Raw genomic sequence first — 144,179 nt, 5'->3', positions numbered from 1 at the left:
TTTTGCAAAATTTGCCCAAAGTATGACAAAACCAGGACTCACCTCTGGGAAAAAGGGCCATAACAGAAAGGAAAAATCACTGTTGAACTTTCTCAAGCAAATCTCCACTCAGACAAAAGGTGCTGTGACTTTGGTTTTTAAGACCTATTGTGAAAGACTGACATGCTATGTCAACTTCCAACTCTTCAGCCCATTCACCTTGAAAAGCCGTGGGGCTGAGCCAGCCCTGTTGGGCTGTGACCTGCATGTGGGTTTTAACACCTACATTAGTGCTCTGCATCTGTCACTATGTGTACTTCCCTACTGCTCTTTGCACAGCAATGCATGCAGACCACCATGCAGAGCTATAGCTCTTTCCTTATTAAAGTACTTGGATTTAATCAAGGTTACAGCAGCTTGAGGATGACACAGGCTGCCCACAGAACAGACAGCATCCCAAACTAGATTAACTAACTGAATAAATAGATAAAGAGGAGAGAAAGGAAGCAGTGCTTTTGTTCCTTTCACTTTGTGCTTCTGCATTCCAGCTGCCAGGGCTGAGGGCCAGCACTTGCTTTTGCAGGCAGCCAAAACTGCAGGCTGTGTGTGTGCTTTCTTTCATATCGGAGCTGCTGAGCTCTGCTGCTGGACAGACCACACTGGATAACAGCATGGGGGTGGACATCCCTTGGGTCACCCCCCCAGCTGACCCTGCCTCTGAGGGAGGCTGGAAGGCAGAAGAGAGGAGAGGCTGGAGGAGGGAGATGTGAGCCAGGAGTCCTGCAACCCTCTGGCTGCCAGAGTACCATGTGCCATAGCCCTCTAATGCCTAAAAGCCTGGGTACATTTTTCCCATCTGTAAATACTATGTTTGCCACTGCTAATTTTCCAGTGACACTTGAAGTTTTCATACTAGGTCATGGATTCTGCAACAGCTGTGCCTGTCAAAGACTATCATTACTAACCGGGGGTTACCATGCCCCTACCAGAAAGCATTGTCACCTCAGTTCTGCCAAGAAAAGGGCATGCAAGCCCTTCCTCATCTGCTTCAAGCCAGACAGTTAGCAAAAGTGCCATCCTCAGCTGTGTAACCTCACCCAGCTGCCTTGCCCAGGAGCTCTCACTGGATCATGTCTTCTGGCAGGAGTAACTTCCAGCAAGTAGGACAGGAGCACCGTGGACCTGTGCTGTTCAATGCAGAAAGATCATGTGCCTATAGATTCACTCTGCAGCACCAGCAGCAGGTACAAGACCATCCTTGCATGTGTATTCTGTTTCCTAACCACACTTACCACCCGTGCTTCTGAAATATACCTCTATCCCTGCATCCTGTGGACATCTCAGAACTACAACAAGAATGGAGATGTTTAGATTTGGCATCCACTTCAGCTGTTTCTACTTTTATGGCTGTGGAAAAGGGATGCCAAGCCCTTAAAGTGGACCATCATAGAAGCTATGCAGTCATTTTTTCTCATAGCCATAATGTTTTGGATTTGGATTTTGTCATTCTTCCCAGCTAGGCAAAATTTAGCCTGATCACGTGGGGTAGAATCCCCCACTGAAACAACAAAGAGTCATCAGTGGGCACAGACAGTTTTCCTGAAAGCTGTGTTTGTGTCATTGCAGCTTCACGCCTGAGCTTGCAGTACCAGCATATCATGTACCACACTTTTCTGTTGGTGCGGAACCAATTTCTTAACATGTGCTTATGGGATGCTTTCTCATCTAGAGGTACAAAAGATATCTCAAATTTCTTCTGACAGTGTGATGCTATTTGTTATTAGCTAAATTTTGAGTGCCCAATCACTGCTTTGTGTCAAAACATGTTACACAGTGCTTGACAAAAGCTAGGCACCTCGTAACAGAAGCCAAAACAGTCAATACACTTTGCAGTGTAATTGCAGCCTCCTCAGGCTTAGCGCAACATGGCATGAAACTCTGGGCAAACAGGTGTATCTTCAGTTTTGCCTCTTACAGGGGCTGAGGTATTTAATCTGTTGTAAAATACAGTTAACATACACTTTAGGATTCACTGCCTGGAATACTGTCCCAAGTGGATCATGGCACTCTTTTTTTAACAGCTGGACAGGAAAGGAGCAGGTCATTTCCCCAGCTGGAGCTGCCCTTGGGATGGAGGACTCGGCAAGAGGGAGAGACCATTCAGTGACCCTCATCCTTCAGGCTCCCTTCAGCTGGGAATGAGAAAGGAGGTTGAATCTCCTTGGACAGAGGAGGGCAGACAACTGGAGACTTCATGGCACATGTCCCATGGCACTGCCACTTGGTCTTCTCTGTCCTAGGCAGGGCAGGGTTTAGGTTTGTGTGCCAGCTTGAGCAAAAAACAGGCCTTGCTTTAGGGGTGACTGTGTGTAATTGCATAACGCTGAAGCAACCACTGCAGACACTTATAAGCAAAGCTCCCTGAATGTTCCCTGCATAATTGTAAGCTATATAAACACTTTTTTTTTTTTTTTTTTAACGTGAAAGTCCAAGGTATTTGTGCCTATCCTCACTTACCCAGAGCTTACTGGGACACAAAGCCTCAGGAATTTTAAGCACTACTGAGAAGTACTGTTCCTCATTAAATTCTGTCCTTCCACACCCACGTCCCCTCGCCTCACAGCATTAGGTGCCGCTGCTACCTTGCAGCACAAAGCCATCAGCCCCGAGAAGTGATGATAGCCTATTTCAGGACTGCAGCCCTGCTGTGAACAAGGTGCTCAAGTATGATACATTATCCCTCCAAGGCTGAAAATATCACCTCTGCGATGCTCCTAAACTCTGAGCTAGGTGAGGTTAACACTACAGCCCAGGTTTCTCATGTGATAGAACATTATGCTCCTAACCAAAAAATCAAGTGTTTATACATACAGGACACTGGAGCTTATTACCCTTTGCACAGCTCTGTGCGCGATTTATGTGATATCTGATGTGGCTGGAATAGTTTGTTGCTCAGAATACTATTCCCATAAGCTTACACACATACGGCAGGATTTGGTTAATTAGCACTAGCTAGTGGAAGCCCCAGTGTGAATTACTGAATTTTGCAAATTCATAACTATGAGACTAAATACTATCAAATAAACCAGCAAAGGATACTTCACCAGACATTAGAATTATTTCCTTGACAGGTGTAGCACAGTTTTAATGTATTTACTGCAGTCATTCTTGGTGTAAACTTTAAAAAGTTTAATATATTTATAATGGTGAAGCAAATTCTGTGATAAAAACCCAAACTGGTCCCCCGAAATGGAACTCCATTACCAGGGTCTCCTATAGAGCCAAATTACAAAATAAAGGGATGCCTGCCACTGCCTAGGAAATAAAGGACAGATTTATTTTAAACCAGGTTTTTCTGCCCTGTCACATTAATGACCTGTACCATAGCTCATGCCATTCAAATGTTTAAATAAAGGGGTAAGTAGGTACTTCTATGACAGCAACCACTTCTCTCTGACTCTGTGTTTATAAAATTGTAGGCACCTGAAATATGATTCTTCTAAGGCTTCATTTGAACTCAGAATTCCCCCACACACAGCCAAGATGAATCTTCCTCCAAGCAGAATGCACTTGCTAGTCCTATCATAGAGCAACACTGCACAAAACTGCTGGGAACAAACTGAAGAGTGCTTTATCCAATTGCAACTGCCTGGGGTCAATGAAGAAGATATTAGTTTTATTTTTAGCTTGCTTTTATAGCCTGATTGCATTTTCCATAAAATAATCCAGTGGAGGTTCTCCTCTCTGTTGCTTTGGGTTTCTTTTTAATCATCAGGTTGGTCACTTTATTAATTAACAAGTTCTTAATAAATCAATGACTATTTAATGTGAATCAGAAGAAGCAAACACTGGCATCTCTTGACTAAATTTTTTCATAGTTTGCTAATAGAAACTCTAGGATGTTCAACACTGAAGTATCCCAGTACCTCTCAAACAGTAAAGAATTTGGTCTGATGATACCGATGAGAAGTGGAAGAGTGATGTATAAAGAGGCTAACAAGTAGGGAAAGAGCAAAGACCAGTTAAAAAATTTGCTTGCAATCTCAAAAGAAACTGGTACCATCAATATCAAGGCATAGTAGACTGTTTATCAGTTGGTCTTACCTGATGACAATTTTGCAGGCCCTCAATAGTCCTGGATTTAGTTTTTAGTTTAGATTGGACGACTATAGAAGAACAGGCTGTAGATGAAAATCAAGAGACAAACTTGCTTGTAGTTTGGCTTTTGATATCAGATACTGAACATGTATTTGCTTTTGTGTAAAGCTGGAGTCCCTGCTTGGAAAAATCTATGCCATGATATTTTTAGTAATGTTAGCAGTAAGGGTTCAGAAATCATGAATCAGATTTTGAGAAATCAAGAGGTTAGTCTAAAAGTTATAGGAATGTTTTAAAAGAAATACTCTTTTTTGTTTTAATTTTTTCTTTATTCACCCTTGCTCTAAAAAAAGTTGTGAAATTTGTATGCAACAATGCCTTCAGGAACTGAGTTTTTAAGACAAATGCTCAATGTTGTTAAACTCATGGAAAAAATTGCTAGAGTTGGTACTGTATTTATTCAATAGCATTGATTACGCAGGGGGATTAATTCTAGTAACTTAAAGGGTTATGCCTTATAGAGCCTGGTGGCAGGCGAACATGAAGATTTTAGACAGAATTTCAATAATATTGAATTGTCGGCTTTTGAGCCAAGACAGAGGGTTGGATTCTAAAGATGTGTTATTGGCCTTGTCAGGTCTTCTCTAGCTATAAATCTAATGCCCAGAATAAGAGGAGAAGATCGGGATTTACTGATGCTGTGGGCAAGCACACAGATGCTAACATCTCTGTGTTTTGCTCACCGTAGCTGAGCAAAAGCTCACCAAAGTCAGATGAGAGAGAAGTTGCTGAGGCAATGACATGATGCAGTTGCCTGCACAGAGTGGGCTGACGCCCCCGAGATGCCGATGGGTTAGACGAGGCTGGGGCAACCAGTGGGTATGGCCAGCAGGAGCCTGGAGTGGCAGCTGGGGGCCCACATGATGCCCTCCACACTTCCCATGACACAAGCCCTGGTGTTCAGACAAATATGTTAAGCCCCACATTTATCTGCCTGTACCATGACACACAACCCTTGTTTGGTCCAACATACTTGGGAGAGCTGAATGAATACAGAACAGGACAATATCTAATCGAGCAGAAACACATTCAGAGATATTTCTTTTCTAACCAAAATGTTTAAAATCCTTTGTTACAACAGATGATCTTTCCATCTTTCTTTACCAACATCCACCTGCGACTGCCTCCATCTCTAGTGAGACTCATTTGGCAAGTCACTCACCTAACAGGCATTTTGTTTCCCTAACTAACAGCATTGAGTTATTGGCTTTGCATGACCCACAGTCAAAGCATTGTGCAAACTGCAAGGAAGGAGTAAACTCCCACTGGAAAATTCTGTATCTTTCTGTAAAAATATTTCATCCATGCACTTACCTGTCTTTTCAGCGTGTAAAACACATCTAGTCTCAGTCTTAAAATGGTAGTCTTGTCTCTGTTAGTTTCCTCTTACGTAGGACTTTGTGGTTGGGAACTTTTAATTCCTCTCTTCAGCCACTTTTTTGCTCTTACAATAAGTGTTCTGATTAGAAGCTAGAACACTGGAGCCAGCCGAGAGTGTATGCAAATTCAGCCAAAGTCTTTTGCCCAGTTTATTCAATCTTCCCTTTAATCCCTACAATGATCCACAGTAATGGATAAAAATTCTGAGTAGGAGAAAGAAGGAAAAAAACCCCAACCCTCAGGAAGCAATTTTGATTGCTGTGAGGAAGCACTGGAGGCTCTTGGCCCTGGGGAACTCTCCCCAGTTCATTGGAGGCTTTCAGATACCATGGTGATAGGGGACTTCCTTATGAATAACTAGATAGATAAACAGTAAGTGCTTTTGATCTCCGCTAGCCTGTATTTCATTTTGTCAGCTGGAGAAGAGGCTATTCAAATCTGTCGGCTGTAGGAGGTCAGCCAGGAGAGAGAAAATGTCTTCATTACAGCCTTCTGTTCAGCCAGGCCTCCCAGCTGACCTTGGTGCCCAGGCTTGTCAGTCAGACGAGGCAAATTTTCCAACTGAGGGAAGACATCACTGTGCCAGATTTATCCCTGGTGTAAGAGCTCAGAGGCAGCAGTGTGAAGCCAAGGAAGACTTAGCTTGCACTGGGACATCTCCCCCAAAGTGGCCATGGGATTTGCGTGCACCTTCCCCAGTGGGGTGCATGCACCCATTTTCCTCAGTGCTGTTTTCAGTACCCCTGGGGTGGGAGGGTCTGAAGGCAGGCATGAACTGAGTGGTTATAGAAGACAGCCTTACTCTGTAGTTAGAAATGCCTAAATATTAATTACATTTTCTGCACTGAGTCTTTTCAATCAGGTAGTCCCCTCTCACGGATCTGATATAAATTTCAGGCGATGGAGACGGAGTTCACTTCAGTTTACATTTCAGGCTGGAAGTGATTTTCTCATATTTAAAGATCGTGCTCTGGCTCTGTGGGCACAGCCCCGCTGAGTTTTGTGGCAACACTCAGGAAGGAAACCAGGACAAGTTATCACGACGCAGAGCCCTGTGTAATGGAGAAGGAAGATTTCAGCTATTCAGGAGGGAGAAGGAGGGCATGTTTTTGCAAGAGGATGCATAAAAATTGAAATAGGAATTCCAATCCCATTATTTGGTAATGGGATTTGTAAACCTCATGTTCACAGGCTGAGATAAACAATATATGCTTCCCAAATTCCTCTTGGAGGAAGAGCTCCTTGCAGCATAGCTAAATTACACAGTAAGTTATCATTTACAAAGGACGAAAATAGGAAAAGGAGTCAGTGAAATTAATTTATGTCTAAAGGATTTCTCAGTTTTTGGATTGAAGGGCGGGGAAGCAGAGTCTCCTCCAAAACCACACTCTTAATGGAGATGGTTTTACTGTGTTAGATCATTTCCAGAAAGCATTATAAAAATGTTCCCTTTACTCAAGCCAGCCAGGTTTTAATAGTATCAAAGCAAAATATAGTCTGCTATTAGCATGAAATAACATTAGCATAAATGGAAAAGAGTAAGGACACTTGAAAAAAATTCCCCATAAGTGGTCTGCTCATTTCACTAGACATGACTGTAGCTGAGAAACTGTGAAATTTCCATAATAATCGAGTGCAGAGAAAAACAAACAATTTTATTGATAGGGAAATTACATCCTGTTGCTGAATATAAAACTACAGCTCTGTTCAATGGCCCTTTAACAGCATTGAAAGTATATATTAATTTGTAAGTGTAAATGAAATGTAAATAAAATATTCAGTTCATTCTGGCCATAGAAACCTCTTGACAGTATTTCAGTGCAGGAACCCAGGAGACATATATTTGGATTCCATATCCTAGACTCTGAGCTAGCGGCATCTGATACCTTTGTGGAAAAGATTTACTCAGCTGCTATGTGGGGATATACTTATGACAAAAAGCACAGTACCAACTGGTCTATGAGATGGTACTGGCTTTGGGGGAGAAGGGTTCCTTTGGGGTTTTTGCTCGTTTTCTTTTGAAAAGAGGATCCTTCAATACTTTGCAGCAATAATCCCAGATATTGCAGTTTGAAGTTATACTGCTGCAGTGCTTAGGACTGTTACAGCGGTGCTTTTCTTTGCAATAGGATTGTATTTCCAAGGGGAAGCAAACTTCTTTTTTTACCGTCTGGGGAGCAGTAAGGAAAGCCGCTATGGAAAATAAGTCCAGTTGTGAGGGACCGTACCAGTTGCTACTACACAGACCCTGAGCTGGCAGCCGGGGGACAGGGCTCTGGCCACAGTGCTGTTGGCTGCCCTGTCAGCTGCCCCATCAGCCCATGGCTCCTTCAGGGCTGGGACATGCGTGGTGACAGTGACGAAACTGCTTAGGTTTCTTAATGAGCATCTTCTCAGCTGAAATTCAGCAGCAGTCACCATGAAGCTTGGAAAACCCACATGGATTCTGGGGCTCATGCACACTTGAGCTCGCTGGAGCCCCTAAGTTGCTGTGGTCCCAGCTCCTGGGTTGCTGTGGTCCCAGTGAGCCAGGCCTTAGCAGAAGGGACCCCTCCATCCATCACAACAGTCCTGGTAGCAGCAGATTTCTTCCTCCTGCCTGTAAACATGCCTAGGCACTGAAGGCGGCTCTCCCCATCACCTCCTGCAGCCATAAACACTCCTGCAAAGTAGGTCTGAAGCGCTACCCAGTCAGCACGAGGGTGCTTTACATCCCCTGCATGCACTGCACAGCAGTAAATGATTTCCTCCAGGGCAGTGCAATGGAGAAAAAAAGCCCTGAAATTGTGCCTTTAGGTGCGCTCCTGCTGGGCAGTCTCCACAGAGCCCTCCCTGGATGGCATGTCCTCAAAATGGTGTTTGGGGGGAGAAGGGTTGGAGGGGGGATGGGAGGGATTGTGTGGCTGCACAAAGCCCGTTGAACAGTTAATGCTTTAACCTTGCGTATAATTTATACAATAAACAAAGTCACATGTTTCTCTAATAATTTAGATGTAAGCAAATGTTGATTTATTCAGGAAGGCTACTGCCAGAAGCAAAGCCTGCAGCACTGAAATTTGAATTAAACTAGGACAGAAGCAGGCTAGTCTATAATAACATTTGTATAATTTTATTTTTGCCCTTGGCTCAGTTCATTTCCTTCTACAGTAGATGCATGAAATTGGTTCTTCAGCCACCTTTAGCTGATGTTCATTGATATCGGGGGTAGGCAGAGAAGCAAGAGAATGTAACCTTTTTAGACTTTGTGTTTGCAATCATAAGCCCATGAATTCTTGGGTCATTTATGGCAATAATTCTCTTCTCTGCCATTTCTTCCTTCAATACTCTCTGAATGGTTCCATTTAACCTGGAGTGATGGGGCTTTTCCCCCCATTTTTTTTTCCCCGCATGGAGACTTCTAGAACAGAGCCTGTTAAACAGATGCAAATGTTGTGTTGTTTTTTATTCTTTTATTCAGGCCTGAGGGCATGAAATTGGAGTTCTCTTACTCTGCTTTCAACATGAAGGAAGGGGACTGTATGATACTTTAAAAATTATTGTGAAAAAAATATGCACTACTACAGATATCTGGAATGGATCCCTTGGCTTGTTTTCCAACTTTGCCTTCAAGGACGAGAAAATATGCTCGATAATGGGGAAGATGCAGAGCAGCGCAGGGCAGTGGTATTGTCAGGGGTTTCTGGTGGCAGCGAAAGCCCTTCTCCCAAGCCTCAGGGGATTCACAGTGCCAGAACACAAAGCTAAACCTCTTCGCTTTTGTCCAGGCAACCCACAATAGGTTTCCAAGCGAAGTCAGAGGATCCCACTCTGCAAGTGAGATCTTCTGTTCCCAGGCTGGCAGGCGCCGGGCACTGAGTGGGACCACGTGCCATCCCACTGTGGAGGGGAAGCCTGGTGTTCCCTGGCTGTGAGCCCACAGGCCCTCTCCACCACTGGGCTGATATGCCCTGGAGAGCCTGCTTGAAATGCTTCCAAGGGCACGGTGTTCACTTTTGCTTAGCCAAGAGGGACACTCATAGGCTGAGGGGACTTTATAGGCAAAGAAGTGAAAGTAAAGTGGAGGCTGAAAAGCAGGGGAGGTGGGGGGAGGGAGAGGGGAGTTAAGAGCAGAACTGGCAGAAGAGTGATAATGTCTCTGGCAATGTGACAAGGACCATCTTTTAACTGCAGCCAGGACGAGCAAGATTGTTGCACGGGAATGACTCAGGTTGTTTTTTTCCAGAGGTAAGCCTGGCCAGGTGCAAGAACTTGAATGTCTATCCCAAACTGAGGTAGTGGTGCTCATACACATAATACCCATGTATGTGGTGACTTCATGGCTGTAGTATTCGTTAAAGAGTAACTTCACTTTTGCAGTCCTTTAGATTGCAAAGAAAGGACTCTTAACATGAGTCAAAATTAAAGCAAGTCCAGCAGGCCCATGGCAGTTTCTGGGACTCACAACCTGTCCCTAGCCATGCTATGTCCATGTCCCCAGCATGCACAGACCCTGAAACCTGTCAGTGACACCTTCAAAGATCACCCCGATAAAAGTTTGAGCAGAAACAGCCAGCTGGTGTGTTTCAGTACAGGGCTGTGGCTCACTCAAGCTCCTCCCTTGAAAAAGTGTCACTTCTTGTGACATTCACTCCCTCTCCTCACCACACAGTGACCATGAAAATGGTACCAGCCCATGCCCCTCCAAAGGCCCTATTTCCTCAGAAGTGTAAAAACTGAAATGTTTCAAGGACAATTTTGTAGTTCTAAATCCTAACATCATGTGACCTATGGATGCCTTGAACCTTATGGCCCCACATGACCCATCTCACACTATCTCACCTGGAAACGAAGGGCCATGACATATTCACCCTCAAACAGCTTTCCCTGGCTGTGGACCACAGCGAAGGGAGGAGAGCCACTGTTGCGTGACTGCTGTGTCCATTCAGCTCTGCCCACGACAATACTCGCAAACCTTTGTTTCAGCCCCCACTGGGGGGGAAGCAAGGAAAGGGCAAGTTGGGGGTATTTCCTTTGCCAAAGCATGTGGGAAGCAGGAGCAGACTGCAACACCACCAGCCACAGCCTCCCAGGCTGCTCCTTGGACAGCACAGACATGTGCTGCCCCTAACCTGGGGCAAAGTCATGTCTGAGCCCTTAGTTCCTTTATTATTAATTAAAACAGCAGAGAAGATCCTCAGCTGGAGTAAATATTCATTGCTCCTGGCCCTCGCCCACTGGTTTCTGAAAGCACACAGAAGTAGCCACATTTATGCTGTTAACACTGAACTTGGATCACACTTCTGTGGTCAAATAAATAAATATCACTGCATCCCATTTAGCTCTGTTAATGCCACATTAAGAATGGCGTGTGTTTTGACATAACCACCCTTTCCCTTTTTTTTCCAGTGCCATAAATGAAGCATTAAAAGTCCCAATCCATCACAGTGACATCAGATCAGTGGACTGTGACTTTTATGACATCAGAGCAATTGATTATATGACTCTTTTATGTGTAGCTTGCTATGCAATGATTGCTCTTCTCTCCATATATTACATCCTAACATCCTGGAATAATCTCAAGAGATAAAAAGGAATCACTGTGAAGCAGTGAAGTACAGTAGTTACAGAATTGCCATAAAACTGTCATAAAAATTGTAGAAACAAAAATGCCTTTAAAGATGGCAATGTTCCATTATGGGTCCCTAGCTAATGGTCTGTAGTTGCCCTATGCATACCTTACTATATTTACTGCTTCTGGATATTTCTGTACCTTTCTCCCAGAAGCTTATATGGTTACCAAGACATGCAAGGCTGTTACCCTGCATACTGTAAGTCCCTTTATCCCATTATATCACCTCTAACAAGTCAAGTGCTGTTTGTACCAGGCTAAATTCAGGACTTCTTTTCAAATAGCCCTCCAAAAAAAGGAAGGAAAAAAAAAATAGCTGACAAAGAAAGAGAGGTACAAGCTGTTTGCTGCCATAAAATTGCTGAAAGAAAACAGATACTCTGTAGTGCTTATAAAGAAAGGTGCTGTTAAAATTAGATTCAATGCACAGAATAAGTAGCTCTTTCCTGCTGAGAAGTGACATGGAAAGCTCTGCCCAGAAGACAGAGCTCCAACTGGATTTTTCACTGTAAAACCACATGTGCCTAAGCCCAGTTAACATGCAAGGTGCTGTGCCACATAGCTATGTGTTTTCTTGCGCTCTCCAGGTTATCTGCACAAAGTTACTACCGCGAGCAATGAGCAAGCCAGTGTTTCTCTTTCTTAGATACAAATGCAGCCTTTGTTGCCCTGTGGGAGGATAAGCCCCAACAGGCAAAGTTAAATGCTCTTTTTCCCCCCCCCCTTTTTTAGTCTCAAGGCAATTTAATGTAAGCAAAGAGGTGCTACAGTCATAAGGAAGGTGTAAGTCATCTGAGAAGTTTATGCCTTGGGGTCCTGAAAGATGAGCTCTGGCAAATCTTGCCCCTGCCGCTGCAGATGTCTGTGCCCCCAGCTCTCTGCCCATGTTCCCTGTCCCTGCCTCTGAGCAGGGGCACAGAAAGCATCATGTGCCAGCGCCCTCCCTGCTCCAGCTCCCTGTGCTTCCCTGGGCGACAAGGATAGATGCAGCAGCCCCACAGGAGCCACAGAGGCACGGACAGGGGTCTGTCCCACTACCTCTGCTCCTGCAAGAGGTGACCTCTGGGAAAGGAAAGGGGCCAGTGACCAGAGCAAGGTCAGTCCTTATGCAACTGCAGCTGTTGCTGCTATACACATAGTTCCTTCACCAGGTTGTCTTCCTCACTAGAGAAATACAGCAGCTCCATTAAATACCTCAACATCTTCAAAATTCTTTGGGATCCTTACACAGAAGGCACTAGAGAAAATATGTATTTCTAATAAAATTCCATGAGTAGCTGGGTGTACCAACATCCTCTAGTCACCCACCGTGGGAGAAAAGCAGCACCTCTCTGGCCAGCTTTCTCTAGCCCCTCTAGCATGCACGCACACACACATACACATGCCTGGGAGATGCAAGCCACAGCTGGACAGGCCATTTGCTGGGGGGAGAAAACACAGTCTGTTGGCCCTTCAGCCAAAATTGCCAAGCAGGGGAAGCTACAGTGAGTTCAGCAGCCTAAAACCCAACACCTGTGCATGGTGGCACCTCTGGGAAAACCCTGGTGCTGGGGTGGGAGGTGAGATTCTCCAGCTGCTCCCAGCCTGGCTTGGTACTCACGTGGAGCTGGGACCTGGAGGTGAAATACTGCATGCCCTCTTTCTTATTCCTCTGTCCCTCCCCAAACCAGCATATTTTGGCAGGCTGAGAGACGATCTAAGCTACCTAAGATGATGAATGATTAGTACTCATCCCTCTTTCAAGGATCTGTGCTGTGTTTTATTGGGGCGAGGGGGGAAGAGATGTATGGCTGGGACCTTTACAAGTGCCCTTTGCAGACTCCAGGGTGATTTCAAGGGCAGCTTATGGCATAGGATATTGACAACAACAGAGCCCAGCTTGAACACCCACCCTTAACTCACTCTAATTTATATGCAGACCAAGCAGCAACATTATTGTTCAGCTGGGGGCATATTTAATTGCTGAATGTTCTGCAGATGTCTTGCAGGCTGTATAGATAAAGGCATTTAAGTTGCTGACTTATAACAGCACATCTTTCTTCTTTTAACATAAAAATTCCTACCTTCTTTGATGGATGCAGAATTTTTAGGACTGAAATTCTGTGCTAGTCCTTTAGAATATTTTAGCGAATGTTAAACTCCCCAGCACTGCGAGGGAGCGGCTAAACCCTGACGCCTTTTCATCGGGGAAAAAAATGAGCTTCATTACTGTAAAAGCAGTGCTTTCCCATGGTATGAAATTGAGGAAGGTCCATTATTGTTTGTTTAAACCCAGCAGTATGACTTGTCAGGCTCTAGCCAGACACTGAAGCGATTGCAGTTTATTTAAGTGCAAGCAGTCTGCACAGTGCTGAATAAGATGTACAAGGAAGTCAGGAGCCTTGCCCCAAGGAGACTGCAACCCAAGGGCAGTCGTGCAAAGCATTGCTGGTGCCAAGGGTCCAGCACAGCTCCCCTTCACTGTAACACTGGGAGATGGCAAGCAATGCAGGATCAGACCCATGAACTTAAAGCTTTCTGGGGAGAGAACTGTCTTTTCTCTCTCTAGTTCATATCTTACACTTAAGGACTAAGTACTGAATATTGTCTTTTTTCATGGTTTTGTGGAGTTTTTTTAAATCCCTCCCAAATTTCAAGAATAATCAGATTTAAAAACAGATGTCCCATCTATTTTTTTAGCGTCCTTTCTGGCTTGTGCCACACTAGGATACCTCTGTCCTAGTGACATAGGTGTCTGACAATTTGTCAGGGAGATAGCCATAAGTTAGGCAGAAAACTGGACTCCATTAAAAAAACATAAAAGCTGGGAGGAGGCAACTTGATGTGGCATGGCTCCTGGCGATGAGGAAGCATGAGTGCATACTGAAGCTTAGAAATAGAAAGTGATGTCCTCATAAAAATATGGCTTTAGGCTGGTGTGCCACTAGAAATTCTTCTGTCAGTTTAGAATATTTAGCTCTAAGGGATCTCTACTTTCAAATGGATCTTTTGATGCAAAATAGGCTGCACAGACGGAGATAGTGTTGAAGAAGGGAGAGTCACATTCGCTCTCAGTTATGCTTGGTAAACTGAAGATTTTTAGATAGGCTTTTTGATCCCGAAGTACTGAGTGGGCAGGTGGGTTACCTTACTGGTGCATTAGGTCTCAAGGCCCTTCTAACTGAAAACCATTACTGATGCCTGGGCAGCTAAATAATACTGAAAGCTTCAACACTGCTGGTTATCAGGGGAACCTCTTTAGCCTAATTTGAAAGCTCAAAGCTCCAGGCAACTGAATTTTTTCGTTACAGGCTCTTTTGTGTGATGTTCCAATGCAGTATATCCAATCAATGATGTGATATCACGCATGGTACCATCATGTGGATGTTTATTCCCCCCGTGTTTTGTATTTGACTTGTTAAACTGCAAGAAGAGTTTGGGGAACAAACAAAAAAAAAAAGAAAATAAAAGCAAACTCCTCAGCTCCCCTGCTGCAGAAATTCAAAACTAGCAAATACTCAAGCCTCAGTGCTCCAAGAGAAATGAAAAAGAGCGGAAAGTGAAAATATATACATATGTATACACATGAACAAAACATGAGCCACAGTCATGGCAATCTGGGCTCCAATGTGCCAAACAAAAAGGGTTATTCCTCCAAGCAATCTTTGTGCCATAAAATTTAGGACACAACAAGGCTGGTTTATGATCACACTGTAGATTCCACTATAAAACTATACAGTTGCAGTACAGTGAATTCCACTGGATGATTAGGGCAGGCTGGGTTGGGGGATTTTTAATATCGTATCTTCTAAAAGAAGTAATTTTAAGGATAGGCTGGATGGGGGGAGGGGGACAAGACTAATTATCAAGATGCTCATTCTTCCCTTCTTCTGTAATTCCTCTCACACACCCCCATCATAATTTAAGTTCATTTGGGAAAATTACAAGAATTGTGAGGATTCTTTCCACACTGATTTTTTTAACACAAATAATAATGGGCCAGATCTTCAGATGAAATAAATCAGCCCAGACCATTTCATTTACAGTGTGCCTGTGTAAATAATGTTAAATTGATTTTATTTATTAGGATGCCAAAAATAAAAGTAAGAGCAAGCTCCATGATGAATGATTCCTTTACAGAGGGTGCCTGATGCCTCCTGAGGTTTTGGCCCAGAAAAACAGGAGGAGCTTATGGAAACTCCATTGTTTTATAACACTTGTGATTTAATTTGTTGTGAGCTACTTCATCCAGTCCAGTGCTAAAACCATAAAAGATGGTTCAGGACTAAGAATTCAAGCAGGACTAGACTAAAAGATTTTAAATCTTTGGAACAAATATTTCAGCTCAACTCAAGCCAATGCTTACATTGACTGCATTTTTCTGTGTTTACAAGATTTAACTTCCAGTCTGGTTTCTCTTGCCGCTCCGTTCTGAGGCAAGCCATAAACCTGCATTTCTGATGCTGTACTCCCTGGTCAGTGAGATAATTGTGACACTGGGAGTTTCTCCTTGTTGCTTCACATGGTCACTCTCAAATGAGAACTCATATTTGAACCTTAATGTCTGTGACGATGAGGCAAATGCACAATCAAAAGTGGTAGGGATCTCACGGGGGCAAGCTTCCATGATGCACACTGAGCTGTTTTCTTACACCAGGAGAAGAATCTCTTCTTTTTTGGCTTGATTGTGCCAGTGCTTAGTGACAGCTGATGGTGCTGATAACCTTGTGCTGTCATTGACATGAGCCAGGCATTGACACCCTGCAGGACTGTATCCTGCACTCGCCATTACCCTGGAGCATTTACCAGGTAGCTGGATCTTACTTTTATTTTTGGCATCCTAAAAATAAAATCATCTTAACACTATTCACACATTTCCAAGGAAGCAAAGTGTCTGTGGACATACACTGGCCTTGAGTTCAACTAACACCGCTGTCCCTTTCACTGTGTTAGATCTCTGCCATGTGAATCCTCACAGTGAGTTCATGATTATTTTGTTGATTCCTGGAAGATGTCATCAGTGCAGCTGTGACAGTGAGGGAGTTAAGAATGAAACAACACTTACGCATTCACACTGGGTATATTAATCTCATTTACAAGTGAAGCATTAACCAAAATTAAACATATTGTCAACTTAGTAAACAAATGACCGCTGTTAGCTGGGTGTAATCAGATGAGACTCTTTGCTCTCTTAAAGTCTTTGGCGTCAGACTAACAAATCAAAAGGCACCCCAAGGGGTTGTGTTGATCAAATTCATCCAAGACCAGCAAAATTCTCCTTCTTACACCTACCTGTCTTACTCTCTGTATACACGTTTCATATCTGTTGTCCACCTTTTAGCTGTTTTCAGTTCATGTAATGTGTAAGCAGGGGGAAGATAAACATAAGGAGGCAACAACTGCCACTCAGGATACTCAGTTAAGTAATGAAGAAACAGCACTCTCCATATAGGAAGCACAATGGAAAAGCAAAGAATTACATGATTAGAAAATGAGGTGAGCCGACTAACCTCCTATCCATGAGGTGGAAAGGATCAAAAGGCCTGCCCAGGTCTGCAGGGGATCTGCACGCCCCAGGAATTCTTTCCAGGAATCCTGGAAATTGTGCCAACACTTGCTAAAATGTGCCTGGTGTGGTACAGTGTCACCTACCTTTTGGGTTCCTCTCAAATCTGAAACAAAGCTCAGCAGAACCAAGACTAAATAAAACTGGAGGGTTTAGGCTTTTGCCCTGGGAATGCACAGGTTATAACCAGGCACTAAGAAACTGAAAAAACCCCAACAGGTAGGGACTGTGTTTATTTAAACACTGTAGCTAAGAGATTTATGAATCTAGGTGTGTTACAAACCCCATGCTTAAATGATGTAGCAAGTGACATTAGGAGGAATGCTCTCAATACAGTCAAAGGTAATCTGGTACAGAATTACCTACACAATTCAATACAGCAGTGACAGCAACTATTTTACCTACTCTGAGCTTATTTTGCCCATTCATACATGACTGGTTGGGAGAGACATTTTTCCAAAACCTTGTGATCCAGACATTCTGGAACACCAGCATGCCCACAAGCAAAAGTTTTCCCTTTTGCTGCTGTTTGTTTTCACTTTGTGCTGGGGGAACGTAACATGCGTTTCTGTCAAGTCATACGGTAGCAAGTATGCTCAAATGAATGCTCATCCTAACAGTGGTGTCAGAAATAACCCATTTTACAATGGCAAATTTTAATTGTTGGCTTAATCCGGTGTAGTAACAATACAGAGACTTTAGGCCTCCGTTTGTCAAAGTATTTAAACATGCACTTAAGTATCATTGATGAGACTTAAGTCTCTGCCTAAGTGTTTAGCTGGTTCAATGACTTGATACAGGAACTGAGGAGTAAATGTTCACTGATTAAGTTAGACCACTGATAATATGATTTCAGAAAACAGTATCTGAATAAAACTTCTGAGTGTAAAGTTTAAGAGTGGAAGGGAATCAGCAGGCTGAAGAGCAAAATAAAACTCTTAAAACCAGTGAATAAACTCGTTGCTATTATGAGCAATCTCTCAAAGGAGGAGCTGATTGGCATACTCCCATACAAAACAGAAACAGTAAAAAGTAATCAAATACCATTACACAGCAGAACCCAGAAAGTCAAATTAAGAAAACACCTTTTGAGAAGATGAGATCGTCTCCAAATGGTAGTCAGGAAACAGGTCACCTCCCGTCACTGGAGATCCCATCGCATACAGGGATGGCTGCCATGTGCAGTCACCCAGGCACACCCGATGGCTGAGCAGGGGGACGGGCACCTGGACCTTGAGAGAGCCTTCGGGTACTCTATGATCCAACACAGCAATTCCAGAGTGTGGTATTTACATATCTTCCTGCAATTCTCTCCACAGTCTGCCCAGCAGTCTTTCCGCTTTCCCCATTTTTCTCTAAAAGACAAATTATTTTAGGAAACTCAGTAGGAGAAAGCCATTCTCAATAGAGCGCTGATTGTATAGCTCATAATTTGAAAATTAGGAAATACAGAAGTAAGGGGTTTGTGCATAGCTTTGAGTCTGTTGCTCACAGATAGAGATATGCACGTATATATACACACATACTGATATATGCAGAAGAATATTCAGTACTACTACTCTTGTAAAGGAGTTCCCATAAAACCAGGTAATGTTTAAAACATGAAAAAAATGTAACACCACATATTTGTTACCAGCACTAAAAGTAATATGAAATTGCAGCATGTTTGTTTCCACAAGCTTACACTGTGGATCTGTGATACAATCTCCACAGTAAAGAGAATTTAGAGATCAAAATGGAAATGGGAAGTACCAACCTGGGGTATTTAAATCTATAGGAACTTTGTTATTGATTTCAGTTTGACAAGGAATACAGTTGGCATTAAAATGATTTTTTCTTGGGACATACAAATCACTGAAGTGCACCAAGTAACTCTCTGAAAAATCCAGAAGGGTGGTGTGTGGTACACATCTATTTGCAAGTTTCTCATTCCCTGAAGTCCTATGATTAAAAAAGCCAAGCATTCATTACCAGGAAGTTTGCAATGTAAATCTTCCCATTAGTAAAGTTTTGCAACTAAGTTAGTTAATAATAGAAGATTTAAAACGCATATGTAAAAAAAACGCGCAGTCATACATCTAAGGCCATAGAGGGAAGTCATTGTATTAACTTCACTTGAGAAAGAGATTGTGCCTTTGTGATCTTATGACATAATTTCTCACTGAAAGCTGGCAAGCGTGCAAGTTCCTTTCACAAACGTAAGTCATCTGCACCAATATAGGATAGTTAAGATGATTTATCTGGATTTCCTTCGAGCTTTTGACAAGATTCCTTACTAAAAATATCCTGTAAAAGCTGTAAGTAGAAAAGTAGTGTTGTTCTCTGTTGTAAAATGTGGACTGGGAGACAGGAACTCCTGAGTTCTCATTGTATTTGCTTTGATCTATATGCCCTGTTCATAATAAGCCTGACACTTATTCCTTCTGTAGCTCTGGGCAAGTCATATAATCTCTCTGCCTCGTTCTCCTGTCTTGGGGGGTATTGCATGGATTAGTTAGTCGATGTTTGTAAAGCAGCTGAAAGAGTATTGACCCGATTCTCCCAGGGAAGCAGGGACACTCAGTTTCTTGGAAAGTCATGACCAATAAATTCTGAGGCGTACTACAGAAAATAAATACCAGAAGAAAAATGAACCCAGCCTTGACACAGACTACCCCTGGTTTAGTTCAGCTTGTTGCTGAAAAAGGCTGCACACGCCAACTCCCCTCCCACAGCTGTCAGAGGAACCCAGGACTTCCTCAGGGGTGTTTGGCATCCTGCAGGTTTTGGGCTGTAGCTGCTGGTGAGAAAAGAGGGAGAATGGAGCACTCGCAAAGGGGACACCGAAACTTCTCTCAACAAGTGTTTGCACTAGTGAGCTGGCAGAGGAAAATAAACAGTGAGTGAGTGACACTTGCTGATGGTGCTCATTGTCCCATGCAGCTGAAGAGGCTTGTGAGAAACCTGAGATGAATTAAAAAGCACTGGTGTATCCTGAATTTGGGGATGACTGATGATCAAATGAAATTTATCTTGGATGAGTATAAGGTAATTAAACATTGGCAAGGTTCTCTCTGTGACCTGATTGATTTTACTTTGATTTGAGTTTGGCCTGAATTTGCGGCACAGTCACAACCAGTATGTTTCCATGTCTACCTGTATGACAGTACTGAGAAATAACTGAGAGAGGATCGCTCCTGTGCTACGCAGCAGTGTGGGTGGTTTAGCTGATCATTGAGTTAAAAAGGCAAATTGAGAACATCATTCTTTAAAGCTAACAGAGAAATCAAGAGAGAAAATATCATGGCCATGCCATTGATAAGTGGCAGCAAATCTCCAGGCAAAGGCGAAGGAGTATTTTCTCAGTATTTGTTACCTTTCCCAATAATTTTGGAAACTGCTTTTCTCTGTTGGCTGATGCCAGGAGAGTGAAGGTGACTACTGCCGCATTAGCAAGACTCTGCATTTTCTCCTGGGGAAGAGAAGTGCAGGACACAGAGGGATAAGCCAGTTTTGCCAGTGTGAGTGCATCCGCAGTAGTCGTTTTTCACTTTGGAGTAGCTATTTGTGTGCACAGGTAGTGTAGTTGCGGAGAGAGGAGAAGGCAGTCAATTGTCTTGACACAGAGCCCTGTTCCTTTCTTTGCAGCAGCAACTACGCCAGCTACATCAAGTTACTGACTCTTTGCCAGCACTATTTGCTATTATATCTGTCAGGGGAGTGTTCCTAGCATAGACGTGGCCTTGGCAGCAATGCTTGCTTGCCTATGTGTACTTGCAAGATGCCTCTTTCATGCCACCTTCCTTGAACTGTCTTTGGATTTATATTTGGTGATCACCATGTTCTTTCTTTTCTAGGGGCTCCCCTTTACCATGTACACTCCATGGTTCAGTTGCTCACAAAAAGGCTGAAGACTGGAAGAAATACAACAAAACCCAAAGCAGGCTAGCAGGAGGTTGGCTGACAAGGTAGGACTTCTCTCATCATCTGTCTTATTCTGGTCAGGATGGAGAAAGGTTGCCTGGAGGTATATATGGGAGTATTGCCTTTGCATGAACTAGCACAGCAATTTTCAGTGACTGTGGCATGAGAGGGAGAGTTTTGCCAGATGGGTGTTTTTTCCCTGGCAGACGTTTTCAGCCTCTGCCTTACAAGATGATTGTGTCTATTTTCACAGGCAGTCAACTAAAATCCTCTTTAAACTTGTAGATCTCTTCATGACCCCCTAGCAGCTGTGACAGGACCACCAGGGCATGGATTAAAATATGGATGAGCTTCTGGAAAGCCACTATTTTTGACCAGGAAATGAACAAATAAGGATTGTGATGAGGCCACAAGGTTCATACCCCTGACTGCTATCACTACCCAAAAACCTACTGTTGTCTATCACTGCTTGGTGTCTACAAGTTTATTGTATGAAACAAGGTACAGGGACACTATCAAAACATGAAAATTACCCTTATAACAGCATCTGTGATATATATGCTACATATGGAACCAAGAACAAAGGACACAGTAGCTTAACATTTATGTACCTTTCCTCTTTTGCATAAACTCATCTATCAAGTATGGTCAGAGTAGCCCAGGTCCTATAATTCCATACAAACCTGGGAAATGACAGTGAAGTAAAATCAGTATGTGAAAAACTGCTGATTTTCAGAAAGTGGCTGGGAGAAAAACATCATTGATTTTAAAGTGGATTTCTCCAAATTATTCCAAAGAGAAAAGTACAGCTGCTTTCCATGGATTCCTGTGTCTACAAAGAGAGAGCAAAGAGATGCTAGCAACATGACTTTTTCAAAGCTCCTGCATAGCATTGAAAGCATGGCGTAATTTCTGTCACACAGAAATATAACACAAACTATAGTACGCTTTTGTTTTGGAAAGCGAATGTTCCAGACAGTTGCTGCTTGTTTAGCAGAACAGTAGTGAGTACCTCTTTCAAATACCCTTTTTAAAAGATACACTTTCTCTACAAGCCTAGAAAATTAGTCTGGTTCCAAAATCTGCGTATCACTCATTACGGTCAGTATTTGTAGGTCTAAAACCTTGGAACAGACTGTTTCTGAAGGGTGGATGTAGTAACAGTCCTCTTCAAATTCTACGATCTGCCCCTTTCTTTATCCAGATCAGCTGCTTGACAATTCCAGACCAATATATGCACTCCCAGACTTTGGGCTATTCAAAACACAGATGCAAATCCAGATTTCATAGCCTGAGTTTCTCTTGCAGCTGTATTATGTATTCCTCTGAAATATTTTCTCAGTTGAATAGGATGGTTTATTGGGCAGAAACTCATACTTCAAATAACTATCTCGATGTATTACCATATTATGCTGGTATCTCACACTTTCTGGAAGAGTGTGCTTAGAAATACAGCTATATTGAAAGAGTAATATCAATGTCAATTTTCTTTCTGAAAACTCATGGTACAGTTGAGTAACACTTCTAAGAATGGTGAGTTTAATGTTAAAAATCCAGGAGGGAAGGTTGTTGATATGCTTCGTTATTTAACACCACCAAATACCTCTGCTCATTGTCTCTGTGTATATAGGTGTGCTCAGGGAATAATTTTTATAGGTAGGAAAGCAGAGGATTCTGACACCCAAAGGATGCACAAAGAGATACTGTGCTGGTTTTGGCTAGGATAGAGTTAATTTTCTTCATAGTAGCTAGTATGGGCTACATTTTGGATTTGCACTGGAAACGGTGTTGATAATTATTGATGAGCAGTGCTTACACAGAGTGGAGGCCTTTTCTGCTTTCTTATCCCACCCCACCAGTGAGTAGGCTGGGGGTATGCAAGGAGTTGGGAGGGGACACAGCTGGGACAGCTGACCCCAGCTGACCAAAGGGATATTCCATACCATATGATGTCATGCTCAGCATATAAAGCTGGGGAAAGAAGAAGGAAATGGGGGATGTTCAGAATTACAGAGTTTTGTCTTCCCAAGTAACCACTGATGCATGATGGAGCCCTGCTTTCCTGGAGATGGCTGAACACCTGCCTGCCAATGGGAAGTGGTGAATGAATTCCTTGTTTTGCTTTGCCTGCATACACAGCTTTTGCTTTACTTATTAAACTGTCTTTATCTCAATCCATGAGTTATTTTCTCACTTTTACCCTTCCAATTCCCTCCCCCATCCCATCGGGAGGGAGTGAGCAAGTGGCTATGTGGGGCTTAGTTGCCAGCAGAGGTTAAACCACCACAGATACACTAACATAAATTTCTGTGGTGCCCTGAAGGTACTTCCATTGTGTTATAGGGCTTCTCGTGAGCAGTTTTGGCTCAGGCGATAGGACCATGAAATAAAACTGAGTGGTTCTGGACTAGATGAACTGAGAATGAGGCAGATTTTACTACCTCTAGAAACCATGGCTTTTGTTATAGGGTACTGGAATATAAAATAGCAAAAACAAGTTAATCAAATGCTTATTTTTCTCCTTACCGATTTCCCTTCTCCCCCAACATACACACACATACACGCACATGCACACTTCACCCTCTTTCCCTCAGTGTAGTCTTTAATTAGAAGGAGTTGAGCAGTTAAATTGGAATGATCTTAGAGCAATTTGTACAATCTCATGAGATACATTATCAGTTATGCCCTGAATTCTGCATGCTTTATCTGAACAGTTAGATCAACTGAAGTTTCTTCCATGTTCAACCCTGCTTGTATTTCACATGATCCAGCTCAGAAAAGCTTACAGTGACCGTAAGGGTGCATTAGTCCTTTTGCAAAGCATACTGACTAATCCGAATAAAACATCTGGCTTGCAATGGGAGGTTTTCAAATGTGCATAGGGGAAATCCAGTCAAAGTAAAAGATAGCAGGAGCAGAGGTGAACCCAGATTTGCTCTCTGCCTTCACAGGTTGTACAGAATTGGTCCTCTGCCACCTATTTTGCAACAAAGATAGACAGACATTTCTGTGCAACAAATGTCTGAAGGCAGGAAACAAAATCGGTGTGGTACTATCCCATTGTGCCCCTCAGAAAGCCTCTGCAATCACTGAGCAAGCCAAAGGGCTGCTTCTCAGGGGAAGGAATAACTGGGGAGGGAAGAGGGAAGCAGAGAACATCAGAGAAATGCAAAGAATTTCCCGAAGTTCATTATAAATGCATATACATATAGGAGGCAAGGACACCAGGGTTCACATTTTCAATCCTCCATGCTCAAAGGTAGTCTTCTAAGCCCTTCTTTTTTCACCTTTCCACAAGTGTCATGATTTGCTGGTGGTCTTAGCATCTCCAGATCCCATTGCTGACAGAGGGATTTAGGGGCACTGAAGGCTTCTAAAAGACACCCACGGAAGAACCAAAAACCTGAAGAGAGGCTTTCTGTGAAACTACTCTGTGCTCTACTACCCATACATTCTGTAAGTTTATCCGTATCTTCACAAGGGACCCAGGAACTCCCAAGAGATTTTGGTACACTAAAAATTTATGTTTCTGGAGAAGAACCTAGTTCAATCTGGCAGTTTTCATACCAATGCTAAAATTGCATAAATGAACTTCATGTCGCACTCCAGTGATGCTGTTTCTCCTTGAAACAGCTACCCACAGACTCTGGTCTTATTGTCTGAAGCAGACAACTGAGTGAGCTTGGAGTTCAAGAGATTTTGGTGCTGTGATGCAGAGAGAGACATCACTTCCTCTTACAGTGACTGACAAGCAGAACTGTCATATCTGGAGAGCTGAGGGCGGAGTAAGGGATCCACATGGAAATCCATCACTACTTCTGTTTCTGTATGCATTGGCATTGCCTAACATAGAGACAACCTCACAACCATGAATTGTAGTGGGATATGGAAATTCAGCTTCTTGATTTTAATTAAGAGCAAAAGGGCATAAGTGGCATAAGTGCAAGTGGTACTTAAGGACTACACAGAAACAGGGTAGAAGTACTTGTTGCTGCATTAGTTCAGCTACCTTCCTGTAGCAGACCCGTGGCTTGATTCCCTGTTATTCTCACAAATGCAGAAGGGATGCTATTGCTTAGGCTACTTCACTGTTTGGTATGGTTTGCACTTTTCAATCCATTTCACAGTTAAATGACAAAATCTGTTTCTTCAAATACTGCATCAAAATGTTACTGGTCATAAAGAAAAATACATTATTTTTAACATTCCTTGGGGAAAACAAATCTGGAGAACCTGTGTTCATAAATCTCCCCCTACAAATGCAATGTAAAATCCTTTCTATTTTTCTAAAAAGAAAAAAACAGCCACTGACAAAATTTCTAATGCAGGCAACTGTTGCTAGCTTTTATTTCCATACTGAGCTGCTCTTCCTAATATTTTTGAAACAAGACTGCAACACACAAGAAGCCTATGGACTTCAGGAGAGAACTTTCAAAAGAAGGTCATGACATGAGGGCCTTCCTGAGAAGAGCCCCTGTACTTGTTTCCAGGCAGGATTACAGCTAAATCAGAAATAATGCCCTTTAGCAAGCGGACACATATGATCTGCAGCCGTTGGAAAACCTGCCTCTCCAAAAGCTGCAATTTTCCAAACTGTTAACATCGACAGTGATATGGAAAAACTACTATAGTTTTCCAGAGGCTAATTATGAACAGGTGACGATTCGAGGAAAAATTTAGAAATCAAATATTGAGCTCAGTTTGAGCTCATTAAGGTTGCTATTCAGCATCAGTAAAATATTCATAATCCACAAACACAATGTAGTTTTATGTAAACCTGTTTAAAAAAAGATAACTCCAAGTAAAACAGAACAGAATTTGGTTTAATGTCTTTTCCTTTGTATGCAAATTATCTCTGAGCAGTTAATAAAGGTAAACCTTGCTAACTTATTTAGACATATGTGACAGCCCTTGAGGGTTATATTGATCTCTTGTGAACTCTCCCAGTGACAAAAATTCATCCATAGATCAGAGTATGGCCACACCAGTACTAAATTCAAGCCAGAGTTAAGGTAAGAAAGCTGCACATACTGAAAGCTGTGAGAGGGAAGAATAAGCACAGCCAGGGTCTTTCCTCTCTTCTCCTGGGAAAGTACTATGGAAATGTTTAATTTGCCTGTGAAAAGAGATGCAGATAGTACTTCAGTGTAGCAGTTAACATCAACTTCTTTGAGAATACCTCCATTTTATTCATGTGCATTTATATTTTTGACCACCGTGTAGGGGGAAGGACCAGGCTGCAGTCCCATTCTGATATGACAGTGGACAAATGGAGGCAACACTATCTAGCCCACATGGCTTGCAGCTACCCCAGTGGGTATTTGCCCTATCCCACAAATGTGATGTGAGACTTAAGCCCATGATTTTCTGACTTGGAAATGAAAGTTTTACCAAATGAGCCTTCTTGAAGTAATAAATACATTTTCTTACTTCTTAAGAAAATACACCTTTTCTTATCTAGTGTTGACATCATTTCATAAACTCTTTGCTGCAGGTAAAATAACAGCACAAGGATATTTTTCACATTTTTAAAGGATGCTTCATTGCTATTTTTCTTCACCTTTCTCCATAATAGCCACTTGCAAGCTTGAAATTAAAATTTGTTCTTTACTGATTTTTTTTTTTTCTGTATATGCAGGTCGCTAATAAGTGCCAGGCTGCTGGCATTGCTTTATTTATTTATTAGAAAGGGAAAAGCAGTGAAGCATTTAAAAGTCACATACAAAGAGTCATAAAAATTTTTGTGGTGACACACTGTAAGAAAGTTAGGTCAAGACACAGGTCTACTGAACTTGTAACTGTTCATTTCATCTGGCTAGAAAACTGAAAATTTTCTTTACTGCATTTTTATTGACAAACCATGAGAATCTTAAAGTTATTAAACGAGCTTTAATTACTTAAAAATTACTCTGATGCTAAAGCTGCATAACACTAGTAAGGGTTGCAATGACCCTGTTCTGCACAAACCCAGCTGGAGAAGGCGTAAGTGGTTAAAGGGAGTTTTTCCTTGTGTGCTACTAGTTTTTGGAAGAATATTAGAAATTAAATTTGAAGATAAAGCCATGTTGAGTGTTTCTTGGGGCATGTAAGTGTGCGGTTATTTAAAGTTTTCCTTTTTATTTCTGTCAGCCATTCCTGGTTAATTAACCTAAGGTACTTGTGCTAGTTATATCGCAATGACAAACCATTCGCAAAGGGTGTGATTTCTATGTGAGAAGTCCTACCACATTACTATGCTTATCATTTAAAGAGAAGAAAAAGGAGAAAAAGAGTGTATTGGGTTGGACGTATTTTTCAGCAAGAGAATTAGTCATTCCTTAGGCTGTAGTATCTGCCTTAGGAGAAAAAGGCGATTGTTATATTTTGCATTACTTTAAGATACCAAAAACATAATAAAAAGCTAATTGTAGGTATTAGCTGGACATGTCTGGTTCCATTCAGGGGCTTTATTGGGCAGTTTTGGCCTCACAGCCTGGTCCTTTTCATAAGAAATGTCAGCAAAGTCTCTGAATTAATGGACTGTGAAGTGCTTAGAAATATACCGTTTCACAAAAGTATACTGCGAGGATGTGACACTAATGGGAGGTGACCCATGGGTTTACGACAAAATAGCCCACTCTAACAACAACAACACAAAATTAATACAGCTTCTATATGCAGTGGCTTTGCACAAAGCAATATAGAGTGGAGTGGGAGATGAAGAATGGTAGAATAAGGGAACAGTGATCAAGAATAAGATTTAGAAATTATTTGGTTGTCCCCGGTTTTGTTTTCTTCAGGAGAAGGGAGCTGCAAACTCCCGGCTGAAGAAAAGGGAAAAAAGCAAGGCTCCATTTCAATTGGATAATTGGAGAGGCAAGTTAGTAGAATCTGCGAGCAATGTCACATGAACCTAAGTGGTGAATTCCTGGATTTGCTTACATGAATTTGTTTTCTTTTAATTTTGCTGTTTTTTAAAAAAATATAAAATTAAAAAATGCAGTGCAACTCCTTCAATCTTTTTGCAATTCTGCATGGTTGAACATTTGAAATGAGTTTGTGTATCACCCCCAGGCATTGATTCAGACTTGACTGGGGCAAAGCAGACTCCATGTGCTTATTTTTATACACGTCATTTGGGAAGTTATATAGCCAAGGGAACAGAAAATGTGTTGCTCCACTGCCAAATTATCACATATCCCTCGATCAAAACGGGAGGTGATCCTAATCAACAAGTTGTGCGACCTTAGTGCAATGGCAATGTCAGGTCAACTCGGGAAAGTGAAGAGACAGATCTAAATACAAATAAAAAGAAAGAGAGAGACAGAAAGAAAGAAAGAAACAACCAACAATCCTTATAATTATCATCATCTGCTGCTTTTCCCTCTTCTGGCAAAGAAACACTCCATCCATTTGCAGAAATCGCCCGCGGAAACGTTACATCAAAACTAATCACAACGATTAAAATCAGCTTTTCTGTGCAAGAGGAGAGTAAAAAGCAAGTTGGAGGCTGGAATGAGACTGTTTTTTCCACCAAAAAAAATCCGAAAAAAAAATACACGCGATATATATATATATCTATATGCACGTTTCGAAGGAGATCAATTTTATGCCCGTGTGATCAGTTAATTTAATTTAACTTTTATTTCGGAGATTGATTCAGACTGGAGGTAGAGACATGAGCTAATTGTATCCTGATCCTTGCCTTGAGGGGTTTCAAAGCCCTGGAGCAACTATTCTCTGTATTTTGCTCTGTCTACCTTAGCCAAGCTATTGCATTTCTCTCTGGTGTAGCGAGGAGAGCAGACCGCTGCCGGGAGAGAGAAATATCGGAAGTGTGAGTTGGGGGGGGGGGGGGGGGAAAGGGGAGAAAGGAAAAAAAAAAAAAAAAAAAAGGAAGGGGGGGAAAAAAAAAAAAAAAAAAGAGGGACACTTTTGCGGCTCCGATGTTCCAGGTAAGGGCTGCTCGGGATTGTTGTTGTTTGCAGCGGAGGGTGCGGAGGGACTCGGGCGCCGCTCGCTTCCACGCATGTGCCGGGCGCTCGCACCCCGCGCGGGGACGCGGCGCGGCCGCCTCGCCCGCCGCGCTCCCCCGCGCAACCCGCGCCCCCGCGCAGCGCAGCGCCGCGGGGAGGCGGGGAAGGAGGGAGGGAGGGAGGGAAAGAGGGAGGGGGGCTGCGCGCTGGGCGGGCGGGCGGCGGGGGGGGCTCCTCCTTTCCCCACCACCTCTCCAAGGGGGGGACTTTGGGGGTGGTGTGTGCGGGGGGGAATTTATTGAATTTAAATTTGTAGATTTTCGCGCGGGGGGTGCGCGGATGGCATTGTTCTCCGCCGGGCTGCAGGAGGGGGCCGCCATTGTGTCTCTGTGTGTGTGTGTGTGTGTGTGTGTGAGGGAGCGAGCGAAGCGGGAGGCACCTTCCCCCCCCCCGCCGTCCCCGCGCGGCGCACCCCCTCCGGAGCCCCCCGCGGCGCCCTTTGTTGCTGGGGCGGCGAAGGGAAGGGCGGCCCCGCAGCCCTTCCCCCCTGTCTCCGCGGCCCGCGGGGCGAGGCGCCGGGGCCGCGGGGCAGCGGCCGCCCTGCCTCCCGCCCTCCTTTCCTCCCTCCCCTTCCCGCCGCCCGTCTGCCCGCTGGGCCCCCCCCGCCCGCGGGGGCTGAGGCGCGGCGGCCGTTGGCGGCGGGACGGCGGTTGCCCTCCCCGCCCCCCCCCGGCCGGGACGGGCCGCGCTGCCCCGTCCCCGGGTGTCCGACGCTGTCCCGGAAGAGCGGGAGCCGTGTCCGCCGTTTCAAAAACCAAAAAGAAAAAAAAAAAAAGCCGTTCGCCGCCTGTTTCCAATCAGCGAGATACAAGTTTATTTGAGCGTGCCCTGCGGGCACCGAGCGTGCTCGGATTGTTCGGGCGAATTAAAAATGGGGGAAACGCTTCCCCCTGCTCAGCGGTGGGGGCTGCCGAGAGACCCCCGGCTCCTCCCGGCGGGGGGGCCGAGCCGCCCGCTGCCCCTCAAGCATCGCTCGGTGTGCGGGGGGGCACGGACACGGCTCCGGGCGCTTCGGGGCTGGCGGCCGGAGTGATTATTTTTGTTCTCTGTCACAAGTGCGGTGGAAAGGCAGCGCCTGAAACGCAACTTTCCATCTTCATCTTCCCCCGAGCGCCGGGGCGGCCGGGACCGCGGGCTGCGGCCGGGCGGAGCGGGGAAACTCCGCGGGGATCCGAGGAAGTTGGTGCCCTGCGCACGCCGAGTCCGGAGGAGGGGGAAAAAAAAAAAAATAAAGTGGGAGTTTAATTGGTGCCGGTTGGGTTCAGCAGCGGCCGTGCAAGGATGCTCGGCCCGCAGGTCGGAGGCGCTTGGGGAAACTTCCCCTCGCCTATTCAAAATGACTGCGGTGATTTTGGTGTATTAATTACGCCCGAAGCACAACACGAAATGTTGTAGCACACGCTAGAGGTCCCTCTCAGAGCTGTCAGACGTTAGTTAGGGTGTTTTCAGGTTGGGTTGTTCTGTTGGTGGTTTGTTTTCACTGTTTGAACAACATTGACTATTGCTGCAAATAGCAGTGCAGCGTACTTTATTTAAGTAAGGGTGAAGAAGGATTTGCGACGTTTCTGTTTGTGCCCTTGTTGTCTGGGCATCGGTGGGTCAGTGACACATTCCTCTGGGCTCTAAAAAACGAATGTAAACGGGATTAATTTCATGCAGTGATGTATGAGTTTTGTTTGCAATATCCTCACAGTTTGTTGTTGTTGGGGCCAAGTTCCAAATTTCGTACTCGCTTTTCTTGTGTGAATCCTGACATGGAAGTAAACAGCATAAAACTTGGATAAGGATTCCAGGCTCATGGTTTTTGCAAGAGAAATATTGAAGCAAGCAAAAAGCCAAGTACTAAGATTATAAAGAGTCAATAAAGGTGATGGAGGCCACTGAAAATAATTGATCCCCAGAAATTTTCATATCCAGACCGTGTTAGGGAACTAACTAGTCCCCCCAGTCTTCATGTATGAGAAGCAGTATTATCACCATTTTACAGATGGAGAAACTGAGAAATAAAAAGAAGGTCACTGACTTGCCTAAAGCCATATAGCAAATAAAAGATAGATCTGGAATCAGCTAGGATAGATTTAGATCTCTTGCTGATTTGTACTGCTGTAACCATTGATTTCAGTGGAATTCTTCTGGATTTAAGTCAGATTCAGACCTTAGGTGTTGCTCTGTCCCTTAGAAACACTGCCTTCATCTAAATTCCAATTTGAACATGACTGAATTAAATGCAAGATTTTTTGGGGAACATTTGGGGTACATCTAATTTTTAAAAGCAAATTATCGTGAAACTTTAGGACTATGTTGGCTTTTGATTCTTCTCCCCCTCTCCCCCCCCCCCCCCCCATTACAATTTAATCTGTCACATCAATGTAGTTCCCTAGTTGGTTTTTGGTATTGTTTTTTTTAATGAACCATTTCCTCATGCCTAGTGCAGCTTTTGTTACTGGTTTCTGAGAAGGCTTCTTACTAGATGTCTCTGAATGAAGCCTTCAGTTTTATGTCAGAACCAGAACAACCTGAGAACAAATGATTTTGCATGAGGAAGACTTCCATTCATTGTGGATCGCACTCAAGCAGAAATGAAAAATTGCATGACCATTGTATACAAAAAAGACAGCTTTTCCCCTGCATAGAGGAAAGGCTGCATGTAGAAGACTTGCTCCCATAGGGTCTTTATTGTATTATGATAAGTTTATGTATGGAGAAAATGTGATGTGAAAGGAAATATTCACTGATCATAACAAATGTGAGTACATTATTCAAAGTGGGGTCTCTCACAATTAACAAAATACCAAATCTGCCAGTCACAGTCAGACAGCATTTCACATGAGCCCAGCTGGGAAGGAATTATAATTTCTGCTTTCTGTATTCCAACTACTTTAGAAACATTTTCAGGATAACATAAAACAGACACAGATGCACAGATTGTGGTTATGGTGCTTTACTGTTCATTTATTAATGTGTGCTGATATATACAAACTGCCACCACTGAAGCATAATGTAAAGTTCCTGCTTTCATGTAAGTAGTCATCAGCTGGATTTAGTAAGATGCTGATACTTCAGGGAGCTGATAGTCTCTCAGTGTTGCTAACACCCCTGCAGTGAGGGTCTGACCCCATATCTTAATGGGTGGGGAAGCAGACAGAGAACATGGGTCTAATTAAGACTATTCCCCCCCCCCTCCCCCCCCGTTTGAGCTTCTGTGTCTGAAATAGAAAGCATTTAGGTGGGATTTAGCCCCACAGAGTGTGTGTGGTTTGTTAAAGACCACGTGCTGCCTCCCTGACTGAGCCGAGTTTTAAACGCCAGAGATTTAGCCCCCTTTCTCATGTTCTGTGCAGTAAACTACTGTGCCTCACTTGCAATATGTGTTCAACTCTTCTCTGGTACCAGAGGAAAAATAATGCCGATCAGAAGCAAATTTTAGCGGAGATGCCTGCTGTTACTTATTTTGGATCCTTTTACACTGCTGCAGCGGAGCCAAGTTGGATCTCCTTCCAGGAAACAAATTTAGTTAGTTGTTTTTTTCTGACAGAAACATAATTCTTACTTTAAATGGAATCTCTTCTCTTGGTCTGTGTTGCACTTATGTTTTCTTTTTACAGCCTGGGTAAAATTCATCTCTGGTATATTGCCATTGACTTCTGTGTTGTTTCACAAAGAATTAATTTGCCTTTCTGTGTTAAAATACAGATTTCTGTTGTCCTACTTTCCACAGAAATCACTTTAATTTTTTTCAGTGTGAACGAGAAAAATATAAAATTCACATTCTCATTTTTATTTTGTCCACCTTTACTACTTGTGTAGGCAGAGGTATTTCTTCTTTCACTAATTCTCTGGTAAATTAAGTTGAATATACATTTAGAGAATGTCTATAGGTGGGAGGAGGGAGTAACTACTATCTTCCTAGCTGATAACACCTTCAAAAAACCATCTTAATGTACGTGAAAGCCATTAGCACATTCCATATTGATGATGTATGTTGTAGTTTTAATAATCCTGGGTTCTCTAATGTGTATTTTAATCATGCTTTTGATCCAGAAATCAAATAAACAACATCCCATATCCCACTGAACCAAAGGTGATGCTGTTGCATGTTCAGTTGTTGTAAGCCCATGTTTATAAAATGAATGGCTCACCCGATAACCTTTTCCTGATAGCTCTTCACATCTGGCTGGCTACCCCACTGGCAATGGAAGTTACTGGTTTGATGTGGTTGGCAGGTTAGCGCAAATGTGGCTTTGCAGGTGGTTTATATGTAGCCAAAGTCTTCGGATAATGGATACAAACCTTACAAGTGCTTGCTAGGGCAAAGGACAACTCATCCTGACAAATTATTTAGTGGCTTTTACTCAACTGGTTTTCCTTGCCCAATGCACTCATGAATAAGGAACAGCCTTTAAAAAAACCAAAAAGTAACACTGCATGGTGGGGTTGCCCCAAGATGATAGCGAAAGGAGTTCTGTCTCACCCAGGTTAATGGCTCTTTCTGCTTCTGATTCTCAAACAAGACCTTTACAATTGAGGTCGTTCCCCCTCAGCCAGCATTTATGGCTCAGTTCAGCCTCAAACCTCAGGTTCAGTATAGGCATCTATGGGGTTTCCTTTATTTTCACTGGCATAATTCAGGATTATTTTCAGTATAGCTAACATGTGGGACTGTAACTGGTCGTATGCAGGCTCAGGCACGTGCACCCCACTCCTGACTCTGTGATTGTGGTTGCCTCTATCAAACAGGCAGCTGGTGTGGAGGCAAAACTGTTGTCTACTGCTGTAGCGGGTTTTGCCAGACCTTGCCTGTTATAACTTCTAGTTCTCAGGGAAGAGCTGTGAAGCCACATTGTGATTTGGTCAGGCAGAAATGATGGGAGGTTGTCTCAGGTAAGGCATTTCCAACAGACATGAGGAAATGTAAATACTTCTGTGTAAGGCACAGGTGAAATTTAATCTAGAGCACAGCATGCAGCTCTGAGCATCCATCTTTGAGAAAGGTGAATTTAAGATGAAACGGCGGCTAGAAGGATGATCGGGGAATGAAGTGTCTGCCTTGTAAAAGGATATTAGAAGAGGCTTGAATATCCCGTGTTAGCAAAGTGTAGTCTGGAAAGTTACACAACTATTCCCTATAAATACGTACAGGTAGTGAATCCCAGAAAGAAGAGAAGTAACTGTTCAAGCTAAATGGCCATAAACATGGATATAAACTGGCCCTGTTTAGGCAGTAGTTTCCACGAACACTTTCCGATATATTATCTAGAAGATTCAGCATTGAGATTGAGACCTTGAACTCAATAATACTCTGCTTTGGGCATGTCTTTAAAACCTGGGCTACTTGGAGAATATTTACAATAAAAGCACTGCCAACCCTTTACCTCAGTGACCTTACCTGCAGTCCCAGTAGGCTATGGTTGACTTAAGTTTTTTCGTCAACTTTTCTGTCAGTAGAGAAGAGGTTTGGGTTTTTTTTAAAGAAAAAAAATAAAAAATATATATTTTTAAAAATCTGCCAAAAAGCAATTTGAGATTCTTTTACAAAACTGAAACCAGATCTCACTCCTGAAAATCACTATTTATTTTGAATTTTCATTAGATAGAAATGTGAAAAAGACCATTTGACAGAAAAATGAGAAAAATAACTTGAATTTTTCACAGAAAAAAATCCTCAGTCAATATCTTTTTATGATTAGTGAAAATTTTGTGTGTTTGTCAGTGGGAAGAATTTCTGATTTGCTCTTTAGATAGGATCCTTCTTTTCTTCTCAGTTCCAACTGTAAAGCTGTTTCTATAGTTCTTCATTTTTTCCAAGTTAGGCCTTCAGTGCTTACAGTTTTCCTCTGATTTATTTAGTGACATTCACTTTATTTTCGTCATACTCTATAAAAAGGAGAGGAGAGATTTAACAAAGAAACATGAACAAAAAGCCCTTTTCTCTTTTCCTCACCCTCTTACAAACATTAATTTAAAAACATCCTCTTCATCATCCAATCAGCTGGCAAACTTTCTGCATGCTAGTTTACTTGTATACCCAGCTTAGAAATCCTGTTGGGGAAGGACCGTCTCTTCTGCTGCAGCAGATCACTGCAGGTATTCAACAAGTAATTAATAATAGTTGCTGCTATCAGTGTTGCCAGAGGAGCAGGAGGAAGAGAGGAGAGGAGTGGCAGACGTTGAGAACATATAAATAACTGTTGGAAACCAAAGTATCCAGGGGCTGCTAAAGTGGCTCAAAGTTAAGGCAAAGTGCTCTTATGAAATAAAAACAGCTTTATTTCCCTGTGTGAACTGAACCTGGCGGCGGCATTAGATAGAAGAGGGGTTGTGCATATCACGTCTTAGTGAGTGCAGGCCCATCAGCATGATCCCACAGCCGTCAGGGGAGGGAGGGAGGAGTGCTGTGGTCCCCCAGACGCAGGGGAAGGAATGAAATGGGGGTCAATAACTGAAATACCATGCCTGTCTCCCCAGAGTGTGCTGCTTTCTAAATCAGCCAAGACTCACCTAGAAGTTTAGTTCAGATGTCCTAAGAGAAATTCATGGTCCATCCATTCAGCACCAGGGACCAGTGATGAATAATTCAGAGGATCATTATAATTTCTGTAACCTGTTATGTACCCATTATATCAAACACTTTTCTAAACACTGAAGAGAGATAATCCATGCACTAAGGACCACTCACACAAGGTAAACAGACCTTCCTAGCTTGCTAGTAACAGGCAAATTTGACACCATTTATCCATAGCAGCCTGTTTTGCTGTAAGTGGTATGGCAGGAAAGGGTTTAAATGGGATTACCGTCTGTATTGGAGGGGCCTTATGGGTGATGTCAAGGCAGCTGTACCAGCTGGTGAGCGTAGGTGAAGGCATAGAGACCATTATAGGAGAAAATGAGAAAAGGGCAGACTAGATCATCAGAGGACAATTAACACTGATTATCAAAGGGAGCTCACAGATGCAGAGAAGTTAGGGAGGACCTTGAAGACTGGTGAAAATCAGCAGATGCAGCACCAATGTAGGGATTCAAAGAGACTCAATAGGGAAAGTTGGACAATTAGGGCTCCATTCTGTGTAGACAAACAAAAAACTGATGGATTTACCCTAGACATCCAAGAGATGGTAACTGATGAGATTCATGTAGGATCTTACATGGGTCTGCAGCTTGGCTCTGGAGAAAGAGGGAGGGAAAGAAGCAGTGGAGTTTGGAGGTGGCTGCAGGTGTGAGCTGAGGGGAAGAGAACGAGACAGTGCAACCTTCCATATCCTCCAGCTTTTCCTTACAGTGGCCTCTGTGGTACAAAGACAGTTTGGGATTCCTGGAAGAAAAATGAGGACGTGATTTTTGCTGTTAGCAGAAAACTGAATTTCTAAGGTTGTTCATGCTGTTCTGAGGAAGAGGATTCCTGAAAAACATGTAGGCAGCAGTGTTCCTGTTTTGGGGACATATGAAAAAGCAGCAACAGTTTTTGGTGAGCCTTCTACACTCAGGCAGGTGAGACTCAGGAATAAAAACCGTTAGCTCTTTCTCAGGGAAAGAGGTGGTTCTTTCAAGGGAACTCTGTAGTTTTGAAGAAGTATTTTCTTTAGCTCAAAAATTTGTATTTATTATTGGCTACATACAATCTTCCCTTTTTTCCTTAATCTTCTTGAATTATTTACATCACTGTCCTGCAACTGAGAGTTCCATGGGTTGCTTAGAGATAAGCTGGAGCGTGATATCCTTATCCATTTATAAGCTAATGCCTTTTTAAATTCCATTAGGTGCCCTCTTGTTTTATGAAGGGCATCTGATTTCTCCTTCACACCATTCATTATTTTATATACCTCAATTCTATCATCTTTTACTGTTTTCCTTTCTAAATGAAATAGTTCTGGTCTTAATCTTTTTGTTTAGAAATACCCCCACGTGTCTCTAATCATTTTTGTTGCCTCTGGCTATCTAGTGTAGCTATCTAGCACTCCCATCACTGCGTCTCACTGGATCTTTTAAAGCTAGTTCCAAAGTCATCAGCGTGAAGGAGACTGAAGGATGGTCTTGTGGTTAAAGTACATCACCAAGAGTCCAAAGTTCTGTTTCCAGATCTCCTGCCCTATGACCTTGGGCTAATCACTCAGCTGCTGAGATCCACAGCTTCCCTTTTAGTCCTAGGAAACGGTATGGGGAAATTTCAAGCAAAGCGTGTTGTTTCTCCATGCCTGGATGGAAATTATTATAGAGGCGCAGCCATATTAACTGTAGTAGTTTCGATTGTTTTTACACAAGGCAGCTGCATGTGTGTTGAAATTTGTAACTTCTCTCTGACTGTTTGATTGTATGACGCTTGACTGTTTTCTATTTGTTACACTCCTCTGATACTGGGTTCCAAACAAATTCAATTAAGTCATTTCTCTTTGTTATTTTATGGTGAACTTCATATGGAAAGTATGAGGTACAAATGATTTGGGCCAATCAGACTCATGGCTTTCATGCATCCTTGGGGACTTGGAAAGCCAGTGCAGTCCTGCTGAAAGTGAAAACCAGAATCAAATTCTAATCTGTTACATGTAGGACATGGCCCATTCCTGGGAGGCGCTGGGTACCCCTCACTCCCACTTATACTTCCCACATGTGGGATCCAGACTATGGTATTGCTATCTTGTCTCCAGTCTAAACAAACTTATTATCCACAACCTGTCAGGAACATAAGATTCACCCATCTGGTTCCCTCCTCTGATGTTTTCAGCTAGGCCTGGCTGTTACATATTTCTAGCACCTCTATCACTCTCCAAAAGCCTGCTTCAGGTCTGGGGCACCTCACTTCCTTGATGTGTCATTTGGTGCCTCACCATTTCTGGCACACAGGATCATGCAACACAGCAGCTGGGTGTGCGCTGCTGTCATGGCCCCATGCTCCAAGGGATCTCACAAGCAAATACATTCCCAAATGTCATTGCTTGCTGCAAACGGTCATATCTCAAGCACTGGGATAGGAGATCTTTGAGGTGTCTCAACTAGAAAACCTACTTTTTTTAGAACATCTTGTGCCACAAAAGGTGCTAAAAGAATACACTTCTTTGATAGGATGCTACTCCAGCAGAATAGCAAAAGCAAGCTGCTTAGATATTTGTAGCATAAAACTAAGGATAAGTAAATTCTGGTTTAAACTGCATTTTTTTGTCTGCTTGTTATCCTCCCAGTGCTGTACCTCCTTTTTTGCCTTGATGTCCCTCTTTCTTTTTGTAAGCAGATAGTCATGAATACCCCAGAGGGCACTGCCTGCTCCTTTTGCTGGCTGGCTCAAGCCTCTGGGCACATTCCCACACAAGCCCTGGGAAGTTTGGTGCTCTTCTGGTCTCTTTGAAAAGGGGTCAATCCTACAAGACTCTTCTGATAACCCCAATCATGTCAATAAGCCTGTTTGTGTGACTAAGTATAACACATAAGGATGCTCAGGGATTTGGTGCATCAAGAATCTTTGCAGCTTTAAAAGAGGAAAAGGGTGGTTTGGCCTTTGGTGGGGCTTGGAGGATTTTGTTTCCCTTATGCCTTATAGCTGGCATTTTGTCAGAGCCTTCTGCTCACTAGCATTCCCATGACACATGAACATGCTCAGAGAAAAATTTCCTGTGAGAAATCAATGGGCTTCATTAAATTTTCAAAGTTGAGAGCTGTGATCCTTTTTGCCCCTCTCCACGGGCAGCTGGCTCTGCCAGATTCTGATTGCTTATGTGAACATTTGATAAATCTCACTGTGGACTACATTTGCTCTTTCACCCAAGCAGTTATCACACACATTTCCCTAACACTTTAAAATTATGCCTGCCAAACATTTTCTGATGTAAAGTTAAAAGTCATCTATTACTGAAGTGATTTTTCAGCCCTCATGGGCATGTTTTTCTTTCCTTTTTTTTTTTCTTGTGTAGTTCAGATAGTTTCAAGCTCTTTTAAAAAGGCTGCCAAGGGTCAGTTTCAAAAAATATATATTTTTTTTAATTTTCTGTGCCCTAAAAATATGTTGGTGCTATTCTTCTTTTATACATCTCCTTTTAAAGTCGAAGTCAAGTGAACATAATGCAGACTTACTGCCAAGGCCACAGAAAACCTGATACAAAACTGGAGATTGCTTCTTCCTCTCCCATGCAGGTATTAGTCTTGCACTTACATCAGGAAGGACACTTTTCCCATTGACTTCAGTTAACGATGGCCAAATAGGCCCCATACCATTGTGCCGAGGTTGATGACGCTCTTTCTGAAGTGACCTCCACTGTCTGCGGTGGCGCTTGTGCCTGCTGTGCCTCTGAGACATCCAAACCGGGGACATGACTTGAAGGGTGCACAGCTCCCAAGTGGCTGCCACACCGGCTCACAGGGAAGGGAGCAGGTTCTTGCCCAGAGCAGAGCTGGGATGGGACTGGATCAGACATCCAGATTTGAAACACTTCCAAGTCCCCCGCTCTAAATTGGACCTGTGTGGATGTGATTGCAGCTTTGCAGTGCAGTGATTTGGTGGTGTTTAGGGACGACCTCTACATGCAGACCATTTGTTTGTATTCAGAGCCTTGCGTTTTTCCCCCTTTTCACCTCCTGTATGGATCATACTCCTGCCTCCAGTGTGTAAGCAGAAGGCAAGATGTCACTTCTTTCCTTCCCTGATCCGCTCGTTTCCCCCCTTCTCAATGCTCTTGGCATTTTCCTTTAAATGCCTCTTTTCTTCCTCTAGGTTCCAGAGCTGTGCATGGTTTTCGAAACTGATTAAAGCAGTTTGTCCTACCATGGCAGGGAGATGCTAAAACAAAGCATGTATGTCTCTTGGTTTTAAACCAGGATTTTTCTCAGTTTCTTCTTTAGCAAACATGGTTAAACAGGATCATGGTGTAAAAAAAAAAGCAAAGCGACTTCTCCCTTCCTGGAGAGCACCAGCCTGATAACACATCCAGCTTTTTTTGAAAACCCTGCTAGTGCCCTTGAACTTACTGAAGCATGCTGCAGCATCAAAGGGTCTGACCAGCCCTAATTTGCCATTTCCCTTCAAAGTGCCTCGGCAGGACCTTTATTTGAAATTGCATTTGCTGCTTGTTTGAGTCACAGCTGCATTTCGTGCAGTATCTAGAAGTGTAGCGACTTGGGTCTGGGCCAGTCTTAAATAAAGAACCTAATGCAAATATCCCTCACCCCAGTAAAACACAAGAAACGCAAAACATCATACAAAGCCTTCTAGGGTGGAGATAGAAATCTAATAGCTAGCTAACACTTAAACTGCACTGCAATTAAAATATAATCCTTTAAATTTCCTGGATTTGAAGGGAGGAGAGGGTTGGAAAGAGGTACAGAGAAGGAAACGAGTCAGAAATGAAGACATTACAATCCTTAGCCTCAACATGGAACTACTTAAGCATACCATAATTGCATCACAGAAGGTATGCATACCCCGAAACCAAAAAGGAAGCAGGAAGGCAAGAGAAAACAAACACAGTATGATGAACCAAACAGGTAACCTTCGGGAAAAGGAAATCTAGTCCTGGCTAACCTGAAAGAGAGGAACGTAAAGTGTCAAGGAAAAATGAAAGATGGAAAACAGGAGGACTGAGAGGAAATTTCAAGTGCAAACAGACACATTTCTGCAAACAAATGAGATATATAAATATCTGAAAGAGAATTAGTGGATTTGCTAGATCAAAGGGGCAATTTAAAATGACAAGGGTATCGCAGAGACTACATTATATCCTCCCATCAGTCTTTACCAGTCGGAAATTCACTATCCACATATTTTATTTAATTACTAAAGATGGGGGCCTGTCAAACATTGAGGTACCAGAAGAGAAACTGTAGGATTGACATGCTGAAGTAACAAACCTCCCAGAGCAGATGGTGTCAATCAAGGCTGATATCTGTTAGCAAAATCATGCAAGTTTCCCTTAAAAATAGACTATTCTGCTATACCAAATCAATGGAACATGGCATGTATTTTACTTTAAAATCAAGATCATCTCAGCCACAAAAAAAAAAAGGTTGAAATATAAGTTAGTAAGTTATAAAATCTGCACACAAGGTTAATGCTAAGTATGACTGATCCAGTAACAGAAAAGCATGTCTTTTTTAACTTCCTAGAAAAGCCTTCTCAATGAAGCCATGGATTATACAGAACCATTTAATATAAATTTTAGAGGAAATTTCAGAATGTCTTTGATAACTTTTCTCACAAGATGCTGTTAAGAACATCTAGCAGTCATGAGGTGAGATGCAAAATTCTGCCCTAGCATCTGTTTTACAAAAGAAAAACATTGGAGAAACAAAGAGTGAAAGGTTAGCAAGGAAGGAAGTAGAATACCCACAGATAGATCCTAGGGGTGGTCTTTAAAACTTTGAAGAGTTATCAGAACAATAAGATGGGACATTTGGAGGTAACAACATTGTCAAAATTGTCTACCCCCTTGGTCACCGAGGGTGAGACAAGACTGAAAAACTTAGGGACCCAAATACAGTTATGTGAAGAGGAAGATGGCATTAATGTTGTTGCTTTGCTGACGCAGAAAGTTACAAGTGTGAGAAGAAATATTCTGAGTTCTCTGCATACATTCTCAGGTTATGAAAAACCTCTTAAAGCCTTATTTTACATGTCACGTGAAAGCAGAGCAGCAGTGGAAGGGGCAGACTGTGGTGCTCGGTGCTCACAGAGCTGCAGAGGCTCCAAGTGGCACTGGGACCCAGAAGGCAGTGAGATGGGGCTCCTGTAAACAGCCAGGCTCCTCGCCCTGTGCTCAGGGGCTGCCCAGGACCAGTGCGAGCCTCTGACCTGAATGAACTGGTCTGGTCACCCTGTTGTACAAAGGTTAGAGTAAACACAGAAGGGACCCAAACCGCACAAAAACCACAGAGGCATGTAAAGTCACCACCTGGCTGTGCAAGAGATGATTTGTTCAGAGAAAAGACTGAGAATATGATAAAGGTAGCTGATATAATGAATACAGTTGAGAAATTATATATTTCATTTTACTCTTTCATGATATGAGGAAAAGGTTTGTGTGACAGTGTTAGTTTGTAACAAAGAAACTGGTGTTATTCCTGGAAGACTCAGCTTTTCTAAATTTCTGCCCAGAACTGACTGCAACACCACTCCTGCCTATTTCCATGTGTGTTTCCCTATCTCTGCAAACTGAAACAGCCAGGGCGATGTTCTCACAAAGATCAGAAATAGAATAAAATATAAAGCCAGCAAGTCTAAAGCTGATAAGAGGAATTATATTTTGATACCAAATGGAAACTCCCTGGTGCAGGACGTAACTGGCAGCAAATACCATTCAGCTCAGCATGGGCTGGCACAGTGAGGTTCACCCGGGCTAGTCCTTGGGAGAGAGACAGCAGAGAAGGCTGTGCAAAGACTCGTCCCCTGCAACAAAGCTGTGATCCATTTTTAAGGAGAGCTGTACTGGTCCCTTCATATTTTTTGTCCATAAAAATTACTAAAGTTTGTAATTCAAAGGTTCCTTTCACTGTTCTTGTGTATTTTCAGTCCCTTAGTCCTGCAGTGGTCAGGTTCTGCTGCAAAATTACTAGCAAAAAATGTTCAGTTTAGTATGGGTTATTTGAAATTTTGTCAGTCCTGGGGTGGGCAAGAAAGAAATGGAGAGATACTTGAATAAGGAGGAAATCTAGTTTATGGAAATGAATAGAACATGATTAAAGCACAGAATAAACTCCTTTCATCTCACAGCAAATACAATATTTGTGGGATGTCAGGATTATGAGTTTCTTGTGAATGACTAGAGTTCAAAATACTCCTATTTGTAATTTTGCGGCTAGTGGCACTTCAGGATCCGAGTATCACCAGAAGAAATTACAGAGAGGGAAATAATTTGGAGAAGAAACTAAAAGTTTATTATGACACAAATCACAGTGGAGAAACGGAAGATTAATTTTGTTCCAACATGCAGTACATGCTTTAGTATGCAAGCTAAGAAATAATAATATAAAACCTCTCTGCCTAACCTGATCTACAAATAAAATCAATTTAATTCTTCCACTTTTCCCTGGCAGTAAAGAGTGACAGTATAGGTAAAATTTAGCTGACTTCAGGATGATATTGCCAACGCTGATTATTTTTGTTATTTAGCTAAAAAAAATGAAGGAAGGTCACATTTTGTCCTTTTTAATCAGTGCCCCCAGTGGATACTTCTGTTCTTGCTCCTAGAGAGTATTTTATAAGAAACTGCATTTGAAAGCCCAGTATTTCACTTCTGTTTTTCTCTAATGGGACTGATAATCTTAGGTGCAAAGTTGCTAACCTGTGAGAGTGCCAAGATGCCAAGACCTTACAGGGGCCACCAGAAAATACGAAGCATTCAATATGTGATGAACTTCCCACAAACTCTGTTACAGAGACTCCTAGGGTAACACCTATTGCTGTGTGTACGTGAGAAGGAGAAGGGAGGAAAGAGAACAGCCAGATCACAGTTTTCTGTTCTCAAGGGCAGGTTGTGTAATCTCCATAAGTGGGTGCACATCTTTAAATATATTCTGAGTATTAATGAATCTGGCATTCATGTCTGCCAGCCACAAAATAGCAATCTGCAAGCTGCTCCGAGCATCCCTTTCTGTGCCAGAGTTTCTGTGGAGGTGGTCAGAACCTCGAAGGATTAGACACTCCGGACAAAACCTGCTATATTTAGCTATGCATAGGGAATTCCTCTGTTTCCTTGGTTATCTATTACATTTGCAAATAAATGTTCTGCTGAAGGCATTAATAAATGCTGTCAATAACTTCTTCAGTCCATAAACTGATCACAAAGCAGGGTAAAACTGATTGCTGGATAGAAAGCGCGACTATGTCCCGGTAGACTGGCAAACGGAACAGCAGGAGTCACTGTCCTAAGGCAAAGAAATTAATACCAGGGTCTGTCCAGAAGTTAAAACCATGCAGGTGGAGCATTCCCTTGTCACACATGGAGGAGGAAAGGGTTGCTTGGTACACCATGCATTTATGAAAGGTTTTGGGCAGGCAGTTAAACAGAGGGAAGTGTTTTTGTGCTCTGAGTGAAACGAGAGAAACAAGTTCCCAAAAGGCACAGATTTACCTAGAGAGGCAGCCAGGGAAGTTGTGGATGTGTTTCCACTCTGCTCAGGAGAACCTCTCTTTTGCTATGAGCAGATGACCCCAAAGGTTAATTTAAAACAATGATTATTTGAATAGAATAACCACAAAGCGAGACGGTGATAGTAATGATAATGGCCACCTCTTCCATTGCACTTTTTATCAGCAGATTTCAAAGTTTCTAACAAAAGAGGTATTTAACTTTGGATGTGTTTTACAGAAAGGGAAACTGCTGCACAGAAGATGGAGTGACCTATCCAGATTCAGCCAGGAGGCATTTGGCTGAGTTAGGAATAGAAACCAGAGTGCCAGCCTAATGGGGAAGGCTTCCTAAAACAACATGGAACCAAGGTGAAATGGTAGCAAAGTCTCCGCATTTCAGCAGTGAGAAGCACTAGCTGCCTTATTCACCGTTTCTTTAGAATATCAGTACGCACTTAAAAAAAAAAAAAAAAACACGAGTATTTAATTAATTACTGAGCTGGCTCTACAGTTCCTCTACAGGATGAAAACAAACACTTAAACAAGCCTCTCCTGCCAACCCCACCCAACACCTACTCAGTTACAACAGATGGATGAGCGCCACAGACCAGATGTCAAAATGATACCAAATTTGACACTGCACAAGAAACTGTAGCATGCTGCAGAAAAGAACCGCTCCCACAGTAACATTATTTAAATGCCAGATTGCACTGATCCCTCTTAGAAGTGATGTGCCCGGAACCCAGACAGCAAAGCCTGTAGTTACTGCCACAACCTCCTGAAATCTTTCAATCTCTTTTAATAGTCTTGCCTAAATTTTGTCATCTTCTAAGGGTGGGAAGCTTTGTTGAAAAAGGGTATAGAAATACCTGGCTGGAGTCCAAGAGGGATGGGATGACTGTCTCCTCTCCTTGGAACAGCTTTGATTACACCTGCTTTTGTAGTGCCTAGTAAATAGGGGCACTCAAGTTGCTCCTTGCTGCCCTTGGACACTGGCCTTGAAGGACAGGTGATCACTCTTTTGAGAGATTTCCTGTTCCTGAAAGATGAAGAGATTCAGAGGTAGCGTGGACAGGGACATATGTATGTGAAGAAGGTATAAAGCTTTGACATTTACAAAGGTGGCAGCTTCATTCAAATAGTTTATATAATGTTGTACCAATTGACTACTTGAAGACTGAAGCAGCGTACCTTTCTGAGCAAATATGAAGGCCTTGCAGGTTGGATAGATAGCCCAGCATTACTGGGGTTTCCAGAGAGATTGGTCACACGCTGTGTCTGTAGCATGGCACGATAACCTGAGCCAGGTGAGCTCCCCTGAAGCTCTGGAGCATCGTAGTTAGTACAGCAGAGTTCAGATGAAAGAGGTGCTGTTGCAAGCCTAGTTTGACTTCACACAGAGAAATAAACTTTGGAAACAGAAACTTGTACAGTGGGACTGGTACACTCTTCCCAGACAGTCCTGCCATAGTCTCAGCAGTCCAGACAGGAAACATGTACACAGCAGTTGTCTGACAATAAAAGTTCTATCAAAACTGAAACTTTTTGCTGGAATTTTTCAGTTTTGATGAAATCCTGATGGGGAAAGGTTTTTCAGTTAAACTGAGTGTACAGATGATCTAGAAATGCCAAAAGTCTGCTGATTCGAGCAACTGCATAGGACAACCTGAACACCTGGAAGATGTATGAGACGTCCTTCCCTCAGAACTGTGAGTGGTTTTCTTTTTGTCCTAATGGGGATTTGAATCCTCAAAAATACCATTTCCCAAAGATGTAACTGTCACACTGTCCCCGTGCTGGAGGAAGTATTTTGCATACAGGAAAGGAATTCCGGGGACATCATGGCTAAACTGTCTACTAATTTTAAGTTGGAGCTGCTGAGTGTCTATCTTTTTCAGAATAGTTAGCATTTTTGTAGCATTCTTCTCCAGTTGTATGCAATGAGTGCTTAGCTCTTTCACAAATGAGATCTCAAGTGATTCAAGTCAGGCGCTCACAGCATAAAAAAGAGGCTTTTGGTGCCCACTTTGGTTTGGTTTAAGTGACTAGTCCAGTATATTAACATAGGAACTTTGTGGCAGAGCCAGGGATAGAATCAAAGGATGTATCTTCAGCTCCAGGCAAATCTGCAGACAAACTGTCAGACTACAGATGCCTATTCAATGAGTTCCATCCATCCTGGGCACTGAATGAGGCAAAGGCCCTGTAGAAAAAAAGAGGATGTGATTAGATCATTAAGTGCAAAAGAAAATGTGGCAGTAGGAGAAGAAGCATAGCCATGCTGGCTTTAACCTAACTAGAGGGGAAACAGTTTTATTGTAGATGGGGCTCTATAGAAGATTCCAGTGCTGGGTGACTTGCATTAATGTCACAACCTTAGTTTGCTGAGCAAATTTACCATATTCTCTTTGGTGCCCACAAACTCTCAGCAACATAAGAGAGTCAGGATCCATCCTCAGATCAAAGCTTAATCATGTCCCTGCTGCCTTATCATGTTGTTCTTATTTGCAGCATGCGCATGGGATCACACAAGGCAGTCATGACCTGAAATACCAAGGCACTACGTGTAAAATAATGGCTGGTCCTTGCCAGTAAAGTCAGGAATTATACACATTTTCAATATTCTGTAGGATTTTTGCTTTTTATCACTATGTAGTTTTAAAGAATATCATCTTTTTCAAAATCCCTACAGTACATCTGTGTATCCCTGCATTTTAGAGAATTGATATTATGTCCATAAGGCACAGGAGTTAATCCGTGTTAATCATTAACTGACTCCGGCACAATAGCATGTGAACGCAAATTCTTTGTGGATATTGGACCTCATTACTGTGTTCCCACTGGAGCAGTGACCTCACCATTTCAGCTTGTATTATGTTAGCGCTGTCTAATACTGTGGAAATGGAGATACCAGAGGTTTTCAAACATGGTATTTTAATTCTGTGTGCTTTAGTAGAGATTTTTTGTCACACAATTTTGTAAGAGAAAAGTTTGTACCATGTCACTCTAGTTCCTAAGATGGAAGGCAGTCTCCATGATAGGTCCAAGATCAAAGAAGTGATGCCCACTGGAGCTGCACAGCACTTGCGTGGTGGTGTTCTTATCAGAAAGGTGGCTTGTGTAGGTCATCTTCACATCAGTGCAACGGTGACAATGGTGATGAGACTCTATCAGTACAGTTGTTAGTCAAAATAAAATGAGAACTCTTCCATTAATGAGTCACATTAGTAAAACTGTCAAGGGTAGACAAGTCCTGAAATGGTAAAGGAAGCCTAGTAACAGAGAATGGAAGGGACTTGGGAAGTCTTTTAGAATTCTGTAGTTGGTCATTTTGTGCTAGTTGATTAGCAGATTGCTATAATTTCTTGTAGTAAATGTTTGCTTTGTGACAGTTATGTTTGATGAAGTGTTGGAGAGAATAAAGGAAAGTAAAGAAGAGCACCAGGCGTTGCCTATCAGTTCTCCGGGTCATGGTGGTACAAGTTGAAAGAGGGGGCAGAGAAGAAGGGATGGTCTGAAAATAAACAGGAGGAAGAAAAAAAAGTGGAAGTTTGAGGCAGAAGAGAACAAATCAGGGAGTTACTTGATAGCTGAGCTAAGTGAGAAGTGCCAGATATGTGTCTCTAGACTGCTCCAAGTTCCCAGTGGAGTCCCCAAGCAAAGGTGCAAATCAAAGTTTCAAATGTTTTCCATCAATGCACTTTCCATCCCACAGTCTGTCCCCAGAGCCAGTTATCTACCCCCAGTCATCCAACAGCCCTTCAGGAGCCCTGGTAGATGGCAAGGGGAGGGAGCATCTGAGGCCATGGTTTCTGTGTTTGAGAAGACTAATTTCCTTTCATTTAAGGATTTATCCTTTTCACAGTTCTAAGGATGACTGCTCAAATGTTCCTAATCGTGTGTGTGCTTGCCTGATGGGAAACGTGCAAGAGCATTTGGGGACTGTGGCTTTGGTATGTGGCAAATGGCAATTAAGAGAACAAGATCTGCCTCTGGCAAATTAACCTCGCACAGAATTCTAGAGGGTTTTTTTCACTGGTTTTGTATTGAAGTGACTTTATTTGCTGAAACGCAGAAAACTGAGGTTGTAATTTCAAAACGTTTGTGGGGATAGTCCTTCCCTGCCACGTGCACTTATTTTTCAGTCCTTTCCTACTTCTATTTGCCTAGGCATTGGCCTGCATCCTTTCGTATGTATTGCCTCTGATGTCTGACTCATTATGGCAACAAAGTATTGATGCCAGGCCCAGAAGCAGTACTTAAAAACCTGCTATTCTCTCTCTTTTGAGCTCAAAGTTAACCCAGTTTGTGGCAAATGAAAGAAATGCAAACATTTGGCACCTTGTCCATGCATCAGTTTGGAAACATAGGACTTTTCTCCTCTGCTTTTCTGAGTCTAGGCTGTCATAAAGACCACTAACTCTAGGGTGTGGAGTTTAATGCTTTGAAAGGAAATGACTGGTTTATTGCATTCTTTCTTGGGTTGCCAAGCCTCTTCCCTCACCTCCCAGTATATTTCCCAGTGCCTCGTATCCAGGAATGAAGAGATTCTCGGATTTCAAAGGGAGAAACAGTCATCCTTAGCCCTTATGTTTGGGATAGAAGGTGAATGGATAGGGCAGTGGGAGAAAAGGAAGGCAGAACAGGACTTGAAAACAAATGCAATCTGAAAACTCAAAACCAGAAGTTAAGTGAATACTCCCAAATATGCAGTTTAAAAAATAATCAAGGCTTTTTCTCTTTCTTTCTGCTTTGTTTGGGAACATCTTGTGGTCATGAATACTTGAGATTGTCAAGGACTGGGCACTGTTGTACCCAAAAACTTGCAAGGACACCTGGCTGAAAGCACAGAGATTCTCCTGCGCATGGTGTACTGCAGACTGCTGCAGTTCTTGGTGCCACCTTGAGGAGCATCATAGTTGTTTCCTGCCATATGTCAAGGTGAGGAGTTGGAACCTCCTGAGGAGGCGGGCAGGGTTATACAAAAATGGAGGAACTTGGAGAAAGAGGGGGAGGATCATTGTGTCTTTCCCACAGATATTATCACTGTCTGTTCAGCTGTTTGTATGCCCCCATAGGAATAATGGAGCAGCCAGGGATTCTCCTGGAGAAGTGTGGGAAGTCATCCATCCTGAGATATAATCACAGCTCAGAGTGGAAGGGGTTTTTCTCTTCTCCTGCTTTGAAGATGACAGGCATGCAGTTTTTTCCTGCCAGTTTTCAAGGGACTGCAAAGGAGAAGAGATAAAGCAGGAGGAGATAGTAAATGAGATGTTCTGGGTAGCTTTGCATATCAGCTCAGTGTATTTTCTGCTCCACCTTTCCCTGTCATTTATCTTCCCAATCCCCACTAATAGAAATCTAGGAAACAGTTAAGGCAGCTGGGCACGTGCTTCTGCTCATTCCCAAAGGAAGACTAGGTGGTGGAGGAGAGGGTATGGGAGAAAGAATGTGGTGATTTGGAGAGAGTGGAGGACAGATGAGAAGAGGAAGCATTGTCTGAGCTGGGACTGATATGCAGCATTTCTACTACCTGGGTATGATGCACAAAGGAGAGGGGAGAAACTAGAGAGTCTCTTGTAGAAGAATAATGCAGAAAGAAGAGCGCCAGGCCCAGGACATTATCAGCCAGTTTTACCAGCATGGTACTCAGCTGCCAAAAGTGGCATCAAAGGAGGAAAAGCAGGAGAAGCAGCCTAAGATAAATTTCTCCACAGTTGGCTTTAAGTGGAGTGAACAAACTAGTACATTTTGTAGCCCTTTGGGGCTTGCGAAAAAGGCAAATTCGAGAAACCTTGGTGTGTCTTAAAACCAGACTTGTTCACTTTCAGCCACCTTTGGGGTGAAGTGACCCTGTCTGCCAATGGCAACACTTGCATGACCTCTGCAAGACATGTGCTGCTTGGCACCACTGTGGCACCCCTAGAGTCCTTATCAGCGTCCCAGGAGAAATCCTCTCTTGCCTCTGAAGGCACAGAAAATTTAGGCTTTGCTCGTGACTCCAGCAGTTTCACTTGAGAGAAGGTTGCTGGAGGTTTTTAACAGAGCTGACCTGAGGCTTTAGCAACACAAAAGCTCCTGAGGGCAGCAGATTGCCTTGGGGAACAAACCAGCTTTAGCCCCAGTTCTATGTCACCTGTGCCAGAGCCCTAGAAAATGCTGCTCCTGCAGCTGCCTTCACCAAGGGAGAGTCACTGCTGGGAGGGAAAAGAGTCAAGATCCCACCTCTTATCAGCTGTGGGCTGAAAGAAGTCTGGTTCTACAGCACCCTTTTTCTGGCTCTGTGACATCTGTCCCATCCCTTTTCTGTGTCAGATGTGCTCTGACCCTGAACCCTGTCCACTGCTTCTCCTTCACTAGGACAGCAGAGTTCAAATTTAGTTGTGCTACTGAGAAGTGTTCACCTGTTCTGGGTATAGAGCTTATGAATATGCCTGTATGTGTCCAAGGATCATAGATGGATCAGGGCTATGGGAATGCTCCCATGGTGACTCTTTCTATCCACTGGGACTTCTGATGGGAAGAAGCTGCAGACAGCCAGACCACATCTTCTTCTATTAAATGCTCCTCTCAGCAAAGTATAGGATGAATTGCACACAGTTTGACAACAGGATGGCTTTAGGCCTATAAAGGTTCGGATAATTGCCAACAGACTTAAGGGGCATGCAGGGATTGTTGGAGGAGAACGCAACCTGAGTGGGAGTAATTTCAGAACCATTTCATATTCTTTTGTAGTCCAACTCTAGCCTCCCACCTTTTCCTGTTATTCACCGTTGTTCCAGCTTATTTTCCTTGGTTAGCCCAGCCCGTCCCTGATATCCTGATATCAGATCTTCTCTGATACAGCTGTGGCAGCGGTTCAAAAGGAGCAAGACAGAATGCTAATGGAGGAAATAGCCATCTGTTTGGTCTAGATTTCTGGGGAAGGGGGTTTTTGGTCATTATTCAAGAGGAATGCCCATGGAAATTGTATTTCTATTTGTTATGACCTTGTAAGTCATCATGTGTCAGACTTCTTGTCATGAGTCCAAGATGAGGTCCCCCTGGTATTGCTGGTTTTGAAAACATGGTGGGATTTCTAGAGTTCCTGCTCTCTCCTAGGAAATCTTTGAGACTGAGCTCTGTATTAATGGGGGAACATTAAGGTCTCACATATATCATTAGGGCACAGCAGCAGTCTTGGCATCCTTGCTGTTTAGTGAGAATGTCCTTTAAAAATATAATAGTAAGTTGAATGTCGGTTGACTACACAGAACAAGGGGACTTCCTATTTCTTCCATGAGGAAACTAAGCCAAATATGTGATGCAGATTATTCTACCGGAAAGTCTTCAGCTCTTGTGCCCAGATTACTAATATTTTCCCCCAAGGTGTATACATCTTGCAGCGAGTACAAACAGTGTGGCATGGATCACCACAAGCTCTCAGATGACTGCAAACAGCTGAGACTGAATTCTCCTTTCCCCGGTCTATTTGCTAAGCCTTAGTCTGTTGGCAGATACAACAGAGTCAACCCAGACTGCGTCAAGCTCTTCATGGTAGGATGCAAAAGAAAAGGTGCAACCAGTGGTCTTAGATTCAGGGTGTTCTCTGTTCTTGTTTTTGGGGTGCTTCTTGAAGTACTTTGCAGTATTAGGTGCTTGGTAACAATAGGTGATTTCCACATGACGAATGTGTCCTCTTCATTAGCCAGCCTAGTGTCTTCAAACTGGTTATACCAATACAATTACTCCCCATTTCTGCTACTGTTCTGTTGATTCAGTGACATTTTAGATACACTTGAGGGAAAAGATCCTCCTTTAGCACTGTGTAAAACTCTTGTGTCATCCAAGGCAGAAGTTTTATTAACTGTTTTTGTTTGTTTCCTTATTTATATTAGTTTATTTTCAGTTTAGGTGATTTTTTGTTTTGGTTTGGTTTTTTTTATTCTGGTTTAAAACATATCCAAAGTTGTAGAACATTCACAACATTTTTTGATTGTTTCATGTCTTTGTGTGAAGCAGAAGAAATTGAGAGGAATGGTTCTCTCTCTGAAGTTAAAACGAAGGGTAAACCTTTCATATAGACAAGTGCTAGCTTGCCTACTGCCTATTAAAATAATAATTCATGCATAGGACTTTGAGAAACTACTCTAGGGACAGTATTTACCCCCTTTCATTCAAAAATATATTATTACTGATGTACTATGTGGAGGAGACTTGCCTAATACAAATGTCACAGTGCTTATGTTCAAGTTATGATGAAAAATGTTGTTTGACTTCTCTGAAGCTTTCAGGGGGTGAAAACTCTTCTTACTTTTTTATTTCAAAATTTTCCTATTGACCAGCAGATAAAAAAGTAAAAATACTATAAGCTTGCAGTATTACTCCACTAACATGTCCAAAAATATTGAAAAAGTATTGATTTGGTTTAGGTATATTTGTTGTTTTAACAACGGTCACCCAACTCTGGATAAAGCCTAAGAGACAGGACAGCCCTTCAGAGACCTTGCGCAAAACCAGCATTCAGCAGCCTGTCCCTCGGGTGGGCTTCCGAGCAGGACAGTGAAGGGGGGCAGTGGCATTTGTCCATGGCGTTAGGGAGAACCTTTATGAAAGCTCAGATTTTGTGGCCAGAAAGCATGAAGAAATGGAGACCTGACAGAGTTCCCCAACATGGAGGTGGTTGTGTAGCTTCTGTGTATTACTGGTACTACTCCTGAGAGCTGAAACTCAACATGACTTCCCAAAATATACAAGGCTTCTTGGACCTCCCAGAGCTTAAGGACCAGGCAGAGAGGTACCCATGCAAGGAGCAAACTTCTTGTTCTGTTGGTCAAAAAGCCTCTGGGCTTGTACTCTCCATACAACATTATTTCAGCAACACCAGTAGGTGAGGTTGATTATAGAAATCCTAGGTGGACAGGTTAGCCCATGAGTGACCCACCACATGTTTCTGCCATCATGTAGCATCAGAATCATTTTCCTGTAAGATTTTGGATGTGGGCAATGCCAGGAGGCACAGAGGGCAGGTTCAAGCAGTTTTCCTGCCCGTGGGTGCTAATTAGTGCTGTTGATCTCAGTGGTACATCACAATTTTTCTAGTTTATTCAGCAGCATGTGGGGTTCTCTCTAGCTGGCCCTGATTAGCCCAGGCACTAGTGGCCAAACTGGAATTCAGAAGACAAAATCCTGCCCTTCCCTGTTTGGTATCTAACAAGTTAATTTGAAGTGATGGGTTAACAAAATGAATCTAGAACTTCCTGTCAAATACAGTGCCCGTCCCCAAAACATTACAAATTAATCCAGATACTTTGATCCCTTTAGCTTCACAAACAAAGCTCCTGTAATTCTGCCTCTCCACTTTATGTATGACTGAGTTTCATAAGTTCTTAAACACCAGTTCTTTCTGATGGAATAAAACTAGTTCTTAGAGAATACTACTAAACATTTTAGTGTAAGCCAAGCCCAGAATATCGTGGAACAAAAGAAAAGCTTTAAAATTTGGGAAGTCCAGTGAAAATAGAAGAACTCAGCTGATTAAATGCTGTATCTAGAGTTGGACAGAACAATCCAACTGTAAGTAGCTGAAAATACAATGAAATAGCAGGAGGTTTTGGTAGAAGTATCCTGAAAGTCACATCTAGCTAGTTTTAGAGAAAAGAAATTGTGGTACAGAGTATGTAAAGTACAGAAAAGATGTATTTTCCTTCACTCTTCTACCAGTGTGCCAGAAAGACCGAAGGTCAGGTTTTTAGAAGAACACTGTGTTCACTAACTCTAATTTAATTATCTACATAAGCAGCCATGTTTGCAAATGGCTAAGCACCAAGCAGCTCCCATGGAAACCATATCAGGTGCAAGTGTGTTTAAAAGTACAGCTGCCTTAAATACCTATACAACAGTTTTTGAATGCAGACACCTTCTAATAATCAGAACAAAGTTACTAGTTCTGAGAACACAAAGAAATCTGGATATGAATTTTTTTAAGTAGTTCTTGTGATTCTTTGGCTCTTCTAAACATATTGCCAAAGAGGTGGCAAAAATGGCTTGTGTAGGATTTGGATGGTGATTTTCTTATAAAGAAGTCTTGAGGGGAAAAGAAGTTAGTAATTTAGAGACTTGTCCAGAAAACCAAGTTACCAGCTCAGTTCTCTATCTGAGAAATCCCAGGAGTGCCAACCACCAGTCTTCAGAGTAAGAAGCCTGTCTTAAAAATGACAGGGGTTTCTTCTTCCTAAAATTACAAACCTGTGGTTCTCCACCTGATTTCCAGGATTTTACAGAGCAGTAATTCAAGGTTTCAAACTTGTCTTCCAAATTTTCAACCCATCCATTCCAGCATATGGAGGGGCAAACTCCAAACTCACAAAGTTTAATGAGGCTGTGAGATTTGGCAACCCTGCTATCAAGATGTTACTGTCAAGGCTAAATCCATAGGAATGACCTTGAAATAAAGGCCCTATTATCTCTCATCAGCTCTTCAAACTATCCATCCCCCAAGAAACTTCGCAATTGGAATAGGATGCCGGGCTGTTTGGAAAGAGATTAAATTGTTCACAGCTGCCTGGGAATTAACAAATTTCCTCCTCTTTATGGTGGAATGCAGTATATTTCTGAGCCAGGTGGAGGATACCATGTGAGGTTCTTGTAGGACCTGGAGTTGGCACAAAGAACAACATTTTCAAGTCTGCACATATATCTGAGTTACCAGGGCTCAATAATAATTTTCTGGCAGATTAGTCCTGCCCTACAGCAGGTTTCTGTGATCACTAAAGCCAGAATGAAAGCAATGGGTCTGGATTTCACACTTTATATCCTTCCACACTGAAGCTTTGATTTTAAAAACGGCTTTTTTTCTTTTGACACCAATCAGCAAGAACGAGTCTGACAATACACAGGTAAACAGCAGAGTAAACTGTAGAGACAGGCCCGTAACAGGCTAAGTGACACACTCATAACTTGGAGGAAATTATTCAGAATAACTTGATAAACCTTTGCCAAGATTGCTAATGGAGAGATCGTGCACTGCAAATTGCAAATGTGACCTTGTTTTGTCCAAGGCAAAAGAAGAGCTTACGATTTTTTCTTGCTTATTCTAACAATGCTCATTGATCCTAAAACCCAGGGTCTTTACTAGCAAATAACTACCTTCTTGTAATCAAACAATTCAGTCCATGAATGTGCAAAGTGTTGGCTCTGAGGGTTTTTTAAATTATTTTTATTTATTTAATGACACCTTCAGTTCTGTAAAAAGGAACTGAATTTTAGCCTTGATCTTCAAATAAGGAAATTTTGAATCAAGCCCAGCTTAATCTTTCATGGATAGAAAAAGGCAAGGCTATTCAAAATAGCAAGGTACAACTCAGGGATAGACAAAAAAGTTTTGCACTTAAGCAGCCGTAGACATGGGGCTTTTTTAAATGCCAAACTCTAACACTATCTAATACTGATGCTTACCAGCTGTTAGAAGGTATTTTTAATGTATTTTAGTATTACCTGATACTGAAAAAACGAGAGGTGCATCCAGTGCATCCAGTCTTTTTCACTAAACTTTGTAAGCTTTCTTTACCTTGCCTCTGAATCATTTCAGTTTTCCTCCTTTTCCCTCTGTAACTTAAAATACAACAAAATACAGGTGCAAACTGCAGCGAGACCTTTCAGGTCTCTTTTACTTCATGGCCTCTGGCTTTAAGCCTCAAATGAAAGTGCTGATAATATCCTGAAGATTTTCCCCCAGTTTTTACCTGAAATCACATACACTAGCAACATTTAGTTTGTGAACGTGCTTTTGCATAAAGGCCCAGTCAAATCAAAATCAGCACACAGTTTTTCCTTATCTATTAATATTCTGCCACATGTTCTACCACTTTTTTCTTGATATGAATCAAATCATGCCCTGATAAAGGACGTGACAGGGGCTGGTGGTAAACATGCTATACTTTTTTATCCCTGTACTCTTCTTCCATATGACCTACGAATTTATTCCCTTCTACTCAAATGCTGCTTTACAAGTTAGTGCAATCTGTGATGCAAAATTTATTTAGGCAGTTTCTGTGTGTTTAGATCTCACAGGATAACTATAGATGCTTTAGCATCTCACACATTGAGAAGGAAATGTGGCGTTCTATTATTAGGGCCAGAAAACATCATGATTTTAAACATAGTTTAAAAGAAAAATGGTGCAAAATTTGCACAGGTCACATTTGCAAACATGTCAAATAGAATGCAGGAGAATGAAGGGAGGGCATACAAAAATTAGAGAGTTGTGTTTAATTGTAGGTTACTGTTTCAGCAGCAGAAAAGTGGGTCTGGGTGACAACCTGAGAGGGTCTCTGACACTGTTTAACAGTATGATTACACTCTCTGTGGGCTTTGTTTGAACTCACCCAGTTTTAAAGTTGCTTAAACTGGGTTTGTGTCAACCCAGCTGAGATAACTCAATTGAGAAAAGAAAATCCAAGTAGACAGGCCATTGGTGCTGGGGTTTTTGCTACATAAATACCTGAAAAGGAATTTCCAAATTCACTATGACACAGACATAATACTGGTGGAAAAGGGGAATAATCAGTTTATTTCAGTCACTAAGTCAAAACAAAAGTATATTGACAGTGAATTCGTGGTATAAAGAGGCATTAAAGCCACTAGCCGACGGTCAGAGGAGGATTCCCTTTTCCAGACTGCGCTGAAGGCCAGCTGTTGCCCTGTCCCTCGAGGACCCCCAGCTCTGAGAAAAGCCTGGCATGAATAAGTTTTGTGGGATGTAAAGCCCTACTACCTCTGGCCCTGCACAGGAATCGGCACTCAGCACGCCTTGTGGCAACACAGAAACTTTGGGTCACGCAATGGGAATGGAAAAAGTAAACAAGATAGGATCCATACAGTACAGAAACAAGATGGAAAGTGCATTATGTACAACAGAGTCTCATTACATTAAATCTTTATGTGTTAAATTGTAAGGACTCAGGTTTTTTCTTCCCTTTTTCTTAACAGAATGTTTAAGGAGCCTTCTCAACCAAACCCTGTTTTCATAAACCAGTCACCCCTCCCTGCATTTCTAGAGTTCATCCATCCCAGTGTGACTTCCAGCCTGAACTTTTAGTTCTAAATAAATTTTTATTGGAAGATTATGAACAGAAAGTAGGATTTCAAGAACTCCATATCCAATACAGCATTAATCTATGCTTTATTATATAGTACTAAAAACACTGTGTAAGGTGAACTTACAGACGTACTCCACCTATAAACAGGGCTTTGTGGTTTCACAGAGATCTCTCTTCTGAGGTTCCTTTCTCGAGTTACTGGCTCGGTCCTTCTAATTTCCCTCACCTCCATGTAGAATTTATGGACCCATTTGAGAAGGACTAAAACTAACTTAAATTATCAGCCTGGATGGAAAGAGCTCTTTCTCTCCATGGAAGATAAACGTTATGCCACTAACATGCCGGGTTGCCTGGTGTCAGTAGTTCATAGAAACGACTGGACAACTGCTAGAGCAACTATAACCAGCTACTGCTGTGCCCCACACAACAGTCAATTTGTTTCAAGTACCCTCATCACCACAGAAGCAAAGACAAAACATAAACTGAAACACATCTAAATAAAACACTAATATATCTCCTGGCAATTTACCTCCAGCACATTTTAAAAGACCCTTAAAACCTTTATGCAGTGCAATGCAATTTATTACCTGTCTCTCTCCAAGCTGTCTGACAACGTAGCTTTTCTATATTTTTGGAAGCAAAAATGCTCCAGCTGCTTGTCACTGAAAATAACGATGATTCACGAAGTCTTGACTTTTAATTTGCCAAGCACTAAAAGCGTGCTTTCTTACAAAGATGATGACTCAGGGTTTTTCTGGTTTGTTTTGAAAAAGGAGTAATCTGGAAACAAATCATGGCCTCAGCAACAAAAATATTGCTTTTGTAAAAGAAAAAAAAAGAAGTCAAGTGAATAACGGCAAATACCTGCGGGAAAAAAAATACAAGCGTACTTTGGAAATACGCTTTCGATTGGCACCGTGGAACTTTGTGAGGGGGCTGGTTTGATGCTGCCTTCACGTTTCACAACGTGTCGGTAGTAGCTGGTGCTTTGATATGTGCAACTACCACTAACATTTCATAATATGACAATCTAAGAGGTGAAATAGCTTTTGTATTTTAAAATTCATTAAGAACAGCTGCAACTTAGTGCTGATGGATACATCATTACTTTCCTAAATCAATGTCTCCTTTGTTGAGTTATATAAAGCCGTTTCATCACCATGCAGACAGGAGACACTAATCTAAAAAAGCAAAATTTAAAATAAAAGAGATTTAAAATCTATTATAGCATATTATATGTCAGCATCAGCTGTCCCTAGTATCAAGAAGTAATGAAACAACTAGAAATATCATATACACAAGTAAAAGAGTAAAATAAAAATGGAATTAGCATTTTGAAGTGACAGTTCTGAAATGCTAAAAAAGCTTATCTCAAAACTGCATGTCTCTGGGTGGGAGAAGGATTTCTAGGACATGCTTTTTCCCTAAGTGAATTTTCCAAGAGTCACAAGTGTTATTTGCCTTCTAGTTCTGTAGTGTCAATATGTATTTCTCATACCGATTTCCACTTAGCCTGCTTCTACAGCAAAAATATCTTGCATTTAGAAAATATATTAACACATTTTAAGAACGTGTTTATTGCATTTAAACTAACAATAAAAGTGTACATGGAGGAAGAGCTGTTTTCTTAAAAAGATGCCACATGGTCAGCCTTAGGGTTAACCAACAAGCTTGTTTTAGGCACTGGTTTTTAAAATCTTTTCTGAATGCCTAGACTGGATCTTGGGGAGCAAACAAGCCCAGTGGATTTTTCTTTCCTTCTTGGCTTTTGGGGGATATTCCAGTTTAGTTTCTAGTGAAGCTTCACGATGAAACACCTACCAAGAAATACCAAACCAGGAAGGCTTAGGGGCTGTAAGTGAAATAACCACTTACAGAGGCTACAGGAGAAATAGCCTGTGTCAGTCTAAAGGAGAATAAGGCTGCAGAGAGCTTTAGCACAATAGTCAGATTGTCAGAGAGCGTGGTTCTAGCAAGCTCTGTGCTTGCCAGGAGCGAGACCGGAGGCCAGGGGGAAGAGTACCGAGAAAAAGAAGTGAGGAAAAGCCTGAATCTATTTGGTAATGTGGTTTCAAACATTACCTTTATTGTAAACCAACTGACTCCTGGAGAAGGGTTTTTTGTTTTGGTTTTTAACCTGGCATGCTAATTATGTGGCCTATGAACTGATCTCCAGGTATACACAAGGAAGGATAATCCGGTCTAGGGTTGCAACCTTAGTGGGGCAGGTGTGTTATTAGTGTTCTGTGGGTATTACATCTTCTTTACTGACAGCAGTAATAAAACATATTCTCCAAGTGTGGACAGGACCTATATTAGAATCAGCCTTAAACCTTGAGTCCTAGAGGAGAATGCTGTCTATGCCTGTGCAGAGCTCTTGGCAGTATAAAACTCCGATTAGTGATGTGGAGGGCGGAGTGGATGTAAGTTTAATGTTATTACGCCAACTTGCATTAGACAACCTTGTGCAACTCTGGCAGTTTCAGAATGCAATTCGATTACCTTGTCTAACCTGAGAGCTTGAACAATAGGATTTAAACTTTTGGAATACAACTGACTAGGCTAAATCTCATCTTTAGGAATGTAGACAGATAGGTAAGTTAACATATATATATATGCAATTAACTTATATATGTATATATACACATGCACACACATATATGTATATAGGTTATACAGGTATTACCTTATGCAGATGTCTTCCCAGTTATGGGCACCTGCAGCACTCTAAACACCTCACTTGCTACTCTCTGAATTCCCCCTGGCTGCTGAAGTGCTTCGAACTGATGTGTGTAATATGGATGCTCCGTATACATTTTTCCCCTCCAACCTCTCTGCAAGTTCTTTATGTCCTTTGTACTTACTATTAGTATACTGGGCTCCATATTCATCTCCAAGTCTGTCAACATAGTTCACCTCCTGTAATCAGGAAATGGTGATTAAATGAACATCCAAGAACAGAAGCTGTCAACCTGGTGTTCATCTTTTTTAAAGTTAAAAAAACCAAACGTTCAATTACCTTTTCCACTCATGTGGCTCTGAAAAGCTCCTCTTAAAAAAAGAAAGTGGCTTCATCTCTTCTACAATCTTAAGACAGGATCAAGTTCAAAGGTCAATGCCAGTCATGTCATTTTTAGCATTTATGGGAAGAATAAGGAAAAAAAGATCTCCATCGAGAAGCTTATCTGGGGCATTTAGATTTTAACCACAACAAGGTCTTCCTGCTTTTTGCTCTATGTTTCCGCATCTGGTCCATCATTGGAAGATCTTTGAGACTTTGTCTCAGGACTGGGTTGCAGATAGCATATGATAGGGGAAAAAAAGTTATTTATATTCTCTTTATGTGCATAGGAAAAAATTTTCTCGAATATATATGTATGCCATCAACCTAAGAGGGAACATAATCCACTCTCAAACTACAGAGTGAGCACAACTTTAGCACATGCAACAACTTTGACCTCTGTGTAATTACTCCAGGTTTACATCAATGTAACAGTGCCAGGTTTCTTTCCAATTATTTTCTGGGAGTAGCAGGCTCTCTTCCTGGAATGCTTATGTGTTTCAAATTGGCCTAATTTGCTCAACAAGTTGTGTATCCCTTCTCTGGGATCCCACGATTGCCTGGACTCAATGCACAGCGAGGGCTGGGGCTGGCCCGGACGCCCCGTCGGTGGCCGCCGGCCTCTGCCCCAGGGGCAGCCCCGGGGCTCGGCGCTGCTCGCCACCGGCACCGAGCCCCCCCGCCCCCCCCAGGCAACCACCAGAGCTGGGGTCCAGCGCTGAGCAATTGCCTACGGATGAGTAAGCAGCAAGTGTGGTAACTCAGGCCAGCAGCTCTGCAATTAAGGCTATAATTTTAGGTGTAGCCGGTAATCGTAATGAATATTTATTTCAACGTACCAAATAAGAGAAATCGCCTGGCCAGGCGGCCTGGGGAGGCTTCGGGGGTAGTTTGGGTTGTGTTGTGCGGGTGCTACTGGCGGGGAGGTGGTGAGACGCGGCCGCCTCATCCCCTCCTGTCCCGTCGCGGGTGGGACAGGCTCCCTCGCCCGCGGTGCGGGGCCGCAGGGCTTGTGCCCGCCCTTCCTCTTGCCCGAGCCCAGCCCCGCAAAGGACCCTTCCCGGGGAAGGAAGGGTGAGGAGGGTGCAGCGAGGCGGCTGCCCGCCACGCCGCTGGGTACGGCTTCCCCGGGAAGAGACGGGGGGGGGGAGGCGCGGAGCCGGCGGAGGCAGGGCCGAGGCTCCGCGCCCCCCCCGGCCTCCTCGGGGGCTCCCCACTGCGAAATCCCCCGCAGGGCGGCCTCGCTGGGTGCGGGTCTGTACCCCGCGCTCTCTGCTGTGGGCTGCGGGAGTCCCCTCGGGTTTTGCCCCGTCGCTGCAGGGGGCAGCTGAGGAAGAAGCCGGGTTCGCTGGGAGGCAGCAGCGGCACGGGGGGCCCTGGTCCCTCCGGCTGCCCTAAACTCTGCAGCCCCAGCGAGCCAGGGGGCGGCCCGGGGCGCCCGTCAGCCCCCGAGTCCTTATTTCTCCCTCGCCGGGGATCCCGCAAGCCAAGCGAGCGCCGCGGCTACCAACCGGCTGTTCCCGGGCGGACTCCGAGCCGCACGGATGCAAAGCCCTCGGCGTCCGGCTCCTCCCGAGCCCCTCGACCAAAATCCAGGCGCCCGCCCAAAGGTGCGAGGCCGGCGGCGGGCGATGCTGCGGGGGTCCCGCCGGCGGGAACCGGGTGCGCCCCGGCAGCGTCCCGTCGAGGGCTGAGCCGCGCTGCCGGACAAGCACAACACGAGATTTTTTGGTGTTTGTTTTTTTTTGTTTGGTTGGTTGGGGTTTTTTTTTTCCGTTTTGGGTTGTGGTTTTTTTTTTTTTTTCTTTTTCTATGTTTGTTTATAAGTTACTGTGAAAGGAGGACGTGCGAGGGTTGAGAAGGTGCGAGGCGTGCCGAGCTCCGTCCCAGCTGCTTGGTGGCGGTCCATCCCTAACGAAAGAGCCGCTACACACACGGAGCGCTGTTTGGGTTTTGGTTTTTTGTTTGGTTTGGTTTTTTTTTTTTTCGGGGATGGGGAGGCGGGACGGGCGCCGGGAGCGGGGGGGAACCGTCGGGTCGGGGCGGACGCCGGCCCGGCGGTTCCCCCCCGGCTCCTGGCGCCCATCTCCGTTGCTCGACGGGACGGACCCGAGGTGAGCGGCGGGCGCGGTAAGTACCGCTCCCTTCCCCGCGGTTCCCCCGCGTAGCGCGGCTCTGCCTCCTCCCCATCCATCCCAACCCCTCCCGCCCCTTCCCCGCCGCCGCCACTGGGAGCGCGGCCCCTTTAAGAGCCCGGCTTTGCCTCCCGGTAGCTGAAGGTCATTAAAACACAAAAGCGCTCCGGCGCTGCGGTCCAATATAGCGCATGCGCCCTGCCCGAGGACTGGCAGGGAGACGGCAATATGGCGAGAATGCCTGGCAGCGGCGGCGGCGGCGGAGAGTGGAGCGGCGGCGGCGGGGGAGGCGGCGGCGGCGGCGGGAACAATGCGGGGGACCGGCCGCCCGGCCGCGGCGTCGCCCCCCGCCCGCACCGCTACTGCAGCGCCGGCGAGGAGGAGGAGGGCGAGGAGGAGGATGAGATCCAGGAGGTGCAGATAACGGGGGACGAGGAGGAGGAGGAGGAGGAGGAGGACGGAGCCGATGGGGGGCTGCTGCTGGACGAGGAGGAGGAGGAGGAAGAGGAGATGGGTCTGGAGTGGGACGGCGAGGAGGAGACGGAGCCGCTGCCGCCCGCCCCGGGCCGTACGGCGGGCGGCGGCGGCGGCGGCAGCGGCGTCGGGGCTGCCCCGGGGGGCGCCGCGGCGGCTGCCCCGGGGGGCGGCGGCGGCCCCGGCCCCGGGGGGGCGGCGGAGGACGCGGAGCTGGAGGCGGCCCTGCTGCTGCAGCGGCCGGAGCGGGCGCGGCTGAGCGAGAACACGCGGCTGGCCACCCGCTACGCCGTGCGCATCTTCCGCGAGTACCTGAGCGAGAAGGCACAGAGCCCCGACTTCGAGACGATGGACAAGGGGGCGCTCTGCCGCGTCCTGCGCTCCTTCTACGCCGAGGCGCGCTCCAAGAGCGGGCAGCTCTACTCCAAGTCCTCCCTCATCAGCATCCGCAGCTCCCTCAACCGCTACCTCAACGAGCCGCCCTACTGCCGCACCCTGGACCTCACCAAGGACCCCGAGCTCCGCGCCGCCAACCTCACCCTGGCCGCCGTCATCCGCAAGCTGGAGGAGCAGGGCGCCGGGCCGGTGGTGCAGAAGCAGGCCATCACCCGCGCCGACCTCCGCAAGCTCTACACCTGCAGCGTCTTCAGCACCCAGAGCCCCTTCGGGCTCCTCAACAAGGTCTGGTTCGAGACCTGCATGTACTTCTGCACCCGGGGCCGGGAGAACCAGCGGGAGCTGGAGGAGGACTCCTTTGGTCTGGCCGTGGACGAGGACGGACGCAAGTTCGTCTACTTCAAGGCGCTGGGGCCCTACCACAAGTCCCGCTCATCTTCCTGGAGCAAGAAGCGGGCGGAGAGCAGCGACGAGGAGAACCTGCCCCGCATGTATGAGACTGGCACCGAGTTCTGCCCCTACGCCAGCTTCGTCAAGTACCTCTCCAAGCGCAACCCCCTCTGCAAGGCCTTCTTCCAGCGCCCGCGGGACCACTGCAGCGAGGGTGACATCACCTGGTACGAGAACAAGGCCATCGGCAAGAACCTCCTGGGCACCCGCATGCAGATGCTCTCCAAGGCGGCCAAGCTCTCCAAGACCTACACCAACCACTGCATTGGCGCTGTCTCCATCGCCACCCTCAACAGCATCGCCGGCATCGGCACCAAGTTGGGGGGGCCGCAGCTGCCGCACCACCACCCCCCTCCCCACCACCACCACCTCCTCCACCACCCCGCCGGCGGGGGCTGCTACACCCCTGCTGCCCTCAATGGTGGGCCACGGCCCCGGCCGCCTGCCGCCAACCCCTATGTGCTGCCCAAAGACGGTGACGCCGCGCCGGTGAAGGCAGAAGCGGCTGCAGTGGCCCCGGCCAAGCGGGCCCTCTACGAGGCGGTGTTCCCGGCAGGGGCCGCGGCTGGCGGCGATGCCTGCGGGCCCTCTGCCTCCCCCAAAAGACTCTGCCGCCGCCCCGCTGAGCCCCTGGACGCCGCCGCGCCTGCCGTGGTGGTGGTCTCAGTGAAACACGACCCCCTGCCTCACCTCCTCCCCGAAGCCAATGGGCACAGAAGCACCACCTCACCCACAGTAGTTTCACCTGCTATTGTTTCCCCCACACAGGTAACCGGAAAAAGAAAAAAGAAAGGAAAAAAAAAAAAAAGGTGGCAACCCCGCACCCCATCCCACATAGTCCCCACTGCACCTCTCCTTTCTTCTCCATCTCCCTCAGGGCTGGGCACCGACGCACACTGCCAGCCCCGGGGTGGCTCCTGGGGCAACTGTCACTGTTCAGGCATCCAACGAGCCCGGATGCGTGTTATCCAACTTCCTCACCCTCAACTTCCTCACCCCCCACCACCGGTCTGGTGGCCACTCACTGTGTGCCTGTGGGTCGGACTGGAGAGGTGCCCAGGTGCTGCCTTGCTCCCCCTCAGTGTCGGCACCAACGGCTTAGCCCTGCGGGCTCCCCCTTTCCCTCCTTTTTCTTTCTTTTTTCCCCCTTTTTTTCTTTCTCTTTTTGCGGGAGATGTGAGTTATGAAAGTTGGGCTGAAATAGTAGATAAGGGCATCAGGTATCATTAGTGTGTGTGGTGTTCTTGATGTGCTAATGAACTATTTGAATAACCTCAAATGCAGGAAACAGCTGGGAGAATACTCAATTACACACTAGTAATGAGGGTGTAATTTTAAACTTCAGAAGTTAACAAGAGGGTTAATACGGCAATTGCATTCATCTTGTATTTGTTTATTTAAAATAGCTCTGTTTCCTGGCAGTGCTCCTCTTTTTTTTCCCTTTTTTTTTTTTTTTTATAAGGCAAATTGGCTTTAGTTGTGTTAGTTACCATAGTGGCGAAATATACAGTAAGAGCACAATTAAATGGGTTTAGGTGCAGCTTAACTGTGGAAGGAGCCCAAGTTCGTTAGATGTGTTTCATTGAGGTAAAACGGTCTTGTCAAAAACGCTGTTGAGCTGTGCCGTAATGCCTTGCGAACCCCCTCTGCTGTGTGCTGGCACGTGCTGGTGCCTGTTCCCCATCCCCTCCAAAAGTACTTTCCTTTCAGGTGCTCGAGCGCTGGAGCTAAATTACTTCAATTAAAGACTCGCTGCACTTCTGCAATTGGCTTGAAGTTTGGAAGTCATTCTAACTAAAGCTATAAAGCGTATGCAGTTACGTTGTGCCCCATAAAATACCGTGTTTCAGGCAAGAACTTCACTGCTGGCTGCCCTACACGATTACAAAACCCCTCTGACATTCTTGTGTCGAGTAATAACAGGGATCGCAGCCGTCGGCCGGAGAGCGAGGCGCTGGGTGAGCACAGGTATATGACATGCCTGAGCTGTTTCCCAAGTGGAAATACCAGTTCTGGACAGACTGACCCTTTCAAAGAGTTTGCCAGCTAATCAACCAGCCTGAAGGCTAATTGGAAGGGGAGAGGGAAGCCGGGGGGGGGCTTCCAGTGAATGCCTGCATAAACATCTATGTTCTTTAAAATACCTATGACCTCTCCTTTCTAGCAGGGGGTTTTTTTGGACCACTTCAGTGGAGTACTGTAGTTTGATCTCCTGCTGTGTGTATCTGGTGTCTCTGAATGGCTTAGAGGCTTGATTATGTGCAGATAATGTTTTTGTTCTAGCTCATTATTTCAGGTATAAGCTAATGCTCTTTCACTGTATTTAACCCTAGACTCCTCTTTTCCTTGCTTTTAATGACCTTGAAATTAATTTTGAAACTTCAGGTGTAGTTTAGCTTTTTTAGAGCACCAGCACATGTGAGTACAAGAAGGGGAAGAGGGAACCGGGCAGAGTGCTGATCCAGTTAGCAGTAAGGGAGTACGTGTGTCTTTAACCTGTTAAGTGAGGTGTCTTGGTACCTTCAGTCATCAGGCTGGAGAGCTTGATCTCTACCCCGGCCCACAAATCCGTGCACACTTGCATAATGCTTAGTCGAGGAGAAATCCAGCTGCTGTAACTGTTTGTTGCAGAGCTGCGCTTCCTACGTGAAGCATTTGGAGCTGTAATTCTCATTAGTGGCGGGCTGTGGGGGGAAAGGGAGAAGCATCTAAAATAGATGATAGAGTACACAGGCATGTGCTGTTCTCTTAAGTGTATCAAGAAAGAAAATGAGCAATCAGCAAGGATACTAGGCAGTGTGGGTTTTCTCAGTAATTATATGGAAATGTTCATCTCCATTCACAATTTAACGAGCTAAACAAGCTGCCCAGCCACTTTTGTAGCTGAATCTTGCCTTCATTACAAAACTCATTAATTTAAGTCTTTAGGAGAAAGAAAAGTGTCTTTTTTTTTTTTTCTTTTTAATCACCAATTCTTTTTGTGTCAGTTTTAGCTTATGCATTTCTTCTGGGATGTGACAAAATGAAAAAGTACTGGCTGTGGAATAGGTTTCTTTGGGAGAACGTTAATGCTAAACTTTTTCTCCTTTCATAATAGTTACGCTAATCGAGGTCCAGGGCATTTCCTGGGGAAATTAATGACTGGTTGGGGTTAATAGCCCAAGGCATTGCCTCAAGCCATCGACTCTCCCAGCTAGTCATTAATCCCCAGGAAATGCCCTGGCCCACAATCGTTGTTGCTTAATTATAAACAAAGACTTTCCAAGCCTTTTTACTGAATACATCTCATCAAGTAATGTGACACTAAATTTCACTGTTGACAAATATTACTGATTCTTTGAAAACATGAAGGTCATAAGTTTGTGGTTTATTGGTCGTCTGTGTAATTATTCTTCCAGGGGACAGATTCTGCTGCCCTCATGGACTTGTGCAATACCCTGGTGAAAAACTGGTGGTGTGATGAGAGGGTGTGCATGCATGCTCTTTTTTTATAGCATTGAGAACATTAGGCGAGGTGTGTCAGAGGTTAAACGAAGGCACCAAATGGGATGTCTTCAATTTGCACTGACTACAAACTTTAAGTGTTTGTAGCAAGTATGTTAATTTTATGCTTTTCTATTGTGGTTGCTCCCATCTTTTGTTTTAGTCCCAAGATGTCTTTTCAATGCTGGGTTTATAGGAGCTTCCTCCAGAGCTAGGGAAAGGTTGGATCAAGATGAGTGTTTAATGTACTATTGCTTTAGGTTGCAGCCTTGAGAGCAGAATTTATAGAGTGTATTTTAAGCATACAGCACTGTGCCATCATGGCACAACTTTCTTTTCAGTCCTTATTTGCTCTGAAGTGCAGCAATTTTCCTGCCACTGACAGCAGTACTTCAGTTCAAGTTGATGACAGAGGGTTGTAATTTGGCTGTTGTTCATCTCTCGTGTTACTGAAAGATGAACAATAGCTAAAGTTTAAGCTTTTGATGCTACAATGTGGTGGTAGCTGTTGAGATTTATAAATCTGGTACATGCTGAACTTACTACAGTAGTAATACCCAAAAATAGGTCTAGGAAAATAGATTGACTTCTGCCATGGGTGAGTTGTTTGTCCTTTAAAAATGCTTAAGTTGATTCTCTAACTCAGCTGGGTTTCTCAGGGCTGCTTGTGAAGAGTTTAATCAGATATTAAGATATCTACCAAACAGTCATTAAAACATGACTCGTGCATTTGTCTTGGCTGTTCCAGGGAATCCTTAAACATTTTTTCCTCCTGCTTTAAATCCAGAGCTGTCCTTTTTGTTTTCTTTTGATCTGGCCCATGTCTTCTTGTTGCCTTACGTTCTCTTTGAAGGGCTTTCTCTGACCAGAACCAGAAATCTAATTCTGACTGCAGGTTTTGCAAAAGAAGGCAAAACAGTAGCACATGAGGAATATGAGTAGACAGCAGGCACAACTGGGAGCAAATCAAAGTAATAAATTAGTCTAGCTCTTTTTAGTCTTTGTTTTTGGAGGGGGATAAGAATCTTTCTGCTTGATCTGGGAACATCCTCCACTTCCATAAAATGGCCACAAAAAAGGCTTCTGTTCTGTACAGATGTTTGTAGTACTCTGCCCAGAATCATTGCTAGGTTCTTTCAGAGTATACTGGGTAGGAGAACTCCTCAGACAGCTTCAGGGAAGGATGCTTAGCATGGCGGTGTTAGGATGCGAGGCTTTATGCATATAATAGGTGAGGCAACATACCTATCTTAAAGGCTTAAAGTACAGTAGCTATTAAGACTGATGACTGCTAAATACGTTGTTAATTCTTGTGGCAATACTTCTGTTGGTCTGGTTTCAGAGGTTAGTACTGGCTGCCCTACTGCCTAGTTAGTGCCCTCCTCTTTGATTAATGGATTATCTCAGGTTGCAAGAAAATCCAGGATTTACTTGGTGTCTTTTTTAAAAGAAACACTGAGATTAAAATCGTCAAGCGTGAGGGTTAAAGGAACTTTAGCCTGCAGTTAAAGAAGCTGTGGCTACCTTGGGAGCTACTGTTTGTTTCTTGGTTGGTTGTGGGTTTTTTTTTACCGGGGAAGATTTTCATCTTCTACTAGGTTACAGATGTGGAAAGTGATTAATCGTAGGAGGGACCTATTGTATCTGATAGTCATCAAAATTGCTCTGAAATCCTCGGGAGGTGGGAGATAGGGTAGCAGGGGTGTCAAACATGGTCCCCAAAGACAGCTTTTGTTATCAGTCTCCATAGCGAAACGAATCCTGTCTATTTCTGTCTTCAGTGGAAGTCAGTGTTGTTTGTAACTGAATGCTTCTAAAGATCATTTAACAGAGATGGGGTTTTTTTGAAGTGAACAGGATGTCCCAGGCTATGTTCCTTAAAACTAACATGAAGTTTGGTGGGCATAAGCATGTTTCCCAAGCTGAGTGCAAGAAAAGCAGAATAGAGATCAGGCTTAGTAATTTTGTATACAGCTTTGGGGGCAGTATATGCACTGATGGGAATTGGTTTTTCTTTCCTAGACTGAAGTGGGTCCATTTTGGATCAGCTGTTGGGGAGGGAGTTGGTTTAAGGTGACTCAGGAGAGTATTTCGCAGAAGATCTGAAAATGGTGTTTCGATACACACAGTTCTAAATGTGGTTATGGAGTTTAGAGTCCAGTGCTGTCTTTGCAGGTCCTCTTAGTTGCATTGTCACGATATATTGGAGGTAGTAAATTTTGTAACTATTTCAGATGGTGATTTCTGCCACTATCACTTTAATTTTAAATTTTTTTTTACTTTTTAGAAATTAGACTCCTTTTATTTAGTTGCATCGTGTGAGCTAGTCAGAGAACTTGCTTGGTCCAGCGTTCAGTGATGCTAAGAATGCAAGAGGTGATCCATTTTGTATAACTTAAATGAAGATGACCTTTTCAGTACAATTAGGAGGAAAAAACAGCATCACTGAAATGCTGCTGTATTTTGACACTTTTTACAATTCTATAGAATCTGAAATGACTGTGTTGGTACTCTTCCTCTGTGCACATCAAAGATAAAGTGCACAAACTTAAAGGCAGTAGAGAGCTTTTTTTTTTTTTTTAAACAAAAAATCTTCTGTGATTATCCTGTAAAAGATTTCATATTGCCCACTGCTCTCCTTCTAGAGAGCAAGAGATCAGAAACTGTTCAGTCTAATTGGTGAGTCTGTATGACAGTGAGCTGCCTTATTTCATGTACGGTGTAGAAATAAATGAGTGCTTAAACCCTTTGAAACACACCACTACTGCAAAAGCCATAGGCTGTAATTAAATTGAATGTGGGGTTGTATTGTCTTGTGCCCTTGGCTATAAACTTGATAACAGACCATGGTACACCCACTATTGTGTTAGAAGCCGGAACCTAATTAGCAATGTTGTAGATTTTCAGTCACTTTCGAAGCCCTCCTGTTCATCTTTTTCCCTGTGTCCTTTCTTTCTTATTATTTTGCTTTTCTGTTTCTGAAGCAATAAATGCACCCTTCTTTTCAGAAGGAAATTGTTAAGGGCATGTAGCCAAATATGTATGTGCAAGATAATTTTTTATCATATTTTGGATTCAAGGGACAAGTGTTGGTAACTGCATTTTATCTGATGTAGAAGAGATTTATTAGTGTTGTGATAGTAAAAATATATAATCATGTTTCCAGGGAATGCTTTCTAAGTCTCTTCCAGGCATTTGAGGGGGGGAGTAAGGAAGGGATTGGAACTTCTCATAATACCTTGATCTAAAAGTAACATTGGAAGATGTACAATTGAATTCTGTTCTGGTTGTTTTTTGGAGATTATCCACAAGGAAAATGATTCTTCCGGGCTTTTAGAATTTCATGTGCTTTTGCGCTCAGCCAGTTTTAGTTAGCTGATCTGAAAACCTTCAAACTTGCTAAGGACTTAATCCCTGGTGAGGACAAGTGCCTTTGATGTGTTCTTAATGCCATTTTTAGTTTGGGGAAATAATCAAAGTTGCAGTGTACAGATGAGTATATACATTTCCAGTAAATTCTTAGTTAATTGATATCCTTAGCTATTGTATTCATCTGTACACTTTTGTAGCTAGGACAGATCATTTTAATTAAATTGAAATTGAGTGAAATTTTTAAGCCCTGTTCATTTACCAGTGTATGAAAACATCTTTTTCAGTGTATGCTTAGGACACCTCAGCTCCGTATAACACAGTCCTGTGCATAGATACTAGAGCTAGTACCTCCTTGGGACGTCTGAGTTGCTTCATATACTCGCCTGAGCAGTACACTGTGTTGATGTGGTGTAGTGTAGCCTGGACAGTGCGTTATCATGTATATTTTGGCAAGGGGTAATCACTTCTTTTTGAGCAGTGTGAAACCAATGCTTCTCCTGTAATACTGTCACGATTTTACATTGAGGAACAACAGGAGTCCAGGAAGACAAAGCCGATGTGATCTGCAGGAAGGAATGGATTATAAATCCCGTGGTGAAGCTTCCCCAAGGTGGGCGTAGGAGAGGAGGTTTGAGTGTAGCTTTTTTGTAGTGGGAGTAGTTCATGGGGCTGGGTAGGTTGTTTGGTAGGTGCTGTTCAGATAACACAGGCTAGAGCACTTGTCCTTGCAAAAGGAGGAGGACAGAAATCTCTTTATGGGATGTGAAGCGTGAGGATGAATTTTGGCTTTCCTTCTGTTTTCTTATCCCAAAGATCTTGTGGAGGTGCTGGGGTGATTTCTGAGCTGGGCTTATCTCTAGCACAGTGCTTCATTTGACTCTCTCCTCCGTAAAGTGCCCAGGAACAGGGTCTGATGATACTGTCATGTATTTTAGTTTGTTTTTTGATATGGGGAGTGGGAGGAAGAGGAGGCTGTGTAGTTAGGACTCTTGTGCTTGGTAGCTCTAATAAAGGAGCCACAGCTCTCGGGCTTCCCTGTGAATTGGTGCCTGTATATGCTGTTACTACTTTTGCATCTGTCTGTCAGGAATGTAATGCATAGATGAATGACTTCCCTAAAATACCACTGCATTTTAAATTCCTGGGTTTTTTTTGTTTTGTTTTTTGTTTTTTTTTTTTTGTTTTGTTTTGTTTTGTTTTGTTTTTTTTTTCCCTATGCATGTCCATTTATGTATGTTTAAAACTAAGGATTGCTGGAGAAATTTCAGGAGCGATTTCTCAACACCCTTCAGCTGAATCCTGAGCTTTTACTTACTGCAGTGATATATATAGCTGCTTCTTTCGCTGCTGCTGATTTTTCTCCCTATGTTTCTAGCAGGCTTCAGAAGTGGCAGGGAGAGGTTGTTCTGGAGTAAGGACAGCATACTGTGTCTGATGCTTTGACTTTGAGTTATTAAGATCTGGTGTAGTCATCCTGAGCTCTTAACTCTGATCCAGGGTTACCGGCTGCAAAGCCTGTGCTCGCCTTGACAGTGTGAGCTCTTGTTTCACAGGTGAGGTGTCTGCAGTGCACCCGAAGGAACAGCACTGAAACTCTCAGGCGCAATAGGAAATCATCAGTGGTTAATTACCGAGCGTCCTCTGGCTTAAAGCTCCCCTGGAGAAGCAGCAGCGGAAGCATGTGGTGTGTCTGGCTGACGCGAGGGTGGGAACACGGGGTATGTGGGTTTAGCACGAAAGAGAAGGGGAAATCCGCTCGCGTTGCCCTCCTCACTTCAGTTCTGCTTGGGGTGGGTTGAAACTGTTTTCTCCTTGTGCCTGAAATGTGGGGAAGAGGAGGAGTGAGGAAGGTGAAGTGGACTTAAATAGCTTCCTTCCTTCCTCCCTTCTTACAAGGGCTGGCTGTTACCTGTGACATCCCTGACAATCTCCTTCCCTCGTGTTGAAATCGCCCTATTCAGAAGTATGTGAGTTGTCTGAAGTGCTGTAATTAACCCATATAGTTTTGATGCCAAATTAGAAGGACCTAACTGTGAGAGTTAGGTTAACAAGTTGGAAAGTATAAATGGGAGCACGGATGCCATGGCAGAAAAACCTACAGCTGTAGTACGAACGGTGCGTGAATGTCAGAGGGAACCTGCTTGAATTGGTTGCCTTTTTGAAGGTTTCCCAGTGTTTCTAATAATTTTATGACTAGCAGTGCTCACGTAAAGGGTGCTTGTGTGCTCATCCTCCTCATCTCAGATACGACAGTGATACTGCAGTTGTTTATCACAGGAGTTAGCTAGCAAATTATTGTAGACCATGTTTGTGATGATCGGGAGATGATTCTTTGTGTAGGTTTTTATCAAGTTTATCAGTACTAGTTTCCATATTGGGTTTAGCAAACGTGTTGTCTTTTTCCTGTTATCATAACACTAGTTTCTGGAAGCTTTCCCTAGACTGTTGCAAGATCAGGTTCACATTTCTACTTGATTCTTTAAAATGCTTTTTAGAGAGGGGAAAAATAATAAGATGCTCTAGCCATGTGGGTTTTGGCAAATAACCAGTTCAAAAAGAACTGTTTAGCCTTTTAGTATATTTTGCACTTTCTCGCATCTTTTATTTTGGTAGTGATGAAGTATGTATCTTGCTGATTATCTCTTTGAAAATACAGTTTCTCTGAAAATAAACCCACTATCTCTCTGAAAATGCACACTAATCAGTGACTGTCATACTTGGGAGTGGGAAAGTAACTGTTCTTGGATGCAAAAGGGATAATGCAAAGCTCTGTGGTCCATGAAGCCACGTGAGGAGAACTGAGTTCTCTCAAACTGACTGATGTTGGTAGGAATATGATTTTTTTTCCAGCACAAACACTTGAAAAAATTTATATTCTTTAGCATAAATGGCAATGCAAATCCCCTAGCCTTTGACTCTGGTTCTTTTGCACAAGTACTGTTTGAAAATAAAACAGGCGGAGTGGGACTAACATGGTTTCAGTGTCAGACTTAAACTGCTTCAAAATTGGCTTTCTGAAGCTGCTGCCAATCCAAAGCAGCATGGGTAGCACAGTTACCGTTTGATTTTTTTTAAAAGCAGAAACAACTTTAATATCCTGTCAGAACTTTGTAGTTTTGCCTTCGTTTTGGGGTATTTGACACACTTCTAAAGCAGCTTTATTTCTGGTTTTATCTCTTTAGAAGTCTTTGCAAGTTACCTTTTTTTTTTTAATTTTTAAATGCATTATTTTTGAAATGCACCTGCATTTGCCAGCTGGTTTCCAATAGAACATTGTGAGGCTTTTTGATATCTGTTAGGTAGAGCCTAAACTACAAATGTTTCCACTGAAAGTACTTTTAGATATATGCTGTTCCTGCCACTTTTAGACACTGAAAAGTATCAGAAGTAAGGAATGCCAAAAAAAAAGTTAAGGAAAAGCCAGGTTCGTTATGACTAGCAAGTACAAATGTGTCAAAATGGGTATCGAGTTTGAAATGTAGAGTGACTCAAATAATACTAAACATAGTATTACTTGAAATGCTAGTGCATTGGTGCATGGAAGTAGCACTACACTACTATGTAAAATGGCAAAAGTATCCCCATGGTACAGAGGAGGATAATTTAATACCTTTTTTTAGAGTTTACTATGGTAATTCATTAGGAAAAGATTTCTCACGCCTGTGCTAAAGTGGAATTTCTAACCAGTCAGTTTTCTTCAGTACAGTATATTCACTTCCAAACTGCTAATAGATGTATTCAGGATCATTAACATAATAGTAGGCTAGATCTGCAGTACAGGATAATGATATGGTAGATTGCTGCAGTCATGTAAAACGTACGGCAGATACTTTCAGAGGCTGTTGTGTGTTGGTTTAATTGTTGAAAGATACCAAAGAATCAGTCTAAATCCGTGTCTTACCAGGAAAATACACAGTAGCTGTTAAATAATATTTTTTTTTAAGATTTCACAAGGCCCATGTGCAAATTTTTGCCAGAAAAGCAAAACACTCCCATGCCCTCCCCTTCTGTGCTTGGTAACTTAGATGACTATTCTAACTGGTTAAGGCATTTCTATTTCTGTAAAGTGCTGGACTCATTCCACTGGACACTTTTTTTGGTACAGGGTTATGATCTTACCAGTGTTAGTTGCTGTAAAATGCACCGGTGTGGTGTTTTTTTGGCATTCTTCTGTGAAGATTTCCAGTGACAGAACTGCAACAACTACCCCACTACCTTAGCCTTCACAGCAGCGTCCCCTTGGTCGGCACATGGGTGGCCAAGTCCTCTGTGGCCCCGTCCTTCCTGCGGGGAGTCGGTTCAGGCTCCAGCACAAACAAACGCCTCTGCTAGAGCAGTGACTGTGCAGCCCCGCCGCAGGGATGCAGGGCACTGCTGCCGACAGCCCGTGGCTCTGGGCTCCTTGGGTCTTCTCAGGTTTTCCTCAAAAAAAATAAACCAATGCTATAAGGAAAAACTAAAAAGTCTTCCTCCTCCCCCCCAATTCTTTATAAAACTTGAAAGCTCCAAAACAAGCCTCAATCTGAAAACCTTTATTCTCTTTAACATTAACGATAGTGGTCTAAAATAACTGTTACCTCCTTTATCTGAAAAGACTAGAATTTTAGGAGGGGAGGAGAGCAGAAATGAGCTTACTGGCCTATCTGGAAGTCGGGAAGCAGGGGTTAAATAACTGTGCTAGGAGGATTTTGAAGGCAGAACGTAAGAATCTTGTGAGAAGAAAAATATCTGGAAAAAATTTGAAATGGAAAATGAGGAGGAAAGAGAAAGCAGGGTGAGAAAATCTTACCAACTAGCTTGTTGCAGCATGTCAGTTTGGAGACTAGATTAATTTCTGTATACCAGTGTGCTTCTGCTGGATTAGTTTGATGGATTCAAGGGGTGGGAAATAATGCTTCTGTTTGAAGAGGTGCTAAAACTGGAGGAGGAAATTAGGATTTAAAAAAAATCCTTCTCTCCTAACACTAAATTACAAATGTAGTAGGCACTGAAGCAAGATTTGATCAAGGAAAAGATAGACCCAGAGGGTCTTTCGACTTTAAAGTAGAAATGCTAGAGGAAAATATAAAAGAACAGTGAAGTGTGGAGGGGAAGTCTTGGTTTTCTTTAACTTTCAAGTTAGTTAAAAGAAAATCAGTATGATGTAATTTAAGTACAGTGTATTCTTGCCTCTTATGGAAATTGAAATCTAAAGATTTTTTTCCTTAACCTTAAAGAATGTGACATTTAAACCAGTGGTTTCTTACAGAGTTTTGTTTCAGAGTAAGCACTGGTACTTGAGTATGTATCCCAAAAGAAATCCACTGTCAGCGCTGTTGTAAAATGGCCTTATAAGCATTGTGTTTGTTTTTATGCCTGGTGGACAATAAACTAGTTTCCTCAAGCTACTTGAAATGTTCCTTGTAAACTAAAGTGTCCTGATCAATTTCTCATTCGTATCTTATTAAAACTCGGGGAGGAAGTTGGGAAAACATGTTTTTGATCAAAGTGCTGTATAAACTAGTCATCTACTCCATTAATCTTTAAGCTACTTCATAAAATTTCTGAGAAGAACCCCAGTGGGTTCCTGCTTTCGAAGACAGCTTCATCCCACCTGGGTGCCAGATAGAGAGAACAGCTCCACTGTGTGATGGGAGGGCACGTGGGAGCTTTATGGGGTCTAGAGAAGAGGAGACAGTTGGAAAGTCTTGTTTTTCTGATGTTTATCTGGCTCGCAGTTTCCTGGTGGAATTCTAGAATTGTTGAATTCCATGAATAGCTGGCTGCATCCAAAATTATTTGTGTATGCTACTCTATTCTGTATGTTAATGCCTGTAGTTTTGTTGTGTAGTCAGTTCATGTTATATATGACAACCTTAAATGCCTCAGTGGTGTGCTTAATCAAAACACATTTTTTTTCCTGAAGGAAACAAACGTAGGGTCATAGCTCTGAGAAGTCAGGAATTTCTTGTTGGTTCTGGTGGTAGATGGCTGGGTGCTAGTTTTCAGTGACCCATTCTTGAGAAGAAGTTGAGCTGCTATCATACCATACTCCTTTCATAAATATATTTTAAACTTCTATACAGGCTCTTTTCAGATCTCTCTTCTATTGAGCTTCTGCGTATGCATCTTAATGAGTAGGAGACATCAGATCAGTATTTACAGCATCTGCTTCGATGCTTGATCTATGCAGCTATATTAAGATACATGGTTATGCACTTTATAAGAGACTTATTCAAGGAGAAGCGTTCATGTGATCTGCAATATCTACTTGTTGGCAATGGTAGGGGATGCTTTGAGCACTGTTGTAAAAGCAGTAGTATTGTGTTTTGGAGACACTCTGAAATATGCTGGTTTTGTTGTGACTTGAAAATTAAAGCTTTGTGTTTGACTGTGAAAAAAAGTATATGAGAAGTGGCCACTGCAACATAAAGCCTCCCTGGAGCGAGAAGCATGCTGCCTGTGTGGCGGCAGGATGATACCATGAGAGTAAGAAGTTGTGCTTCAAGAGGTAGGAGATGGCAGTGTTGGAGGTGGTGTACCAGCTGATTAAAGGTTGTAGGGAGGAAATGGGATAAGGAGGTTATGTTATTGAGAAAGCTGGTAAGAGATGTTAATCTGGTTGTACCAGCAATCTAGCCCAAAAGAGGGTGGGGGAAGAAAGTCCTCCTCTGTAGTAACAGAAAGTCATTAGCTGTTCTTAAAGCAAGTTTTTTTGTGACTGATGTGAAAATTAGTGGTCTCAGTCGGATCCTAGTGGACAAGTGTCCTCACAGCAGAGGAGGCCACCAAACTGAAACTAAATGGCACTCCTGTTGGCAGCCTGAGTGGCAAGGCGGGGGGGAAGAGCTGCCCTCACCCCAGAGGTGAGCTGCTGACCATCATGATGGGCTGATGGCCGTGTGGGGAAGCTTGCTCTGCAGGTGGTGCATTTGCTGTCTGGATTATCTGCTGGTCTGTGAACGTGAGGTTATCTAAAAGTAGCAGATTCCTGTACCAATTTAAGTGGAAAAACAAGACTAATGGCCAAATTCGTACTCTCTGTGTTTTTCACTAATTGTGAAAAATAGCAGTTTGCTTCTCCATGCTCCTGGCTTTACCATCTTCTTCATAACTGTGCTGACTTTTACTGATGGCTTCTTGTGTCTAATCATTTCTTAATGAAGAAGATGAGTATATTTTATTTTATCCTGCATGGGCTTCTTTCCGTCACTTGTTCCTGTTTCCTTCCACTCCAGGCAAAAATTATTTCCAGCTGAGAGGGGCTGGATGTGTCTCATTCCATACCAATTGTAAATGACCCTACAGATTTGCTTGCAAAAAAGAGAACATATTTTCCCTCGGAGCACACCCCCTTTTCTCACCTAGAACGCACACAAGAATGGTCTATGAGGCCAGATCTGAGGGGTGTCTGTCCCCGTACCCCATCCCCACGTCTGGCCAAGAGCAGATGTCTGTACAAGAGAATAGGAATGGGTGAGTAGGTGACGCTTCTCACGTGGGTCTTATAAAGGTGCTGCCAGGTCTCCCTCTGAGGTGTAAGTGACGTGGCAGAAGGATGTTAATAACTAAAAAGCAGATATTAACATAATCGTGCTGGGTCTGTGGGATGAACGGACCCCTTTGCATTTTCCTCTCAAACTGTTTTGATGGGAATGTTGATTACAGACAAGGTAAACTTGTTTGTACTTCATTCATTAATAACAAACTATAAACTGCCCTGCCTCCCCTCCCCACAGGCAAGGCACTTGAGGAGATGCCAGGCAATTAAAGTACTTAAGACAGTAATTACAGTCAAATATACAACAAAAATAAAATCACTGCACATGATTTTTTTTTATGCTTGGTTTTGTTCTCTGCATTTATTAAACCACAATTCTTGCCTCACGATTGAACAGGAATCTCCTAACTGGTAATACCAAAGTGTGTGTCAAGTTTGCTTTGGTTCAGCTGGGTATTTAATAACCTCTTTGACAGTCTTAGTATTGAATTCTTCACAGCTCAAACTCCTGCTTTTTAGATGAATCTTGGCATACAAAGCCAGCACGCCTCTGAGTCTTGGCACTGGTCAGTAGGGAGGTGATACCAATGCTCTCTTGAAACTTTTCCTTTCTTGCTTTTCTTGCTAGTTTTCTTATTGTATAGGGAGTAGCATCTCTCTGGTTACTGTGGTGCTTAGGAGGGGAAGATTGAATTAGGCTGAAGCGTTCAGTTAATAATCCATAGTTGGCTTCAAATATTTAAATTTAGCTGATGCATTTTAAACTTCAGAAATACATGTCCACAAACTTGACTTGTTGTGAACCTATTTAATGAGTTAGCGTCCTGCAGTATAAACGTGTGTATGCCAGCTCAATGTATTTTTAAGTGAAATTCTTAGTGACTTCAATATTCCAGATAAAGAACACTTTAAAAAGACAGAAACTTAACTGTAATGAGATCCAGCTGGTGTGCATAAACCTTTCACATTACATAATTAAGTTGGTAAGTAATGTATGGAGAAAAGTTCTTGTTGCTTATTCTTTTGTACTGGAGTTTTACAAGGCTGTATAAATACTGTAAGTATTTAATGGGGGAAATGCAGGATTAAAAGCAAACAGCAGATGATGTATGGTACAAAAATGTCATAAACCAAATGTGTAATATTACCCTTTCGGTATTTAACACTAAATGACTGAAACATGACAGTATTCTGAATGTGACCTACATTAAAATAGCTCTTATAAGAACACTTTCCAATTGATTGCTTTGATTAATGTGACTAGTTTGAAGGTAGATAATTTTATGCTGGATGATATCATTGCATGGATTCCTTTTGAGTAATGTTTTGACCAGTCTTTTTTAGTAAAATCTACATTGCTGTGGTATTAAAAGCAGAGTACAGGCTCATGGACTCCTTACCATGACTTAACAACCTGTTCTCCTTTTAACAAAGTATAATTACAGAAACATAAACTACATCTTCATTTGTTTCAACGGTAGAGCATGGGAGAGGAATGTGGGAAGGCATTGTTTGTGCCGCCATCAATTTAGTTGGCTACCTTGCAGTTGTTTCATAAACATCCTAGAAAGCTCCTGAAAATACTGAATGTAGAATGTGCCAAAAATGGTTAAAATGCAAGACTTTGTCCTCTGACAGACAAGCCCTGGCAAATCTTAGCTTGATGTTTCTGCCCTTGGCTGGCCTCCTCCTTTGCGGAAGGCTTTTTCTCCCTTGCAGAGTCAGCAAAAGGTACCGTGTGCCTGTGCTTCAGCAGCTACAATGAACCCTGGTCAAGGGATTATTATTTTTGGGTGCTGTCGTCGTCTCCAGCAATTCGAGTTGCGGTGTTTGGTCTGTGAACTGGAACATGGGAGGCATGGGCATACGGTCTGTTTTGCCAGCTCTGCTATGGGGGTGGTAGCCTTGGGGAGAGGAGTGGTAAAAAAAGAGCAGCCCTAAATTGCACAGCTGTTTGCTGTGTGATGGTGAGTCTGAGCCCTCAGCTGTCCTCATTTAAAGGGAATGAATGGTCAAGCAGGTATCATAAGGTATTTAAAGCTTAGGTGGTTGCTCTTGTGAAGAGTGTAATTTACAATAATTGCTGCTTTTAATAATAAACTAATCTATTTGAGATGTCTCAGTGCCCACTAAACAGTTAAAGTGACAACTAGTTTCAAGATGCTATTACCGATATAGGTATATTGACCTCGAGCTGTTCAGGGGGGATATTGTGGGGTGATTTCCATAGCAAAGGTGTATTACTCTTAGGCTCTCTTCTACAGACAGGAAACCAAATTTTGAGTTAGAAATAAACTTTCACTTGCCTGAGACTTACTCAATGAGAGGTGAAAGGAACAATCAGAATGTAAGTGAATAACAAATATGTTTTGGTTTTGTGGGTTTGTAAGTTCCCATAAATCAGTCAGCAAGTTCCCAGTCGTGACAACCACATGTCCCATGCTCTGACATTGCAGCCACCACAAAACTCAAATGAAGGGTGCAATCAACCCATAATAAGAGTAGCAAGCCAAATGAGTGGCATTAAAAAAACAGGGTGCCGTCTTGCAGATTTCTGACTTAATTTTTTTGCAGGCTGTTAGTACACCAACAGACTAAATCGCCCTCTTTTTCCTCTGTGGGTCCCCACCTTGCCCCTTGCTACTTGGTAAAACAGCAAGCAAAAATCCATTATGGGACTTTGTGGGAGAACAACGGGCTGAAGACCTTCAATGGCTTATTCATAAGGATTTGACATGGCTCAGTATTTTGTGATCCTTGTTTTTAAGGAAACGCTTTGTTAATGGGCATTTATTGTAAAATATGGAAATAGGTTAAAAGTCGAAGTAGTGGTGAAGAGTGATTCTCTAGTTTTTTTTCTCTGCTCTGGGGGGCTGAGGTCCCCACTGCTTCTGGTGAAGCCATCACAAAGAGCAGGGCCACACTGCTGGGCAACGGGCCTGTCTCGGGGTTTCCAGCAAGGGTGAGCTCTGGACACGCCACCCAGATGCCTCGGATTAAAAAAATGAGGATAGGAAGCATTGCTGCTCAGCAGCCTCAGATCGCTCAGCAGGGCTGCACTTCTCAACAGCTTGCTGCATACAGGGCTTGTGAATAGCCAGTGGACCTGCCCAAGCCGTGGCAGCAGTGGTTGAAGCTGCTGATAGGGATGTCTGCAAGTGCCCCACACCTTGTGTGCTCCTACTATGTGAAGCAGCCTTGATGGGAGTGAAGTGTGAGCTTGCTTTAGCCTTGGAGCGGCCAGTTCCAGTGCTCTGCCGGCCTCTATCCAAATGCTGGCCTGAACCGACCCTGCTTGGCTTGAGATCCAGAGGGATCACAGTGCAGCAGGAATAAGAGGCACTTTGTTCTCCATCATAGATATGCTGTGATTAAACTTGATAGTCATGAGGCTAGATTTACTGCTGTGCTCTCACTGTTTTGCATTGCACAACAGCACAAACACCCAGAGAACAAGTGAATTTGATCTGTGTTTCCTAAGGATTGTGAAATTCTCCTTCTGTATAAATTTGCTGGCTGAATTTTAAACATGATTTATAAAAGGAGCCTTTCCTCTTATAGTAAACATGATTTCCCTTTCTGTAGGGCTGTAAGACCTAGTTCTTAGTCTGCAAGCTAACTTTCTGAGCATACTATCCTTAACATGGTTTTGGCTCATCTTCCCTGCTGCACACTTACTAACTGAAGCTATTTAACTGAGATGCAGAAGGAAAATACTTGTTTCTTCAGCATTTGGACCTAATACTGGTGTACAGGAAATGTAGAGCAAGGCAGGCATTTGTTTTGCACTGTTCAGAAGCTTTCTAAAATCCTCTGAAGTGTGCTGTGGTTCTTATTTTTGGTCCATTTCCTCCATCTGCCATTGCAAGTAGACTTTCTCTTGCTAATCTGCTGCCTGAAATACTCTTTGTTCAGGAAAGCAAGTCTCTTTCTGTTGTAATCAGGGCTAGGAATTCAGCTGCAGGGTCACTCTTGGTGCTGTAGAGTTCACTGACCACACTTTGCTTCTGGCAGTCCTAGCTTTGGCCCCTTTACACAGATCAATGCCGGGCTAACCCCATTTATTGCTACTACTGAATCAAAACTCTGCTTCTCCTATTTAATTTAGCTCAAAGTAGACATAATGCAAACAAGCGTCAGCATGGCAAAAGAGCCAGAAGAAAGGGAGGAAGGAAAAAACGCACTCAGGATTTTTTTGAATTACATGTACCAAATGGTACCTTCAGATGGGAGGAATTAGTTTGCACTGTATCGTTAGACCCTTTATAAAAATCAATCACCATCATTGATTCTAATTTGCACGTGAGTATTAGAGTTTATCTGGTTGTCTTCAGTTCCCTTTCTGTGTTTAAAACCATTTCTAATGTAACTGCTACTGCTTAAGCTCAGCCATGCATTCAGGTTTCTTCTGGGTTTCTTAGTCCCAGATGAATCTCCTGGTTTGCTTCATTGTGCCCCCACTAGATAGACCTCCATCCTTATTACTAGATGCCTTACCACCAGTTACCACAGTATCAGCCTCCTAGAAACTTCCAGACTTGTTTCTGGTCAAGTGAAGTTGCTGTTGGCAGAAGTGTATTATTGTCGGTGAAGCTACTCGGTGCTGAGTGCTTCGTAAGGCTTGTCACTGTGAGATGGGTTAAGAGGTTTTGTTAACGCAAGTGTGTGGCAGGTAAGACTCTGTGGCTATCAAACACCATGGCTGCAATATAATATTTTTCTGTGTCTGTGGCACACCTCAGTATGAGAAAGTGTCAGGATCCTCAGGACCTTACCTGAAGTTTAGATGACGAGACCTGTACGGCGTGGTTGGCATCCAGCCACCTTTCCTGGCCAGGGCTGGAGTTACAAATTCCACTCGCCACACCTCATTCCACACTGCTTGTCAAATATGTGGAATAAGGCACACACATACCCTCACCCGTTGTTGTCTTCTAGATTGAAGCTCTGTTCGTTGTGCAAGGCAGCGCTGATGGAAATCATGAGGTTTAGTGTTACTGCTGAAAAACAAAACAATCTTGCCATGCATCCTTCTACTCCACCCTTTCTCCCCCCAAGAAAAACCTCTCCCCAAACTAATCCCCTTCAGTTCTTCAACTCGAGGGTGGTGTTAAACAGAAATAAAGCACTTGGTTGAGTGTGTCTGTAATAGGACAGAAGATGGCTGCCATGAGACAAATCTATAATTTAGGAATTGTTGCTGAAATTAATTTCTGCTACTCTCAACTAGATGATCACCACAAGACTCCTGAAACCTTTCCTGTTTGTTTCAAATGGTCTTTTATTTCTGACATTATGATTTATCCGTTCCTGAAGGCAAGCTTTTCAAGTATTTGTTCCAGAGGGGAGACCAAAGCCTGTCAACCTAAATGTTTGTTTTGATTTTGGGTTGGTTTTTTTTAATTTCACCACCCTTCTCCCCGCTCTTACTGATTAAATGCTGCCGCCTTCTGCCTGCCCTTTTCTTTTTCTTGCAGGTCTTTGTTGTTCCAACAGGGGTTGCTTTGGTTTCCCACTCCCAACATGTGCTTTGCGTCTCTGTTGTCTCCTTTCCTTGTCTCTAGCAGGAATGGTAGTTCTTCAGCCTCTCAGCTTTCCTCCGTTTCCATGCTGGAAAGGGAGCTGTTGGTTTCCTGCACTGCTCCTCTGGGCAGGAGACAAGTGTAAAGTAAAATAGCAGGAGACAAGTATCAAGTAAGACACAAGCTGTAAGGCCTTCATGATGTTTCCCTCAAACTTGCCTGGTTCCAGATGTTATCTCCCAAACTTTATCTGAAATTGGTCTTTTAAAGATTCCGGATGTGTCGCTGTATAGGATTGTCCCTTATCTGCTCTTTTATGTGTCAACTCCTCCTCATGTGATGGTTTCTTTTACTTTTTAGGTCTTTGTTGGAATGTGGTGGGTTTTTTGCATGTGATTTTTAAAATTATTATTTCATTGTAGTTGGTGATTGTCTCTACCTGACACCTTCTCATACTTTTGATACTCAAACCAGTCTTTTAAAGACTTTTTTTAGATACTTCTAGTTCTTGTAGTCTTGATCCTTCTTTAAATTTTTTTTTTTTTCTGTATTGCAGAAGTCAGGTGTAGTTCAGAGTTGTCAGTTTGGACCTTTAGAGGATGTTTCCCCTTATTGGCATGGTCTTACTGGTTATTACCACTCGATATTCAGTGAGTGAGTTTTCTCTAGCTTTAGTTAGATGAAGACTTCCCCCACTTCCCCACCAACCCAACAAAAGATTTCTTCAAGCTGCCATTTGCCTTTTTAATTTTGAGCTGCCCCTCAGAATCATCTAATTATATGATTCTTCTATGTTCTTGGTTTCTGTGTCATAACACGGCTATATGTACTATCAGTTTATGTTAACGTGTCTTTCTTGCTTTTCAGTTTTATTGAAATGTGTTGTACATTGGAGGCAATAAAAGCCAATGGCTAGAGAAAGTGAGATAGGCATTTCTTGTTGATTAACAGGCATAGTCTTTTCTGCTTCTTTAAACATTTTCAGGTCCTTTTGTTGTCCAGGCACTGGTGTTTTGCATATTAGTAATGACCAGAGAAGCACAAACGCAGACTTAGAAGCAGGCCATGCTGTCCAAAGAAATGTATGTTGTATAAGATTTCGTACCCTATTCTAAGATTATATGCGTGGTCTGTTGTGGTGTCGGGTCAAGTAAAAGCCTTTTAATATAAAATTAAGAGTTTGCTGACCTAGTTAGCAGAAGTCATTCTGTCTACAACTAGATAGTGAATTACTGCTTCATAAGGTTGGTAGTGGCAGTGATGGCTTCTGTTAGCATATAGCACACAATTATATAGATTCAGGGTTAATCCAGTCTTGTGGGCAAAAACCGCTAAAATTAGCTGCCAAATGGATGTTTTTATCATACGAGCTACAATGACTACTTAGAGAAATCCATACAGGTCTGAAAACAATAATAATCAAAATTGTATTTCTTAGCCTTGGAACCTAAAGTATCTTTTACACATAATGGAATTGAATGAACCAAATCTAAAATATGCTTTGTTCATATGCCATACAGTTATCATCTTGCCAAACACTACTCTTGTCTTCCAGAGCAGACTCCTGTGTTCTCCTTTCCTCAAATCCTGCCCTTTGCGCTAACCAAGAAAAATTGCTGCTTGACCCCCATAGTCATATGCCTACCAGTCCTTTTCTCCCTTCGTCCCTAAATGCTTTCCCAGCATTTAAGAAAACTTCAAACACCAGAAAAGAGGTACAATGAACTAAAAACTTTAATGCACTACTGCATTAAAGGAGACTTTTGAATTTAACCACAGCTGTATTTAACTTAATTCAGGACTTCAGCCCCTTCCTACCAGCCACCAAAAAGCACACCTACTTCTCAGAGGGATTTAAAATCCAAAGACGGACAGATTTTAGTATGGGGTGGGGGTAGGGAAGTATCTGGGTCACTGACAGTTTTTGGTTCAGGTCCCGTGCGCTGCATGGATAGCCCATTTCCAGAGCTCTGGGGAGGCGCTCATCTTTGTGTGCTGCCTTGTATGTGTATTTTTAGCAAGAGGCTGTTCCCTGTCCCTACATCAGGAGCACCGGTGTGGTGTTATGCCGACTGTCCCGAGGTGTTAAGTAACCCACGTGCATTTTGAAATAGCTAATGATAATACGATTTCTCTCGTGATAGTGTTCAGGCTTTTTCATTCTCCTGCTTGTTATGAAATCTGTAGGCTGATAATTTTAATGGGAGTTACAGAAGGAGAGGAAAAAGTCCCAGCCAGCCCTGGAAATGCATGGGATCGTGCTAGAGTTGAGTGAACGCTCCCTATTGCAGTCTGTCTTAACAAGGACTTCCAAAAAGCCTGTCATTTCAGTAAGTTCAGCTTTTACCCTTTCCTTGCACTGTCCTCCCTCTTGGCAGCCTCTCTCTCTCTGGTGGGGTTTCAGTAGATTATAATTTTTGAGACAGGGTTGTTGCTTTGCTACGTTCAGCTTTGGAGACCTGCTGGGAGGGGAGGTGGATGGGAGAGAGGAGGAAAATGGAGCAATGATGTAGGGCTCCTAAAAGTCCTTTTTACCCATAGCATTGCATTATATCAAGACTGAAGTGAGGGGTGTATAATTTAAGATTACAGTTTCACACTGTATTTCTAATTCTCTACCAGCCTGAATTCTAACTGTCAAAATTACAGTTCTGTTTACATCTTCATCATAAATTAGGTAATTACAAATGTATGGCTTTAAAGCCCTTTTGTGCCTTTTTTCTGCAGTTAGGTTATAGATGAAGCTGTCTATCTGTTTTATTGTCTAGTCTCATAATTACTAAGTAGACGCAATGTCTTCAAAATTACGATTCCATCTGAGAATATTGTATTATTGGTTGCTGCAAGAAACATCTGGAGAGCACTTAGAACTCTTGTGTGTTACAACATTTCAAAGACACAGTTTTATTGGATCCTTATAAATTTGTCCCTTTCCTTTTTCTTCTTCATATGGCAGGGAGAGCTAACAGAGGCTTTCTTGTGTTTTTCTTAAGCCTGGTAAGGTGATTCAATATATAAAATTCTTGAGATAGTCTGAAGGTGGCTTTTTGCTGTTTGCATGTTCAGTCTGAAGTAGATAATGTTCTGTCGATATGTCCAATACCACATCTTCTCTAGATGGGTCAGTATTATCTCTTTCTGCTCCTAGGCAAATTAATAAACCAAATTTTAAAAGTGCAAAGGAAAGCAGGCGGCTGGCTGATTCAAAGGGAGAGGCTATGTTTTTCATCACCACCCTTTCAAAGCCTCTGAATCAAAAGAACCATTGGATTGCGAAGGCAAGACCTATGCCACACCAGAAGCTCCCAGTTCAGCAATTTTCCCAGGGTAAAATTATAACTCATGTTTCCTCAGCACAGGCTGTAACTGGCAGCGTTCCTTCTACTTCTAAGGGTGAAATTGCTGGGGGGGGAACAGACATCTAATGTGCCTCTGGAAGTTTTACAATGGGTGTTAGCCTCCCTTTGTGGAAAGGTAGATGTTCTTCTGGAACATACCCAAGGGCAGGTGCTATTCAAACTGGAGTGTAAATTAACTTCAAATAAGGCAGTGCGGGCTTATTTTTGTTCAGTTTGTGAATCAAAACTAAAGGAGAAAAACCCATTTCTCAAATTCTGACAGTTCATGACGATCTTCCAGTTATCCCACTGAAGTCTGCATTTTTATGGGTCTTTAAAATCTTCAGATATGACTGCAATTCAAGATGTTAATCTTTATTCATGTACTACTGATAGGATCTTAACTTGTAAACAAAACAGACAGATTTTAGCAATGCTTGTTTTTTGGTGTTGCTTCTCACCAGAAGATTATCGGACAAATTGCAGACTCGGTCCGAGAAGAATGTAACCAGTTGGTTTCTTTCCCACTCAAATTTTGACACCATCTTTAAGGATTTGTTTAACTTTGCATTCAAATGTACCAGCATGGTTCTGGCAAACAGACGTCCTTTCCTTCTAAATCCAGGAGGGAGTGGTGGTTTTTTTTTTTTTGGCTTGTCCTTTTCTTATGTAAAGACTCTTACAAAATATGCACAGAGTGCCTGCTAGAAGTGGATAAAAGGCAACAACACTTGAGTGAGAAGTCTGACTAAAAATTACATTATTAATATATCTCAGCCTATGAGGCATCCACCTGAGAACAGTTGAAAGATGGGATTCCAGTGTTCAGAGCTCCCCTATCCCTTCCTGTGTCGTTCCTGCTCCGAACCCCACCTGCGTGCATTGGGTGGAGGTGGTTGTTGCACACCTGTCTTCACTGGTGCAGGAGATGAGCTGGGAGATCCTCCTTACCTCATGGAGGTAACAGGAGCTGTTGGCTGCTCTGTGCTGGGCTATTCCCAGGGTCTGGAAAGAGTTGCCTGAGCTGCTGCCTCTTTCAGGGAAGGAGGTATAGACTCTGCATGGAGCCCCAGAGTACGTATATGTGCTATCTGCAAAGGTGGTGTCAGGCCACACCTCTTGCAGCAGAGATGAAGTGGTCCCAAGGTATTTGGATCGATGCTGTTCACTGAAATGAATGAAGTCTTGTACAGAGAACTGGTCTGTCATCTCTGTCCTTTGCCAAAAGGTGAAACTTGCTTTGTGTGCTTGCTTTCCTATGAAGTACAGGTAAATTCATGTTGTTTCTGCTACCTGAGGTTTGATAGAGGTAAGAGAAGAAAAGCAACCTATTTTCCAGGTTTAAAGGAAAGTAAATGAAACTGTCCTCAGGGCAGCAGAAGCAAAGACTTTTGTATCAGCTGTAGTGTTGTGGGCAGGGCTGCCAGGCTGCTTGCTAAAGGCTCTTCAGACCTGGCAGCCTCTTTCCCAGGGACTACTCATCTTTTTAATAGCATTTCCTTTTTTTTAAAAAAAAAAAAAGTGTCCACAATGACTGCAGCCTTTCTCTGCTCAGACCAGGGGATCTCTTGGCACTTACTGGCTTGTAACAGTTTCTGCAGTATCTGGCAGGATCCCCCTTTTGCCTGTGAGAATAAAGCAAGCTGAGTGAAGGTCACTGAGGTGCTTCACTATACATGTCGTGAAATATTTTGAGCTGGGCATGTCCAGTTACAGAAGGCTCAGGCTGGGGAGTTATGCTTCCTTTTGATCACTCCTAAATCAAATTTATTGCTAGTTTGAGTAGAAACCGGTGCAGAACAGACAAGCTCCTGGTGGAACAAGCGGCCTGAAATGCCAGGTATCCAGGCTGCTCCTATCATAGGGTACCATTAGAAGTGGCACAGCAGGTCTGTTGACCTTTGGTCTGATGTCCTTCTGCGTCTAAACACTGCGTCCTCCAGCGTGGTTAGGGGATGTTTTTGCTTGCTGCATTCTGGGATAAACACCCTGTGATTATACAGTGTCAGGTGGGCAGTGGTGTTGCTGTGCAGTAATTGAGAGCAGCTTTCAAATCCGGTTTTGCTTGTAAATTAAATGGTCGCTTTTACCGAGTGAGAATCGAATCAGTAGGAAGACCGTAGAAGTTGTCTACTTCCTTTATGAAAGCCGAAGTAGCTAGTGGGAGCTATGTGTGTTTGGTGGTAGTGAATCTGGGCTGGACCCCCAAGTTATATGTGGATTTTTTTTTTAATAGTGCGGTGGTTGGATATATGTCAAAGATCCTGCTTGTGTTATGGGCTTAAGTCTTGTCCTGTGTCAGCCACATTTACCACTTGCTTGACCAAAGCGTAGAGGGTGTGCACAGCAAGGAATGGGTAGGCAGTGCAGAAAGAACAGTGCTTTACTTGCAGGGCCTGAACATAATAAATGAAAACATTTGGGCTGACCTCAGCACTGCTTACCCAAACAAGCAAGGGGATGAGTTAATCTTCCATAAAGAGTACAAATTTATAGAATATCTTGAGGGAGGTATTAAACTTTTGTCTGCAGTTTCACGGCTTAGGGGGATCTTCAGAGAAGTTTGTAAGCACTTGAGAAGATACATCCCGCCTCTGTAAACTTGACCTCTTCCAAGCTTTGGACTGCCTTTCCTGCAGTACTGGTATAAACACAGGTCTTCATTTGACTCCTGCCCTTATCCCTAAATCCTTCTTCTCCAGTTAATTAGAGATTTTTCTTAAGGTCTCAGTGGCCGGTTTCTGATGATGGTTAGAGCTGTTCTGCTGAAGTTAGCTGAGTGCTGCAGACTCGACTACTGGGCTCTGGGATTCTCAAAGTGTCTTCAAGTTCTTGTCCAAGGGCATTTTTAACTTTCCTGCGTCTTCAGGTAGGCAGCTCTCTCCATCCAGCACAAATATCTCCTTCCCTCAGCCCCTTGCCTTGCAATTTGGTTCTCTGCACCTGTGGCATTTATTCTAGGTCCTGATCAGCTCTGGTGAAATCCCAGCAAGACTCATTTTACTGAGGAAATGCAACCACAATCTCTCCAGCACTTGCAGCATTGAGTGGCTGTAGTGCTCAGCAGCACCAGCATCTTGAGGAGGCAGCGGCTGTGGGCAGCCAGCATGTGGGATGTGGAGCAAGGGACCCCCGTCTTGAGGGGCCGGATCAGCGCTCCACCCTGGGGCCAGTGCCTCTAGGACAAGGAGGATGTAGCAGTTAAAATTGTCCTGTCAGGTAAGTGCTCCAGTCACCACTGCTATAGCCACTCTGGAGTGACAAGAGGTCCGTTGTCACCTTTGTAGGCTTGATCTGTATTTGGGCTATTGCAGGATACAGAAGACAGCCTAACACGGTTCCTGGCACCTCCAGGACAGGGTTTCATCCAGGGATTTGTTTCATGATGGCCTATACCCTACACCCTGGCTATGATGGACCCCTCTGGCCATCTCTGTGCCCTCTCTCAGGCAGCCTTGTGGCATCCACCTTTCTAAAATCCATTGCTGCATGTATTTCTGCAAATAACACCGAGTGCTGCAAGCATGGCACTTATGGTAGGAGGAGTGAGCAGCTGCTTGGTGTAGTAGTAGGTATTCTGTTGCGCTTGGGTGCCTCAGCATCTCAAGAAAAGCTTCCTACTTCTCAAGCTGTCCATTGTATTTGACTGTCTTGCATACAATAATTTGACCTTCTGTCACATGTTGCCAGACGTTCAGGATTTAAGATGAGGCTTTTCCTCCAGAGGTCTAAAATGTTAACTCTAGTACTATCACTGTGTCTGAGGGGACCTGGTATCTTGTCTTACTGTGGCACTGAATTGCAGCTTATAGTGTTTTGGGCCTGTTTCTCATGTGGCACTCAATTGTTTTGGAGTTTTGCTTTATAAACATAATTTGTAATGTTCAGAATCAGCAATCCTAAAGCTTGCAGCTGTGAGGGAAAAGAGCAGTTGGATTATATTGATGAAAGGCAAAACATGACAGTGCAATTGGCATATTTTCACTGGGGAAAACAATGTGCTATTTCTTTGTTTTGCAGAACCAGTGGCACCAATACAGCCCAACCATGACCTCGGAGAGCTACCAGCCATTGGTGAAAGGGTGAAGAAGCAGAAGAAAGGGCATGGATGTGCTCATGTGTAAAGACTTTTTGCCAAAGATCTGGGCAACTTCTTTGTGCTTCTGGGCTCTTCAGAGCGAAGGTGAAGAGGGGGCACCGCAGTGACACACACACCTTAAGAGACCAAAATGCAGCTTGCACACTCTGTGTTGTGCACGTGGTTGTCTTTGACCACCTCGCAGGGCTCTGTCAGAGGGGCCAGCACAAGCTCGTGTCATCTGTGGATGCAGTGTGCCATAGCCAGAAAATTTGATGTGAAGACATCGCCTGCCCATAGAGGTGCCCAGGGTGGGATTTTTTTCCCCTTCCAGCAGGACAAGCACCTGGGATTCCTCATAGCTCTGTATCTCTGCCTGCTTGCTACACCTTCCAGAAGTGCTGTTTGTACTCTACTGATATTGTTTATGTTAAATAAATGCTTTCTCCAGCCTCTTTGTTGTGGCGACTGTTTTTGCTGAATTGAAAAAAAGTGGGGGGTACTTGTTTAAGCATTGTGGTGAGACATGATCATGATTGTTTTTTTTAATCTTTAATGAAATGTTTGTTTTGAAAAAGCATATCCTCAGAATTGGGGACACTTGTGTGGGAGCCAAATCTGAGAGTAGTCCTAATGTTCCTGACTTGGATGAAGGACTGGGCTTTCCCGCATACCACAAGCACCCCTAAGCATCAGCCAGCTGTTTGTTTCGGAGTTAGGTGCATAGTTGTCCATGACACTCAGGTGATTTCTGCTTTGTACTGAAGGAAAAGGGATTTGTCTCCGACTTCTGAAGTTTATTCACTGTTTGGCTTCATTCCCTGTACAATGGGATGTATGTGTTCAGAGGAGACTTTTCTGCTGGAAGTGGCTGATGTGGGCGTGCTAACTTCTGTTGCCAGCTGTTCCTGGGCACCAAGCTTTTGTGAGGAGAAACATCTCTCTCATGTCTTTCTGTTGTGAAAAAAGAGAATGCATACAGACAGATTTGATGCTTTAGAATATGCATGATTATTGTTTCTAATGTCTAGACTAGAAAAGACAAGCTTGTACTCACCTCCCCCCAAAAAATGCAAGAGTTTGCAATGTGTAACTTTGCGCTGTAATTGCATGGGCTGTGACAGGGAGCATCTGGTAGTTTTAGAATTTGATACAAAGGCTAGAGCTACAGTGTATTGAGTAGCACCTGCTTGAACTGGGCTGGCCCACAGGGAGGATGTTGCCTACAATAACCCTAGCCAGCAATGACCTGACCTGCAACCTAAAATGATTCTCACAGTCCAGTGAGTCAAGTAGATGTTTTGTACTTGAATGTCGGTCCTCCTGTGAGTGAGCTTGTAGTTGTCTTGTAGTGGCATGGGTTTTGTCAAGGTTTCTGACTTAAGAAGGGAACTGGAATGACTTTACTCAAGACCACAGAGTGTAAATAACACTTCTGAAACCACTGCTAATCATAGCAGTCTAACATGAGCTAATATTTTGAGGGGAGGAGGAAGCCTCCTGTCTCTTTGATTTTTGTACACTTAACAGCACATTGTAATAACTGGCACTCTTCAGACATCTCTTACTTCTTCCACTTGCTACCAGAAGATTGACATGGTTCCTGTGTTGTTGTTCTTTGGTAGACCAGTTGCATGGGTGTGCATCTCAGCCCTACAGCTACTGTGTTTTTTCAACCCAGATGTAAAGGCTTATTCTTTAACGATATTCTTGAATGGAGTTGGGGAGAAGGTGGTATAGAAGAAAAAGGCAGAGAGGAGAAGAGATCTGAAGGCTCTCCTCCATGATCCTCAGTCCCCTTTGGTAGAAAGACTTCAAAATCCTAAGGATTTTTTTAAATCCCAGGGAGCAGTTCAGGCAGGACTGCTTTTGCTTCTGTTGAGCCTACGGGAAGGCTTGCCTAGAGCACAGAATGAGAAGCAGGTTCAGATATACTCAAAAGACCTGGGCCTACAAACTGCTTGTTGTTGAAAGACTCCTTTAAATATCAGCAAGAAAGGGGAGAAGCTCCAAACTCTCTAATAGAGCAGTATTTCTGTATGCTGAACCAAAACTGAAAAGTTTTATGCGACCTTAATTCCCTAAACCTGCCTAGTGCACCAATTTTAGCACTTTTGAGTACGTAGTTTCAGTAATAAATTAATTCTGATTGGAAATCAGAACTCTTTTTTAAGTTGTTAGGGGAAAAAAAAAGTCTTTGAGTACTAATAATGATAAATGTTTTACAGGGTACTTGAAGTATTTTGGTCCACAGGAACTGTTCTAAAACCTGGGATTTCCTGTCCTTAATTTTTTGTAGGGTAAACATTAAAATGTTTGAGAAGAAAAGGTACCAAGTGGAAAAGGGACTGTTGACAGATCAGGAAGGTCACTGCCCATGCAGCCTGCACAGGCGCTAGCTGTGCTTTGTGTCCCACTTGTGAATAAAGTTGGTGCAGTTCCTGAGGCAGACAAAAACCTCTGTGATCTCCTGTGTGGGAACAGCCATGGCTGGGCTATAAACTCTTCCTGGGTGCAAGTCTCACCTGCCTGACACCAAGCACACCAAGAAAGGCTTCTGAAGAGCTTTTTGATCCTTTTTGTTGTCAGCTGTTCTAGATAGCTTGCTAGATCCCATTGAGTTTAGTTTCCATGACTCGATTCTGTTCTCCTGTAATTGTTTCTAAGGAATTATATTTGTAATCACTTTAGGTAGTAGAAGCTTAATTTACCAGCATTGCCTTGTTCTAACCACTTTTTACCTAAGCTTTTTCACTTACATGTTTGCAATAATCCAATTCAAGCTCTAAGAAATGCACATTCCTTCAGAGAGACTGTTTGTCCCGTGTTATCCTTTCTGTAGCTGAACCAATACAGTGAGTTAACTAGTGCAATGATTTAACGCTGATGTGTTAAATTTAAGAGTGATCTTCATGCTGTACCTTTGGATGGTGATTTTCTGTACTGTGGCTGCACTAGTGGATTGTGCCACATAAAAGAAACAGTTTTATTTAAGCACCCGGTTGTCTGAATCCCCTTCTTTAATTTCTCTGGGGCAACTTCAGTAGAAATACCATTGCTAATTTCAAAGTGGTCTCCAAAACAGTAGTGAACTGGTTTTATCCAGTGAAATGTGCTTTGTGAGCTAAGGCTGGAGCAAGGTTAGAATTATTGTATTTAATATCTAAACATTGAGCAGATGGGCGTTGTTTCTTGAGGCACAATAAATGCAGGTAACTTGAAGGGGGAATGTTGAAACGGAGCAGGGTGAAATAAGATAGCCAAAGGTTTTATTATAAAACATTTTTATTTCTTGGAAGTTTTAGTAGGTAAATTGTGTAAATGGCAGCTGGTTACGTCTCATTTTCGGAAAATTTGGTTCCCTTTTCTTGTATTTTATTTTTTCCTTGTAAAATGCCCACAGTCCTTTGACCTATCTCCCATCCTGGCAGTGATGTTTATACTACACATTCTTCTACCATTTCATGCAGTCGGAGCTATCGCAGCTATGCTGAATGAGGTCCCAGCCTAACTACAATATTAACCCTGCAAATCTGTTCATTTTCTCCTGAGCAGCCCCAGGCAGGGTATACAGGAGAATGTGTCCAATTGAAAAACTATTACAGACTCGGTGGTGCTGCAGTGTGCTAAATTGCAACAAGGCTGTGTTTTTCTGCCAGAGAGGATCCTGCTAAGGGAGGTGGTGGTGTGTGTCTCATACAAGTTACAGAATTAGTTTTTTGTATTAGTCTCAGCCTTTGTTGATGATTTTATTTTTATTTGTTTCAAACTGATTGTCTGCTTTTAAGCACTGTTAAGTTCCCTTCCTCACACTCACTGCTTTCTTCCTGCTAATTGTCCAACATGTGCCTTTTTTTTTTTTTTTTCCCCCTGGTTGGTATCACTCCTTGCCTTCTTACTTTCACCTTAACAGTTGTTTTTAATTTTTTCTTCATTATTTTACTAAATATCATACTGCAGATCAGTAGCATCTTGGGTGGTGGTTGTACCACATAGCATTTATGGCAGACATTAGTTTTGCATAGCGTGTGTACCTTATTTTGTCTGGACTTGTCTTCATTGTGCTGCAGGCACCTCCTCAAGCAATTGTAGTGATTAAGCATGGTATTTCTGCAGATTTATATTAACTTCTGCTTATAAAGAAACAGAAGAAACCCAACTCTCCCCCTAAACATCTAAACTAGATGTTTTTCTTCATCCCCTTCGTCTTTATCAGTATTTGACCTAAGCTTGCTTTTGCGTATGAAAGAAAATTAGTTAAGTACCTTGTGGTTTATAGATGCCTTTTGTTACATATTACTTGGATTTATTGTGCAACGTTGGCCTGTAAATCATTTCAGTTAGACATTTACCTGGCTCATGTTGCCTTTATGGTTTGAGTCTTTAACAGCCATGAAAAATGGAGAAATTATGTTTTCAGCAGTGGCAGACTTTGCTAGTCTGAATACCCCGTAACTCTCTCTCATGGCCGTGCTCTGCTTCTGTGAGGTGTGCTGCCCAGCTCTGCAGAGATGTTTACAAGGAATCCATTACCTTTTGCAGCTGAAAGACGTGTCGAAAGAACAAAGAGAGTTTTGTGATGAAGTGTATCTGACTTCTCACTGCTTTGCTTACCTTTTAAATGTAAAACTTAGTAATTTGCAAGGGCTTTTAGTTCTCAGGGCATCCCTATAAGATTCCACCCGTACGGAGCTTTCCTTCAGTCGAAAGCGGGGTTGTCTCAAAACCGCTCTCAAATGCATTTCTATTTTAATCCCCAACTTTGAATGCAGCCTGCCTTACTGGCTCCAGCAAATCGCCCTGCCCTGCCCCACCCGCCGCGCGCGCAGGCTGTGTCTGCTGTTTGCTGGCGTTACATCTCTTCCTTTGTGACTAAAAGTTGGTTTCATCAGCAAAGCATCGGCTCCCGCTCCACTCTCGGAGCTCGCCTGCCTTGGGAAGTCGCTCAGACCTGCAGCCTATGCGGGGCACACGGGGGCATCTGTCGCCATACGTATAACTTTTAAATGGAAAATGTCTTTCTCAAAGGCTGTCGATGTCCAGTGGTCTGCAGTCCATGAGCAGTTGACTAGTCCAGGTGTTTCTGCTTCTGTTTCCGTGCTATGTGAATTGGGAGTTCGAGAGAAGAGTGTGCAGGATGGAGGAGTTGAGGGTTTGTATTTCTGTTCTGACTGTACAGCAGTGACGGAGGGCTTGGGAAGGAACAGAAAGTCTACCTGGGGTCATCTTAATTAAGGAAAGCAGTAATTGTTCTTGGTCTTTCTGTCTGCAGCTCTTTCTGTCAGAACATTTATCAGCTCTTGAATACAAGAATGAGGGGCTTTCTTTGTATGGGTTGTCTATCATGAGCAGTATTCAGGAAGAGCTTGTTTTATTGAACATGATTTCTACTTTGCGGGTTTTATCATGGCATTTTGCCCCACTTATTTAAAACGTAGCCAGTTAAGACTCTTAGAGCTAGTCTGATTTTAAAAACTGCCAAATATTTGTCTGTGCTTTAACAAGATAAAAATCATAAGCTGAGACTATGAGACAGTGCTACTGACTGGAGACTGTGGGTTTCTGTGAGGTTTTTAAGGACATCATTAACCCAGGTCTATCTCTCCACAGGACAGTCGGCCCAATATGTCAAGACCTCTGATCACTAGATCCCCTGCATCTCCATTGAACAATCAAGGCATCCCCACTCCAGCACAGCTCACAAAATCCAACGCACCAGTTCACATTGATGTGGGTGGGCACATGTATACCAGCAGCTTGGCCACGCTTACAAAATATCCCGATTCCAGGTAACTTTAAAAAGCTTGTTCTGCATGTCTTTGGCAACTCCTTTTCTTCCATTTCATGCTTGGACGTCCTGGTTCTGTCTCAGAATGAAAAATATAGTTCCTTTTGTTTTGAAATTAAATTAGGTTTCTTTGTTTGTAGGAGGTTGGAGACTGACTTTTCTTTCCCTGCTCTACTGTTTCAGAGATATGGCACTCTGCAAATACCTATGTGTATGTACTAAAGCAAAGTCACTAGTAAAGAGCACATACTTTCTACCGCCTAGAATTCTGGTTTTATGCCAGGGCACCCGTTCTGTGGTTTATTACATTCAAAAACTGTAGTAATACTGCGTTTAAGCAAAGGTGGGGGTGTTGGGGTATTTGTTTCTTTTGGAGCCATAACCGCTCTCCTGTACTGTCAAAGTGTAATCTCAGATGTATCACTTGAGGAAGGTTGAATGTAACAAAATATAGGACAGCATTAACTGAATACTTTTTATAGAATCTTAGGACTCTTCAGATAATTAGAGTCAACTCTCACGTACCTTCTGAATGAAACATTTGTGACTGGTAGCTTACTGGTATTAAGCAGTTAGAAAACTTCTGTATGCATGAGCAAGTGGTATATGTAGAGTACATGAAATAAGAGTGGAGCTTTAAGAAAACAACAGTGTATTGAACACAGTGTGTGCGGATATTATATAGTGGTGATGGCAGATAAACACTGTAGTGATACTGTAATTCTAAGAGTTGGCTATCATTTAGCAGGTGTTGATTAGTATTAGTCTATACCTTGCCCTTCACCACCTGACCCTGCTCTAGAGGGAAGGCAGTGTTACCTTCGTGGTCTTTCCAGCATTTGAGGGGGCAGTATTTGAGTTTCTTGATCCCACAGCTCTGACTTGCCTTTCCAGAAGGTACAAGGTACACTTCTTGGGATGTCATTTTGTTCTAAGCATGGGTTTCACTGGTACTACTACCTCTGCGGTGTTGCCTATGTAGTTTTAGATGGAACTGGGAGTAGTGCTTCTGACACTAGGAGCTGACAGGGCTAGAGGAAGAGAACAGTAAATAAAGGCGTATGAAAGAGAAACAGCTGGGCACATGGCCTTTCTTATGACAACCTCCTCAAGGCCAGACAGAGGAAAGTAATAGAAGCCGTGCCAAAGTGCAGGCCTGCCAGGAGAGATTGAAGCAAAGTCTAGGAAAACTTGAACTGTTCTTTTTTAGGACCTGCTTGTGTTCAGCTACTGGGATTTGTGATTACTTAGCGTTTTTTAGTAGTTGGGAGCAGTGATGATGTCTGAAGCTGTTGTGTGTGCAGTAAGAGGCTGCTGCTATTAATACATGCAGCTTCTGTTTCCATGTCAAATTCACTGGAACAGCATATTGCTTTAAGTGATGAAACACTAAAATGTCTTTCATAAGTGTGTATGGTGGCAGTGGAATTTAGGCTTAATGTATTCCGTGTTCAATTGAGCCATTGTAGCACTTGAAAATAGAAGCTATGCCTGTAGTATCAAAACCGGTTTAATAAATTAAACATTTTAAAGCTCTTCAAACATAATTTAAAGAAAACCCAAACTCTGGGTTGTAGTCATTCTGTTTCAAGTCGTTCTGACATGTGTTTATGTTTCAGTTCTGACAGTAAGTGTCTTTTGAACGCCTTGATGACTGAATATTTCCAGCGTAGCTGTTAGAACCTGGAATTCCCAGCCACTTCCAGAATTTGAGAGATATTTTTTTTTAACATTAGCAGCTTCAAAAGAGCAATTATTAAACTCGTTTGGATGTCAAGACAGTGGCATGAAGCAATAAGCTGGCAATAATGATATAGTCGTATGGGTTTCATCTGTGAAATTTTACTTTAACATTTTTTTCCAATGTGTGTGTGTATGTATCTATATATACCTATACATATATGGTGAGTGCTGGACACAAATTATCCAGTAATACTTGGACCTTAATACAAATTGTTCCTTGGAGCCTGAACCAGTCAGTCTATATCTACAGTCTAACTTTGTTAGTTGATCCAAGGTTTTGGTCAACACTGCTTGCATGTTTTCTTTTTCTGCCAATATCACATGTGTGAATGAGATCAAAACTAAGGCAGGGTCTCATAGATACCTTTGGGCCAGTTGAAGCCTCCTGAGGCTTTCTGTCATATGAAGTATTGTCTATGAAAAATAAGGTCTTGATTATCTTGCCTGAAAGAGCACTGCTCCAGGGATGAGTCAAGGCATAGGTTGCAGGCTCCAGCATCTAACAGGTTGAGACATGAAAGTCATTAGGCTTCTGACTCGTATTACATGTAGTCTAAGGGCCAGAAGCCTAAAATGAACCTTTCATCTGTGGGCCAGGTATCAGAGTCATCTTTCTTTGTGAGATTGAAAGGGTGATATCCAAACCAGCAGCTTTGGAGCCACTGTGACTTGCTGGTGTGAAGGAGACCTATCCTGATAGAGCAGTCTCTGCTTTGGAGCAAGTGTACTCTTCCTTCTCCTTTTGGGTTCAATAGCATCTCATCTTGTGCCTATTTTCTCCTTCCTAGAGTAGGAATTGGAAAGAGTACTTTTAAAAAGGGTTCCTTAAATGATGTCAGGTAAAGACTTGTAGCTTTCAGGGCTCCTTTTCTATAATTCTTTTGTTAGACCCCCCTGCCTGGTTTGTGCCTTGATGTGTAAAATGCATACTGGCAGGTATCCATTCATTCCTCCAAAGAAAAGCAGGTGCGACTATAAAAGCATCTTGCTACTGATGCTGGGTCCCTGCCCTTTGCTATGGAAAGACCGTTGAGGGCTTCCCTCAAATGCTCTTGCGATTGAAGAATCCAAGGAATTGGAGCCTATCTGTGTTTTGGCCAAAGGCTGACACAGTGAAGCAATCCAACAGAGAAGCAGCTTATCTAATAGATGGTTTGAATTGAGTATTCCCAGAATTTTAAATACTGAAGCTGAAATAATGCTAAAAACCCCCACATTTAAAAATCCAGTAGCGCAGATTTCAAAGGAGCCCAGTTATATTCCAGACTGGGAGAACCTACTGTTTTCACAAGGAAGGTCCTGTATGATTATTTTATCTTGTCAACAGGCTTTAGGTTCTCCCAAGACACCAGTGAGACCATGACTCAGACATGATCTCATGCAGCTGTGAATGATACAATTTACCAGACTTAGGCTTTAAGAAGAGGCAATTTGAATCAGTATATCTACCAAAAAGACCTAACGTAAGGTCAGTCTGCTGAAAGAAAAAGTAATTTTCTTTAAATCCCTGAGGAGGGGACAGGTGTCCTTTTGTGTAGCGCTCTCCACCAAGACTGTAGACTTTGATGCATTCATCCATATACAGATTGTTCCTCCTGTTTTTGAGTCATCAACTGATGGTTATTCGTATGTCCATGTGAATGAACTAAACAAATTGTTTCTATTCTGTGAGGAGTCTTACAGTTTTGGAATTTGTTCTGGTTTGAACTAGAACATGCCCTCCTATTCTCAACAACCTTTGGTTTACTTTAAATTAGCAGATCTGCAGGATGATATTAGGCAACATAAAGTTATCTGTTACAGATTTGGGTGCACTAATTTTTTGTTATTATTTTGGTTTTGCAAGTGAAGATTTTTAAAAAATAGGTCTGCTTTCCACTGTCCAGAAAAAAACTCATTCATTTTATTCCAGGGAAGATGGACACAAGATGAGGGTCTGCTAAAGAAGCCTTTCTCCCCAAGAGCTGAGGCACATGCATGCTGTCCCATTGTTCCCTATGGCCACCAGAGAGTCTGAGAAAAATTGGTTGAAGTTTTAGGATTTATGATTATGAACAGAGGAAGCACAGGCCTGTTAATGCTGATATTTGTACCTGAGCAGCTTACTCTCCTTTTAGTGCATTATTGTCTCACTTGGGGTTGGCATTCCAACTTCTCTCAGCCTTAATGCTGTCTGTATGGTATCTACCAAAAGTTATACTGCACCAGGCTAAGACAACCTCAGCTGATTATCAGAACTAAATGGAAGATGTTTAACTTCGATCATATGAGCATCAGCTGTCTGATATCTCTGATATCAGCAATATCAGCAGTGTTGTCTGTCTCATGTTCAAAGCATCTGGACTTTTAATTAGTTCTGTCCAAGTCATCTCATACAAATATTTGCATAACACCATGGCATTGAATTGCCACATCCTGTATTCCCACCACAGAATGGGAAAATTTAATTTAAAATCTTGTATATATTTCTTTGTACAACCTTATGGGATATCTGTTTGCATTGCTACATCTCCCATCTTGAGTTACTCCCTGCATATGAAGATGAATTCTTCTTATATGGTATTTCACAATACTTCCAAATTTCTGCCCAGGGCTGTTTCAGGTTTTCATATGAACCAATCCATTCGTGTCCCAGTTTTCTTACCCAATCTTCACTCTCAGCCCTCAGGGAAATTAAATTTCACACACTTGGATCCAGTTAGGACACTGGCATTTTTTTTGGTTGGTAAGGGTTTCTTCTGCATTGAGAACACAGAATTACTTCGGAGAATGCCCAAACTGTCCTTGGCCTTTTTCAACAGTTTGCGAGCAAGGCTAATCCTTCATAGGTTATGTAGGTAGACCTCCAAGGACATGCTATGAATTAGGCAGGTTAGCACTGTTTACTTGTTTCAGAGCTTTAGCAGTTTCTGTTGTCCGTAGACTGTCCCCAGTTCCAAAATAAGACACCGACATGGCCCTTAGTTCAAACTTCTGCTGGTTGCAACACCGTGCTGGAGACTTATTGTTCAGTAGGAGATCTGTTGTGGTGCGGGTGTTCTGCACTTTGCGTAGGGCTCTCTGTAACACCTCCACAAGACCAGCCCCATAACGACTTTCCTACTCACCTTGGATAGTACCTCTCACATTGCTGTAAGTGATGCTAGTTCTTTAAAGAAATAAATCTAAAATTTTGTGACTAATAAGCATTGGGGGATTTTTTTTTTTTTTGAAGGAAATATTGCCAGATTAGGTGTTACTGCATCTTTATTTCCACTCTCCTTATTTGGATTCATCTTCCTGAAAGGTACATCTCTATCTGTGGAGGTATTTGGTGATCTTCCTGTGGTAGCAACATCAAAGCCTGATGAGGTGGTAGTTCTTAAATCATTGTGACACTACAGTAGACTTGCACTTTTTGAGAACAAACATTGTGTTGCAGAATCTAAAAAGCAAGCTTCCTTGAGAGTTTTCAATATTGCTCTACACTAGCTCTGTCTGTTGCATTAGTGTGAATGGTCCAGGTTCCAGATTTTTAATATTTTGTAACATTCCTGGCAGCAGGGGAATAAGCAGAAGTTGGCAGAGGCTCAGTTTAATCTTCATTACCTATCCTTGCTCATCTAGTTATTCACCTTTTATATTTCATCATTTGATTGCTGCATGGCCTTGTGGTGAGGGAAAGGGAGGGCTTGGGATAGGGAGGTACTCTCTCACTGACCCATTCTCTGACCCAAGATAACTAATTTAACTTTGAGCTTTGGTTGCTTCCTACCAAGGTTAACAAAAAAGCAATTTGTAGAATGCTTTGGGATGATGAGTGAAAGTGTAAAAGATTACTATCTCTAAGCATAAATATTTCTAGATGCCAGTAACTGAGATAGAAACAGTTGATGATGCTGGTATCATCAGTAACATGTGTTAGTAAAAAATGAAATGTTGATTCATGAGGACTAGACTCAATACAGTTAGGCAGTACAGTTGTTTTGGTGGGTGTAACCACATATGCAAACTTGGGGAAAAAATGAAACAGAACTGTGAATGATAGTATACTTTATGCTTATTTCAAGAAATTCAGAGAATTTACGCAACTGATATTGTAAAGAGAAATCTTTTGCAACACACATCTGTCAATAAAGAGCTCAGAGGGGTATTTTCTGGTCCTGACTGAACCAAGATTAATTGTATCTAGGTGTGTATATTGAACTTAGGGCATATATTGACCTCATTTTGCCTCAATTAATGATCACCACAGGTCAGTCATCACTGTTGCCTCAGTAGAAGTGAGTATTTTCCAAATCTTAGTCCTGTAATATGTCTAACTTGCAAGGTCAGCAAGTTGTTGCTTGTGGCTGGTGACTAGGTGAAAGAAATAGCACCATCAGATTAGCAGGTTCTCACATCATGTGGTCAGTAACTGGTGGTGAGTCATCACTGAAAGGGGCTACGGAGTTGATGTCTTCCTGTTCTGAGTGTCAGTGAAAGTGGGTTTGTGTATTATTTATTTGGAGGATAAAAAGCAGTGGTTTGTACTTGTTCAATGCTTTTGCACTCAAATGCGTGAAATGAGAGCAAAATCAAGATAGTGGATTGTTAGAGTACTCTTTGCACATACACAGACCCAGAGAAAGTAGATGTGCAGGCTTGATACTGCAGGCGTTCATGCCATACTTAACTATGGCTTCACAGCTATGACAGTGTGGATGGAGATACTCAAGGGAATAAATGTCTACATTCAGGAGTGTTACAAAGGTAAATGCTTCAGCTCCTTATTTCTGAGGCTAGTAGTCCTCTGAAGTAGCAGACATTTTTCTTGATGGGAAAGAAGAAAATCCATATCATCAGTACAGCTCATAGATCCCTTTCCCAGTAGGCTTGTGTATGGGTTGGATGAATTTGTATGGGTTGGATCAACCTGTAAGTCACAGAGAGGGGATGTTGTCAATAACTAGTTGAAGGGTCTGTGCTCTGAGAAATCCTTTCACTGCAGAGGCTGCTTGATATCAGCTTGATATCATGCGGGTGGAAATTTGTCAATGAGAAACAGTTTATTGTTGTAGTGTTTGCACTTTTCTACTCAGTAACTTCATAAACCAGGCTGAAGGCACCCAAACAGTATTTCTCGTTCTAACCGACCAAGAAAATACTTGGGAAGGAAAAAAGGAGTGCTGAGTCTATGGGTCTTGCTGGTCTGATAAGGAAAAGCCCATCAGAAGCTGAGGTGGCACTGAAGTATTCTGCTTATTGGTCATTTCTGATAGGGTCCAGGTTTGAGCCATAGTCTTGAGGTTCAGTGGTTTGTTTTGCCTTTTGCTGTACTCAGTCCTTACACTCAGGAGCATCTGTATGTTAGCACTAGGTTCTCATCCTGCTCCTGCATGAGCTGTTTGTGCTTCATTGGTCTTTCATAAATTGCAACGTAGTTGCTACGCAAATTGGCATCTGTATGTAATTGCAGAAGTAAACATTCAGCTTCCAGTTTTACCGTCAACACCCGGCCACCTCTTGGGTGTGTTTGGAGCTTTAGGATATAGATTCCAATTTCTGGCTTACTTCTTTCTGGTAATGATCAACCTTCTGGCTGGGTTTCATGTATACAAGTCTGCTTGCTACTTGGGGATGTATTTGCAAAGGTTGCATAGGAAATGGTGAAAACTGCTTAGGACCCAATAGTTATCTGCACTCATTTTAATGCAAATAACACATAAATGCTGTGTTGGCTAGGGGAACGTCAGCAGCTCCTGTTATGTGGATGTCTCCTCTAACTTAACTGGTCTGCAGTTTATTCAAATGTCGTAACCAGATGACTGTCACCTGGCAAGCTTTATTTCTCCTTTGTCTTTTGTACTCAATCTTTCTTTCCCTTTAGTGTACAACTCTCAGGATGTCACTGTCTCTTTGACTCCTGCTACTCAGTATCTTTCTTTCGTCCCCATTCTGCTCTGATCATTGACCCTACCTTTATTGTCTGAATTCCCTCATTGCTTTGTCTTCCTTTCTTTTTCATTTACACTTTTATATCTGTTGGAAGGAGTCAGAGCTCACAAAGTTCACAAGTGATCTTTACCTCGCTAGATCAAGGCACATTGATTGCTTGTCCCTTTCTCCCCACACATCCTTGGTTTTCTGGCTCTTGTTAATGGTGAGCTTTCTTTGAGTAGTTAAGGAGCCAGCATATTTTATAGATATGCTTTTGCTCTTAGTGGCATCAGTTGAAAGGATGCTCTGAGACTCATTGATCTCTTTCATTGAGTCTTTAAATCAGTAATCAGATAAAGTATTTGCAGCTGTTATTAGCTTGAGTCTGTAGGACTCTTCCAGAACAGTTGTGTCTACACTCATTTGGACAATTTTCTAGGAACTTGCAAGGCACTTCTGCCTGCTTCGGAGAACTGAGGGGCTCCTGTAACAGTTTGAAAGCATTTAAGCTGAGCTTGTAGCTACTTCTTGGGGTGTGCCTTAAGGAAAGCAGTGGGCTCATGGTCACCTTCCCACCCAGTCCTTCCACTGTGCAGTGCTGTGTGCGTAGACACTTGGGCTACCTCAGGTGCTCAGAGCATTATAGCACAATGCTCCACCTGGACTCGTTTATCCTGCTTCCAGCTAACTCAGCTGTGCCACGTCTGGTACCCAAGCTAATTATCGAAGACCTATCTTTTATATTTCTACATACCACTGCATTTTGCAGAACAGACACTTGGTGGAGGAGAGCAGCACTGGCAATTCAGTTTCCAGAATCAAATTCAGTTCATAATCAAAAACCTTCTGTTTGTGAAGGATTATAAAAGGTGAAAGGGGAGAGTAATAGAAAGATGCAGGGGTTTTGTTCATAAGATGAGATGGTTGAGCATAGCAGTGTTAAATGCAATGGGGTATACTTTAGTAGTTCATCAATTTATAAAGATTAATTCTACCTCTTAGACCCCAGTGGGGTTTTCATGTTAAAATGTGACATGCCTGTCAGTCAAATGGTAGACATAATTGTTCTTTAAGTGACCTATTAAAATCCCATTCCTTTTAATTAAAAATTGTATTTGTGTTCTCACACAGGCCATATCTGAACGGTAAAAACTCTTTTCATATGAGGCACGTTGCAGGTAGAGAGCTGTCACAAGCTGTGTGACACACGCATGAAACAGGAGGAGTGATTGAGTCCCGGTGCAGACATGTGGCTTGCCCTTGGCTCCCGCTGACACGGAGGGAGATGGAGGGATAAGCAGCATCTCCCAGGACCACACCCAAACCCTTTGCATTCCTCACCTAAGAAATTGCTTGTAGTTACTTCTTGTGGCATAGAAAGTTATAGTACACAGCATTTGCCATAAGTGTGTCACTTCAGAGCAAATGATGGATTACGTCCTTCCACACCCCAAAAGTCGTCTTTGTGCTGTAATTAAAAAATAAATGTTGCAATGTGAATTGGAAATATTTTCTGCCGTACTATGAATTTGTTTTGTTAGGTTGCCTGGATGTAATTGCAACAATGTCAGTGTATTAAACCCTTGTCACGGGGTAATGGTTTCCTGCCGCTACACCAGTGCCAAGGACTGCTTTGCTTAGCAGCTCTATTGCTGTTTATCTCCATCAGCAATAGTGATTATTTTGCTTCTGTGAAGCTTTTTTTTATTTTATTTTATTCCCTGCATGCATACTATAAATTATAGTTCTGTACGAATGCTAGCCACAAATCTTAAACAGTAGGAAGCGCTGCCATGCCAGAGAGCGGCTCTCCTGAGAGCTGGTTTCAGGTTCGCCCAAACTTGTCGGCAATCCGAGGGGAAGAAGGCGTTCCAAACTGTGAAGGTCTGCTGGGCCCCTTCTACCCATCTGAAAATTGATCCCTCTTAAACAGTTTAGAGGGCCCTCGGGGTCTTACAGCTTACATAAAAAATGAAAGCCCTTCCTGTCTTAGAGCAGCGCAAGCAGTCAATACAAAAGAGAAAAATGATCTTTTAAGTGTATCCCATTGAATCCATTATCTTGAGGGCCCATGTGTGATGCTTCATCAGAACATCATCATCTGTGATACATGGGAGAGCGGGTGAGGTGCTGTTCAGGGGATTTCAGAGAAAATGCTGCAGTACTCGCAGTGCCATAGGACAGGCTAGATATGATACAAACCAGAAAATGAGAGCTGCAGAAAAACGGATATGTTCCTCCTTATAACAAATGGAATTCATATTTTACATGTCTGAAACAAGCAAATCATTCAGGAAAAGTTTTGAATGTTTCTTTTGCAGGTATGAAAGCCCTGTCGGGCATCTTGTATAAAAATGCTTTGCTTTTGATCAGAATACAAACTTTCAGATTTTTTTTTACATTACAATGATAAAGAAAATAAAGGAGGAAGGAAAAATCAGTGTTTGTAGCATCAATGCATTCTAGCCTTGTTTTGGGGATGTAGTGAAAGGGTTGGACTGCTCTGTCATGAGCTGAATTGGTGTTGAATTTCTGGTTCTTGTGAGCAAGCGTCAGCACTGTTAGTTTTTAAACACTGGAGTTTTAAATCTTTTGCATGCCCCTATGTAGTAATGATTCATGTGTTTTTCTTAGACTAGCATGAAGGGAAGATCTTTGATTTCTGTTGTTCTGAGTTTGCAGTATTTACTTAATGGCATAGTGGTGTTTTTTACCAGATTATTTGGTTAGGAGCTGATCTTTTGCTGTCAGTGTTTCTGTACTGCAAATAATAAGGATGTTGGTCTTTGGTAGATTATATGCAAGAAAACAGAGAAGAAATCAGCTTTGTTTCCAATAACTAGTAGTATCAATAATTCAGAAGTGTTATTGAAAAAATGTATTTTTGGAGGGCAAAGGAAAGAATGAAGAAGCAGTATTTTTGCATGCAACTGAGTTGTCAAACGCACATCCTTTGAGGTGTCTTCCATTTCCTCTGGTGAAAGGTTTGCTTAAATAAACTGAGCAGTAGGCAGTGGGTGTGTGCCTTTGCACAACAACATACACCCAGGTGCTTTATTGGCCAGGGTGATCCTAAAGGCAGAGCGCTGTCAACATTCCTAATTGGTTATTACCCAATAACACACACCCTCCAGTGTCTTGGGACTACAAAACACTTTTTACCTAGCCTTCCTACATGAATAATGAAGCACTTCAAATATTCATCCAATTATAGGCAGCCTCTCTTTTGACTAAGGGTTGCCGAATGCAATTGGACATACTTCTGACATAGAATTTCAGGCTATGTCTATGTTGGAAGGGTTTAGTCACAATTCTTGACTTCTGGGGAGAGATTAGATAACACTATGATGTTAAGTGTTCTACCACTAACACTTCTGCAGCATCAAAAGCTATTGCCCAATTGATTTGTGCTATTAAATTCTGGTTTACTAGAGTATAATTTCAGAGTTTTAGAAAAATGCATTTTTAAAGAAATGTTATGCTTGGAGCTTGTCACATGAAACTGCTCATGTTCTGTTTGAAACAGGCTGATTTGCTTGTTCTTCAAGTGCTGTGGATACAGCTGCATGCAACTGAAGTCACCATCAAGAGTATAAAAAGCAGACAGTTAGCGTGTATACTGTTCAAACATGTGGACTGTATTTACTGTCCTCTTGTAATGTTTTTCCAAACATTTTCCTGCTCATCATGATTGGCTCCCGATAGGCCAGTGTCTGACTTTTAAGTAGGTTTTTCTCATGTTTTGTTAATGTTTTCAAAAACAATGTCCTCATCCCTTACAAAATATTAAGGTTTAATTTTACTTTACTAGCTTCTCCTATGAATAAGCTCCCCTGAATGTTAATCTTCCCTCTGGCCTTCCAAAACCTGACAAAGGTATTGTGCCATACCCCTGCTCATGGCAGTTTCCATCCCTGCTGCAGTAACGCCGCAGGGAGTCACGCTGGCTCCAGCATGCCACCACAGAGGCGAACCCTGCGACAGTGTCCGTCTTTTTGGTGCAAAGGAGATACACAAGTAGGGAAGTGGTGGTAAATGTTATTCTAGGAAGATGTAAGCTAGGGAAGTGGTGGCAGGAAAGGTGCCTCCCTGCTTGTATTTCCCCCATGGAAGACCTAACTCACAGGAAAGGGAGAGGAGAAAAACTGCTGCTTTTCTGTAGCTAAAGCATATTTGGAGGCTCCACTTTTTATCAGGTATTCTCATTTTCCCGGTTTCTAATACTGCTGTCTCATAAAGCTGGGCCTTGGGCCATGCCTTTCATACCAGTCTTTTCTTGCTTAGTAGCTAACCCTGATAAACTCATCAGCAGAGCTACAATTGCACTTTCCCGCTTCCACTTTGGATTAATGGTGTAGCGCTCTGAAACTGAATGGATGCTGCTCTCTGGACTGCAGAGGTCTGGTTCCAGGTGAGTGTTTAATTTTCAGCTTGGGAAGTAGAAATAAAAGCCCTAATCAGGTATGTTTCATGCTTTTCTCTTCGGTAGGCTCAACAAAAGGAAGGGTGAAAAGGATGTTATTGGAAGTCGCTGCTTGTCTGGTATCATTGCAAGGCATAAAGCATTGGTTTGAAAATAGAAGGAGCTGGTATGGCTGTGACTTTCAATTGTGTTTAGCTTCCATGTGGGTCACTTTATTTCCTATTAAAATGCTAAGTAGTTAAATCAGAGGTGTGAGTCCTTCTTCCTTCTCTTTCTTAATGAAGTCCTGGAAACATGACAAACATGAAGGGCCCTGGGAGTGACGAACATAAACCAGGCTTCTGTACCATGCAAAAAGCATAAAACTGGTAGCACAGTTCTCATTCAAAGAAGAAAATTAGTCATGTTGTCCTCCAAACCTGTCCCTGAGCCTGCAGAAGCTCTGCTGGGGCGTGCCAGGCTGCTCCCCATTGGGACAGCTTGGCTGCAGCTCTTCCAGGAGCATTTCTTCCAAGGGACCTTTCTGTTGCTGTGAAGGACCGCAGGAAGGACTTTGTCCCTTGACCTTGCATGGCGGAATATTTTTTTTTGCAGCATGTTTCCGCTGGGAAAGGTGAGTGGTAATGAAAGCTTTATCAGTTAGAAATTGCAGAGGCTGCTGACAGAACAAAATAAATGGGGTGAGGTCCTGAAAAAAACAGTCAGGGAAATCTAGTCCTGATAAAGGTCGAGTTTGTTGTAGCATGTTGCTGACTAAATGTACGTCTGAAATGAGGGCACATCCATCATAGCAGAGTTTATTTTCCTCATCACTGTCCTAATATTATTCTGCTGTAGTAACAGAACACTTGCAGCGGTGAGGGAGCAGAGTGGGAGGGCGGGTAGAGGGGGAAAGCCTGTCCCCTGCTAAGTGACTCTGCAGGGTTCAGCCAGCAGGAATGCATTTCTGTCAGCTTTCCCTGCTTCAGAGGTTGAGGTGAAACCCTGCTTTGTCTTGCCTAAGTGTCCAGTGATAATAAATAATAAGCCAGTGATGTGGTCCCAAAATTAGATGTGGAATTTAATTTTGCCTGTGTTCACAGACTCTAAGGAGCAAACATGTCTTGCCTGACTTTGATCCTGCAAAGAAGCTTGAGCTGCTATCCGCAGTGATACACTGGCTGGTTTCTGTACCCCTCAGTATTGTTTAGCAGAGGATTTTCAATGAAGATCAACCAGCCCTTGAAGCACAGTGGAGAAATACCCCTTCTTTTTGACAGTCTGTTGTGAGGCTCAAGTCTTAGTCAAAGTTCTCATTGATCCCAGCAAAGCCGTTGCCTTTGCATTGCTGGCATAAACTCCTTCCTTCCTTACAGCAGTGTAAATCCCTGGGGCATATCCTTGCCAGAGGTCTTTTAACATCAGAGCAGGTAGGTAGTGGCTGGTGGCAATTAGAGGCAGCAAAGATCACTTGTGTGCTTGCGCTGCTGCTGCTCACTGCAGCTGGAGCTCTGGGTGGGCTGCTGGATGCAGGGATGGTGTGGGGCTCGTGGGTGCAGCTGATGAGCAGTAGCGCTTGGGGCAAGCATCTGACGGAAGCATCTGCAAGCAGATCTCAGTCACCTTGCTGCTTTTCTATTGACTATATCACTGCAATATCAGTGGTGATATTACAGAGCCCAGTCTGACCTCAGGTGCCTTCTCCCTCCTGTTAAAACCCATCATGAAGCTGGTGCTCAGCAGCAGGTTCTGCCTCACAACTGGACACCCGGGTCCATTTCACCTCCCGTGATTTCTTTTTTTTTGGTAAGCGTGTTGTGGTATACACTGAGGGAAGAAAAGCTGTACAAGAGTGGGTGACCAAGGACTGCACCGTAGGTTTTCATCACGAGGCTGCTTGGTTAATGCAAATAAATACAGATTTTCGTGCATGTGGTGGTTAGCAAGAGAATATAGTTAGATGATCTGGCTCCATAGTCAGTTGGCTGTTTTAAGATGTTCTCTTTCTCCAGATCCCTTCCTTTCATTGCATTAATTTGCTTCTGCCTGCCTCTAAACTCTCAAAAAGTAGTTTTTTAGGAAGGTAATAGGAATTAATCAGAATCTTCCCATAGCCCCAAACTGTTTATTGTAACACTGGTGGCTTCTGGAGAGGTGGGCGTGGAGAGTTTTGATGAAACAGTGCAGCTCTTGATTACCCCAAACTATTTTCAGGCTTCTGCACCTTTTGATAATGTGGTTCTGTAGATCTCCTGTAAAGATAGCAGAAAACAATTATATCTGTGCCTTGTGGTGATGCAAGAGAAAAAAATCAGAAATCTACCAAAACACCTGGATTTCTGTTAAATCAAAATTTCATTACATTCAGAAACAGAGCAAAAAGTATTGGTATTAAGTAGCTATACAAGTGGAGGGGCTAATGCAAGGTTGTTGTAACATGTTTTATTTTCAGCAAGCATGGAGAAGAGGAGAACTTTTTGAAACCCTTTTCTCTCCCTGAACCTGCCTATATTGGAACTTGCATTATTCTGAAAAACTGTGGTTCTGAAATTCAGGATTTTTTTCACTAAATTGTTAGCTTTTTTTCTTCTCGTTGGTAAGAGAGTTATAGCCTTTTGGCATACATACCTGTGCTGGTTGTTGACCAGGGTTTTTTCAGTCCCAGTTATAGTTCATTCAAGCTGTAATTTAATCTATCGATACGAGAGTTGTGCAGTGGTACCAATGTCTGGGGACAAGGGCAGATGCAGAAAGATGCTTAAGGAATGGTGCTTTTTTTTCCTTTTTAAATCCAACTGTAGTTAAATTTGGTTCTGTCTTTTTAGAGAAAGGCTTCAAAATTAAGTGAGTGAAATAATGAAAACGTACAAACTCAAGCAGTAGGCTGTTCCATGGTCAACATCTTTCTGTTAACCTAAAAGCAGTGTTCGGCTTGGTAGGCAACTTCTTTATTAACAGCCTGGAGTTGCCACAGGGAAATTTTGGCTGTTGGATTGTGTTGGTTTCTATCAGGAACATCACAACAGATGTAAGATCTATATCCTCACTACTGCAAATCCTCCAGACTGATGGAGTTATGCTTATTTGACTGTTTCTCCACAGATCGTTTCCCGCATCTTTGCCTGCATTCAGAATTTGTTAGTTGCTACATGACAGAGCTGTCGTAATTTTTCAGCTGCACGATCGCCAGTGCAGAGGCACAGGAGGTGTACGTGGAACGTGATCCAGTCCTGCGTGGGTGGGCTGGGCTGTCCTCCATAGGTGTCTGTGGCTGCCCGTTGGCTGTAGCTCAATCTAGAGTCAGCTCCCTTCAACACTCTGCTAAAATACTTGAGGCTGACTGTCCCTGGCTGACACAGTCCCTTGCACTGACCGCCTGCAGTTGGGAAATGGGGATCCTAACACACTTGCAGTGTGATACGGCTTTGGATGGCACTCTTCTGTATTTCCTCTGGTAAAGCTGCAACTCAGGAAGAAGCTAAGAACAGTCAGCTCCTGTGTGAGGGTAACCTGAATTGCAGGGTAAAATAGTGCTTAAATTAAAACATTACAAAGTCCTACACATTTTAGGAGCACTACAAACTATTTCTCACAATTTCATGTCATATAAACTTGTCATTTTTTATTTAAGAAAGTCTGATTTTTCTATTGAAGTAAGTATTGAGGAAGAGTAGTGTTAGACTTTGTTTAATACATGGATTTCGACACAGTTAGTTTCTGCTCAGTTTGTGAGTGGAATATACTCACTTTAACATGGGCAGCTAAGTGCCCATGCACAGTTCCTGCCTTGACTCCTGTGGCTGCTCCAGGAGAGCATCAGTGCCAGGAGAGCACCCTGTGCCATCCCCCAGCCCTTCAGGAGTCCCGGGAGATACCCTAGAGCATCTCGAGTGGCACCAGACACCTGTATTTAGGCAGCTGAATCACATCCTGGCTGTCGTGTATTAAAGACACCATGATGTAACACTTGGTTTTGTCATGTGGTATTTTTGAGGATTTCACTGGCTGCAATTACAGTGTCTGTTTTCACATACATGGATTAATTATTCCTTATGCCACTATTCATGGGGCTATATTGCTTCTGTACTGTATCTCAGTTCTCTTCCTTTCTTCTCTCTACCTCCTCCACAGAAATACATCTGACTTACTGTTGGGTTTGGTATGGCTGCAGGGATGATTACACCCTGACAGCATCTAATTTAATAAACAATAAAGCCACTGTTTTGTATATGTAAATATTGTCAATGGAAATAATGTTATCTGTGTGTTTTTTATCACCCCCACCACCAGCAGAATGTGAAGGTGTGGCTTTGGCATTTTTAACCTATGCAGTAAGCGTTATTTATTGCTCAGAGCCACTGTCTAAGCTGTTTTAGGTGGACTTTCCTGTCCTCTTAACTGATTAGCACACAGGTTTTGTTTGAACTGATTTGGTTAATGGTGTGATTTTCCTGGTGACTGAAATGCTTAAATCATTTCAACCTCTAGCATGGAAGCAGTTAAACATGTAAATGTATGAGAATGAGTTATACAGGTATAAACACGTCTCTCTATGTAGGCACATTTGTGTGTCCACACTAGGAATCACAGCAGTGTAATTGTAATGTATGTAAGTTAGAGTTAATCAATAGCAGTGTACAATCCTGTGTTTCTCATACTAAATTCTGTGCTCATAACACCCATGTTTTGTTGCCTCTGTTGTGTATGCTCTCATGCCCTCTCAAAGAATTTATAATCTAGGATGTTAGCCCGGATGTACCATTTTTGGTCTAGGTGGAGGAATCTGTGAGCAGGTGAGCTAAGTAGTAAAGCAAAACACAAATGTTTGAGTATAATAAATGTGTTATTGTGTAGCTGGCCTTGCAGTTTCTCTCGCTGCAATTAAAGTCAGCTTTATAGGAAAAGAACATTATTAGGGCAGCCAGGGTGACCTTAGTTTGTCATCTTCATGGTTTATGTGTAGTAATACCATCTCCAATACATGATTGCCTGCTGCTGTGCACAGAGAAATGTGGTGCTTAATTACTAAACAGGTCATCAGCATCGCCTGTTCCTCCTCAGTTCAGCATGTGTCCTTGGGCTGTATTTTCTGCATATTATTCAAGTCCTGTTCTGAAGAGTCATTCTTGCATGCTTTCTTTGCAGCATTCCTTCGTCTAGTACCTTCTTGCTTCACTCAATGGAGCTCAAAAAAATAAAGCAGGCATGCTTAGTGGTAGCATTGCACAGGAAATCTGGCACATGCTGGCACAGAGTTAATTTCTCCAGGGCAGCCCCCATCTGCCTTACCTTGTTTCCTTCCTGCAACCCCTTCCTCATCCATTAGACCTTCTCCTACTCCTCCAACAGATGAAGCAGGGGTCCCATGGGCAACAGTCCACTACACTGTACAACCCTGGCTTGTCCTCAGCTTGCGTGATGAATTGAAGGTGATGTGGAAAACCAACAGATCTTTAAAGACTGAGTCTAAAGTGTTTCATGCAGAGGGAGGTTTGCAAATGATAGTTGCAGGAATGTCTCTAATATCTGACGTATCTTAACTTGTGAAGCTTGTTTTGACTACTTCAATAACATTCTTCATATGTTTATTTTTTTCCTTTGTCTATTCTTATAGGGCTTTAAAAAAGCAAGCTGCCCATCCTTTCCACCTTCCCTGGCAAATTTGTCTTGTGACAGCCCGAACCGAAGTTCAGCAGCAGGGTTGAAACCTGTTAATCTGTTTTACAGGCTTCTGCTGCACAACCTAGCAGTAGCAAATTGTTGTCCTCTGCGTGAACTGCACTTGAGAAGGATGTTACGAACTTTGCAAGTGACTTTCATTGAGAGCAGAGGAGTGAGGGTGTTCGGGAATACTTAACACTGTCTTTCAGAGCCCAGAATGGAATAATCTGGGGGCACAGGCTCCCCGTAGTTAACAACTGAAGATTTTAGAAGCACTTTCTTTCCCTGAATTTTATTTATTAACAAGAAGCTTGTAGTTAGGCTTTAATGTAGAAGTGGCCTCTTTCTTGAGAAGCAAGTCCCCTTAGGAGCCCCGTACAGCACGCAGAGGTTAGTTGTACAATCTCTTGCCTTTGTAGGATGCAGTGCAGGAGGAGTTTGTGCAACTCTTGCAGAGGGAAGGGCAAGTACGTTCTTGTCCCGTCTATGGAAACGTGTTGTCCTTCCTCTTACAGGAGGCAGCAGTTAAGAAAACAACACAGACAGGATTTCTGGCTAAGCAGTCAGAGTTGTGAAGATCTTGGAAAGCTTGATTCATTATGGTTTCATGGTAATGATTGTTGTTTACAGGGGCACAGGCTCCAGGCATATGAAGTGTGATGCCTGGTTCCCAGAGTAACGCTCTGGAGAGGGGCAGAGTTAGCGACACCATAGCGCTTCTTACGTAGCGTATACGTGCTTAACTGGGGTATCTGTTGGTTTTGAATCCAGAACTCATTTTGCTGCTACTTTTCTAAGGGATTTCATGGAGAATCTCAGAGTGTTTCCTAATTTCCAGTGATTTCTACGTGGAATTTTGATGCTGAGTGTTCTTGAGGGTACAGAGGAAATACTGAGAGCTAATAGTGTTTTGAATTAAATTCGTGAAAGCTGAGGGACAAACTTGATGTACAAAGAAATACATCAAAGAATTTCCCCCATTCTGAGAAGGTTTTTTTGGTTGGTTGGTTGGGTTTTTTTTTCAACATCCAGATTTGTGAAAGGGAAATGGCTCTGGTAGCTTTTTCTAAGTTGCTTTAACAGTGTTATCTCTTTGTGGAATCTGCATTTACAGGTTTATCAGTAGGGATTTGAAGATGGGTATGGCTACCATGTCTTTTTTTAAAATTGACAAGCTCAAAGGAGAGTGGGTTGGAGCTAATACATTTTTGCTTTTTACTTAAACATGATCCCAAGACACAAGTTCTACTTTTTCACATTGCTGCCTGCAAAGGGGTTCAGTGTGCTGAATATATAGATTATCATGGCCTTTGGGATGTTGTGCATCCACCAGTTTAGCTACTTTCTGGCTTTTGGTATTGAATGATAAACACTCTGGTTCTGCTCCTATCCTCCATTATCTTTACTCACAGCAAACCTGACCATCTTAAACATGATTAAAATATAATTCAAAAGTTATTAGCTAATTATGACGCAAAGTACTTAATTTGCCATTGCACCCTAATAACTTAAAGGTACTTCTGATAACTTGGTAATAACCGTATCATAAGCAAAAGGACACGGTTGCTACTAACTTAATAGGCAGCTTCCCTCAAGATAAAACATAAATAACGCACCTCAATGAAATTGGATTCAAGCTTAGTAAAATTATCTTGGCAAGCAAAGAGAATATTTGTTAATTTTTCTGTGAAATGTTATCATTGCCAAGAAAACTTGGTTACAAAAAACAGAGATGGAAAAAGTATTTGCATGAATAATTGATTTAACATTTCATTGGTTTAAATTATTTTAGGAAAAGTGGTTTTGATATGCTCTGGAAAACTGAAAAGTTTTAAGGACTTACTTTCAAGATATCAAACACTAGGAGATGTGGGGCTTAAAGGCTTGCAGGCCTGCTCTTCAGTATATCCAGTGCGTGAGCAAGCCTTAAAAAGAAGAGAGCAAGGAGAGATGGCAATGTTAAGCATAAAGTACTGGTGGTCAAGCTGTGGCTATGGAGCAGCGGGCGTGCAGGTGAGCCGTTATGTGTAGCTGCTCATTGCCTGATGTCCTCACAAATGGCTGAAGCAAAACTCTTCTCGTGATGAGAGGGATGGCGGCGGGTATCTGCAGCCTCCTCCCCTGCTCCGAGTCTCCTTGACTTGGCATGTGGGGTGCGTCAGCCAGTCTCAGAGTGTTTCAGAGTGTCTCAGAGTCCTAGAGGAAGAGAGGGGTTGTGGTACTGCTCTGTAGATAGTAGTTTGGCTGAAGGAACAGCCTATTTTGGGATTGCAAGACTCAAGTTTTCTGGAGACGGATCTGTATGTTAGCAAAAGGGCTTGAGAGAGTGCTTGGTGTCTGGAGACAAGCAAAACCATGAGGGTCAGGGATAGACACAATGTCTTCAGAAATGTCAGCAACTTCAGGTGGAGAAACCTCACTTTGTCAAAAGTGATGGGGATTGTGGGGATGAGGATACTGTTTTGTTGGGGGGGAACAGCTGGAGAGCAGAGGACAGACCCCTCTCAGCCACATCTGAAGCCTGTAATTCAATCTAGAGGTTCAGGAGGTTTGGCTGCCATGGCATTGAAATTGCTTTTAAAACACTTACCTGTCCAGCCTTGTGTGAAAAGATGCAGATTTGGGTTGCAGCCTGTTCCTTTTATCTGTCTGTATCTCTTTGGTATACCAGAACAGAGAGAGAAGGTCTATGGTAAACAGAAACTCCCTGGCCCATCATCCACAGTCTGGGGACAGTGCTTCCGTGGCCTCACCCTTGCTGCCATCGTGCAATGTGGGAGATGGTTTCCATCTGCCCACATATATAGTTTTCTGGTCATGAGTCACCAGCTCCTGACATCCCATCCCAACTATTTATTCCTTTCTTTTCTAAAATGTCGGTTATTCTACAAGTGCCGTTTGGGTCTGGGTGGTTGATGGTCCTGAGTTTGGGAATGGGGGTTTGAACATCCTGGAAGAAGGCTGTGACAGAGCCAACGTTTTTTGGCCTACTTCTGTTGGACATTCAGGCACCCTGCACGCACCGTAAGGCTGTCAACCAGTATGTTATGTACATCGGGGGAGTTACTTTATTAGCTCTATTTTGTAGTGTAATTATTATTTCTGGTGTGTATCTCCTAGGTAGCTAAATCACCTGTTTAGCAGGGAAAAGGAGGTTTTAGTTTTTCTTGGAAAAATCTCCTTTTTAGGCAGAGATTAGGGTTTTGCTCCTGACTTCTGGAGCCTTAACCATCCATTTTTTAATTCACTCCAATGTTTCCTGTGACCCACATACCCTCTTTCGTTCAGCTGTCATTTACTTACACGTCTCATCATCTCCACACTCATCTGTGGCGTAGAAAGCTGTAGTTCACTATCGTGTAAGTAGCATTCCTGCAACATGACTACATGGTGTTGTGCAATTTATTCTTTTCCAGTTAATGTGTCAGTTTGTCCATGTGGGTTAGATCCAATTACTATTAGTTCATTTTGTAATATGTCTTGATTTGCTTTCATCTCTGCTCCTGCTGCTGCCTCTGATCAGGCAGGTTATAGCAAATCCCATGTTTGGGGTTTTTTTTTGTCTGTGCATTCCCTGAAGATACCACCTCACTCATCATTTCAGATCCTTCCCATCTGTTCTTCACATGCTTTACTCTGCATTTAAGACTATTCACCACTTCTTGTCTGTCTCAATTTCTTCTAAAAGTTTTATTAGCCCTCTGAGCTTGCCCTTATCTTTCCTTTTGCTTCCATGCTCTAATAACAATCTTAAGATGTTTCAAATTATCTCTATGTAAATGATTCAGTTCTTTAATCTTTAGCAAATATTTCCACAAAGGTTTGACATCCTTCTACTCAGTATCTGGAATTTATCTGTTCTTTAAAATGCCACGTAACATTTTCTTTTAAATCTCATAACAACTGGTGTTTTAATACTTCCTCCTGTACATCCTTCTTGCTCTGTCATTTTGGCTCCTATATAAATACCTTTTCTATAGAAGGTTTAATGAGATTTTATGTTTTAATACATTTTTCCCCTGTTACCTTTCCTTTATAATCATTGTATTCATGCATGTAACAACTGTCTGTGCCAAGAAATCCCTGAGACTCATGGACATGAAACCTTAAATTAAATGTAAGGAGGAAGAGATAAGAACAAATTATAATAGCACTGAGAGCAAGAGATTACAACAGGGTATTTGGTTAAAATGCGGTTTTCATAATATATGTTCATGAAAATTGCAAATTTATTCTGTTATATCATGTTTATGAGCCAACTTTTGTTATGCAGAGTTATAAAGATTGCTAGGTATTCAGTTGTTGTGGATCCAAATGATGTGAGATAGTCAAAAAAGAAGAGCAGGATGTTACTGTTAAAGTAGTCCTCTGAAAAAAGAATAGAAACCTCATCATTTTCCACTTGGGTAGGATAGCGTTTCTCCGTGGCGTGGATACCTCTTCAAATGTACTAGCTTCTAGGGGACAGTGCAAAATTATATAATTTAGACATAGGAGAAAGTAAAATTAAATAGCCATGAGATGAGCATACCATTAAACAGATCTAATTTATAATGGGCTCTTATGCAAATTGCCTTTGAGCACTTAGTAAAAGCAAATGAAAAGAAATTAATAAGGACAATGTGGACTAAGAAGTCACAGAGAAAAAAAAAAAGAAGTAAAAGCCTATTCCAGCTCTCTCTCTGCACACCCCAGAGTGTTAAATAAGCATTCCCATTAGCTACATAAACGTAATGATGTGATAGTAAAACTTGCATTCACTTACCCTTTTAAAGGCCAAACCCCTACTCACTTTGCCACGGTGGCTCCAACCAGGTGAGTAACGTTTCAACTAAAATACTTTTTTTTTGCCTTGTCATTCATTATTGGAGGGAGAAAGATGTGTTTTCATGAGTGCTTTGCCCCTTGCCAGCCACTGAATATCCGACCTCAGTGGAGTCCCAGGCAGTTACGTGCCTTGCCATTAGCACGGGATTGCAGGTGCCAGGGCATCGCTAATGCTCCTCCTGCTGTATAGTTCCCTCTGCCGGGTTACTGAAAGGGCTTCACACCAGGAGTTTTCCTCGCTGTTTGTTGCTCTGCGAAAGACATAGAGAGCAGGGAAAGCTGACAGCTTAAAACTGTTGAAAATAGATATTGCAAAGATTTTTGGTTAGTTTTGTGTTCATAGTGTCCTCTGATAAAGATTATAATATGAGAAATAATATACTGAATATATTAAATAATAAGGAATCTGTATTTTCTCAGAGGAAAAAAGGTTTATTTCTACCTTAGTTTGAAAGTAACACAATATTCCGCATGCCTGCAAACATCAAGGCTTGCAGCTTTCTGTGTGCCCTGTATCCCTTTGATTACAAAAGGGAGGAATTTAGTTCTGTCCACTGAAGCCACTAAAACAATCTGCAAAACCATGTCATTTTTCTTAGTGTTAAGAAAATTGTGAGATAGTTGACTTGTTTAATTAATATTGGCCATCTTATTCCAAATTATTGCCGCTTCCCCAAATTCTCAACTGAGGCAGAATGTACTAAAGGGAAGTCTTTCTCTTTATGTGTATAATAATATATATAAATATTTATACACTGAGAGAGCAAGGTTATAAACACACTATGTATAGAGTTTTGCTGCAGACTGAGTATATTTTCATACTTGACAAACAGGACTTGTTTCTGAAGAATTTGAAAAATCCTGTAAGCAATGTCATATTCCCGTGTTAGCTTTTTAGTCTAGAAATGCTGCTATGGGAGCACTGGTCTGTGGGGAGAAGGATCCCTACAATATTTTCTGGGAGTAAAACATTGATCTCTTCCATATCCAGCTGTTTTCTCGGCACTAAAACCAGGCTTGCGGCTGTACCTGTTTTGTGTCCTTAAAGTAAAACCAGATTCTCTGATGGAAGCTGAGTTTTCCACCAGTTATGTTTTCAAGCCTTGAAGCATTCGATTTCTGACAGTGGAATATGATACTTAAAGCCACAGACATTAATTATTACCCATTGGAGGTCGCACTTTCACCCCATGGGACATTAATTTTCCTGATATACAGAAAATTCCAGCCTGTTAGTTTTAATTAAATATTTCAGAAGTACATTTTCTTGTAAATGGACTACAGTTTCTTATCCTTTACCCTTGATATTTGGCTAATTCTGCATATAATTATCAGCTTATTTTGCAAGCCACCTTCAAAGCACTTTCCTGTTTGGAAATCCATTCAGCTGTTACACTATTTGTAATTTTAAAAGAAGTCATCTTTGCCAATCATCAGTCAACATTGTCAAGAAAGGGATGGGGAAAAACGTCTTTCAGGTTTTCTTGGGAAGAGAAATTATAGTAAACATGACTTAACAGTCCCTTCTCGTGCCAGCGGATTGATGTCTTTTAAGCATTTATAATTGCAGTGTGAGACCAAGCAGGAGTAACAGCGAAGTAACAGAGCTATGGGCGACAGGGAGGACGGTTACTCAAATCTTACTGTATAGAAAAGTTGCCAAATGAGGCACAGCGGAGAGCTTGCCGCTGTGCTTCCAGGAACTCAAGAGTACAGGGAGAGGCTGGAGGGTGAAGGTGTTGGTGGTTCCACAGATCCTGGCATAGCCCAGGCTCCTCTCCTGATGGGTGTAGCAAATGTATCTTAGGAAAAGGACTGTGCCACCAGATTTGAGTCCCATGTTATCTCAAGTCTTTCCCTGGAGGCCATGTGAAGGAAGCTGGAATCTACATTTTTCCATCTGAAAAGGAAAAAGGCTTTAATTTTGTTTACAGAAGTCTCTCTGCTGGGGGTCTGCTTTTCCAAAGCTGTTTTAACATGTGAAAGTGCAGTTGTGTATTGCAAAGTGATCCTGGGCTGGGATGCAAGGGGAATTGGGACTTGCAATTTCTTGGGTTTTTCTGCTGCTGCAAAGCAGCAGTGCACTAAGACCAGCACTTTCTGTTAACTTGTCCAGCCCAGACCCAACGGCTTTCCAGTCCCAGGTAGCACTCCTGATGGCTGTACGCTCTTGTCAGCATTACGGTTTTCTCAGAGGCTCCATCCTCTGATACTATCTTGTTCTTCTCCTAAACAATTAATAAAATGAAGACAAAAAGCCTAGAGGTTTAAAATATGTAATTATAGTAGTAATTTAGAACTAGGAAAATGCTACAGAAACCAATTACAATTATACGTTTCGGTAATGACTGACTTGGTCAAATATATATGTTTTATGTGTGAATTCCATCATAGATTCCAAGATGACATGCTTGAGTATAGGGGAAGATTAATTCTAAATGCCGAGTGCATCCATAAATGTTGCTCATCCACCTAGTGAACAGGAACCTGTATTATATGGCCTGTCACAGCGTAAATTTTGAGCAGCAGGGCAGGCAGTAACAAGTACCTAAGGAAGAAAGCTTGAATTGTTGTAAGGGATGGCTTTCAGAAAAAAATATTTCGTACCCGATCATTCTGCAATATTTATTTAATTCCTTATGTTACAGATTTCACGCAACTTGAATTGATTCAGGCATTTCCTACAGAATTGTAAATGGCCACTTGAGGTTAATGTGGTTTTATTTCTTTCCTGGGCTTCATCTCTCCCAACTGGTGAGAAAGAATAGATGAGACTTGTATTCTGTTCACAACTTATTACCAGATGTCCTACCAGAGGTCCCTGCTGTGGGCACAGACATCACTCCAAACTTCATTTGGGTTGCCTGTGCCATTTTCAGAGAGAGTGTGTATGGCTGTGGGTGCAACACGGCATGTGGTCACCTGGAGCCCCGTCCCTCTGCAGTTCCCCGAGACCTCACTGCAAGCACTGCCATCTCCCCGTCTTTGGGAACCACTTCTGTCTTTTCCCTCTTGAACTGTTCCTGGAGATGCCCTTCTGCTGGCTGATGGATGGGATGTCTCTCAGCCTGGGGTGCTTCATGCAGCCAGGAATTTCTGTTCACCTCTGAGGTTTTGGTGTTTTGTTTTTTTCTACTGGTGGTGGGGAATGCTTGTTTCTTGACTTCTTTCGTAACAAAAATAGTGTGGCATTACTGTTCATTGTGCTCACTCTATGCTTTTTGTGGGAAGACAGACTTGTACCTTACAAAACCATGAGTGACTCAGGAGCATTTTGCAAATGCCCCAGTGCAGAAACACAACGTGTATTTCGTGTTACTCTGGTGGGGGTTTTGTTCAGAGTTCTCAGCCCTTCCTGCTGCTCTAACTAAAGCTGGCTTGTGAGGCACACATCTAGAAAATGTTGTGTGTGTGCCCAGCGGTTGATGTTGCAAGAGCAGTTGGCAAGTGGAGGCTCTCCAAGTGGCTGTGTGGTTCTGGTGGTCGGTGGGTGGTCTCTCAAAACTGAGGCATTTTTCCTTGATTATTTTAGAGCGTGCTAATTGATACCTGCCACAAACAGTTAATTTTTACTGTGAAATCATTATCTCGTATTGAAATGTTACAACCTTTGTATCTGCAGCTTATTCCCACAATGTGCTTCCTCCTCAACTGTGCCTGTCCAAGTGTTTGTTGCAGTAAATGGCATCCAAAAAATGGGTTTAAAAACAAACAAAAAGCAAGCAAACAACCAAAAAAAACTTTCCCAAGTGCAATTTCCAAACTAAAACAGGTTCACTGTGCAGTCCCCCAGAAAGCAGAATGGAGTCAATCAAGGGGGTAGGTGGATCTGTGGGGATGAGGTGGTCTGATGGGGATATCAAGAGAGGTGTCCAAAATAATTGAGGGGGTGTCATCTCACGAGACACAGATTTGGGCAGTGAGGCTGGTGCAAGAGGCTCCTGCCCCAGCTGCTTCCCCCTCACCTCTCCAGCTGTGCTACTTAGAAGTTTCTGAGGCCACACTGGAAAACATGCAGCTTGAATTGTCGTTTGAAACCAGCCCTTTTCTTACGAAGCGAAGCTGCAGAGATGCGTTGGTGAAGATGGCATGAGGGAGTTTTGCAGCATAGGGCAGTTGGAGTGGCTGCTGAGCCAAGCTTGGTCTGACCCTGCCACTTGCCTCTTGTTTCCTCTCCAGAATCGGCCGGCTTTTTGATGGCACAGAGCCCATTGTCCTCGACAGTCTCAAGCAGCATTATTTCATCGACAGAGATGGGCAGATGTTCAGATATATCTTGAATTTTTTAAGGACGTCAAAACTCCTCATTCCTGATGATTTCAAGGTGAGATTTCAAGGGACTTGGGTGTTTTGCATGTACCTTGGTAAAGCAGGTATCTGCTGTGTACTCAAAACAGAGCCCTAGATGAGAAGGCGGAGGGGGGACAGGGATGAACTTACAGAGTATTGTACGTGACAAAAGTAAGCATGGGATTACTAAAGTGGCACCTGTCAGCCTTTCCTGGAGTGGCATCAATATTAAATTTTCCCCTCCTGGCTATAGCATAATGGAGCAACCTTGCCATGATTGACCTAGGGAGATCAAATATCGTAGGATGCTGATGGAGACAGAAAGGATGTTACAATCTGGAACCGACTGCTTGCGAGCTTTGCTGATTACTTGTCCTCTCATCCACTTTTATGCTTCCCCTCTGATTGCAGCAGCTCCAGCTTCCACTCCCACGCTGAAATTCAGAGAATGGTGTGGGAATCACAGCATTGACAAAATAAACTGCACACATGGTAATATTTGAGCATTAAGTCATAGAATATTTTCTCCCCCAGACTCTTGAATGCATACTGCAGGTTTAATTTGGGAGTTTTAGAGAAGTCAGGGATGAATAGTTCCACATTTATTATTTAAGCTTTATTAAAGAGCATGCTTTCTTTTCTTTTTAATAACGAATTAAATTTGTGGTAGTTCACCATGCTAGATGTTAGCCTACAGAAGCACAGCTTCAGACTCCGCGTGCTGCTCTGTGTTTATCCGCTTGTAGGTATGTGGGTGTATATGTGGTGTCAGCAAATTGAGTGCTGGAGACCGTGGTTGCAATCAGAGCTGATCTTTATCATTACTTAATGAATGCATATCAATGTAGCTGGCTGTGCCATTAGTTCACCGTAGAAGACACAGCAATTCAGATTGAACAGGAGAGGTGGTGGGGAAGGGTTGCAGCAGTTCACACTGGTGTGCAGTCTTATCCCTCATATCCGAGACAGATTTTCAGGTGTTTGGGGCATAATAGGTGTGAGGTTGACTTCAAGAGCCGTATTGCAGCAACCTTTGAATCATCTGCTGTAAACGCATACGTACTTCTCCCATGTAGAACTACCTGAATAATGTGGGAGTTTGGAACTAGCCGATAAGCATCACATCCCTCTTTTGAAGCCTTAGCATGGCTTTGTGCTGCTCTTGGCACTTGTCCTGAAGGTAATCAGAAATACAGAAAAAGGAAAAGCCACCTTCCATGCAATATTAGGAAATCATATATGCAGAGCCTTTTAAACACATAAACATACTGTAGCTGTGCTGAAATTAAAAATGTAACTCCTGGCAAGTTCACCCAACTAACATAATGTTCAAAGGGGCATCCTTCCCAGTTATGCTTTAAGGTGTCCAAAAGATTGGTGCTTAAAATGAACAGCAGTCCTTGTTTCTTAGAAATACATAGATTTGGTGACTCTCTTGTTACATATTTAATGGTTAGCAGTGTTTTGAGCATGATTTAGGTGTCTCATTCTCATTAAGTATTTGGTTTCTAGCTCAAATTCAGGACCATATTGACTGTTAGCAGTCTTGTCTTGTCATTCTATTCCTCTGTCTTCCCTAATTCTCATGTATTGCTTTTCTCTGTATAAATATTTTCCAAATGGTCTTATGCTCTTAAGCCTAGAAAAACAAGATTTTTTTTTTTAATTTAAAAAATGGCAGTAGGCAGACTCCTGATCATCAGTTCTAAATTACTTTGGTACTGGCTATGCTTAGAAATGTGTTCTCTCTGCTCTGGCATTTGAGACGATGTAGTAAACAGTACTGTCGGCAAAATGAGGAGGTATTAAAAAATACTTAATTTTTAAAATGCAGTAATATGTGCAATCCATTATGCAAATATCTGAATCATTTTACACTAAGAACCATTGCAGGCTCCCTCATTTACATTCCTATACCTGTTACAATGCCTGCTAGTATTGCTGTAAGACGCGATGGATCCTAGTGATGAATTTTCTGAAACCTGATTGAATTCTGTTCCATCTGTTCAGTGAGGTCATTATTCTATGACATCACTATGGGCATAAAATATGGGAAAAAGTGGGATTTTTGCCTGGATTATTCTATAGCAGGAGAGAGTTGAGCAAGCATAGCCTCCCCCTCCCATCACAAGTGCTGCTACACCCAGTCTGTTTCAAGTGGCTGATGGTTATTTTTTGCTTGCACTGTTATTTTATTACACTTTCCTGCACAGTAATTACGAACTATGTCTGAAGGGTTCCAGATCTAGAGTGGCGCTAGCCTGAATAACCATACATTAAACGGTACATTAGCAATGCCTCTTTCTTAATTGTGTACAGTAATATGTGTGTCTTTCAGGACTACAGTTTGTTATATGAAGAAGCAAAGTATTTCCAGCTTCAGCCCATGCTAGGAGAGATGGAAAGGTGGAAACAGGACCGGGAGAGTGGCCGCTTCTCAAAGTCTTGTGAGTGCCTGGTGGTGCGAGTTGCCCCAGATCTTGGAGAGAGGATTACACTGAGTGGCGATAAGTCATTGATAGAAGAAGTGTTTCCAGAAATCGGCGATGTGATGTGTAACTCTGTCAACGCCGGCTGGAATCACGACTCGACGCATGTAATCCGATTTCCACTGAACGGATACTGTCACCTCAACTCAGTTCAGGTAGGAAGTCATGTATGCACTTTTTGGAAGGGAGCCTGCTGGCCAGGTACCAGTGGGTTGACCCTCTTCCCTGTTGTTGGAGCGTTTTGGTGAACAAAATCAGCTGGAGGCTTTGAGCTAGTTTTTTACTTCTATGGGTCAGGGCTGCTTTCTTGACTTAGTTCACACATATCATCACCAAATCTCTCTCCAGTAGTGTTAAAAACTTGCTTTAGGAAATACATGTTTGCCTCAAGATAAAGACATTGCATATTTGGAGAAACATTTTTTTGACATTTGAATATAGGGCAACCATTCAAGATTGCTTCCAGTCCCTTGCCCTGCTTGTTAAAAACTGTTTTCTGGTTTTATGAGAGGGCACAGGGACATCTCAAGCCAGGGAGGGAAGATGCCACATCCCCACAGAACCTGTTGTGAGGGCATTGGGAGCTCTCCCTTCAGCTGAGAGAAAGGTAGTGGAGATGCTCTGATTTGCCAGAGTCCACAGGAGCTCTGAAACTAAATAGGAAGAACAAAGGAGCAAAAAGGAGAAGCCCTAGTCCCTTATTCTGGGTGTAACAAGTAAGAAGTGAGGGGAAGGGGGAATTAATGTGAGAAAAAGACAATGGGACAGCAGCATTGGCCAGCTGCTGAAAGCAGAGCCATGCTTCCACAGAGGGAGAACACAGCCAGTGTCCTCTTTCTTCCTCCTCCTTCCTCCTGAAACAGGACCTGGTATTTCTGGAGAAGGGAGCAGCCTGCAGCCGCAGAGAAGGCATCTGGTTGAGTCCTACCCTCGTAGAGGGGACTTTGAAAGATAGCAGAGGGGGTGAAGCAAACTGGGACATCCTGAGAGGACTTTGACCCTTCAATGAGACTATCAGGCAAGGCATGTAATGTGAAGGATACTGCAGGGGGAAGTTATCACAGGTGTGATTAAAAACTAGTGTGTCCTTTTTCCAGTGTTACCCAGGTCTTTTGCATTTGATAAAGACCTCTCTAATACTTCTTGAATAAATCGCCATATACTTTTTACTTTGGACAAAGAAAACATGTTCAGTCTTCCTTCTTGCTGTGGAAACAAAAGCAAAGGCATGTCTGCTTATTGCCAATAGGGACCTATCTATTTCTGTGGTCTCAGGGAAGATCCTTCTCTTTTAGCAGTTTTTTCCTAATTTTTTTATGGCATAGTAAGAGGCCTGTTACAGTAGGAAAAGGGGTAGTGGTTTTCAGCTAAAAGACAGTAGATTTAGACTAGATATAAGAAGAAATTTTTTATGATGAGCGTGGTGAAACACTGCACCAGGTTGCCCAGAGAGGTGGTAGATGCCCCATCCCTGGAAACATTCAAGGTCAGCTTGGACGGGACTCTGAACAACCTGATCTAGTTGAAAATGTCTCTGCTCATTGCAGGGGGGTTGGACTAGATGACCTTTAAAGGTGCCTTCCAACCCAAACTATTCTGTGATTCTGTGTAGCAGTATCTCAAATCAGTAGCTGTTATGAAATGGATTAAAAAAAAAAAATCTGGGAGACAAATGCAGGTAACTTCGGGAATAATTATAGTGTCATCTGTTTTATCCTTTCTTGGTTAAAAACAGTCTCCCTCACACACCTGTCTGCACCTAGTTAGCACATCCTGCACAGCCAGCACTTTGGAGTGAGAGCCCTTCTTCACATCTGCAATTGTCATTAGCACTCTTGTTGCTGTTTGGTTTAGCTACACTTCCTAAATGGTCCAGGCTCATGAGTGAGTCCTTACAGAGAAGAGACTTGCAAGCTGAACTTGGCATCTTCCCATCTGCCAGGTCCTGCTGTCCAGGCAGAGAAGCTCTGCTCTGCTCTCTCCCCAGAGGAAGCGAGCTGAGCACCGCAGTATGCACCGAGGGCTCACCAGGCTCTGCGTATGTGCTCGCACTTAGCACAGGAGTCTGGACAGACCTATCTAGACCTATCGAGATCTGGTTAACCCATGTTATGCTTGGACAGTTGTGTCTCTTACTGGCCTTCACTGTCATGCTGAAACATCAAAGTTGTTTTGTCATAGTGACTAATGCAGATTTAGAACAGCCCTACATGTAAGATTACCACTGCAGAGATAGGACTTTCAAGGAGGGTTATTTAGTCACACGTCATATGATAGTTATCAAAGCAGTTGTATTCTTTAGAAGTTTCTCTCTTACCCTGATGTTTACATTTTTGTCACACAAATAAGAATTGCCAAGCATATTTACTGATGTGAAAAAACTGTGTCCGAGTGGAAAAATATGCACAGGCTTCAATAAGGATGATGATCCGGTGTTGATAATGCTGCATCTTCCATTTTTGGAGGACATAAGCATCCTCCAGTTCTAATAACAATGTGAGGAGGGACAGGGACTACCAGTAGACCTGGAAAGTGATGTGCAGACTAAATGATTTGCCCAGGGCTGGGCTAGTTTCCTAACAATTGCTACCATCACATTTTTTTTCCATGGCCTAAGTTCTCTATTTTTCAGCGGCCCAGACTGAGACGTATTTGGGGGATTTGGGCTTATATTGTTAAAAGCTAAATATCAAGAGTAAACAGAAATTGCACAGGTGTTTTGATGGTTGCTTCACAGTCTCATTTCCCACCCCCTCCTTTCTGACATTTGTCTGCTATGCAATTAGCCATGCTCAGGTATTTTGTAAAGACTTCTTCCAACCTGAAGCAATACATGTAAAACATAGCATGTCTTGTTTTAGGTGTTTTTAAACCACAGCTCACTTCTCCCCTCCACCCCAGTCTTCTGCAGCCTTCTGCTGCTTTGCTTGCCCTTGCTGTCCCAACACATGTGAAAGCCAATTTGTTAATTGGTGAAGCAGCTGGGAAGGACTTGATAAGGCACTTGCTCCTGGCACAACCCCAGTGAGGTCTGGTCATGCTGGACAGAGGGTCCAGTGTCCTGTGGGGTGCAGCGGTGTCTGCCTCCCCCTGCTGCTGGTGGCCATCACAGCTGACCCTGGTGAAGCCCTGGAAGGGTCTCCTTCGCAGGTGAGGCAAAGGAGGCCCAGGCAACAGAACAGATAAAGACAACGACAAAAGTAGCAATGAGTATAAATAAGGGAAAGAATGCCTCAGCCCTCCAGTTACAGTAAAACACCATGAACATGGATAACTAAAAAAAAAAAAAAAAAAAGTGAAATAGTGGTGTGGAAGGAGACCATGCTTGTAGCAGCCTGGAGCCAGTGCTGGGACCTGAGGTCTTTACACCATCATTCATTGGGTGAGCTGCATGGGTGCATCCCCTTGGTGCTCTAAGAGCCCTGCCTGACTCTTGTTTTTCCTTTTTTTTTTTTTTTTCTTTCTGCCATTGTATGTTCTGCCAGTGTAGGCAGAACTTGTTAGTGCCATAATTAAAGTTAAAAGGTCCCAGGTTTTATCACAGGTAATTGTAGCCACAGATCTTTGTGATCACAGTTGTTTTTTAAGTCTCTAGAAAATTTGATGGTAACTTTTCTGAAATTATGACCGCGGTATCTGCATTGTCACCATTTCGTTGAGGTGTTTGCTTAGCATTCCTCAGTGTCTGCTATGGAATCCTGTATTTGCCCTGTTGTATTGTAGATTTTGTGAAACAGAGAATGCATTTTTCCAGGCATGTTCCTGTGGATAGAAGGATACTGTATTTGACAGTACTAAAAAAAAAATAAAATAAATATCTCTCTATCTCTTACTGCTCAGTGGCCAGAGTCAGCAAAAATCAGTCCAATACAATGAAGTCAAGGGAACCAGTTAGTGGGTCTGTATAACCACTTTTATTTCCTAGCTGGATTCATTTGAAAACAGCAGTTATTGTCCTTGGACAGCTAATAGTTTGTTTATCTACTTATACATCAGCGTTTGTTTCCTCTTTTTTTGCAGGTACTTGAGAGGTTACAGCAAAGAGGGTTTGAGATTGTTGGCTCATGTGGAGGTGGGGTGGACTCTTCCCAATTCAGTGAATACGTACTGAGACGAGAACTCAGAAGGACATCTCGTGCACCCTCCGTCATTCGAATAAAGCAAGAACCTCTGGACTAAAATGGACATGTTTCTTTATGCAAAAAAAAAAAAAAAGGCAGAGAGAGAGGAAAAAAAGGGGGACGTTTCATGTGCAGTTTGGACTCCAAACAAGTCCTGGAACTAAAATTGAATAAAAGACACATTTATATCAAATATAGAGACCACACCTGAATTCATATGGGAACATTTGGAATAGTAGTAATAATAATAATAACCTCAAGGTGTAAAAGAAAACACACACATCTATATAAAAAATATGTATGTATATGTATGTATGTACATATATATATGTATGTATATGTCAAAGGGTAGGAAATGCAACAACAAAAAAGTGATAGATGAGGTTGGTGCTGTGATGGCCATTAAGTGTCCTAGGCCTTACTCAGGCCCACTTAACGGTGTACAAGCCATTACCATTGGGGGATACATACTACTCCTCACCCATTTTCCATTGCCAAACAGCCATCCACTTTTTAATGTGTACACACCTTGACTTAACTTTATTTGCATATGGAGGTTTATGTCTGTCTTTTTTAGAGGTGGATGGGCAGGTGTTCAGGAGATGACCATCCATTGCATTGGAAAGCTAGTCGACTGAAATTTTAAATGTAGTTTGTACAGAAGTCGCACACTTTTTGTCTGCCCTCACAGATGTGAAAGGTTAACTTTTCTTTTGAATGAGTTTTTTTGTTGTTTTTGTTTTGTTTTGTGTTTTTTCAAAGGGGGCCAGAATAATTAATATTTGGTAGAGATGCTCTGGTTTGAATCTGCTGCTTTCCTACAATTTTTTCAAATTTTATAATGTATTAAATATAATAAACTCTGTTTAAAATACCAAGGGTCTGATTTAAGCCAACAGAAGCAGAGAGGTGGGATTTAGCTCAGTGCACTCTAGTGCGTGGAGTGGCGGCCGCTCTGGCAGGCAGCGGGCGGGCAGCGCTGCCCATGCACAGTGGAGTTAAAGGCAGCAGACACCATTGCCAGATCTGTCTGGTGTGCCACATGTTGCTGGTATTCCTTCAGTGCTGTCCTTTTTAAGCTTTGTCCCGGTTTGAAGAGAGGCTGTTGGTCAGACTTAAAAATAACACCAGCTCAGCCCAGGGAAACCCATCAAAAAGTGACACCTGGTCTGTAACCTTCAATGTAACAGTGAATAGTTGCATCCTTCTGTCTTGACTTAAGGAGTTGGCAGCTTCAACTCTACCTGCTGAGTGTTAGTCAGCCTGTTTGGTTTTACTGTTGTTCATTTCCCTCGTTTGAAGCTAGTATTCTTCTGCTTAGAGAGTGAGATGGTCAGCCCCCTGTGTTATGCCATCGGCTGCGTCAGTCTTGATAGCGGACGATAAGTCAATGTCCTGCGAGTTGTTCTCTTGCAGAGTCTCACTGAGGCCGCCTCTGCAGCCACCTGGTTCAGGCTGGTGAGATTTTGCAAAGGTACCACGTCACGATATCACTGCACGGACTATTCATGGGTTGATGCTTTCACCACCTAAGATACACCAGCAACCACCACCTTTCCTCCAAAGTATCTTTTTATGCAATATTCCAGAATATGACTGTGTATTCATCCTAGTACAGAAGTTTCTATCGATGCAATGGTGCCGGCGTTCCATTCATTTTGGTGACACTTTGCTATTTATTTAAGAAAATTAAAAAAAAAAGGAATTGTTGAATACATGTAACAAGGTTTTTAATATAGTCTGATAACTCAAAAAAAAAGCTACCATTTTTCTGGTTTTTATTAAAATGTGTCAGAGGGTGTGCTTAAATAACTCTCTGGCAGCACATATCAATGGTTTTGAAATTACTGAAATGCAGAAATGGGGGGGGGGCTCCAAAAATTAAGGTTCATTAATGGGTTATTAAATCTTCAATGTGATGCTGATTTGTCTATTCACAGTACTGAAACAGCTGCCTCATTGAAAATGCTTGTTTTCAATTAGCAGCAAGTAGTCCTCTTACAAAATAAACAAATGCTTGCTCCTACTGCCCACAATTTGGTTGTTAGTTTGCATAGAAGTCAGAAAGCTAAAATCCTGGGAAATAAATATTTTTAACAGATTTTCAAGCTGTTGGGAATGGTATGAAATTTGTGATGTTGAAAAAGATGCCAGCCCCCGTGGGTTGAGAGTACAGGGGTTACCAGTGCAAGGCGACAGTGATGTTTCAGAGACTCTTTGCTGGAGGAACCCTCCCTGCGCTTCCAGGTGGAGCCTCACTTCTGAGGCCTCCGCAGCATACCCGGGGATATGTTTACACTCTCTGTTAAGCCCAAAGGTACTCTCAAATCCAGACCTGCCCTGCTAGCTGTCGTGTTTACGTATGGGCATATGCAGTCTGGAGCCGGGAGGCTGCAGCTCCTTTCCCTGCTCCCTGGCCAGCAGGTACCCCAAGCCTGTCTGGCCAGGAGCATCAGCGGCCCTGAAATCGGCACCGCAGTGTCTGCCCCAGTGCTGGCAGTGCCCACAGCCCTGCAGGCTGGGTGTGGAGGGCGAGGAGCTTTGCCACTAACGCTTTTCGTTGTGTTGCTCCCAAAGCCAGCAGGTTGTGCTCAGCCGGTGGTTTCGCTTGCTCAGCATGTACCTGTCCAACTCAAGGACACTGAGGATACCTTTTGTGCTCCTCCCAAATCCCCAGCTGGCCAGTCACCCTCCCACTGAGCCTGTGTTTGTTGTTGGAGTCAAAAATCACTCTGAGACCCTGAATGTAAATGTCTCTGCGATTACGATGTGGTCACAGACAGAGATGGCTGATGAAAAATGTATGCAGGAATAAGCTAGATGTAGATTTTTAGAGAGCAAATGAGATTAGTCCTATTTGTAATTGAGGCTTGTAACCACGTGTTTTTAAAATGTTCTTTAGAAAAACTGATCAACAGACAAATGAGCAATATATCCAAGAAGGGGGCTGTGGGGGGAACCAAGAAGGACCAGATTACGGTCAGCTTGTTTCTGGAGGTTAGTAATTTTGACATGTACAATAGTTTAAATTTATCTAATTTTCTATTAAAAAGTATGACTCCATTTTATGCTATCAGTGGTGCTGTATTTAATAACAAGAGGAAGAGCTGCAGTGAACAGTAGCTGCCAACACTGTACTTCAGCAACTTGGTTAAGCAACTGCCAGAACTGCTGTGGACATGCAGAGATCACAGATGCCACCCAACACCCCATCCTACAATGAAACACAGGCAGAGGAACTGGGTCTTCACCTTTTGTTTTGGTAATGTGAATGCTGGATTTCTGCAATAACTATCGACCCAGGGTTTAGTTCTTCCCCTATTGCCTCCTTAATGTACCAATCAGCTACGTAATGTAAGTATGGATCCTGGCACACTTGGATGAACCTTTAAACCGTGAGTGTCCCATTGAAGACTGAGTTAATTTACTGTGCGCCGGAGAAAGTGAAGTCCTGCTTAGTCACTAGGTTAATCTCTTTTTCCAGATGCACTACTTGTAAATAGATGCTGCTAATTTATTCCGTCTCCAGGTACTTACTGGCCAGATAGTCTGGCCCAGCAAATGTTTTTCCTCTCCATTACCATGTGTCTAGAAGAAAGCTGATCATTTCAGTGCTTGACTGGCACAAGCAGATAGAGGCATTGCTTTTTGATGTCCCATAGAATCCATAACAAAATCCAATAGGGACAACCTGCTACCCTCTGAAAACATGAAAGTTGAGCCACGCATTCAATTATTTTTCCTCTATGCTAAACAGGCACTGATTTCAATTTGAGGAGAAACATTTTGTTCATGAGCATAATTTTTTGCAGCAACCTTTAAAAATTGATTGCTATACTAATTACAGGGTTTTTACTGTCACCCAAATGACTTGTCAAGTGCATTTTTCTTCAATGTTCATGTTATTGGGGACTTGGGGGAGGAAGGGTTTGATTTTTGAGGGGTGAGAAAAGAATTTTTATTGACCAATAGTCATTTTTTCAGAGAAATAAAAACATTTATCTCCATCTGTCATTTCTTGACTGTGGAATTCTATATTATGAATTATTTCTAGGGACAACTGGTATTTGTATGTCGGCATTCATGCTGCCTGAGGTTTATTTACAGTGGAAATGAAACCAAGACATCCTTAGGGCCTGTAGACCAGTTGCTTTTTCTTAGACTTCAGTTTGAGTGGTTTATTATTTCTTGAGGGTCTGGAGGGATAGCCACCACCAAAAATCAATATGTTGCATCAGGTCACTGTGTTGGCTTTGGCTGCTACCTCATTGATCTGGTTATTAAAGACCCCAAAACTGACTTAGCATTTGGGATCCTCTATTTGAGATCGAGAATGAAACTGCTAAAATCATATCGCTACTCTTCCAAAAAAAAGATGCAGGCACATAGTACATCCCCTTGTAAGCTGAGCTAGCTCTGCTACCTGGTAACCAGCATGCTAGGGGGGAAACCCTAGTGCCAATCTGCTGAAGCATTGTCTGTTTGTGCAAGGATGAGCTCCAGAAATTGAGGTGTCCTCTGACAGATGGGGAAAAGTCCACTTTTCCTTGAATTGGTGATTTTTTTTGAATTTGTTGCCTAGGGGCGTAATACATTGTTGAGTCCTGTGCCCCTAAAATAATGGAGACTCTATTATTTTTCAGATATTATGGGCCAGATCCCATCTTCTGCCTTCTGTATTCATGTTGAACTTGCCCCACCATTCAGCTCAGTTATGATGTGAATTACAGATTAGTGTAATTTAGGGATTATGAGAAGAGGCCTGGCATAGTGATCAGCTGTCAGTGTCGTTGCATCAACAGCAATAGCGTGTCATCTCTGTCGCATGTTGCTTCTAAAAAATACAGTATTTTTCACTGTAGGTCAGAGGAAGCATGGTTTGATCAGACTTTTCTCTCTCAGCCCCATTGAAACTGTATGTCCATGAGCGCTTCTTTCCGGAGAGGCTGTTGCTGGTGTGAACAGGCTGGGTTTGTGCCCCTTGGGGAGCATGGGCTGCTGGTGCCCATCCCCTAATCCTCAGAACACAGCTCGGGCTTGCTGGTCTGGGAAGAGATGGAGGGAGGGAGATTTGTCTCTGTACTCTGGAGTTTAGACTGATAAACAATCTCGTCTACAACCCCAAATGGTCTTCTAGCTTCTGTTCTATTGTGTAGCTTGTCAGTGGTGTTACTAATTTTCCCAAGGAAAGTGCATAGCATGGGATGGCTGGCCTTCCCTGCTTGCTGTTAGGATGCAGTCTAAAGGGCAGGGTGACGACCTGTTGACTGGGCATTGACTTAAAACAAAAACTGCATGTGCTGAAGTCCCCGAAACTTATGTACTACGCTCATTCTGGCTTCAGTTCAAACCAGAGGGCTTAGCGAGGATCACCACTGGATGTTTGACACTTCATTTGATTAACCTCCAAGAAATTGCAAAAACAGAAGACAAAACAAGCAGAGTGTGGACACTAGTTCTGAAGATCTGGAGCTGTGATTTCACTAATCCCTGCTGCTTCTGAATAAATACTTCAGCTCTGGGTGGCTCACATTAAGAACTCTTATTACCAGAAAATAACAAAGTAGCTGTGCATTTCTTTCCCTTGCTTTCTCCAGTTCAGGAGGCTTGTTTTTCTTCTGCTTGGGGCTGTGCCTGGACAGCAAAAGAGTAATAATTTTGGCCCTAATGCAGTGCTTGGTCTCTACAAAGCATTGTACAAACCTTCAATTAAGCATCCCTCTACCTGTAAGGGAAGAAGGTAGCAATAAGATCATCTTGCACCTGGGGAGGCTGAAGAGGCTCGACTTCCACCCATCCACGTGGCAAGTTGAGCTTCAAGAGTCATGCTCAGCTGCTACCCTCTTTCACAACCCCTCTTGCAGTACAGAAGGAGGTTGGAATTGGTGACATGCTATGACATGTGTTTTTTTAAAGCTGAGAGTTGCAAGCTATTCAAGAAAATACAGGGCATCCCTGAGATGTCTGAGTAAGCTTAAAAAATAACACTACAACCATGTCAGGCTTGATGTACCTTTGCAATTATTTTTTTCTAATTCCTTCCCAAGTGAGAGAAAAATAAATGAACTAAAATTCCCTTCACCTTCCATGTTTTAAGTAGGGTCTACTGATGTCTTAATCTCCTTCCTCTGGCTTAGGTCTTCACTAGTGACTATAATTTTCTGTTTAGGACGTTTAGGTTCCTTACCATAGAACTCAGGCATTACAGGGGGATGGAAAAAAAGCTGCACTGGCATTTGTGAAAGAGCTTTGGTTGTTCACATAGTGGTCACAACAAAATCCTGACGCATGCCAGGATAGTTGATGGCAGGAATGGTTTTCAGGTGTGGTTGCTGAGATGGGGAAAGGCATGGCTGACTCCTGGCTTCAAACACTCCAAAATAAAAATTACAACAGTGGGAAACTAGGGCTCAAACCCTCATGGATTATCTTGCTCCTTAAGCATCTGCTCCTCTTTCTCACAGTTGTAGCCTTTAGATGAGTAGTGTAAAAGCTGTGCTATCGTCTCTGCCATAACCAGTGCGGGAGAAAGCTGCTTGGCTCAGGGACAGCTGTTCTGCAGAAAAATTCTCTTCTGATGCATTATTGATAGATGTAAGTTAAAGCCATAAAGCTCGCAGCTTTATCAGGCAATATCTACTAAATCCTGGAAGCATGTAAGATAACCTAAATGTAATCTACTGCATACCAGCTCCTTCAGTGATGGATAGCACAACAAAAGGAGGACTAATGAAAAATTAATGAAAACAGTTACTTCCATAAGAAAAATGATCTGTTTTCTCCCACCTTTGTATTGATTTTAACTGGCCCTGTAATTGGAAGTGTATAATTTTTTCCTAAGGTAAAGAGGATTGAGGGCGAGGGAGAGCGAGCGTATAATTCTATTCATGTTTGTGACATACTTTCAGGCTACAAAAACAAAGCATTTTCCTTAGGATGTTGAAGCCGCCTGTGAATGCAGACTTCAAGCATATTTTCTCAGCTCAGGCAAACTGCCACGCTGGTTTGCCTGAAACCAGATATTGCATGAGCAGAGTACTTGGAGTACTTTGAAGGCTAGAGAGGAAGTACAAAGAAACAATGTTTAAGAAAAATCAAATACAGTGCATGTAACTTGGTGGTTTTAACATGTTTCATGCATTCAAGTTCATTCCTGATTGATCTGCCACTTTCTGAAAGGGAAGAATCTTCCAGTTGCTCTTTGGAGAGTGAATGAATGTCAGGCTCAGAGGAAGGACCTTCTCTGTGAGACCAAACCAATTGCATCATGTTGTTCACGCACCTGCTCAGCAGTGAATTCACTGCCACATGTAGTCTCTTCTAACACATTTAAACACAACTGTCTTTTTCCCTAAATTGAATAGAGCATTTCTGTGTCTTTTACCATACAACAGAAGAAACCAGTCAGATCCGCGACTGCTGTCAGCTCTATTTTAAATTATTCTTAAGTTTTTACTGGCTTAATGTTAATATATCCACTCAGCCCAAAGGGCACTGCTGAGATAATAAATCAATCAATCAATCAGAGTAGCATATAGTTTGTTTCGGTAGGGAAAAAACAAATGCATTTCTCAAAATGTTTAGGAAATGCTTCTTTCCTGTTCCCTGTTGTGTATGGTATGGGTCTTTTTCTAACCTCTTCCATCAAAGACACAATATGGAGCCATATTGTGATGAGGAGCTGAGAAGCGAGATGTTTCTGCACATATTGGTAGTAAATTTTACTCTTTATCTTTGTCTCTTTCTAGCATCTTTTAGCTAGTATGCCTTCATTTAAAATATGCATCTGTGTTTTAACTTGAGAGATTTAGCCACATCCTTAGTTGTTGCTTTTTTTGTTGTCTTTCTCATTGGCCTGACAATAGCTGCAATACAAGATGAACCGCCTCTTTCAATACATGTCATTAAAAATTAGGGCATTTAGTTGTCCTCAGTGTTTGGCTTGGCTTTATTGTGTTGCAGCAGTCTCAGCTGGTCCAGTCTCAGCTGGTGCTCCACACAGCAGATGTGGTGACTGATTGGCACAGGTGACCAAGGGCCCCTTTGTAACGGTGCCCTCCCCAGCTCACTGGGCCTTGCTGCCTGAGCGAGTGCTCCAAGAGCAGCACCAGTCAGGACAGGCCACCCAAAAGTTGTCATGGTTGTAACCATCCAGTAGCAAGGGAGGGCTGCAGGCCAGGGCAGATTCTGTATCCGCTGTCAGGGACTGCCCAGGCTGCAGGGATGGGAGGGGTGCTGCTGGCAGAGAGGTGTCCTGGGTATCCCCAGGTCCCTTGGAGATGATACACAAAAGCCATCTGGACACAGTCCTGGCCAAGTGGCTTCCAAGTGGCTTGAGATGGCCCTGCTTGAGCAGTGGGGATGGACAAGATGGTCTCCAGAGGTCCCTTCCAACCTCAACCATTCTGTGTTTCTGTCATTTCCCAGAAGACTGGACTGACTGAGATGTGAAAGGTTTGTCAGGGAGCGTGAAATGTGGCCCTACCCCACTACTTGGCGCCACCAAGGTCCTCTTCTGTTTGCAGAGCAATGCACCAGTAGTGCAAAAAATTTCCAGAGAGGCAATACTGCTGGCTACAGAAGTGTGAGGCCAGGCCAGGAAAAGCATTGTCTGCATGAAACAGTATCACTGTAAACCTGGTGCTCACAGCCCCTTGAATGAACCAGCAAGGCTTGTTTAAAAAAATTACACCAGGGAAAGCAGGATGGAGAAGGGTATGAGAGCCTGTCGTGGAAAGGCACTGGAGGCCAAGGGTGCTGGTGAAGCATGTAGGGGTGTGAGCAGGACATTACTGAGACGAGCCAGCTGTGTTCCCGAATGACAATTAGAGCATGTCTGAGTAGTTAGCTGGATGGAGAGCTCAGTGCCCTGGGTCCCAGTCCTGCTGCTCTGCAGTGTAAGTTTAGCTCTGCAGGGGTGGAAGTAGCGTATGGAAGGAAGAACACTATGTAAACAAGAAAGTGTCTTAATGTGGGAAAATGAAGCTATAAGTCATCAAAAATGGTTAACAGCAATGTCATAGAAGCATTTAGGATCACTGGCAACTCTGGCATTAGGTCTGTATTTTGTATGCCATACTTCAGGTTAGTGATGGCGAAATGTGGGAACAATAAATGATGAGGGCAAGTAAAACGTGCGTACAACATACTTTTTCCATAGCATGCCAGAGTGAGAGAAGGACAGTAATTTGATTGAAAATGCATGGAGGAGGAAATTACCATGATTACTTTCATTCTTTAAAGAAGATAAACTTAACAGTTACACCTGTTACTGCAACAAAAAATATAGGCCAGCCATTTATGCTGGGCAAAAAAGAAGAGACATCCTGAAAAAGCCTGTTTTGTTACAGATGATGTCCTTGTTACTTTCTCCTGCCACCATCTGTACATTAATTACAAAGTCAGTCTTCTACCTGGCCATCACTTCATTCTGTCTTGCTCAACATGTGCTACAGACTGCAGGAAAGTCCATCAAAAGAAACAATATATAGATTTTTTTCAGAAACACTCATTATTTACACTAACACCTTTTTCTTAAAAATGAATATGCACTCTGCGTCTGTCTGTTCGCCAGCCTTGGAGTTTAATTGTGTTTTGAGAGAACCTGGGCAGGGCAGAGCCTGATTAAAGGTTTGCTTTGGGAAGCACAGGAAAGGAGAACTCCGCTCCATGCAGCAGGATGAATACTCTCTTGCAGGAAGATCTCTTCTCCCAAGTGACAACTAGGAATTGTCATGAAACAAACATAAATAAAAACAGAGCCTTTCGAGTAGTGTTGGAAACAGAATAGTCTGTATGTCTTACCTCAAATATAAAAAACATCAGGGAAAGGGCTTTCATGCTTCATTGAACTTCTCAGAGATCCAAAGAGGCCACAAATGCATTTCTTCCTCCCAGTGTCACTCTTATGTTACACTGTTTCTTTCCGGAGCATCACAATCGTCTCGCATCTTCTTAAAAGTAAGACATCACTTCATTCTGCTTTCCTCCCCTTGTCATGTTATATGGGGTTTTAATTCTGTCCTCTTGTGTTTTTTCAGTCAAGAGAGATCTTTTACAACATTTTTTTCAGTAGGGAACAGAATGGGAATTCAGTCCTAATGGGGGTTGAAAGTCATTGGGTGCCAGTGCTGAGCTTGATGTAATAACTATATTTAAAGTATTACTCATAAAAATTCTGCGAACAGCGAAGCTGCAGCTCATAATTACATGACATTGTTGCTGAAGAATGAACAAACAGCAGAGCTTCAAGAAAGGTAGACCCAGTACTCGTCACAGCACCCTGGTGGGGCCCCAATTTGGGAAGGCATTTCAAGGTGTCCTTAGCTGTTGGTACGGTAGAAGTTTAGTCTTCATTTCAATGGGACACTCACAATACTGAAATTGTGCATATATTTCCATACCTTACCAAGTTAAGACACAGGTGCTTAAAGGAAAGAGGGGCAAGAAGACACCAGAGAAAGCTTCCCCAAAGTTTAAAGGGCTAAATATTGATTCTTCAGCTCTGAAAAACTGAAGACATATCATCTTATTCTGCTATGTTCTCAATATGCTTAAAAAGAAAAATCACTCCATGACCACATTTTCCCCCTATAAAAACGTGAGCAATTAACACAGCAGGTTCTCAGTTCAATATGTATAATTTATTGTAAAATGTATATAATTGGTTTGGCAGACAGCAAATGCACCAACACAAGCATAAAACTTTTTATGAATCCATATGTAATACTAGATGTTGATGAATTATTGCTACAGCAAGATGTCATGGTAAATAACTGATGTAGATGTACAGTAGCAAATCACTGTTTTTGCCATTTTCATTAAAAAAGGAAACAAACAAACAAAAATCTTATTGACATCTCCATTATTTATTGAAGAATCTTTTTAATACACTCACTGCTGGAGCATCTGGATGTATTAAACAGCTGAATTCAGTATCACATTAAGCTAAATTGCCCACAATGGGCAGCTGCCTCATTTCACTGCTCTTAAAAGTCCAAAATGTCTTTTCTGAACATGAGCCATTTGTCTCCTTGCCGAAGCGGTATGCTGGTGAGTATTTCACTGAAGGGAGGGGGAAGCAGGTCGGGGGAGAGTGTTGCTCTGCTACCAAGACCCTGGACAAACTGTAGTCAAAAATTTCCAAGCGCAGGAGAGAGGACAGGAACAGGAGGAGAGGTCAAAACTGTGCTCCCAGCTGCATATGCATGGATCTGGTTTAAGACCTTGTGGCCAAGGAGCATCACGTGCCATCACTGAGCTGCCCGGCAGTTATGGAACTGGGTCTGTGGGGAGAGCTGCCCTCACGGGTTAGCTCAGCAACCTCTCAAGCCCGCTGGCTGCCAAATATCTATGTACAGTGTAGGGGTCCAGAGGCAACACAGCATGCAGCACCTCGGCCACCTGCGCGGGCCACAGGTATCCCCCACCCCCGTGCTGGCTCACAGGCTGGGAGCTGCAGGGTGGTGCAAAGAGGGGTGTGCAGGTGTGTGTCAGGTCAGGGGGGACATGGTGGAGGAGCCAGCTGGGTCTGCCCTGCTCACTGTGCTGCACACCTCTGCCCTGTGCTCCTCGGTCCTGCAGGAAGCCCCTCAGGAAAAAGCAGGGATTCCCGCAGCACTTGCCCAGGCTTGGTCCCTAGGGCACATTCAGCAAGGTGGGCAAGATGAAGGGACCCCCTCTCCATTCCTTCCCTGCCCCATTATCCCTATGTCTTTTTCCATAGAGACCACAAACAGCTCAAACATTTTCCAGCCTCTCTGGAGGCGTCAGTACTCCTGAGGGGAGCCTCTTCATGTCATCGATGGGGCTCAGACCCTGATGCCAAAGCCCCTGTGTCCATCCCTGCACCCAGGACCTCCTGTGTGTCACATCAACATTCCTCCACTTGTGTTCTCCTTTCACATCTTCTTTGGCCTCTTCATCATCCCAGAGTGGATTTTCCCATTCATTTTCCCACCTTTTAGATCTTCCTCCTCTATTAGCCCATTTTTCATCATCTCTTTCGAGTTGTCTGTTTTCTTTCTTCTCCTGTAATCCTGTACATTTGGATAATTTTCATTTGGACTGTTTAACATAACCACTAGATTTGTGTTTTAGCCTTGTTTGGCAGGTTAAAGGCTCCCTTTTCTAGCTTATGATGTTCTGCCTTTTATTCTCTCTCTTAATATGTCAGTGTTTGCAGACTTGGGACCCAGGTCGACTTTAGTGGGAAGTTTCATCAGTGATTGCCATAGGAGCAGGGAGAAAACATTCAAAATGTTCCAACGTGAGAGGCTAGAACTAAGTGTCTGAGTTTGTCTGTGGCCAGATTTTCCAAGCTCCTCCATCCTTCCAGCACCTCCCAGCTCCAAAGGGACCTGCAAGTAGAAAGAACAATGTTTCTGAAAAGCAGGCCACGTTTCCTTAGGTTACTGATGACACAGGCAGCATCCTACCTGGTTTAATCCAACGTGTCAGAGCAGGGATCTTATCTCCAGTGAGTCTCTGCTAGGCATTGTGCCCAGTCCTTCTGTTATATTTATCAGTAGTATGTTTGGAAGGAAGGAAAAAATCTTTTTCGCCTTCCAACTTCTTTCAGAGGCAGCTCGTAGAGGTTCATGTGTTTCAGGCAAACCAGAAATGTCTGTCCCATCACCCAGCTTACACACTCACACATTATCTGACTGTGGTGCTGCCCCACGATAGTTTTCTGAGCATGTGTATTCTTTAGACATGCTGTGACCATCCCAAATCAACAGCTATGATGGGTGAAGCCACTCATCCACATAGTTAATCTAACAAAAAACCCCATAATGTACATTCAGTGATATGTTAGAAAATATGCTTTATTCCGTGACCCTGCTCACCTCAGCCAGCAAAGCAGGGACTGATGTGAGGGATGCCCACAGGAAGCCCGCTCAACCTCTGCGTAACCTGGGATGGTTGCACTGGCAATGCACTGCTAATGCAGCCCTGGAAATAGGCATCCCTGGTTGTTTCCAGCCTTGGTGTGTAGAAAAGAAGACTCCCACATTGTGCTCCTGTCACATTCAGATGTTTCTTTATTCTTCAGTTGCAAAACACTGCAGAAAATAATCCAAACCGATCTCAGAAGTGAAAGAAAAATGGAGCGGCAGTTGTTTTTTTGCGAGGCTCCTTTATCAAATGGTTTCTGTTCAAACCCCTTCTGTTCAGTAGGAAATACCTCACTAGAAAGAGTTCCCCATTTCCAGCTTATTTTTCCTGCAGCTGTCATTGTGCTGTTCATTGTTCATGAAGTTACCAGCACCTGTGTCTCCCCAAGATGCGATCTAGAGGCTCCCACTGTTGATTTCAATGTAAATATTTTTTTTGTTGAGAAACAAAAGGGCTGGAAAAAGGGAGGTTATGGGAATATTCAGGATGAGATAAGGAATCTGAGGCAGAAAAGAACACACCAATTACCTCACTCACACACTCATCTGCCAGATGAAACCTGTTTTACCGGCTGTTGCCCAAAGGCAAAACACCACAGGGCTTCTGATGTCATGTTGGCCTTTGGTTATGAGTCCGGGTAAATGGGTACCTGGCAGAGAGAGGAAAAGGGCTGTGCTGCTTAATGCCAGATTCATCTATTTATGTTCGTCTAGCATCAATTAAAAATATCTCTGTCTCATTTTGCCTGCCTTCCTGCCTGCTAGTGTGGTATTCGTTTTCTTTCCATAACACTGTAGCTTGCCTTGCCTTACAGTTTACAGCAGCGAGAGTTGGCATTTGCCTCTGGCAGGACAGAGGACGAGAAACCATTTCACTTTCATACTAGTTTTCCTCCTCTCTGTCTGCGCAGAGCAGAGAAGGGATTTGATGTGCCGGTTGTCGTGGAGGGGTGACGTACAAGGCCCGGGCTGTTGTTAATTTGCAGTGCTTGGATAGCATTAGCTTTTTCCTTAGGATTTAAATCAAATCGGTGGCATTGCTGGGACAATATAGTGCTGTAGATCTGGACTGTGTTCCATGTACTCATCTGTCTTTTTTTTTAATTATATTAACCTTCTTCCTTTTTTTTTTCCTTTTTATATCAGCAAGATCCAGTGAAGCAGACTTTATGTTGCAATAATTCTGCATGTTTTGGTTATAAATATCCCGAAGCAAAGTTAAGTTTTTTTTCATATAACTATCAAAGCAAGTGTCTGCTTCAGCACGGAGTGAAAGGGACGCTTTACACATAAAAGCTCACCAGTGGGTGGTAAACAGCTTTTGTCCTAATACATATTGCAAATATTCTGTTGCGGCACAGACTGACGGCTTTGGTGAAATTGGTAGCACCTGACTGAGACGCAACAGTTCCCTGTGCTAGTTGCTATCGTGGGAGCCTAACCAGGGTCAGAGCACTCAAGAAATCCCATGAAAATCAAGTCTTTTGCCTGTTGCACTACAAAAGACGTCTCTTGCATTTTAAATTTCCAGTTGTCTCCTTCAGAGAAAATAATGCCACGAAGTA

General features: G+C 42.9%; 1 protein-coding gene and 1 long non-coding RNA gene across 6 annotated transcripts; both read left to right on the top strand.

Annotated features, from left to right (window-relative positions):
* The first annotated feature begins 28,351 nt into the window (after positions 1–28,351).
* On the top strand, positions 28,352–132,781 carry KCTD1 (potassium channel tetramerization domain containing 1). 5 transcript variants are annotated; one of them, XM_074879975.1, is made up of 5 exons: positions 28,352–28,389; positions 96,110–96,288; positions 122,998–123,142; positions 125,447–125,752; positions 129,618–132,781. In XM_074879975.1, exons 2-5 carry the CDS (start codon positions 96,125–96,127, stop codon positions 129,774–129,776), a joined length of 774 nt encoding a protein of 257 aa, XP_074736076.1. In that variant the 5' UTR covers positions 28,352–28,389; positions 96,110–96,124; the 3' UTR covers positions 129,777–132,781. The 5 variants fall into 5 exon arrangements, with proteins under 5 accessions (XP_074736076.1, XP_074736069.1, XP_074736059.1 ...); XM_074879968.1 differs by lacking the exon at positions 28,352–28,389 and adding an exon at positions 28,485–28,507; XM_074879958.1 differs by lacking the exon at positions 28,352–28,389 and adding an exon at positions 61,096–61,381.
* LOC141948039 (uncharacterized) lies at positions 89,344–90,954 on the top strand. The gene is made up of 2 exons (XR_012630351.1): positions 89,344–89,640; positions 90,442–90,954. It is a non-coding gene; the product is annotated as an uncharacterized LOC141948039 (long non-coding RNA).
* Positions 132,782–144,179: the final 11,398 nt, after the last annotated feature.

The sequence above is a fragment of the Strix uralensis genome, chromosome 1 (genome assembly GCF_047716275.1).
Source record: "Strix uralensis isolate ZFMK-TIS-50842 chromosome 1, bStrUra1, whole genome shotgun sequence".
Taxonomy (NCBI): domain Eukaryota; kingdom Metazoa; phylum Chordata; class Aves; order Strigiformes; family Strigidae; genus Strix; species Strix uralensis.
This window is presented reverse-complemented; position numbering and strand designations above follow the sequence as displayed.

Coding starts and splice junctions, on each gene's coding strand:
- KCTD1 (XM_074879951.1), top strand. CDS start 62,135: ATGGCGAGAATGCCTGGCAGCGGCGGCGGCGGCGGAGAGTGGAGCGGC. Junction 123,143..125,446: donor TCATTCCTGATGATTTCAAG/GTGAGATTTCAA, acceptor TGTGTCTTTCAG/GACTACAGTTTGTTATATGA. Junction 125,753..129,617: donor GTCACCTCAACTCAGTTCAG/GTAGGAAGTCAT, acceptor CTTTTTTTGCAG/GTACTTGAGAGGTTACAGCA.